Source organism: Chaetodon auriga, chromosome 13 (genome assembly GCF_051107435.1).
Source record: "Chaetodon auriga isolate fChaAug3 chromosome 13, fChaAug3.hap1, whole genome shotgun sequence".
Lineage (NCBI taxonomy): Eukaryota > Metazoa > Chordata > Actinopteri > Chaetodontiformes > Chaetodontidae > Chaetodon > Chaetodon auriga.
Window position 1 is genome coordinate 15937127 of NC_135086.1, and position 144179 is coordinate 16081305.

General features: G+C 43.8%; 2 protein-coding genes across 5 annotated transcripts; one reads left to right on the forward strand and one right to left on the reverse strand.

Moving 5' to 3' along the window:
* Positions 1 to 662: 662 nt before the first annotated feature.
* On the forward strand, positions 663 to 90328 carry myo16 (myosin XVI). Of its 4 annotated transcripts, none has more exons than XR_013077952.1 (36): positions 663 to 730; positions 17154 to 17423; positions 26872 to 26942; positions 27683 to 27826; positions 33424 to 33532; positions 35326 to 35450; positions 35540 to 35665; positions 39030 to 39105; positions 40813 to 40963; positions 41067 to 41217; positions 41990 to 42100; positions 44204 to 44269; positions 46145 to 46272; positions 48545 to 48650; positions 49921 to 50038; positions 50651 to 50798; positions 51553 to 51670; positions 53350 to 53467; positions 54219 to 54290; positions 54476 to 54617; positions 55318 to 55390; positions 58082 to 58234; positions 58550 to 58750; positions 59548 to 59623; positions 60709 to 60905; positions 61908 to 61988; positions 63708 to 63913; positions 70788 to 70890; positions 71570 to 71666; positions 71777 to 72050; positions 75000 to 75382; positions 75502 to 76755; positions 79259 to 79411; positions 79988 to 80073; positions 81554 to 81656; positions 86857 to 90328. XR_013077952.1 is itself a non-coding variant. In XM_076746704.1 (35 exons), the coding sequence occupies exons 1-35, from the start codon at positions 12625 to 12627 to the stop codon at positions 87025 to 87027; spliced, it is 5886 nt and encodes a 1961-aa protein (XP_076602819.1). In that variant the 5' UTR covers positions 12492 to 12624; the 3' UTR covers positions 87028 to 87155. The 4 variants fall into 4 exon arrangements, 1 of the variants encoding a protein (XP_076602819.1); XR_013077951.1 differs by lacking the exon at positions 663 to 730 and adding an exon at positions 12492 to 12652; XM_076746704.1 differs by lacking the exons at positions 663 to 730; positions 81554 to 81656 and adding an exon at positions 12492 to 12652 and having other exon boundaries at positions 86857 to 87155.
* Positions 90329 to 115392: 25064 nt separating this feature from the next.
* Positions 115393 to 129745, reverse strand: irs2b (insulin receptor substrate 2b). The gene is made up of 2 exons (XM_076746598.1): positions 125209 to 129745; positions 115393 to 117864 (listed from the first exon to the last, which is right to left on the reverse strand). Exons 1-2 carry the CDS (start codon positions 128582 to 128584, stop codon positions 117860 to 117862), a joined length of 3381 nt encoding a protein of 1126 aa, XP_076602713.1. The 5' UTR covers positions 128585 to 129745; the 3' UTR covers positions 115393 to 117859.
* Positions 129746 to 144179: the final 14434 nt, after the last annotated feature.

A 144179-nucleotide genomic window follows, 5' to 3' on the forward strand; every position in this document is an offset into this window, starting at 1 on the left:
TTCACTACACTACAGGGCCATGTGTTTGAGCTCATGTGAGTGTATTAGGGAGTTACAGACCTGCACATCTGTGCATTAGCATTTAGGTTCTGTTATGTGTTGTTTTGTTCTGTTTGTCCATGTGTAAATCAGACAGCTGCCTCACGTCTAAACAAGAGATTTCCAGGAGCACCTATTCAGGCTCTGTTGTGTCTCCCCGCTCCCTTGTCCGCCGGCTCTTTGTCTCCCAGTTCTGTCTTCACAGGCGGCCTTGACAAAAGTATGCCTGTTTGACCACAAAGTCTTCAGGGCGTGTGTGCTACATGAGGTGAATCCTTGCACCTCCCCTTTTTGTGTTTTGTACCCTCCTACTCATTTTTTTTTTTTTTTCACACCAGCTCCACGATGTAATAGAGAAGAGGGGGTGGATGCTTGAGAGGCTGGGGGTGTAACTGTACCCCCTCAGATATAGTAAGTGGGCTGGGTTCACTGGGGTCTGGAGAGGGGGAGGGACGTAGAACGAGGGAGAGAAAGACAGATGTAACAGAATGAACAGCTCCAAGCGGCAGAGTTGCCATGGCTACGGGGAAACGGATGAATGAATGACATCACAGTGGCGGCGGGGAGGTGAGAGAGTGTGAAATTGATTTGGTGGTAGAGCACGGGAGGCGTCTCTGCTTGGGTTTTCGTCGGGCAGACACATTTCTCTCCTCTCCGTAAGCTGGTGTCTTCTGTGGACTCGCTCTCGCTGGTAAGGCTCCGCTCTTTCTCGATTCCTCCCCTGTCAGTAGAGTGAACGCTGGTGAGGAGTGCAACTATGATTTTCGTTCTGATGACTGTCTTTAGGTCTTGACAACATGTGACATGGTCATAGAGAGAGGACATGTGTGTGTTAATGTGCATGGATGTCATGTGGTGCTCCCGGCGTGCCACCGGGAATGAAAGGAAAGGCAGATGTGCCGTGCAGTTGTCGCATGTCTAAATATACCATGAGATGCTTAGTGTGGAAGAATGTGTGTGTTTCAGGCTGAGAATGAACAGCTGATTCCTGTGCGCTGTCAGATATCCTTGCTCTAATGAGAATTAGTGTATCGGTTGCCTAATTCTAGAGCTGTACTTGAGCATGAATCTGTTGATATCATGTTTATGTGTGAAAGAGAGGCACGCTGTCTTGTGGCAGTGTTGTTGTTAAGCAACTTGGTGTGCTAATGCTTTCAGTTATCGTGCAATCATTTTCTGGTCCCTTAGAGCAATTGCCTTCACTTGCCCCTCTCCACAGGCATATCAAAGCAAAGGGTCAGCCACTGACCAGCACTGTTGGAGCTGGTGAAGTCTGACTAAAGAACACTTCAGCAGAGAAACTGCTTTTCCAGCACTGCAGATTGAGCCGAGCTCCTCTTCTGATTAAAGGGTTGTCTTCCTTTGCAGTGCACCACCCCGCTGCAAGTTCTTTGGCAAATCCTGTGCCATTCATCTGGCTGTGTGATTAATGACGAAGTTGACCTGCGGTGACCCCTTAGGGACAAACAGCCAGAACTGAAGGCAAGGGGCTAGAGGTCTCAGGAAAGCCAATCAGAATCCTTAGCTCAGTGTCTCTTGGCTTTGGTCAGCATCCAGAACAGGGAAACAGATTACATTAGGGATCAAGGGATCAACATTTATGCTAGATTTGGAAAGCATAATCCATTGGTCTACAGATCTGTTGGAATATACCCTGTCTCACAGTGTGAAGGTGAAATTGGGATTGTTGCTGGTTTCACATCTTTTCAGAGGCTGCCATCAAGGCCACCTTGTTGTCGAACAGAACATTCAAGTTCCAAGGACACTGTACTGTAGGCAAGCTAGTATTTTGGCCTGCTGTGACAAGCGTATGTGAACAGTACAGATGTTTGGTTCCAAGCAGAATATACAAAGAGATACATTTGCATTTAGTCATGTAGCTGCAGCTCAGAACCTACTTTTCTGTTTTATTCAGAAATCACAGCAGCCAAGTACAAAGTATCAGGGTTGAAAGCCATTAAAATACATGCGACACATTTACCTGTATGCTTATGGCAGTGAAATGTTGAAGTTAAGACTTAAAGGCAGAACGTTTAGTTTTAAAAACAGCAGCAGAAATATCATTGCTGATGTGTGAAGGAGTCAGGATGTTAGTTTGCTTCAAAATTTAGTTCCAAAGTCCACAATGTGGCGTTAATGCAAGGTGGAGTGGAGCAGCTGATGCTGTAAAGGTGTGAGATGCTAGAAGTCAATGTGGTCGGCCTCAGCACCATGGGTGGGCTCAGGGCATCAATTATAAATAGGGAGAGGATGAATATACATGAGGCTATTTCAGATGGTTTAATTTGAAACTGAGGAAAAATGTTCCTGGCAGGTGTAGGAAGCTGTACTACAGGAGTGGGTGAAGTCCTTGTTTACGTACACGTCAGCCACAACTAATTGGCTCGTTGTATGTATCGTGAAGAGGAATCCGGGTGGATGTTAACAGGCTCCAGTACAGACTTTATAAAGCAGTGCTGGCATGTCTTTTAAGTCATTCTGAAAGCTCAGTTAAGTAAATGACTGTGAGTCTGCCAGCTTTTTGGATGGCATGGTTGGGGGCGCAACTGGGTCAGTAGTGCAGAGCCACGCCAGCTCAGATCGCTCCTTGTATCTGCTCTGAGAACAGAACTGCCCTGTAGCAAGAGGCGACTCAACATTGTGTTTTTTCAATGTTGTAAGTAAATAATTCGAAGTGGATTTGAGGCCATCTCCCTCTGGGTCTCCGATACTGCGTCCTTATGTGATTCGGTTAAGCACTCAGTTTAGTTTTATTCTTTGTCTTTCAGTTCACTCTGCAACTCTCTCATTCACTGTTTATGACTACTGGAAAGGAGGAGGCGTTTCAAGGAGGTTGCTCAGTGACATGAGGAGTTGTGTTTACACCATGCTGAAGTCAGACAATGTGTTTGTGTCCGTGCGTGTACAGTCAGTCCTTCCTCCTTGTGTTGTTAGCTGGTTGCCATTGCTGTGGTCAGATACGGTGATTTGACCTGTACACAAACACTCACATTTAAACATGCCCACATACAGACTGTATGGAGGGTCTTGTCATGGCATGCTAAATGACCCCGATGAAAAGTCAAGCATGTCAGAATTTTTTGTCTCAACATGCTTAGTGTGACATGTCCCATGACGTGGTGCTCTCTCCAGAGCGCAGTCAGGTAACAAACATAGGAAAGAGGAGGAGGAGGAGGAGGGATGCTGAGGTTGCTGCTGTCAGGTGGGACAATGGATCGGAAGAAAAGTTGTTGCTCGTGCTGTCTGTGCCACTCAGGAGCACATCCACAGCTGTTTTTTCTGCCTTTTTCACTGCAGAAAACTTTACAGGAAACCAGGGGCCTTTTTTCAGGATTTCTACAGGTTTACCTGTGTTTTGACCAGCCCATCATCCATTTCAATAAGCCAACTTGTGTGTGAATAAGAGTTAAGTACAGGGAATAAAGATCCCTTATTTCATGTGAAGTTTCACCAACATCTGCTCCTGGGATGTTGTGCATGTGTGTACTTATATGCGTGTATGAGCCTGTGTGTGTTTAAATGCAGTGGAACAATGCTGTCAACGCTAATTACTAAGAGCCGACCTTTGAATGCTGTTGTTATGGTACTATAGCTGGCACACTGTTTTCAGCTGGAGCAGTTTCGTCCAATTACTTTTCATGCTGAAATGACAGCTTACAGTTAAGCTGTAAAGCAAAGTGTAAAGTGCAAGCAGGCAGTTCAACAAGTAGCTTAATCAGACAGACAGGCCTCCATAACTAAATCAGAGTAGCATTTAACTGGTAGAACTCCTGATACTTGTGCCTCAAACCAATGAATCAATATGCAAACTCTCCCCCTAGCTACTGCATGCAGCCACGCATATGTATTATATACAGTGTAAAAAAATATTGTACAAAAAGAGGACTTCTTGTGTATGATTGCCGTTATGTTTTTTTCCGCTTCAACGACTTTTATTGCGGTACTGATCTTCCTTTCAACTGTAGTGTGAATGCAGAATATTTACAGTGGATATTTGGTGTATTGGATCTGACCCTGTCTCGCAAAGGCTAACCCAATACAGAGAGACTTGGTACTGATGATAGCTTGTGAGACAAAACCAGCTCCCTTTCTATCAGTATAATTATGTAGCAGGAAAAGCACTCACGGATTTCCAGTATTTCAGATTTCAGATGTGCAGCCCTTCTGTCTTTTTCACATCTGCATAGCAGCTTTCTAGCATCAATTTAGACATCACACACTCATGCAACTTTAAATTATAAAGAACCATACTGCTCTTCTCAGTGGTTCAGACAGGACAGAATACACAAAAGTTAGCAATAGTTCCTGGGACTCTTTGATTGGCTGCAGAATGGCGAAATAAAACTGAACTTGCAGGAAACTGAACTACTATTGATGGCACTGTGACCAAATGTCTGTATACTTGCCGTGTTTGCCTTGAGATCTGTTTGTTTAATGACTCTTAACGCCAGATGGGAAATCATGAGGATTACAATGAGATAGGAAACTCTTTGTTTTGCATGTTGGATTTTCTTACAACATCAGCAGGTCTACTTGCAAACTAGGCCATTTTACCCAGGAAAAGCACGCCAGGCTTGTCTAATCCCACTTCTTGATCCACAGTCAATAATTGTTGAATGTGTGCACACATCTCAACATTCAATTTCATGTAGACTGTCCCCGGTGTTTGAAAATACTGTAGTCATGTAGTCACAATCTGCGTATAACACAGACCTTGCGATAAGGTTTTTTTTTTTTTTTTTCCAAATTGTTATACTCACAGTGTGTGTGCACAGTACTCTGTGTGTGTGTGCGTGCATGTATGCGTGTGCGCACTTGCTCACATACGCGGCAGGTGTCTTAGGGAACATTGGTACTTGAATTTGAACAGCTGTGAGTGTAGCATGATAGCATAATATAAACAGAATGGTGATGTGCAGTAGGCGTTGGATCCAACTGTTCACGGGTATGTTTGCTCAATATGAGTCACTGATACAGTGTGTGCCAGGCGGCGGCCATGGTTTTCACTCTTAGTCAGCCGAGAACAGAGCGAGGTAGCGGGAGGACGCCGCCTCTGCGCTGGGTCTTGCTTTAGTTGGGGGCTCCTCACATGCAGGACTGCGCTGCTCTTTTGTTTGCCTGGTTATTGATTGTCTCTCGCTGAAGCTTGCAGCCATCCTTTATGTTCCCATGTTGTCCATTGTGCCAGCTGCTCAGAGCTGGCAGCTAGGGGAGAGGGTACTAAAGGGTAGACAAAGGCGGGGAGAGAGATACTCTCGCTTCTAGTTTGAGTGTTTTTGGAGTTGAAGAGTGGTGGGGAGGTGATTTAGGGATGGAAGCAGAAACATAATTATAGGCAGAAAGGAGCGAGAGGAGCGAGGACGGCTCATAAGTTATTAATTGTTATAGCTCTCCTCTGTCTCTTACTGCCTTTGTCATACACTAATTTACTTCATTTGTCTGTCAAATTGTCCTAATTCTTCCAGATTTTTCACTTTACTCCCCCTCTGCTGCGCTCTTGATTTCATCATGTTTTTTTCTTCCTCCCCATAGCCTGCGGTCATAATGAGCTTAACCAGTCCACCAGTGTCCCATTTGTAGCAGTCTAATGGCTGGAAGATGCCATAGATGTTGCCTTTCTGTCCTTCCTTCAACCTCTCCATCCAGCTGTTGACTCTTGATGACATTTTTTTATCCAAAAGGTCAAAGGCTTAATACACTGTGACATCACAATGTTCTGCAAAAACATTTTTCCAGCCTTTATTCAACGCCATGGCTCAGACACAGAGGGGCAGATTTTGACCATATTTCCCATTCGGTCACATACTGGATTGGTGACACTAATCTTGGGTGTCCTGTGCTGATTGTTTAGATCTTCTGTGCTGTCGGGTTGAAGATTTGTGTGAAACATCCACATTTCGCAATTTTTAGCTTCTTTGCCGCAACATCTATATTTGAAACATTGTAGTCCACCACAAGATCATTGGATTTGCTGATATTTAGCTTCAGGTTATTGTTGTTGCACCATGTGATGAAGCTCTCTATCAGTCCTCTGTACTCCTGTGTGATAACAGTCTGTAAGTGAAGACAGCATGTCTCTCACTGGAAATAATTTACTGGAATCAAATGCCTTTTGTTAAATTCCTTCAAAGTCTTCACCACGTACATTACATGACTTTGGAAAGACATGATGTAAATGCAAACTGACTGGCTGGTGGAGGCATACAACTGCAGCACAGTAATTCTGTCTCCTTGTTCTAGGGAATCTTGATCAACCATTCAATGGGAGTTCATGCTTTTTCTCTTGATTGTCATTTTGTATGACAGTTTTCAAAGGGAAGGGGATTTACAGTTGAGGATTAGGGAGCTTTTCACCACATTTGGGCTTTGAGCTGACTGATCTGATCAAACATTAAGCATTTGTTGGGCACACACATTATGACACGATTGTAGCTGAATGACAGGCTAATGGGCCTGGCACATGTTATGGGCAGGCAGCTCCAAAGCAGATTGCCTATCTTGGTACACCTGGTGTATGACTGTTTCCCTGGAAACAAAAATGTCTTGCTTCAGGATTTAGTGTAAAGATTTTATTTACAATGGTGCTCTCTCACAAGCCCAAAAAAGCCTGTATTGTGTGATTAGAGCAGAGTGTCATTTAATATTTTTCAACCCTATTACCAATATTATATATATTGGTAATACATATCTCTACCAAAACCATGCTTTTTCAACGCCCTTTTCCAAAAAAAATACTGTTTTATCTTAAGAAAAATGGGAACTGCTACTAAAATGCTGCCTGAAATTGGCAAAAAAAAATTTCATTAAAATCTGGAACATTTTAATAAAAGAATAAATAAATGAGAGTACAATTTGTTTGATGCCAATATTTAGTATTTTAGAACTTTCACTATGCAGCACTACACACACATACCAACACAGAATTTCAGCACATTGAGCATAATGTCACTCTGCAGGAAAGGGATTTACAAGTATTGCTTGTATTGTGCGTGTTCTGTTTGAAATGAACAGAGCAAAGGTGACATTGGCTGCCCTGTGTCAGCGGAGGAAACGTGTCGCTCTGCAGCCATGTCTGTTCGATCAGCACCACCAAGCTGGTGACAGCAACACTTGGTCTGTTTGCAGTTGAGCCACACTGGCAAATCTCTGACATCTCCTTTGTAGACTGTGACTGGTCCTTACATGGATGCCATTCTTACTGTTGTCTGTCCACCTTTTGGCTATCACATTTCACCACTAAAGCATTTAATGTGTTTTTTTTGCTAATGGTACTGCTTCAACACTGCAACAGGCTTTGTAGATGGAGAAGCTGAGGACTCCAGTGGGATGAATCTTGCATTATTTCCTTTTCTAGATTCATAAGTAGGCAATTGTTTTTATCCATAAGAACTTCATATGCTAATATTATGCCAAGGCTTCTTACTATAAGTTGTTTGTGAGTCTTGTTTGCCTCCTAATGGTCATAAATTGCATAATACAGCTTTAATTACCAGCTGTGTGGACTTGAGCAAGGCGCATAAACCTCTGTTTGATTCAGTGGAATTTCTTAGTGCTCTGCAACATCATGCAGAGAAACATTTAAATCCTCCCCTTGCAGGCAACAATTCACCATGGAATTGACCAATATTGCTGCTAGGCTATTAACTAGTATTATGAATATTAAATAGTAATCCCTGCTGTTCAGTTTAAACCTGGACTGAGCTGCTGTGTTGGAGGAAAAAATGCTTGGATTACAATATAATCCATCCTAAAGGGTGATGCCCAGATTATAAATATACTAACACATGCATAAGGTGTACCGTATCTGCAGTTGTTTTTTAAGTAATTCATCATTTTCTGATGAATGTGATCAAGTAATCCCAGAAAAAAACATCCCAGTGAGTTGCAGCATTACAAATCCCTTTATGCTGCGAGGAAAGTCAAGAATGTGTGAGAAAAGTTAGAAGAGTGTATTTTTGGGCACAATTTACGGCAAAATTTTTGCTTCAGCCTGTCTGTGTATTATTCTTAGACTTCCTCTTTGTGGGTCGGCCTAATGCTTGTTTCTGTCTTGTTCCTGCTGTTCTGTATTTAAGCCCATGTTTGTGTTTGTGTCTGTGTGTATGTTAGAGGCACACTGCCTTCTCGTATCCAGAATCCTCTTCTAGTCAGTGAAGTTGCTGGAAGGTGCCTCAGCAGATAAAAAACACCCAGCAGGAAATATTAACACATTAATGCATCTGTCATCATCATAACTGAAGCAAAAAGCCAAAAACATACATATAACAGAGTTAATAAAGCAGTATTTTTATATTACAAAACACACATACTGTATGTATAAACACATACACACGCGTGTAAAACACTGCCTGAGAACAGGATGGACACCAACACTAAATTGACCTTCTAATCTTGAGTAACAACCAGGTGGGACAACAGCTGGCGCAAAACCACATCAGCAGGTCACTCCCAAAACCTCAACAGCATGTCAAGAAAGCCGCATGACATCAGCACTGCACAGCAGCCAATCTGTCGTAACCACACAGACATTAGATTAAATACATAGCACTCTCGAGCAGCTAAACGGGACACACCTTTAAATCGACTACCAGCCAAATGTTGTTGGTGTTTGCGTTTCCAAAGGATATTTGTTCAGTTTTTTTAGGCCAACACTGCAGTTGCGTTTGGTCATAAATATTTCATTCTTACATTTACTTCTCGCACATTTTCATCTCTGCCTTCCTCAGTTGCCAGCAAATATCCACCAGGGTGTAACTCACTGAGTAGAGCGTCTTTCAACACCCGTGTTAAGGCACGGCTGTTCACTCTAAAGCCTAGTTATTACATATTCTAACATGTGTTCCAACTAATCCTACAAAGCAACCAACATGTGGATGAAAACTAAAACAAATGCTGACAATAGAGCCTATAGCATGTGGCTTACCGTTCCATTTCCAGTTAGTGAAAACCTAATAAATATTGAAAAGTCTCACACAGAAATAAACAATGAACCATTTCAGAGTGTTGCATCAGTAGCATAATTTTCAAAGCAAAGAGTGCTTGACCATGTAACAACAAAACCCAATGGAGTGACAAACTGTCGCCTAAGCTGAACAACCACATCACGGTCTATCACAGCAGATTTCAAACAGTGCACATAGTCAGTTATAAAGTTCACTGTGGACCTTGTGGGGAACAACATGATACAATAGATGGTGGTTTTGTGCCCCTAAAATCAACAAACTAAATGTAAATGCTTTCCTGTTGTAATCACATAGTCTAGTGGTCATTGGGGCTTGAGGGATTCTTGTTCCTGGTTCCTGGATTATTGCATCCTAAAAAAAAGCTTTATTGTGTGTGTGGATGCAGGTGCACATGTGCCACCCAGTACACTATTTGCACGGCCACATTAAGCTATCCATAGTACGTGCAAATGATATTCAAGATTTTCATTTTGGCTGGTAAAATAAATATTTATTTGTGTAAATATATCATATATGCTAAATAATTAATCCAAGGAGATCTCTTTTCATATATAATGCATCAACCCCAAACTCACCAAGTGCCTTTGGCTTTGCCGTAATTGGAAACATTCCCTGCATCAGACATCTCGCATTATTAGTGTCAGATCGCACGCAAACATATGCACACACTCTAGGGTGGGAACATGGTGGTAAAACAGCCGTGGTATTGATTGACACCTGAGGGTGATGATGGCAGAATGACAGCTCTGTCGAGGAGAATGGAATTTGTCATCTCCTGTGGGAGAAAAGCCGTCCTAATGACAGTTTGTCACTGCTGTGTGGAAGCAGGGAGGCACAATCTCCACACAGCCAAAGACAGTGAAAGTTACCATTCACAGTATGAATTTTCATAGTATAAAATGTGCACATGTATATTGTTGCACATATTTAAATAATGGAGTAAACACACTGAGAAATGGGTATTGTTAAATTCTTTTTTTTATTTGTTTAAACACACAACATCACTTTAACCGATTGAGAATGAAATGTAGGTCGAGCTGAAAGGAGCGAGTAATTATAATTATTTCATTTCTTTCTTTAGTAAAATGTAAACATGTAGATCTTTTAAGCCGCATGTTTTTGTTGAAATAATTTACAGGCAGTATGTCTGTCGTTGGATTGGTTTGCCCTCTTATGGACATGATGCGCAAAAGCAGTTATTCAGATGTTTTGGACCTATGTGTTTTTTTTAGGATGCTTAATTCAACGTCATTTTTTGGCATTTTTGGCAGCTCTGCTATATCTGTGTTCTCTATGTACCTTGCTGCTCAGGTGCTTGACCTAATTGCTGCTTTGAAGAGGTGGAAATCATTACGATGTGACTCCACCAGTGATAAGCTGACTCGCCTTCTACCAGGTTGTCTCATTTTGAGACCTTGTGTTACCTTTTGTCCCAAAGTTCCAGTTCATCACTACTGTATGATACATGTTCACATGCGTCATGACAGCAGCTGCAGGCGCAGATTCCAACGTTTTGCTTGAGCCGTTGATGCTTCATGGTAGTCTGACGGAAAAGCATGACATTTTCTTGTCAGATCTACTGGTGTGAGGTCTGGGTGTCATGGGTGAAGTGTTACTGGGGTTGTCATTGTGTTGTCCTCCACACAAAAATACCACACTACCCAGCTAGCGCAGGCAGCAGAGGTGTGAAAGTGTGTGCTGTCTGTGTGTGTATGTTAATTTAGTAGCAAATCTATTGCATTCATTTGGCATGCATAAGCACGCGCGCATGCAAACCCGGCGTCTTATTATACTCAGGTGGATGTTGGAGTAGTTGTTCTGGCAGCGTGTTGCAGAAGATGCAGCGAGTTCCTTCTGTGACCTGATTTCCTATGACAGGAATTACTCGAGCATTCAGTCTGACACACACACACACGCTGTAACACACACACACACACACACACACACACACACACACACACGCACACATCTGTCTCCCAGTCTCTGCCTTCCTCTCGTTCTCTCTCAAGCTTGCTCGGCTGCACCTCTCCGTTCAGTGCCCTCACAGAATGAACCTCACCTGCTTCTCACGTTCTTTTATCCCACCTACAGGCGCCCATGTTTGACGGCTACGCGAGAGAACAGCTCGAAACCTCCCACAGAAAACGCAGCACGCTATATAACCTGCAGAAGTGGGAACAGCGTGGCACAGATTTTGAAAATGTGTGTCACAATCCTGCTTTAGTCATACACTACAGTACACACCCCGTTCAGCTGTTTTTCGCACATCCTTATTTTGTGTGTCTGCCATCCTTCTTGCTATCTAATTTTAGCGTTTTCTCCTCTTCAGTCTGCTGTTTTTCCCCGCTTCTCTCTCCTATCTCCTTCTTTCGCTCACCCGCTCTCTCGTTCATCCTCACATTCTCACCCCCCCTTGAGCAAATCCTCTTTTTAATGCAAAGCTTAGGTATTCATACTATATGCAAATCAGTAAAGCACAAAGTCATAGAGACTGCCCCACAGACACACTGAGACTGTAAGCACATAGGGCATGTTGCGTCACTTAACACTCTGCGTGTGTGTTGCAGCATGATAAACACATCATAGAGTGTGCGTTAATGTACTGGTCTCAAGCCCTGCCGTTCTAGTAAACTGTACTTACCTGTAGTTAATTCATGGCCATCTTAAGACCCCTGATGAGCACTTAACCTTTCACCAAACCAAAAGCCGCACTGCAGCAGCTTCTCTTTTTCTTTCTCTCTCTCGCTCTTTAGCTGTCCTTCTATCCAATTTAACGCTCCCCCTCTCTCCCTGCCTCCCTGCCATCTCTTGCCATTTTTCTTTCTCTTGCTCCCCCTGCTGTATATTCATTTCCTCCATTTTCCATTCCTATCTACATTCCTCTGTTTTCTCCAATGACCTCCCTTGCTCTCTCTTTTTATCTCTCTCTCAACATGTTATATCTATAGTATAGGGAGGCCTAATTAATCCCCCACCCCCCATTCTTTTTCCTTCTTTTAGCTCGGAAGGTAGAGGATAGTCCAAAGAGGTGTGCATCCTTATGAGTCACTGTGTGTGTGTATGTGTGATAGAAGGAGACCAGGAGGGGGGTGTGTAAGGAGGTGAAGAGCATTGCGTCATTGGGGGTGTGTTGAACGGGAGGTGGGCTGAGCCGGCTGTCAGTCAGTGACGCGAGTGGAGCACGTGCGTCGGTCATGGCTGAGAAGACGTTGTGCGGCGGTTATCTGGCTGTAGGCGAGGAGCGCTAGAAACAGCCGCAGCTCCCCTTGCCAAAGGGTTGACCGAGGGAGTGAATGTCTTGTGTGAGCGTGTGTGTGTGTGCGTGAGTGTGTGAGTGTACGGGAGTCTGCGCCTGTGTGCATGTAGATGCTGCATGGGCTGCAACCGGAGCCGCTGCTGGTGGTGAATAATGCAGACAGGGGAACAGAGTTTAGATAGCATGCAGGGAGCCAGATTAATAATGCACCCTGCTGGGTTACGAGCTCTGCATTAGTTAGTTTTGCTGGAACCTGTAGCTGCCTACTGTCTGCCTGCGTGCCTGACTTGCTGACTCCCTGCCTACCTCTCTGACTGCCTGCCAGCCATTCTATCTGATTGACGGACTGTCTGACTTACTCAGAAAATGTCTCACTACCATTTCATCAAATGCTGTAAGTAGCCATTCACCATGTCTTTTTGTCTGCATGCAAGTGTACTTGTGTGTGCCTCAGACATGGGTGTGTGTCTGTTATATTAGCACTTGTTATATATGCAGGGTGTCATATACTGTATGAGTTTCCATGCTTAAGAATTCTGGTCACCAGCTGGATACAGCAGCACAATCTAAACTTCAAATGGGTATTTTTGTCCCTGTGTGTGCGTGCAGTAAGTGGGTGTGTGTGCTTGCTGCAGAGAGCCGCTGCAGATGTGCGAAGTTGACCGGTGAATGCGGCAGGTAGCGGCAGAGCAGAGGGAAAGAAAGATGAAGAAGAGCCACAAAGATGCAGATTCCATGAGCGTCTGGCATATTCATAACACAGAGACAGACTGACAGAGAGAGAAAGTCATATCAGAGAGAGAAGGACAGATGGAGAGAAACTGAGGGTGATTTAGAGGAGCGCTGGGAGAGAGGGAGGGAATGGCAGGACTGAGGAATGGAAAGGAGGTGAGGATGGGAAGAGTGACATATGAAAAATGCGGCCAAGTGCTGCGAAGAATGATGAGCAGACATGGGGAGGAATGAGACAGAGTGATGCTGATATTTGAGAGGTAATGGACTGAAGGAAAGAGGACTAAAGGGGGAGAAAAAAGGGAATTCTGTGATGTACAGGCTGTCGTAAAGTCGCTTCTTGATTCTGAGAACGCATCCATCTACATCCTGTACATTTATGGTGTCTGCAGTTTGCAGCCTGTGTGTGTGTGTGTGTGTGTGTGTGTGTGTGTGTGTGTGTGTGTGTGTGTGTGTGTGTGTGTGTGTGTGTGCATGCTATTGTCTAATTTACAAGCTCCTGCAGTGCTGTCAGTGTTATTAGCTGGAGCCTGCGTGGGATATTCCACAGTCAATCAATAACTGATAGCCTGGAGATGGGATGGCAGGAGAAGAAAGCTCCTGCTTTTTATCCTCGTCTCTCTCTTCCTGTCTCTCCACTCACTGCATCGCTCTCAGATTCATTCAGCCCTATTTACCATTAGACTCCAGTGTTTCCCACAAGATTTCGTGGGACTGTAGTGGGTGGTCTTCGGACCCTCTAGAGGAGTCCAGGGCTATGCTCCCCTGGATGGAAATTTTAAGTTAAATGCATTCATCTGGTGCGCTCTGGTAAAGGATTTAATCATAAACACATAGTTTGTGTGGATATGAACGGTGATGACATGACAAAAAGGTCACATGATACATGATGAGCCAACTTGCTCCTCGGACGCTGACAGCAGTTTTGTTGTCAGAGCCACATTACATATGTTATACATTGTTTTTCATGTCAGATATCTGGAAAAATTAGGCGACATAAGCGAGGAGTTATTAGTGATAACTTCTGCAAGGTTTGTGTGTGTGAGAGAGCAGTGGGGGTGGGAGGGGGCTTACTGACTGGGAGTGAGAGAAGCTTTGCAGAGGCAATGCTGCAAAGCACAGCATTGTTTGTCATGAGAAGTGTAAAAATATTTTCGGTTCATTATGAGACTGTGGAGGGACGGATTTAACTGTGGCGGGTCACCACAGTGTAGATAAGTTATGGAAGACAATGGACTCAGTTCTGTCCTCTCCCACTCTTATTCACATTCTATCAATCTGTTCAGGGCCATTCATCACACAGTAGCAAATGCCTGTGTTATTTTTCTGTTAATTAATCAACATTAATCTACATACTGTTTCCATCTGAAAATGGAAATTCAAGTATTTATTGATTGAGGGAAAAAATTCTTATCGATCTTTGCTCACAGTGCTGGCTATATTTGATATTTTCATTTAAAAACACAAGACAAAGAAATGCTCCAGGGGATGTTCTGATGCACCGACCAACAATTTTATATTAACACATGCAGCCACATTACATACAGGAACATACAGCAGGTTATGCCAAGTCATGAGGGTCAGGTTTGATAGTCACAACATGTCGCAACGTTTAGAGCCATGTGTGAACTGCTGTGCAGATTAAAGTGAGCCTCTTAGTTCAGTGAACATATACATCATTATTTATTTAGAGGTACATTTGCACTTTATGTATATATCTTCACGGACAGCTGAATCGTAGTCTGTGTGTATGTTATGTGACATCTGTGCTGGGAGTGTATGGGTTGATGTGTAGCCTTGAATGCATGTTTAATAGACGATATATGAGGATGACTGAGAGTGTGAAAGATGGCCAAACCAAGGCAGAGGTGACAGAGAGGAGTTCACCACATACACATTTTGTGTTGTTGAACTGACAGAGCCAGTGTGCGTTATGATCTCTGCTCACTGTTGCTCATACTACTATCTAAGTATTAAGACAGAAAGACAGAAAAGCGAATAAAATCTACTGTCTCAGTGATTTTTCTTGGTGTGGCAAGTCTGTCTCCCATCCTCATACTCTCACAGTTTACCACTAAACCTTCAACCAAGACAAATACGAAAAAAAAAAAGTGTGACAATTTCTCTTGCGAGGAGCCCTGCCAGTGCCAGTTTTTTCATTCAATAAGGCTTCTGTTTAGAGCAGAAATAATTAGTTGATTAATAAATAACTTCATCACAGAAAAATAATTGGCTGCTATTATTTTGATCATCTTTCCATCGTTTTACAAGCAAAAATGTGAGTTGTGCCATATTTTAAGGTTTTAGACTCTTGGACAAAACAATCAATATGAAGATATGATGATGTCGGGCTTTTTTTTTCACTATTTTATGACATTTTATAGACTGAAAGAACCATTGATTAATTGAGAAAATAACTACTACTGAGCCTTGTACTCAGAATTTATTCACCTCTGGCTGCTCGACTAGTCGTCTGGGGCGGGTGTGTATTACTCATGTTGTGGGGACATAAATCTGTTGACAGGAGTGGAGACGAGTTCTGCCCTCGGTGCTCTACATTTTTTTAGTCTTGCAGTGAACAGTGCCAGCATAGATCAGGGCCAGTAACTATACATCAGTGCACAACATGTTATAGGTGTCTGCTATGGACATAGACCATAGTACTACTGCAGCAAGTCACACCAACAATTCACATAGCAAAATGTGCCGGGTAGAGGAGAAGCTGAGGGGGAGAAATATGTGACAGTAGAGGAAAAAAGGGGGCTGTAACATAGGACTGAGGAAGTTGGACTGTGGAGAGATGGAGTGGCATGATATTGGAAAAGGCAGTAGGGCGAGTGTGTTTTTGTGTTTGTGTGTGTGTGTGTGTGTGTGTGTGTGTGTGTGTGTGTGTCTGCTCAACCTGCAGCCAAGTTCCGAAAAAGAAATACAGTTGAAGCAGACACCTGGCATGAGAACAGTATAATAATGACCCCCCCCTTGTCTGAGACCTGAATACAAAAGAACCGTTTTTACATGTCTAACCAGAGCAGATGGCACTGGTGTATTGTGCTAGAGGTGTGTGTGCGTGTGTATATGTGTGTGTTGGCAAAAGGAGGTGGAGGGGGCAGGTGTTGCCATAAATGTGTAGCTGTATCAAACAGAAAAAAAGCACACAGAGACACTGCAGCTCCATTTGTCTGGATGGCTTTGTCTCTGCACGATAAAGATCTAGTCCAAACACACCTCGGCCCTCCAGATGAGAGGCAGCAGTTTACTGTATGAAGTAGACACAAAGTCACAACAGTCCACTCATGGACGACCATCTCTTACTGTTGTTGCTTTTCCCTCCTGGATGTTGGTGCTGTTCAAAGACTGGTGCATGTCACTCTATGGACATGATGAGAGATGATAAGGTAGTGAGAAAGAGATAGACAGGGTTGTGGGACACATGGGGACAACATGTAGTACATCAAAGGTGTCCCACTAGCAATGCTTTCCACCTCACGAACAGACTGATGTGTGCTCTGTCACCCCTAAAAGAGAAAGAGAGACATAGAGAACCACTGGAAATCAATTGAGAGACAGCGTTGCTCCAAGGAGGGGATACTGAAAACAAAATGGGCACAAAAGGACGGGAGTAACAAAGGCGCAGCAGAGTTGGGTTTGATAAAAGAAAGAATGAGACGGCAGGGGCCAAAGAGGGATGAGTTGGTGAGTCAGAAAGAAAATTGCACGCTATTTCTGCAAAGACATTCTCCTCTTCATATTTTACTTGTCCTCTGGGGTGGCTATGACCTGAATTTGTCCAACAATCGATGCTATCACTGCCTGATGGATGTGCATACTTTTACTTGAAACCTAAACTGTGCCTCCCCCTTGATTTTCACCTGAGCACACTCAGTGGATCTCATTGTGAGCCCACTTACTGTACCAGCGCTGTGCATCCTAATCAGCCAAGCGGACCGTAATAAGTTTAGCAGCTGCCTCACCATGAGATCTGTATCAAACTGTATCAGAGTAAATACCATGGACTGCAGTGTTTTCACCAGGCTGTGGTCCTCACTGTTAGCAGGGACAGCTTGCCACCAGAGCTTGGAAACCAATACTTTATAAATAAATTGCATTTGCAATTAGTTTAAACAATGATTAAACATCAATGTCATTCTTCTTTTTCTCCTCAGGTTGTTTCCAGCTATGTAATGTCTTTCGTCAGAACATGGAGATAGACCAGTGTCTGCTGGAGTCTCTCCCCATTGGCCAGCGCCAACGGCTGGTCAGGAGGATGCGCTGTGACCAAATAAGGGCGTACTACGAGAGGGAAAAAAGCCTTCAGCGCCAGCAAGGTAGCATCAAGGTTCGAGCTCCGCCTGCTCACCGCAAGAAGCACCGTGTCCGCTTCGGCCTCGCCGATGTCATTCAGGATGCCATCATTCGCCATGATGACAAAGAAGGTGTGTATGTGGGCGCACGTATGAGGTAGTAGTGTGTGTGAATGTGTACACAGTAAACTTTCGAGGGTGAGGATTGGCTACACGATTTGCAGTGCTGGGTCATTTGTATTGATCTATCACATGCAAACACCAAAGTGAGCCAAAACAGTGCTGCTGACTGCAGGTTACACGATTTGTTGTGCTGGAAGCTGAGGAGAACAGAGTGAAGCTTTTATCCGGATCCAAACAGCTCTCAAGGACACCTTAGCTGAGATGATAATGTCTGCTGTCGAAAGCAAACAGTAATTCCACACAGTGCCAATGTCTCTTTTTGTGAACTCTGCCGTCTGTCACCTGCACTGTTCAGTGGCAGTGACTAGAGGGTCTGAAATATTCTCCAAAGAAAAAGGATACCAACATGGGAGCTATGGCACAGCCTGGTGCTTGGTATACATCAGCATGTTAAGACATTAGGCCAGGAACAATACAATACTGGGCATTGTTTCAACCATTAAATCATTTGTTTCAAACAAGTGGGAGCCTGAGGTGTAAGCAGACTGCAGTCTGCTTGACTCCCAGTAGAGAGACATGCAAGTGCTCAGGCAGTTTTTGTGAGATCAGATAGTCAATGAATTCATAAGATTCAAGAGGTCCCCACACTTTAAAGGACATTGATGTGAAGAGGTTGCGAAAACAGACCTCGCTGTCTTTCTTTTTGACTATGCCAGTCATTTGCCAGTCCTTTACTCAGCTGTCCGGGTGTATCTGTGTCAGACCTACAAGCAGTCTTTGCAGGTCACTGTGTTAATCTCTGCTCTCTGGCTGCCAGTGAAGTTCAGCTGGGGTCTGTGCGAGCAGCTGGTGTACCATTGCAAACAGCCAGACTGAAACCAGGGTTCCTTGGCTTGGCATGAATCAGATCTGTTACCCCTCTGCCTAATGCCTACCTACCACCGTGGTTGTGTCTACCATGGCACTCAACCAGTCCCAGACTACCTTTTGTTTTGCTATGAGAAGGCCTCCTGGCCCTTTAATAGTGTTAATGGTAAGAATTAAAGATGGATTAAACGAATAGTAGACTCACATGCAGCATTCCCCACATGAGAATCAGCCTGGCTTGTTCTTCTGCCTGTATTGCTTTGTCCGTCTCTTTGAGGTGACGCTTGGTTGGTTGGATCAGCACTGGCTACATTTTCTTGATCGCTCCTTGTTGGTGCTGGTGAGCTGAGTGATAACAGTTGTTCTCACCGTTAGCTGTCTTCTCCTTTTGTACAGAGTGATAGGAATTGCCTTGAAAGTTGGATTTTCCCCAAAGTAATGTGAGAACATTTCTGGATCTTTTCCCCTTTCTCCAGAAGTATTTTATGAGAAGAAGGAGAGTTTAAATGCACTCGTTGGAATGAACGCCTAGGGGTGCATCTAGTGGATAGGTTAATGAATAAAGGATTTGACTCATTGACGATGGCAAGATAAACCAGCCTGGGAAGCAGAGCTCAACATCACAATTAAATATCAAACAGGATATTAGAGTGCTGACTTCCTCTTTATGATGCAAGTAGTTCATCATATCTATATCGCATATGCCTACCAGGACAATAGGACTATTTTTTGATCATTTTATGCTCTCAGTGTTATCGTTAAACAGATCCGCAAAATGAAAGTTGAAGTATGAAATGAGAAAACATCGTAACATGATAACCAAAATGATCGGCTGTTAGCTGATAGACAATGATATTGTTACCTTAAATGAACTGTGGATGCCTCAACTTCAGTTTTCAAGCTCTGTATCCCCCAGATGGTGACGATTAATGAGAAAAGTGACTGGATCTTTTGGTGGCTCACTGTTTTTAAGAACTTGTGAGTGTGCAAGAGAGAAAGAGAACCATTAGCCAAATGAGACTCAGAGACGTAACGGTAAAAGAAACACAGAGGCTGAGAGGGAAATGGAAATAGACAAGGACATAACTCTTGTTACGTTTCCTCTTTTTTAGTGAGTTGGCTCGAGAATTATATTCATAGATGTTAGATGTTCATAGATAGATGTGGAACTCTGCTGACACGGCACCGAGGTAACCAGAGATATCGCAAAGATTTATTTTCTTATCCTTTGTCTTGTACGGGAAATAAGATGAAGAGGGATAAGATAAAGAGAGGCAGGGTGGAGAAAAGATGAAAGGGTGGGAAAATGGAAAATTGGAAAGCACAAGAAATTGAAAGGCAGCATGAAAGAAGCATCAGGTTAGGCAGGATATTGTGAGGTTAAGGTACAGAAAATATCGATGCAGCACGTGGACCTATAGTTGGATAGGAGGACACTATACCTCATCTCCATTCTCCGTTCCCATCTGTCATATGCAAACATCTTGCTCGCCTGCGTTTTGACATTTGGTGAAATTGCTTTTCCCAAACCAATCTCTGAACTTTATCAAAGCAAGACGCAGGTGGAATGGCAGCACGTGTTAGCCTTGTTGCCATGGAACCTCCAATCAGTTTGTATTATGTCTCCGTTTTTCAACACAATAATGATATTAAAGATGACATTTTCGTGTCTGTGGTTATTAATGATGATGACTCCTGGCGAAAAACAATGTGAGAAGAGTTTATGTACATTTTTGCTAAATTTTAAGAAAGGTGAGCAACAGTTCAGGTTATTTGATGGTGATGAAACGGCTGTTAGTAAAGGTCGAAGTGGGCTACCTGTGGTTAAAAAACACTAAACCCTCATATGCTCTAGAGTTGCACCCAGTTTGAATTTGCATCCTGATTCCTCCAATATATTTGTCATCTTTTTAGATGGACAGACCTGTCTTTTCTATCACCCGACATTCTCATGCTTGTCTAGTTGAAGTATCACAGTGGTTAACTTGTTGTGTAGTCACGTATGTGTGTGCATGTACATTTGTGATTTGGCTCAAGAGCATCTGTCAGTCCGACACTTCGGTTCAGGGTAAAAAATACCTGCCTGGATGGACAATCGTGAAAGACAGTCATGGTCCACAAGAGAATGAATCGCCATGTCTTTGTGGGTCCCCTGACTTTTTATCTAGTCTTTAGGTGCAACGCCAGATCTTTCCTGACTGGCATTTAGGATAATCTCATCTCATGTCCCACCCATGAACACTTCCAATTGTTTTCAGTGGGGATGGCTAAGCAAGCCAGAAGCAGTGCTGGTGGGCATTGCTCCCAGTTCTCTGCTTTACTGGACGAGTGTTTGTCCCCTGTGCCAGTGTTGTTTGTCCTCTGCCTGTGTTTGTGTGTGAGAAAGCATGTGTGCATATGCATCAAGAGCTCGAGATGCTTTCCCGTCCATGTGGTGCATTTACTGTATGTGTGCATGCACATACACAGAGTCGTCTGATGAGCTGCGACCATTATTGATCGTGTGATTGTGTGTATGGATCCATCCTGCAGGAACAGCACAGGGACTCCCAGCCTCCAGTCAGTTCTCGACAGTGAGGAAGTGAAGCAAGCAGAGGTAACAGTAATAGCTTTCAGTCCTGTGTGGTGTTTTAGAGCACTGCTATGTGCCAGTGTTATACAATGCTCAGCCATTTGTGTTGATGCAGTCCCCGCCTCCAGATCAGTGCAGCAAAGCTTCTTAACAAACAGAGCAGCCAATTTTCTGGAAGTTTAAACAGGCCTTTGTCTCATTGATTCCAACCCCCAAATACCTCTTAATTCAGAGGAATTGTGACCAGGTGGCACTGGTGCTCCTAGACCGTCTTACTGTTGAACCCAGGTCAATATTTAGATGATCATGTATCTCCAGACAGCTGTTGTCATTTTAACGGACGTGCTGGATGGCACTGCAGCTGAAGTTGAAAATCAATGCACCACTCAGAGTGCTAGTGATGTCCTGTACTGCGGTGGGTGGTGGGTATCTCCAGACATACAGCCTTCTAGTCTTTTATTTATCAGTCAGCTTGCCATCATCAACCCACATCGATCCAAAACTCACGTGTCACACACACACACACACACACACGCACACACACACACACACACACACACACACACACACACATATATATATATATATATATATATATATATATATATATATTACAGAGAGAGGGAGATGGAGGAATAGGTGAATATGAATGTTAGAGGAATACATTGATATTTCTCTGCAATAGAGCATGCTGGGATTAAAGGCATGTCAAACACCTGTCATGTGCTTGACAGAACGGGGCCTGGGCCCACCGAGAAGAGGAATATGTCATGAAATCTTTCACTGGAATCCAAAGTGAAGCCTTATGACTCTGATATAACAGGGATCCCTTTAATGCCAACTGCATCACCAGGCAGCATATTGAAACTTTTCACTGGCAGTGGTGTTTATCTGAGCTTCTAATATTAAACCTTTGGTTCGCTTGATGACTCATCATTTCTCCTTTAGACTTTTGGCAGCGCAGATTAATTTGAGAAATAGCGAGGGATGTAAGACAGCACGAAAAACACAGGCATGGTTTTCTCACAGCAGCCTGCACTACTGAGTTTGAAGCTGAAATGCAATTTAGATAGTTTTCCTTCTGTGTTTGAGTATTTCAATTAACATTAGGACCAAGTGGGGACAAGAGAAGTGTGTAATTACACTTATTTTCCAAATATGGCCAGCACAGAAAATGGATTAAAACACGTTCACTTATTTGCAATCCCTGTAGTGTTTTCTACTGCTCACAAACGGCCAATGGATTTTCCTACTCAGCCTGCATGCTAGGTTTCCTGAGGAGACTTGACAAGTACTTTTTGGCCAAAAAAAAAAAAAAAAAGAAGTGTGCCATTCCAGCAATGCAATATCTACCAGGTTACACAATGATTGTTAGCCTGAGAGAACCAACAGCTACAGTACTATAATATGATGCTAATACCATGATTTATTCATCTTGAGCATCTTGGGCATAATTAGTGTGTGTGTGTGTGTGTGTGTGTGTGTGTGTGTGTGTGTGTGTGTATTGTTTTTTTATTTTATTTTTTTTTCAAATCATGGAGGCTATTTACACAATGTCATGGGTTAACATTTTCTCTCTCTGGTGTGTTTCCTTTAAATGTCTGGCTTTGATTTAGAGACTTTTAACACCTGAAATCCACAAAATCATCTCACCTCTCAACGAGTGGGCAGGAGATGCCAGTTCCATCTTACAGAACTCCTCATACGATAATCTGCATTTAGAGTTAACCATTATTGGGAAAACTGCGCAGCACGTTTTGTCATTAGGATCGAAACAAAGGAAAAATGGGGAAGCTCATTTCAGAAACATAGGGCAGCACGGTGAGACGGTGCCTCCTGTGACTCTGACTGTGTGATAAGGAGCAAAGAGACAGAAGCATTTATAAGAGTGAGGGATTTGAACAGAATCTTATATGGGGCTGCCAAGGAATGATGCTGTACATGGGGAGAATATGTTAGAGGATGAAAATTGGCAATACTGCTGTAAATGGTATATTATGGAGGATGCATTACAGGGATTTTATGAAATTCATAAAACATCACGGTCCAGTAAGATAAGAGCCAAAGAATCCAAAAGTGCTTTTAATCTTGTATCTACAGAACATGCAGGTTCAGCATGTGCATCATATCGACCTCAAGAAGTTCAACGAAGAACAGTATTGTTATCACTTGCATCGATTGCTGTGGAGGGTTGTGATATCATTTCCCAGCGTAGGAGAGAAGCATATCTAAATGCCCTTTTCAGGAGCGGAGAAGTGCTAATCCTTTTTTTTTTAACTGTCAAGTGTACTTACTTTGATTTTCTGTGTAGGCAAGAGTTCCTGAAGAGCTGTAGTCAGGTCTCACACAAACACAGAGACAGGTTAAACACAGATTCTCTGTCAGTCTGAGTGACAGTCGACGACGTCGAGGCGAGCAGGTGAGTCGCTGAAGCTCCGAGAAGCAGCAGTTACCTTGTACGTGGTTGGCTGTAGTTCCCAACCCGCCTCGCTTTGTCAACATATACCTTATTTAGGTTTCTCTCCCTCTCTCTCGTCCTCTCTTCCTCTCCCTCTCCCACTTTGCTACCAGTTCCAATCTGGTTGCCATGGAAACTCCACATATGTCTCAAACAGCTGTTTGGCAGTTTTCCACAAAATGACAGCCAGCTTTGCTTGATTCCCACTCTCCATTTCTTTATCAGCAGCCTCCTGATAGATGGGTGAAACACACACATGCACACACACGCACACACACACACGGGTGCGCTCCAAGACCAAAGATTGAGATCAGCATATAATCAAACACCAACTGACGTATAAAGATTTAGCGTAGTGAGAAAATGAGTGTCGAGGCTGTGGGACGGCGTAAAGCTGTTCGGCTGTATGGAAATCATTTTGCGGATATAAATCTCTTTGATGATCCGTGTTCGTTTTCTCTTTCAGCTCCATTACAGCAGAGAAACAATGTTATTCTTTGCTGTAAACCTGCAAGACCTCCTTAATAACTGGAAAACAGGTGTCTTAATTCAATCATTTTCATCAGTGCTATTCGTGCATGTTCTTCGGTAATGTTGCCTTTTCTAGATTCCCACTGAATAAAATGAAACTGTATCCTATGGCAACACATTAAGTGTAGAAATGCCATAGCAGGCGATTCTTGGCCTGGCCTTTAAGAGATGGAGGACAAAATCAAGTTCCTTGTTCTGTGCAAACTATTTTTTTTAAACTTTATAGGAGGCTAATGTGAGCTTCAGGGCTCTGAGTTAAATAAATCAAGTGCATTTACAGGTTTTTGTTTCCCAGGACGGCACTTCTGTGCTGTGGGGGGATAGTAATAAAAGACTACATATGGAAGCTACCCCCTTGATTTGTCTCAGTCAGACTGTTAAAGCCTCATATTAGCTTCAGCTGAACTTTGGAATATATGTTTACGAACAAGGACACTGGATTTTGTCCTCTATCTCTTCCAGTGGTCATCAACACCTGACTATCATTTTAAGAAACACATGGAAAACTGTGAATCTGTCCCTTCAGTCACAGTCATCTTAAAAGAAACCTTTATAGCCTGCACTGTCACTACGAATGGAAACACCAAGTAGACACAGTGGATTTGTGGGCTTCGGACAGACTAGAACAGTGGTTGGTCTTGACGAGTTTGCCGATTGTACAACAGTACTATTGATTCCTAATTGCCATATCGCCAGACAAACACTGTGCTTCTTTTCTTTAACTGCCCGGGGGTCAATATGTAGTGCTTCACCTTCGACCTCTCTTTAGACACATTCAATAATGTGCCATAAATCTCTGGTAGGGTGTTGCATCAAAGACTAACACTAGCTGCTTCTAACAGATGGGAAGAGTCTGTTCTGATCACTGACACTCACCAAATATCATAGTTTGTTTTTGCAAAGAGGCAAATCGTGCGATACCTCGCATGCTTGCAAATCGTTGCTCTACATTCACTAATTAACAGACCTGTGATCTACTGTTTGATAGACAGGAAAGCAAGAACATTAACTATTCCCTTGTAACAACTCAACTGCTAGATGAGCCTTAATTGGTGGTTTGCTGTCTTCAACCCCTACAATATGTTGAGGAGGCGGGGGATAATTGTGCTGATTGACTCTACGGTTGTTTCTCGTGAACCATTTTCAAGTCCATCAAGCACTGAAGGCCATTAGAAGAGTGAGAAAACGTCTGTGTGCAGTGTGTGCTTGGACTGTGTAGTAGGTGTGCATGTGCTTCTGAAATGATTTGTCAACTGACAGAAAATCAATTGATGAAGAAACTTAAATCAGCCAATATGTGGAATTTTGTCTTGCAAAGTAAATTAAACAAATAATTGATTATCAAAATTTGCCGATAGACCCAGTGTTTCAAGTCTAAAAATAAGCTATTTGGAGGCCACATTTTGGCTCTGGGAACTGATGATTAATATTTATTTTTGATATTTCTCTGAAGAATCAATAATCCACTTGAAAAGGTGCATAAATTAATCTATAATGGCAAAAAACTGTAGCAGCTTATTGGGGTTTGGGGATTGGTTTGTGAAACATACATATGATGCCGTCACACCTACGCCATGTGTATATACAGTGTAAACATTTTGGAGGCTGTACTTTGTGGTTCTTATGGAATTTTATGAGCATAATATTTAACCAACACCTTTCTGAGACAGATTCAGCATCTGAATCTTATAAGGCAGGATTTATGAGTTGTTGTATAAGACTTCATTAGTTTTGCCTCGGTGCACCTGAGAGCTGTATATGCTCATGCTTATGGAGGCTTTGCAGCAGTGATGAAACATTTGTGGGATCAGACAAAAGCAGAGACTTTGGTATTTGATCTGTAGGGAGAGCAGCTGTACAGCAGCTTGTTAATGAAAGTTAAGGAGTCATAAATAGAGAAGTACATGTTCAGTTATTATTCAGACCGTGTCTAACAGGTGTTGGTTTAAATATATGCTAGTTTCTGGAGGCCATATTGTGGTTTTGTTGTATTGCACAGTTATTTTTGTCATCTGTATACAGGCACAGTAAAGTATGGTTACAATGAAAATGAATGGTTTTCCAATGCACCTATTCAATACTAGAGGAAGATTATTTATCTTGCTCATTTATCTTGCTATGCTCATGGTATGTGTGTGTGGCTGTGTCTGGGTTGGATGAGGATATTTAAGCATGTCTGTCAAGATTATGACCCTTTAAGTGAAATGGCCTCAGTGGGGGCATCAACAGGGTTCATTAGCTGGAATTGTCACCACCATAACTACCAGAGTAACTGTCCTCTGAGCCACTGGCTTTGCTTAAAGACTAGTGTTTGTGTGTGTGTGTCTCTGTGTGTGTCTGTGTGTCTGTGCGTGGCGTGACAGTGGTGGTTGTTTTGCTGGTATAAGGTCTATCAGGGTTTAGTCAGTATCCATCTAGTGCAGTCAGTGTCAGTGAAATCACATATGTCCAAACCGCAGCAGCACTCTGCCTCTCTCTCCTGTTTGTCCTGCTCTATTTATCTGTCACACACTTCAGTCCTCTCTCTCTCTCTCTCTCTCTCTCTCTCTCTCTCTCTCTCTCTCTCTCTCCCTCATGTTGAATAAAAGATGTATCAGTAGTACAGTAAAATCACTGTGACCTTGTTTTGCTTACTACTGTCTGCTCATTTGTTCACGGCTGACTGCGTGAACTTGTTAGCAGTGGTTTGTGCTTTCTTCAGTAGATCTGTGTCAGTGTGTGAGCACTGACAGCTCACTGGAGCTTACAGTATGTGATGTGAATGTGTGTAACCCAGAGGCTCTCTGACCTGCTGCTGGAACAAGGAGCTACCAAACACACATGCGAAAGAAACGCACTGACGTGTCAAGGACAGTCAGAGGACACTTGACACATATTGGTTTTGGTAGTGAGTGGCAGAGATCCGTGTGCCTGCGTGCGTGCATGTGCGTGCATGTGCGTGCATGTGTGTTTGTGTCTGTCATGCCCTAAGCACTCTGTCTGTCTTCACACATGCAGGTGTTAACACATGGATGTTTCTTGTGTTGCAGTGTTGCGTCTCCTGAAGGAGGGAGCAGACCCCAATACTCCCATTTCATCTGGGGGATCCTTGCTACATCTGGTGAGATACACACAAACACACACACACACACACACACACACACACACACACACACACACACACACGTTTTTGACAACTGTTGTATTTTATCAGCTGTCCATGTATCCATGTATATGTACATTTCTTTTTTTTTTTTTTTTTTTTTTTTTTTTTTTTACACTTAAACTGGTCCATCTGCCAGACTAAACTCCTGTTTAGACCTTGATACCTGCAGTACCCCTGAGCACTCTGGGCTCTTTGTTCTGAATATTTCTCCCTCCGATTGTTCAAAACTGCAGGAAGTTAAACTGCAAAATGCCAGTTTCCAAAAAAATGAAGCTGCAAAAACTCTTGTCTGATTACAGATGATGATCATTGAATTCATCATTGATCATGAAAAGCAGTAATAGTGTGTGTGTGTGTGTGTGTGTGTGTGTGTGTGTGTGTGTGTGAATTGTGTGTAAATGATTTGGACGTATCAGAAAGGAAGAGGTGAAGGTCATATCCTCTGACATGATGGTGTCCCAGTAGCCATTGTGCATGCCTTCATCATTAGCATTTTACAGATTCTTGCACACAAATCAGCCCTGTGGCAGTACAGGCAATGCGGTACAAAACAATTTCACATACATTAATCATGATGCAGTGAACCATTCATGAACCATTTATGTTCAGTGTTTATAGTCAGCAATGCTTCAGGAAATATACATTTCTACACACCACACAATAATGATGAAATGTACTGTCCTTGCGTTCTGCAGTGTGCTCGCCAAGACAATGTGTTCGCGGCGGAACTTCTCATTGAACGAGGCCTGAATGTCAACCTGCAGGATGAAGACCTGTGGACAGCCCTGCATGTAGCGTGTGTGTGTGACCATGCAGACGTGGTGCTGCTGCTGCTGCTGGTAAGAAGCATGCATGTAAACATAAGCATGCAAGATTTTATACGGTGCCACACACACAAACACATACACAGATACGCACAGACACACATTTAGTCATTTTCCTGTTGAGCCTTGCAATTCCAAGCATGTCAGCTACAAATTAGATTAGTGTTTTGGAAAGGGTCAGCCTACTAGCTCCATGTTTGGAATTAGCTTTGAAGCAGTGGCTGTATTTACACTAGATATCCAGAATTTTTCTCGCCAGCTACAGCGTCTTCCATTGAAGAGGGGTTTTTGGTTACTGAGGGTCTAAAGCACGACTTCCTGTTCTCTGAAAAACCCAGCTGAAAGTGAGAATATTTAGAAATCGGGCATGAGCATGATATCAAAGAGAGAGCCTGTTTTGTGGGGGATGTTTCTGGCTCTTGTACTGATTAGGTCCATAACGAGAGCAGGGCCAGCTGCAGGGGGAGGGTATGCACATCCAGCCCAGTCACACAGTGGGCTGGGTCTGTTCTGCTGGTGTTGATTAGACCCAGGGAGGGTTAACTGCAGTCTGGAGCTCAGTAGAATCCAGTACAGCCTGGTTCTGCTGATTGGGTCCTGAGTGATTGCTGACTGCCTGTGTGCGGGGCAGGAAAGAGACGCTCCTGAGAGGCGTGGGTATGTTTGAAGAGGTGCCAGGCAAAGGGTGTGCAGAGTGGATCTGTCAGCCTGTAGTGACTGTACGACTGTTGGCTCCTTGTTTGTGTATTTGCATGCTTTTAATTTCCCTCAAGACAGAGGTTCACAGCAGGGTGTGATATAGATAGACCAAATACAATTTATGCAGTAAATTACACTTTCATGATAGGCAATACCATGAGAGAGAGACAGCGAGAGAGAGAGACAGTGAGAGATTTACACCTCCCTGAGAGGCAGTAACTAAATGCCTCTCATTCACTACCAAGACAGAGCTAGTTTCTAGTAAATGAGGTCATATTTACACAGAACTCAGCCCTCTTGATAGAAAGCAGGGGCTGAAGAAAGAAACAGGAAGAACATTTCTAAGATATTCAAAAAGTCAGATTCACCGCTGTGAAAAGCTCAGATGTTTCTCCAGCTTACTGGAGCACCACCAGAACATTTTTCAGCTTTCACAGCTGAGTGTCCTTTGATACTAAGTGCTTATTTATTTGACTGTATATTCCTCTACTCATGTGCCCTCGTGCATGCTTGTGTGATTGTGAGTAAGGCAGGAGACTGGAAACGTCTTAATTTCCCATTTTTTTTCTCTTCAGTAAGATAAACACTTGATTTTCTTTTGCTGCTATGATCAGCAGGGAAGATGTTCTCTGAAAGGGGAGCCCAAGGCTCTTCCTTTCTGCCAGGGTAAAAATAGTCACAGTCAAGCCATGTTTCTGAAAGAGATGCAGCATCCCTTTCCTTCTATTCATTCATTTTGACACCCATCTCCTCCACCACAGACCTTGCCAATGCCCAGTCATTCTGCTGTGTTCTCTGCCTTATTAGAGCTGTAAGTGGGAGATCTTCCCTCTGAATATAATGGGTTTATGTTTTAATGAGAAATGAAACAGTGGTCGCTGGAGGAGCTTGACTGGCAGCTTTATCTTTGATTGGCACGGGAAGGAACAGTGCTGCTAATATGCACTAATCTATTGTGTCCCACTCCTCCACCTCTTTCTCCGTTTCCCCTCCCCTCGTCCTCTGCTCCTCTGTCCTTCATTTCCTGTCTCCGGTTCCTACGCAGAGAAGCTTGGAGGTTTTTGCTGACAGAGATGTTACTGGGCTCGTCTTGCGTCGGGGGGAGGGCTTGATGAGAAGTCTGGGTGCGTTGTCACTCTGTGTTCGGATTGGCAGCAGCGTTAATTCTCTTATCTCCTGCCTCCAAACAGCAGGAGAGGGAGTAAGCCATTTCTTAACTATGTCGTTCCCAACCCATTTCCAAATGCATTCCTAAACCCATTCCAAGCTCCAACTCTGGTTCATGTTCGTCACTGAGAACCTGGCATGATTGGCTGGCAGTTCAGGCACAGTGTCTCTTAGCAAATGAAAATGTGACAAGGTGTATAGTTCTTATGAATGATTCCACAAAAATATTGCAGTGTTAGTGTAATATCCAATGGTGAAACAGTCAGACTAACTAACAATCTTTTCTTTTAAGTTCAACACTGTCCAGTTCTTAATTAGGCTTGGCTCACATACATGCATCAGAATCTGTTGGCTGACCGTCTATTCCAAGCCACAGCCCACAAGATACTTATCAGATCTTCTTCTAGTGGTTCAATTATGTCTTCCTAATTTTTTTTTTTTTTTTTTTTTGGTGAAAAGTGACTGAACTCTGACTGAAAAGATGTGGTAAGTGATTAGAGTTAATTGCAGACTTGCCCTAATTCTGCCTCACTGTCTCCCTGAGAGAAAGCTTCTAATTTTCGACAGTGTCAAAAGTATGGAGCCTTGAAGAACATAAAAATGGGTTTGACTGTCGGCTCTTCAGCTGATTTAAAGAAAAAGAATTTGTCTTCCTTCCTGTCTGACTGATCGTAGTTCTCTGTGAGACACTAGCTCTCGGTCTTTAAACGTAGCAGGGGGAGATGTAGCAATGCAGTCACGTGATTCATGGGAGACGGTTCTGTTCCAAAATGTTACATCTCATCTCGCAGCTCCAAACCCAGCAGGGTTACAGATGTAGGATTGACCCACTTTCCGTGCTTGTAAATGATGAATTGGAAATTTCTGAACTCTGAGTCTTTTGAAGTCAAACGTTGAACAGCAAACCCCTCGCTGCACCAAACTCCATTTAACACCAGTTGAATTTTTTGATGGTTTTCTACTGATAATGTGGCCTCGCCTGAACATGACAGTGGTTCATCAAGCAATTGTTGCACATTTCTGTGGTTGATGAAGAGCTTTAGTTGAGGCCCCAATCCTTCAGAGTCTGACAAGTTCTGGAAATTTTTGGTTGAATTTTTTTTTTCCATATTTTTGTTCAAATGCATATTTTGTGAACCAGCCATCAGTTTAGAGTGATGCAGTCATTGCTCAGTTGTAAAACATGCTGCCTCTGATGCATTTCTGTGTCATAACTCTTTTTTTGTCTGATGGTTCTTTGACACTGGGTTACTTTTTCAGAAAAAAAACAAAAACATTAAGGCAATCTAAATGGTAGCTTGTACATTATGTATTTTTTGATACACATACAATTTTACATAGGAGAGTTGGATAATCCACTTCGTCACACAGTCCACAGTATAGATTTAAAACAAAAGTGTATGGAAACTCTTTGGTGTCCTGCTCAGCCGCAGGGACAGCTTTCAGCGCATGGTTGTTATTGATTCTGTCGCTGCATGTAACAACTTCCATTATGAACCTCGGCCAGCGTAGTATGAACACTTCCACCTCCGTGACGTCCGAGTTAGATTCATCATACTGTGATGGGGAGCGTGTCGGGGGTCAGAGGTCAACTTGTTAACCCTCCGCTGCCAGCCTGCGCCAGCTCGTTTATAACTGTCAGCACTTATCATGTGAGCTCAGACACGGCTCCAGATCGATGGCCCACGCGTCATGCTTCCTTCGCCATAATCTGTGTCTGGTGATCTTTAAGCTTTGTGTGCCATAACTGGAACATAAATTATTTCTGCAGTGACAGTTTGCTGTTGTGAACTAGTTTACAACTGCTGTAGGCTCAGGAGGGCAAGTATAGCATTTTTTAAATTCATTTTTCACAGTGCACATTGTCATGTTATTTACTGTCTTGTGAACAATTTCTGTGTGTGTCGCAGGATAAAGTCCTGCTATGAAATGTTAAGTTTGACTATATTTATATTTCCCACATACATATTTTTTGTACAGCTGTGCGTGAAGCTGGCCAGTGGTGAGAGTGACCTCTTGACACACAGAGCAAAATGTATCTGTCTGCCACCTAATAATTTCATCCAGCCAGACCCCTATTGACTTTTACTGGACCTTGAAGTGAATTGTCTGGGTTAGCACACCGCTTCAGTACCCTCTGTGCAGTACACATACTCACACATGCGCACACACAATAACACACACATGGACTCAGTTGTTAGCAGAGACACCCTAAGTGGAGCTGTCAGGTTTATTAGGAAGTTGATTACGGTTTGGGAGCGAGGCACAAATCTGAGGGATATAGATGTAGCCGTCCAAATTTGAAAATGGGAGGTAAGTGAGGGATAGGGGATGATGATGATGATGATGTGTGTGTGTTTGTGGGAGTAGTGGTGGGCAGAAGGGGCATAATATTATGCTCTCTCTCACTCACTCATCATCTCATCTCGTGCTCTTCAAGCTGTGCTTCACGTGGTGATAAGGTTTCATGTTTTCTCATGAATAGTCAGCAGCTGATAGTTGTTAATGTTAATTAATTCCCTTTGTTAACCCCTAACTAACCCTCATAAGTGAGCAAAAACAGCTCCCTGCAGACAACACAGATGGGTGCACAATGAAACCGCAAAGCTCACCAGAGCAGATCCTCTGATAACTGGAATTGACGGCATTGTGCTGCCTTTATCGCGCTGTAATTGCTTGGCATTTCTTGGATGAAAAACGCTTCCTCGGAATATCTGCAAAACCATAATTGAAAAAAAAGAAACTGTTGTCTGATTTAAAAATCAATTAAGAATTGCAAGGTTGCATAACGGGTTTTAGACTCAGTCTCCTTGTGGTTTTGGTTTTGTGGTTTTCAGAGCACAAAGGTTAACGGCTCTTGTGTTGCTCTGTCAGCTGGCTCTCTCCCGCAGCCCTGTTCCTTCCATTTTTCGTTTCCCGCCCCTTCCCAGTCTGCCTGCCTGAGGACTAGGTCGTAAATCTTTTTGCCGCACTGCAACTGGGTTGTTAGAATTCTATTAGCTGTAAATATTCAATAAGGATCCTCACTTAAAGTCCCATGTCCGTGTTATCAGACGTGGTCCAGCTAGGATCGTTACACAGACTTGTCTTTTATGGTTTAGTCAAACAACAGGAAGCATTTTTATGGCTGGATGCTGACAATCGCCACCAGAAAGGATGTATGTTACTTTTAGTACCTAACCCCAAAGACGGGGTGATAAAATGAAAAAGACAGAAGTAAAAGTCCACCATTTTGCCTGGTTCACAAAACCTTTCTGCTCTCCTGGTTGAGCTACGTTTTCACAAATAATGAGTGCAGCAGAGTCCCTCCAAAGAGAAGCAATCAATCATAACCATATTGTGACCAACGACTGTGCTGTCGTCAGAGTAACAGTCATTAACGGAGCCCGAGGGAAGGTCTCCCATGTTATCTCACGCTATAACAGAAGACTGCTCTAGCAGAGTCCCTGTTGAGTAAACACACATTAATCTTGTCAGACGCACACACACGCTCACCACGGTGATCCCAGGTAACGGTAACCAACGCCCTCGCCCTTTACTGCCCCACCCCCCAGGCGCTTTTTTAATGAGTTCTTTAATTCACTGTATTGTCCGTTAATGTCTCTGTGGTTCTGCTCAGGTACACGCCTCTGGGAAGCCAAGATAATGGGCCCCAATTTATCATCAGTTCAAGTCTGATTAATGGCACCGGCTAAAACTCTGTTTGTTTGTGTCTCCTCTGCTTTCTCCTGCCCGGTGTCTGGAAGGCTGGGGTGAACGTTCTGCTGCAAGATGTCAACGGAAACATTCCTCTGGACTACACTTCCGAGGGCACTGAGACCAGCTATATCCTCCGAAAACACTTGGAGGAAAATGGTAAAGCACTGCGCACCGCTCGTTTCTATTTCAACTATAACTACTATTTCCTTCATTTACGAAATATTGGGGTTGTGTGAAATGTTTAATAGAGCATACCTGCAGTTAAGCAGGTGGTGTTTGTGTGTGTGAGAGAGGGGGAGAGAGAGAGAAGGTGAAGTGCACCCTCAGGCCTGATGAGGGTGAATTTTGATTGGGGTACTCGTCTCCTGCAGAGAGAGGGGAAGGTCAACACAGGAGCTGTGAATAACAGAGATAAAGGCACTGGGGAGTTGGAGGCGCCATGAGACGTGGAGTGACAGAGGGAGAAACGAGCAGCAGAGAAATACAGAAAGACATGCAGATAGAGAGGGACAGGAATCCGACAACACTGCACAGAGACAGATATAGACAGTGATGGGAGGTCTTCCCTCATCCTTCTGTCAATGGCCATGGGATCACATGACAAATGTATACGTCTGACTGCAGACAGCTAACTCATCAAAGCCCAGACCACCCCGCACACACACTCACACACAGGCTCGCTCTCCAACTTCTCAGCCACTGAAATTTTTTTTGAGACTTCACTTGGCTTCTGTCTGCCAGCCCCCGTGGTGATCTCTTCCCTCCTGCCTACCTTCCGCTCCCCTGATACTCCCCCATCGCGCTGGGCTTTGCCACCATGAAACACACTCTTACTCATACAGGCTCACTCTGCCTCTGTTGCTATAGCAACTTGGCTGCATGCTCTCCATCCCCATCAAGTTTGTGTGGTTGTGGGAAAAAGACAGACTGTCCATGTGTCTCTGCATCAGGGAGAGACAGAAATTCAGTTTTTCTTCGTATTGTCCGAGCTGAGCGGCTCTCGTTTCATCTAACGCTGGATTCCTACAAACCCTGTTAAGTTAATGTTCCGACGAGCTCGATAAAAAGGTACACATCCTGTTTCTCTCATTTGCTTGGAAAGATAAACTTATTGATTAGCTAATCCAACCACTTGGAAAAGTCCCATTCGTTAGTGGCCTAGAGCTTGTCTGAGTGAAATATAGATTAATTGATAATCAATCAACACTATTACAGCAAGGTCCACTGTGTGTATATGATTATGGAGCAATGCACTAACCTTCATAGTTTGGGTTAGGTGACCTCTGTTTGTCAGGAGACGAGCTGCAGTGGACCTGAATCGTTCAGGTCAGGGACTGAAGCTCTGTATGATCATTGGATGACTGTGATCAGCTTTGGGATCACTTTTGGGCATCGATAAAGCTGCCAGGCTGTCTTTTTTAGCACAGGAGGGTTTCCCGTTTGGCTTCAGTTCGTGGGTGTATTCGCTGTCAGTGCTGTACACATAACCAGTATCCTAAAATTACATGCTGTAGTCGTGGTGTAATTCAGCACAGACACTGCACAGTCACGATCAGAAAACACCAAGCTGAGAAAGAAATGTGACCTGACTCAAACCATTTTGAGAAACTTAGTTCTGCAGAAACTGGGAATCTTTAATTAGAAAACATGTCAGAAACCTGTACTTGAATATAAGTCATCTTTACCAATTGCAAAAGTCAGTTAACCATCTAGTCTGTTTTTAATAGGTTTTAATAGGTTTGAGTTTAAAGGAATAGTTCTGCAGTATGGGAAATCTGCATTTTTTGCTTTCTCACTGAGAGTTTAAGTAAGAAGGTTGAAACCAGGAAGTCACTGCTGTCGAAATAGTCCGGCACCTAACATCCTATTAAACCATAACAGTGAGCTTTACAGGTGCAGGCTTTTTTTTTCCCAGCATGCCAAACTATAATGGTGATTGGGTTTTTTAGGTGTGGATGTGTCGTCCATACATACCATGAAGACGCAGATACCCAACACGATGCTGTCTGATGTTCGACAGCTTGTAGCCACAGGGGGAGGCCTCAACCAGCCCAATGATGATGGGGTCACTCTGGTAAGTAAGGTCTTTTAGCTCAGTTTTTACCAGACACTGAAGCTTTTCCTTGTTGCTATCACAACTAAGGGTGTTCTCTCTCTCTGAAGCTCCACATAGCGGGTGCCAGTGGTTACAGAGAGGTGGTATCTGTGTTGTTGGAGAATGGTGCAGACCCTCATCCTGCTGACAACAACTTTTGGACTCCTCTCCACCTGGCTGCTAAATATGGACAGGTAATTCACAGCTGCTCAACAAAATCTCACACTGTTCTTGACTTTAATGAAGACGTCTCTTAATTTGAACTCAGCTCGCTGCATTGATCCAATGTGATTGGAGTCACTCATGAACTGAATGGAAAAAATGAAGGAATCATTGATGGATTGTTGCTCTGAGGAAGTTTCCTCCGGGCACCCTGCACACACTCTGATAAACTGCTCTTTTTGGCCTATTGATCAGAAACAGTCAAACTGCTGGCACACAACAGCAAACATTTCAGGTTAGCAGTCTAATCGTCTCTTTTAGAGGAAAAGAGATTGATTTTCAAATGGGGAGGAGGTGAGCTGTTAGAGTGATGAGATCTGGTGGTTTGGAAGGGCTCCAACTATGAAGGAAGAGAAGTGATCACTTTCAGATCTTGCTGACCCAACGAGATATTTAATTACATTTCTGGGCTGTGTGCTTGAGCTGCTGACAAAGACAATTTATTCATTCAGTATTTAGAGTCGCTCTCCATGTCTTTGGTTCATCTACCCACAAGGCATGTTTTTTTTTTCCCGACTAGAGTGTGTCTTAAAAATTCTTCCTTCCTCTCTGTTACCTCGCACCTTTTCTCTGTTTCATTCATAAAGATATTTTACCTTTGTTTTCTTCCTTGCCTCTTAAACTATATATCCATCCTTTCTCTATATACAGTTATTCTTTGTGTGTCTGTGTGTGTGTGTGATACGTACAGTAAATGCATCTGACTTCAGAGTGGCAGTCTAGAGGATTGGGGAATTGATTATTTTGCCCTCGCAGTGCTAAATCACCTCAGCCATCGGCTCTTTACTGGTGCCAGTGCTTTGCCTCCTGCATATCAACTACTCTCTGAGCCTCCTTAACACTCACTTCCTGTCACCATTCCCTTATAGCTGGTCTGACAGTGATGTGTCAGTAATGCAGGACATGATGTTTTCAAAATGTGTGTATGCATCCAGCAAAGTAAATTACCGGTCCCACTAAGAGGTTTTTCAGATATGAGGCACAAGCAAACAGTTTGGAAACACTCGCTCGCAACTGTAACACCAGCTGGAATATTAAACCCAAAGATCCCTTCTGCAGTGTGCTATACATGTTAGACTGACCCTTTAAGAGGATGTATGACCCTATTACTGCAGCTAATTAAGCTTCCCTCTCTCGGTCTTGTGATAAGTTAGGGATCGTGGCTTCCTTGGTTTGAGTCGAGGCTTTTCGAGTTGTACTCTCTTGAGGGATGACTTTTAAATAGTTTTGTGTTGGAGTTTCAAACAGAGATAATGGAATGGTAGAATACAACCCTACTGGGACTGGATTTATTCATTCAGTTTTATAATAAAGGTATGAAGGAAGTTGCGGCAGTACAGCCACTACCTGATTTATGGCAAAATGCTCTAATGTTAATCTCAAGATTAAGTCTCAAGACTGACTGACATTATTAAAGGGACATATGGGCTGTCTGTCTATGAGGATGCTTTCTCCACGCTGATCCCCATGTACTAATGACCTTTTCCTGCTCCTGCTGTAAACTTTGACTTGTTGAAGAGTTCAGATGTTGTGGTGCCACTGACGTGTTGTCAGTATTTATAGGGTGTGAGTGCAGCTGACGGGGTATGTGGGCAGGAGAGATGCTGTGGACTCATAGCCGAGCAGCTGTTGACATTGGTCACAGCCAGTCTGCCGAATGCGCTGAGTCACTCTCCTCCACACTGCAGACAATGTCGTGTTACCCTGCAATAATGAATCGAAGTTCTGCTACTTTTAGAGCTCTTTGGAACTGAAATTAGAAACATGTTGGTTATTCATCCATTTCAGTAAATGACCTCCATAAAGCTGGGGGACTCACAGGAGTCATATTGAAAAGACAATGCCTGACAGTGAGAAGCAAGTATTTTCCTTTAAACAAAGCTCGTTGCATTGCAGCTGAATGTATTAGTCTGAAAACTGAGCAGTAGGAGGAGATGTACTGGGTTTGTCATCATGCCTCCATGCCGGTGACAGCCGTGGCTGGAGGCAGTATGTTTTCGGGTTGTCCATCTGTCCGTACATCTGTCCACATGTATGTCCGTCTGTCTGGCCCATTCTTGAGAACATGATACTGCAGCAACACTTTGAGGGACACAGAACTCATTTTTGACCATAACTCAGTGCGCTAATGATGACAACATTTCACACAAATGTCTCATAGGATAAAGTGATGACATTTTAAGGTCAAAGGTCAACTTCACTGTGACATCATAATCTTCTGCAAAAACACTTTTCTGCCCTTTTTTCATGTCCATTGCTCAGGAACAGAAGGGCAGGTTGTGAACACATTTCACATTTGGACAGATACCGAATTGGTGACACTGATGTTGAGACTGTGCTGATTGTACAGATCTTCTGTGCTGCTGGGTTGAAGATGTGTATGAAGCATTTATCTGTAACTTTTTTGCAGGAACATCCATATTTGAAGCATTGTAGTCCACCACAAGATCATTGAATTTGCTGATATTGAGCTTCAGGTGATTGTTGTTGCACCGTGTGATGAGGCTTTCTATCAGTCCTCTGTACTTATTATTCACTGAAATCATATGTCAGTATCCTGATAACTTCCATTTCACCAAAACAGACATGGATGTAAACTGCAAATTGACTGGTTGGTGGAGGCATACAACCGCGAGGTGGTAGTTTTAGTTTTCCTAGAATGTTTTCCTAAAATTTAGTCTGGTTGAGTAGATGTATTTCATCAGCAGCCACACTCATTTTCATTTGAAACGCTGCTTTTATACTTATTGGGCTGCTGAGACAGTTTCTGGGTCATGCCATCTTTCCTACAGTACCACGAAATGATGAAGACGATCCTTGTCTGTTATCACTAAATTGAGTCACATCGCAGACACTTGTTATCTCTGTGAGCTTAGTCTCAAAGAAAAACCCAGACAGAATAGAGGACAGAGGTGACAGCCATCACACGTCACCGTGTGCAGCAATGACAGTAGACGACTGTGGGGTTCTTCCATTGTGACATTTGATGGATGATAGGCTCATTATTAAAGGATCTCTTCAGTCGGGTCACACATGTACAGGCCTGACGTGTGACATACACTCTATATGTCTTATGCTCAGTGTTTAAATTCTAGATCTCTGTCACAGTGAATCCTACATTTACATATCTACATCTGCACTGTAGTAATGACTGGGGGAATAACCACCATGTCTCCTATGACCTCAAGGAGGATCTTCAAAAAACATTAGAAATGTGCTGTGAAAGTGTTGCACTGATGGTTTGAGAGAAGATGCAGTTAACGGTGCCCCAGAAATGTTTGAATTTTTCCAGGATCTAATGAAAATGGATGTGGGTGTTTCTCCCATCTCCTGCAGACAAGCATCGTTAGCCAGCTCCTGAGGCATGGAGCCAACCCCACTCTGTTGAACTGCAACCAAGACAAGCCCTCAGGTAACACATTTAAGTATTCACACAAATATCCACATTTGCGTACACGCAGAAATTCTGCTGCTGAAAATGGGTGAAGTGTTAAGCAAACAAGAGATAATGAAGCAAAGAAGCGGAGGAATGAGTTTTGAGTTATTCAGCTGAGCCTGATCGTCACCGTTATCGTATAAAGCACAGGGTCACACTCACAAACAGAGCACACGGTGAATGAGGCCTTGTTATAATCTGTGTACATCTGAGTCAAAGATGAATGAATTAATGAAAGAAAACATTAACACCTGACTCATGCATGCTGCACACTCACACACATGCACTGATTACATTAGGACGTCAGCTGTAATCATAAGGGACTGCTGTGATTAATTTGCTAATGGGAATGAAGGTGTCATATCATTATCCAGGGACATGTATTGTTTTTTCACGGAAGCATATGCGATCAGCAGAGGAGGTCTTAATAGTGGTGCTACAGAGCAATGTTTTGTTCTTACCGTATTATTACAAAGAGGGGTGACGGAAAACCGAGGGTGGGGCCGTGCACACTCATTTCTGTTCATGCTCCAACGCTCTCATACTCAAACAGACCTCTTGTCAATTGTTAACCAGGCCTGTCTGCCAAGTACATAAATGTGATCTTAAGCAAAACTTTTATGGACCTCAAAGATCATGTCAGGTCTGACATTGGTCGGTTGCATGCTATTCTGTTGATCAGTACTAGGAGATCTTTTCTCAGCTGCTCTGTGAAGTGCTCCGTCTCTCTGTTGGTGTAATACTTAAATTTACATATTTATATTAGTTTTGATGATATTAATGTTAGAGTTGAAAGCCATTATTTGCTGATGATCCTGATCAGTCTTGCAAATCCCCCCTGACACACACACACACACACACACACACACTGCAGGGAAAGAACTCCCTGCATCTCAAAACTGAACTGATCCATTATAAAACCACCCATTGAACCAGGCAGCTGATAAATGTGAAGTCATTATACATGTAAGCGTCTCGTGTGTAATCGTGATGAAGTGTGTCACATAGAGGGGCTTTGGGCCCCTTACCTCTCCATTGTGAGATAGACTATCATAGTTGCCTCAAACCATTTACCCCCATGGCTTCATCACACCTCTGACTGCCTCACTCCAGCCTTAATCAATAGCCCCTTCTAGCATGTAGGCTTAGAAAAGATGTGAGGCGAACCCTTAGAGACTGAGACAATCCCCCTCTTTTTCACTTGGAGCCCCACACCCCTCCCTCAGCAGCCACATGACGAGAGACAGCCAGAGCAAGAGATGGGAGTGTAGGGGGGTTGTCACTCACACAGAAATAAAAAGACAGGATGAAGCCATCCCCATCCCTTGTGCCCTGTTAGACCTCATTACAGACAGGGGGGATCTTAACTCCCCCTCCCTCTTAAGAACAATTGGATTGATTCACAGTGGGGTTTACATTCTGCACCAGTGCACGCTCATCCACATGGATTACGAAGGAGGGTTGGCATGGTGAAAGACAAGAGAACACAAAGGTGTACCTGGTTGTTTAAGAGCACAGAGTATTATGGTCTTTAGCTAAAGATATCACCGCACTCTCAGAGTCTTTTCACCAGTGCTGCAGAATGGTGAGAAAATCCATTTTACAAATCATAAGTTTTCATCTATATCAAAATCAACTTGTCTCTGTGTGCTGATTAGCCTGTTTTGTGTGTCTCGTCAACAGACATTGGTGCATCACAACCCATCGTTGATATGCTGCTGAATGCAGAGGAGAGCTGGCTGCAGAGACTGTCGGACCCCTGTGCTCCTCTACCCTCCACTGACCAACGCTACGATGGCGGCTCACACGACCTCAACACTCCTGTCAAGAACTTGTAGGTTAACACTTTCATAAACACGATTGTTGTCTTATGCTGCTTCTTGTCCTGCTATCTGCGGTGACTTTTCCAACTCACTGACTATCCACCTATTGCTCAGGAACCCCCTGGGTCTGCCTATCTCTAAGCGGGACAGTCTGCTGGAGAAGTGTGCCATGTTCAGAGAGGCAGGTGGAGCTCTGAGCCGACAGCCCTCCCAGGACAATGGCCTAGATGGCCCCTTTAGCTCTGGAACCAGCAAACTGGAGCAGGTACCTTGTCTTCTTACAGCTCCTGCACAACAGGAATCACAGTAAAACAGTATGAACATAGCAGATAAGAGATTTCATATAGTCGGTTTGGAACTTTGCCTTGCAGAAACACTAACTAACTTTGTCTATTTCAGATTAAACATGACTCAGTGAGTTTCAGATGAAATTATTCTACTGATTAGCCCATCCTGTGTTTCAGGCTATCAGATGGTTATTTAAACATTTTGTGCAAGTGGGAGAGCGGGCCTCGCATATCACGTCTGCTTCATCATCATCAGCCTCACTTGTCCTTGTTTTTACCTTGAGCATCACACACTGTGTAATTACTTTGGAATGGGTTTCATTAGCCTAAAGGCTTTCATAGCAGTTCCTCAACAGGCAGAGAGGCAGAGAATATTACAAAAGAAATCAAAACATGAACACTGTTCAAATTGGAGGCATAATTTTGTAATTCAGCAGCGATGATTGAGAAGTCATCAGGTATATGCAGCACTTTTTTAGCAATATGTGCTGTAAATCTCTGTAATAATGTGCATTAGAGACTCAAGAGCATTGCAGATCCTCCAATTAATTTTCCAGTGTAATTTCCCTGTCTCAAATGGAGGGTAGGCTAATGGAAGAAATCAATTGGTGAAGAGTTTGATAGGAATAAAATCCCTTGCAATATCTGAATAACTTTGCACTGCTGTCCCAGACTTTAGATTTATCATAGATAGCCGCAGATCTTAGTGCCTGCATTTTAATTTTAAGTCTCGCCTTACATTTTTCTCAGGTCAAACTGATGCCTCCAGCTCCCAATGACGACCTGGCATCCCTCAGTGAGCTGACCAATAGCAGCCTGCTCTACGAGATGCAGAAGCGCTTTGGCAACGACCAAATCTACGTAAGACTGTCCCTGTGCCACTAAACAAGGAATCCCATTCAACATTAAACATGCATTAGACCCTAAAGCACACACACAACACAGAGAAATGCAAACACACGTTCTCTCTCGAGCATAACTGGGCCACTATGGTTGTTTATTTGTAGTGGAGTGCTGGGCTGTTTACGGTCTGGGAATTTCAGATTGTGATGTTTTACACATATGAGCACAGCAGTGTGTTTCCCTCCAGCATGTGTACGTACGTGTAGTGTTTCTCAAGTATGAATTGCACCTCCTCTCCTGAATACTATTGTGCAGATAATATTTACTGTATAATTGGTGAATAGTTCTTTTCTGAGCATAGCTAAGTCTTTATTAGTCTCAGTGGTCTCTACACCAGGTTGTGTTCATGAGCTCAATCCCTTCCCACTCTCTGTTTCGGCCTCTTAAGTATAGTATCTAAGTTTAATACATCATGCACACACGCACCCACATACTTACTCTGGTGGCAATTGCAAAATCAATACCATTTAGATCAATAGGAAAATAAATCTTTAGCTATAATCAGGAGTAAAATGCCTTCATCTCCAACAATTGGTCCATTTTATATTCCTGGTATTTGCTCCTTTCCTTTAAAACTGTAGTCTGGCCTATACTTTTCCACAGGGACTGAGCTCTATAAAGACTGGAACCAGATCAATGTGGAGCTATCCTGTGCACCCTCTTCTCTGTGAAGAGGCAGTAATAGTGTATTATTAACCCAGATGGGCGACAGACAGTAGGGTTAGCCACAGCAGGGGGACACAGATAAGGGGATGACAATAAAAGGCTGTAGATTGGTGGATGAAGAAGAGAGAAATTATTGGAAGTCAGAATAATGAGGGCTGGATTTGAGGTACATTCCATTTGGAAGAAGACGTGGTGAAAAGAAAGGACAGTTAGTGGACAAAGAGCAGCTATCATGGGGACATCGGAGCACGCCTGATCAGATTGTGTGTAACTCCTCAGTCATGGAGGCGCACATGGTGCAGTCACACTCCATTCTGTTTGTAACAGATATTCTTAAAGAAATAAGCAAATAATAGCTTTAACATAGTATCCATTGTCTCTAAAAGACCAAAAACAGCTCACACTCCTCATGTTAGCAAAATTAATTTATTTGCATTTCTACCCTTCTTCACATTCTACAGGCTACTGTACGTGACCTTATGTATATAACAGAGGACATTTCAAGAAAGAGTTTAACAAAGCAGAGATGCAGTGAAGGACAGAAATAGGGGAAGGACAAAGGCAGCGAATGCTCCATATGTTCCCAGCAGGGTGGTCAGAGATGGGGCTTTGATGAGTGGTCTGCTGCCTTCTGCCAGGATAGAAGGAGGAGGAACTGAGGAAGGATACAACAGAAGACGCCGATGAAGGCCGGATTATTGACAAGCATGTCACGAGATTAAACCACCGTTAGTCAGAAAGTCTGTACTGTTCTCAGACAAGTTTTACTTAAAAGCACAGAACTTGACGTGTGTCATTTTCCTCTGTGTCCGCAAGCAGTGGCAATTTGTTCAAGCCACTAACCTTGAGCCAGGGTCCAAGGACAGAGCAGCATGTTACAGAACGTTAGCAACGTCTGCACTCTCCCAGGGGACAGAGCGCCGGCTTTCTGGGACTCTTTGTGAGAAACAGAGGGTTCGCAGCTTAGTGGAGAGGGTCAGAAATTGGAAGTTGTTATTTTTATCTAAACAGCCTTGGGCGTGTGTGCGCACTCTGTGTAGGAAGGCAGATTTGTTTTTATTGGAGAAAGGTCATTACTGAGGTTATCATTGACGGCCCCTTCCTGACCTTTCTCTGCCATGAGATTACCATAATCTTATGGCAATGGAGATTGTCACCGCCATGAATACTGATGTTAAGAAAAGAGCGGGACAGCACTTTTTGTTTGTTTTCTTTAGCTTTAGGCAGTCATAAGTAATTATAACCCAGCTTCACCCTGCTCGTGTGTCACTTGAAGCAGAGCTGTGCAACTTCACATTCAAAAGATAAATGTTTTACATGATTGGTTTCACTTCTTGTCCTCAGCCGAGAATCAGTCAGGTGTTGTTTTGGTTTTTTTTTTCTTCTCCTTTGTAGACTTACATCGGACACATCCTTCTGCTGGTCAATCCAAACAAAGAGCTGCCCATCTACTCCACTTTGGTAAGCATGCATGTAAATGACCTCTATATCACAAGAGCTTACAGAACATGCTATGCTGAGCTCTCTTTAATTTGCAGATCCATGTACTATAATCCATGCACAAAAGGTATAACTTTACATTTGATAGGCTATGCATTTCACGTGTAAAATATGAATAAAAAGAAGGCATGTTTGCTGCATAGTAAGCAGGACATGAACAGATGAAATGGACCTTGTGGTTGATAAATAATGCAGTCTTCCTGTCAGTGATACACAGCACAAGGCTGACTCTGCATCAGTTAGGGAAGAGAGGGATCTTGTTTAGCTCACTTGCACACACACCTTGCCATGCCATCACTTTTGGGGTCATTACATAGACTTACATTAATTTCCTGGAGACTAGCCGTTATCACTGCTTGCCTTACTCTAAACCTAACCTTACCCCAACCTTAATCCAAGTCTTCAATCGTTTGGGTACACATGCACACTCCACTAAGAATTAATTTAAAATGCACTGTCTGTATTGGTGAAAAGCAGCATAGCAAGAGGAGAATGACTCAGTGAATGACTAACAGGTGTGTGTGTCTGTTTGTGTGCCACCTCATTTTAAAATAGTGGATAACTAATTTTGAAATAGCTGAACTAATTCCAGCTTAGTGCTTGCCCATGTGTACCCAGGAGGGGTTGGATGGAGGAGGAGACATCTTCTCCTGCCATGACAGAATGAAGCCAAGCCCCCTCTGGCTGTGCCATTCCTGCCTGTGTTTGGAATCACTCCAGGCATCCATGGCCAACTGAGAGAGTGTGTGGAGGATCAGGGAGGAGCCCGTGTGTGAAGGACATATGTCACAACATGTGTGATCTGCTGGCCGTCTGTCACCCCCACTGGCCTGGTGGGCCGCAGCCCATCCTCTCTCCCTTTTCCAAAACCACAAATACAGCACTGGCACACATCTGCTGGACAGGTTACAGATAGGGCTTCAGTATGATAGACAGTTGAGGGTTCACTGTCTGATACATTGGTATGTTTTTAACAAAGCTGGAACTGTGACCATTCAAAATTGATTTTTTATTCCTCCTAAGGCATAAATTGTGCAGCTACTACGACTACTACTGAGCTTTTTAACTAAGATTTTTTATCAATCTGAGACATAAACACGTCTAGATGAGAATCTCCTTAGAAATATAAAGAGCAAATATCTGAACTTTGACAGAGTAACATTCTCCAAACACCTCAGTTGGTCAGAAAGCACTGATTTGAGGTCTGGGCTGAAAGCTTGTCAACATTTTCAGGCTTTTAATGGATGAGTTTTAATGGATATTTTGAAATATGGGTCCCCAGTAGTGATTTGACTTTTCAAAAGAAGTACAGAGTGTCTCACTAAACAAACTTGATATTTCAAAACTAGACAGCTAACCAGACTTCATTAACACTTTTTAGCTCCATGTGTAGGTTTCACATTTCTGTGGTACAATTTGCCACTATATAATAAGTGGCAGTAACATGGCCTGGAATTGATATCTTGTGCTTTTGCTTGCTAATGGGTTGTTATTTTAAAGTAAACTTGAGTCAGAATGAGTGTCAGCTTTAGCACGTGTGTTTCAATCGATGAGTGTTTTCATTCAACACCTAATTGATATGTTAGCCCCGTTGGGTTGGATTACATGGTTGGGCTGAGTGGTAAACCACACTCTCTTAGTGAGGTGGAGACAGACAAACTCACACAGGTACAGAAAGTGATGCCCAGCACGGTTTCACTGTTATGCTGAAACATTATCCTCTGTTTTACTCAGCCTGTGTGTGTGTGTGTGTGTGTGTGTGTGTGTGTGTGTGTCTCCACGTTACATAAGGTTGTGATCCAGTGTCGTGACCATCTCAATCTATTTTTCTCTCAGGTGAGTCAGCTGTATCTGAGCTCCACAGGCCGCCTGTGCTCGTCTCTGCCACCTCACATCTTCTCTTCAGCAGAAAGAGCTTACCACATGATGCTGCAGGAGAAGCGCCCACAGTGTTTCATCTTGAGGTACACCCTCCCCCTTCGAAACACTCTCACAAACACTGAACTCTGTGCCTTGAGATGATGAGACGAAAACGCCAAGAGGTAAATCATAGTGGAATGGTGGAAGTAATGGTGAAGGTCACCTGGTTTGTCCACACCTCTCTGCCACACACCTTGTGAACACTCCTTGAGAGACGAATAGCTCTCAGCCTGAGTTGAGGTACAGAGCTCCAAGGTATTCACACAGAGCTTGAAAGTTTGCTGCTCTTTGTCGTCGGCTGGATGGAGGCAGCTCCCTGATTGCAGTTAAATCCAGCCCCGGCTCTCCAGTGACAGTCCTGCTGAGTTGTAACCAATCTGGCAGAGAGTTAATGTGCCCTGGCCACAGCCTATCCATCTCACTCACATGCACACAAACACACTCACATGCAAGGACATTGTACTGTATGCTGTCACGTACATACATTCTGTCTTTTTTCCTTCATTTTTCTTGTTGCTCCCTCGTTCAAGCTCCCTGTTTTGCTCACACACGCACAAAAGCACGCACACACACGACTACACGTTTACAGGCAATCAGCGGCCATGATCCCCCGAGGCCAGTGCTCTAACAAAATGCCCTTGAAATCTAATAAAAACTGGTAAATGAAAAGACAGTGGAAAGGCCTTTGGACTTCACACTCAGCAGGGCCATTAGGAGGAAATATAGCAACACACATAGACACAGACAAACAGCACACCACAGCACACTGCGGTCATTAGTAAGGGCTTCTGACCTTCTCAAGCCATCTGCTTGGTGTTACTATGCTGGTCTCAACTCTCTGCATGTTGGTGAGTGTCAGAGCATGTACTGTAGAGGTACCTTATGTCGAATTTAATATCCACTAAACTCCAAATTAAAAAAAGGCCTCCAGTGCCAGATAAGTTTTAACAGTGTGTGGAACGTGTTGGTCGATGGAGCAACGGTTTTTGTGTTAGGAAGAGGGAATAGATTGTGAATTGAGTGGGAGGGGTTCCCTGAAGGGGTGATGTCAGGTGGGCGGAGGCGTGTAACTGTGGTGACAGATGTGGGAAACACCCTGACGACAAATGCATAACACACATTCTTCTTAGACACGTACCGAGAAGTGAGACACACACGCAGATGCTTGATTTTTGAACTGTTATGTTTAGCTTTTTCATCAATTACATTTTTAATTTTTTAATTAATTATATTTGCATGCATCTACTAATTTCTTGTAGAGAAAGCATGTTTAAAGACAATTTAAAACATGGATGATTATGTAAAAAAATGCTAAAGCAATTACGGTAACAGAAATGTAATAAAAAAATTCAATAAGTGTGTACCAAGTGATATCTATTACTTAGGTTATATAGAGTATTTTCTGCATAATGTCTGTGAAGATTCATCCAGATCAAGGTTACCCAAGGAGGATAACCATGATTCAACCCTCTTTGGATATCAGCATAATGCAAGGTTATTGTGTCCTCTGTTGATATCATATGTAACTAGAAGAGTGCACTCAACAGATTGCAGGTCTCCAGCAGGTGGTGTCAGGGGGCAAACTGAAGCAGTTGTTGATCACTTGTGGCCCCTACTGGCCAGTTAAGAGGAGTCAATGGCACCATAAAACAGAGCACACAATAAAATAAGATAGGTTTTTCAAATTGTGAATCACTGCAACCATGAGAGGTCCTTGAGTATACGATCATAAATATACACAGATGATATTAGGCTGCTGGGTCCAGTCCTATGCCAGATTAGCTGCAGACAGATACATGTACAGTCAAACACATGGCCTGGAGGGGATAATAACGCAGAAACTACAGCACATCTTTGTTGTTGATCACAGTGGAAAATGTGTGACTACATCTCAGCAATATAAGACACTCCAGCATTAAAGGATAGGTTCAAAATGTTTCAAGTCTGTCGTAAAAAACAATTGCCAATTGCCCGTATGGATATTGCGAACAGATTTTGTTCTCTATAATCAACTTTGAGTGAGACAAAATCTGCCAAAAGTTCCAGACTTCAGTATGAGTTTCCCTCTCTGTATGAGTTTCCCTCTCTGTGGAAGCGCATTGGGATCTCTGAAGGGCCAGTGTGAATACGCGGAGTGATCAAAGCAAGTAAAACCTGTCTCACTGTTCATATGAGCTGATGTTTCAAAACAGACTTGAAAACTTGTGAACTTGTCCTTTAAGACATGGAACATTAGAGACAATTACAACATGTAAAACAGTAATAACATCACCTAAGGCATGACTGACATTAAACCTGCATTTTCTCTCTCTCCAGTGGTGAAAGTGGTTCTGGGAAATCGGAGGCTTGTAAGCACATAGTGAGACACCTGACAGCACGTTCCAGCCCCAAAGGCTTCGCACTGGAGCTCAGAATGAAACACGTAAGTCTGGGCAGTCATTGGCTGGGGGTGTCCTTGGGCTTATATTGTTAAGGAGGAATGTCATGTCCTGGGAATGTCTTGAATGCTTTGTAGCTCTCATGGCCTGATTTCTTCACTTTCAGTTTGCAAAAAGAAAAAAAAAAAAGCAAAACACATGTGTTGTTGTGCTGTGTTTCATGTCAGTTCCCATGCTCTACACAGCCAGTCTTCATCGAGTCACTCATGAATATTTGTGTGTTCTTCAAAGCGAGCCAAATACTGAATCTTACATCCTTTCTCCCCGTGCTTATGTCTTACTGTTCCTTCACCCGTGTCATCTCTGCCATCAAAAATCAGGTAGCACGCAGTGTAGAGAGGCATTGTTCATCGTTCTTCTGTTGCTGTGATGGTTGAGAGAATAGATGTTTGGATAGATGTTTGCTTGATAGTTGCTCATTTGCCAAAGAGATCATTCGAGCATTCAGACACCGCTGTTTGAGTGTGTAATCAAAACTGCCATTAAGGTGGCTGTATCTCATATGACACTGTCTTTAGGACAGAACCATTTGCAGAAGAGGAAATTGTTTGGCTGTTATTCTTAAGGGCAGTCCATTTTCTTATACTTTACAGCCTAATGAGGGAGGATCGAGAGTGGAGTACAATAGAACAACATATACCCACATCCCCTGCGTGCCACATTTCCCAGTAAATCATGAGAGGTATCAGTGATAGATAATAAGGAAATTTGAATAGAAACATTCATGGACAAATGTTGATTAAAAATAAATGTAGTATCCTCCCTTGTATTGTGGACTGTATGAAAAAATAGAGAGAGAAAAATGTGTCATTTAGGTCAGCACATACTGCTTCTTGTTGTATTCCCTGTTGTGTAGTTCAGATTACGACATGTTCATGGTGTTAAACACGACTCACATGCTCTGCACTCAGTCTGTCAGTGGGGTGATCAAGCCTCGTGTAGCCCAGGAGTGTGTTCTGAAATCATGAAGTCATCGTTATGTAGTCGATAACTGGGTCAGCTCGCTCTCTGATCATCGCGGGACACGAAAAATGTTGAGTATCCATATAATGGATGCATATTGACATCTAGTGGTAGAAAATGGAATGGGAGCAGAACACTTACTGTGTGAAGCCTGTGTAAGTTGATTTTATTATTATTATGGAGAGAAAAGGTGTATTATACTCTGCTGTGAAAGCCGTTCTGAAGGATATGCCAAATCACTGGGAACAAATCATAAAACCTCTTAAACCTTTGGATCAATCACATACGCAGGTTAACTGCATTCTGGAGGCCTTCGGTCATGCAAAGACTCTGAGGAACAACAACTCAACCCGCTTCATCAAGCTGTTGACCATCCAGTACTGTGACAAGAGGAGGACACTTCTTAGAGGTAACTTCCTTTTCTGTCTATGTTTCTGTCTATCAGTGAGAAATGATTGTTAGTTGGTAAGCTTTACTTTCATTTTCTTAAAGTGCTGTCTTTATTCAACTTAAGTCTCAATAAAAAGTCTCTATTCTGAAATAATATTCCTGAAAAAAGAAGTCCTAAGATTTGAGCATTCAGTTTATGATAATAACACAGAAACCATACAAGAATATATATATGTCTGTGTGAATATATGTATGAATGTGTGTGTGCATGCGTGTGTGTGTATCTATGTATACACACACACACACCTATGTACACACACACATACACACATATACATACATTTATAGAACTCTATTGAGTTCTTGTATAAATGAGCTTTTTCTATGGGATCAGGGGCACAGTCTTGAAACACCAGCAGGGGGCAGTCAAAGCCTGTTAATGTTGTTTCTGTTTGCTCTCTGTTTGTTCAGCCACGCTCACCTTATTTTACCCCAGTTAATTTGATCACTGAGCGCTGGCCATTGAATACTGGCCACAGATTGAATTTTCACTTTTTTTTTTGCTATCATCAGCACTGTTGAAATGTAATTTACACACCCGTTATTGAAGTATAAAAATCTGATGTTTAAGCCCGTGTGTACACCTACATGCTGGAGAAGTCTCGCCTGGTCCACCTTCGTCCTCACCAACACAGCTTCAGCATCTTCTATCTGATGGCTGAAGGCCTGTCGCCTGAGGAGAACAGCGCACTTTACCTCAACAATGTCCTGGCTCATAGGTACGTGGCTGTCAGCAGCTGTATGTACGCTACCACATGTATATTGATAGTTCATAAAATCAATAGTGAAAGTAGATTATGGACGCTATCTTGCTGTTATGACATACATGCTGCTAAAAAGGTGCAGAGCTTGCAATACACAGTTCAGTTCAGCACTGACAATAAGTGTTTGTATGAACTTTCAGCACAACCTTAAGTGTGTCTGTGTGCTCATGAGCACATTTATCTGAACATGCCTCTCTGAGTTGAACCTCTGTGCTCATGCATGTTCTTTCTTGTAATGTGACAGTGTGATTGTGAGTAACTCTGCTGTTAGCCACTGCAGGCCACCACTGTGATAACCGCTGACCTGAATCGGTCTGTTTTGGAGCTTGAGAAGCACGCTAGCCCTTCTGGCGTCACACCAACCCATTGTGCTTGTGTGTGCCTCTGGTGGGTGTGCGTGATCCAGTTCTGCAGATTTAATACCCTGTTTGCCCGCTCCTCTCCGTCCCAAACACGGCTCTCTCCATGATGTGACAGGGACTGTATGCAAATCAACACAGAACTACCTCGAAAATCTTTAGCTTCTAAGTCACTCTCACCCAAAGATATGCACATAAATTCCTGCTGAGCCCATGGGTGCATGTTTTGGAACCAGTGCACCTGTCGATATGCACTGATCACAGGACTCACCTTGTCCTCTAATGTTGATGTTTTTATGGTTGTCCAAAATTCTGATCCACATTGCTTCATCTTTCTGTCCTTACTCCAGGTATCTTAGTGGATGCCTTCCAGGGGAGAACCCTCCAGTAGCTACAGCCTCTACACAGAGCAGGGAACGCCTTACAGCAGTCAAACAGGCCCTGCGAGCGCTGGGCTTCAACAAGCAGGTATTGATGGGCGCTTCTGTCGGGCCTGTTTATTCAAAGACTATTGATAGCAGGGGATATTTAAAGTGTTGATGTCACAGACCCTCAAATAGCCACTTATGTGATCACTGATGGGATTTTTTTTGCCAGCCAGAGACTTTAATTGTGTAAGAGTCCAGGAACTGGATCTTCTACAGGATACTGCCCCAAAAAATGGGTCCTTGGTTGAACCATCACCTTGTCCTTACAGAGAACAAAATGTTTCAAATTATGCCACCAGAATGCTGTCCCAGTATTATCTGGTAAATAACAACACGATCACATCCAGTAAATTTCTTCATTTCATGTCTTTCTTCTTCGACTTCACCATTTGTCGAGGATTGCCCATGCTCCATTAAACATTTCACCTTTGCATAATGGATTGTGGCTTACTGAAGGCTGCAAAGGACACAGCAGTGTGTCCTCCCAATTAAGCTGCAAGATACATTTGTAAAGAGACAGGCATCATCAGTCTGTAAGGACATGTTCGACCTAGATGTGTGGATTTCTTGGATCCTGAATTGGGACTCATTGTGTGTTTCAGTGTGTTTTCAATGTGTGACCAAACTCAGAAGAGAGGACTTTGACATGCGCATACCGCGTGCATATACATTGTGTGCTTCAGTGTGTGGTACAGTCTGTCCTGAGCACTACCCGCCATGTTCCCGGCCCATTATCGGATTCTATTCTTAGATTCCCAGTCAGCATCTGTCAGCAGTGAGTGACCACCATCTCACCTTTTAATCCAGCAGCAGTGAGTACATGCAGGCAAGGCCTAAGGCACAGGAAAATAGTGCAAAAGATAGTGGTATTATCAGAAGGGACCAGTGTCCAGTGCAGAAGAGAGAGAGTCCAAGGGACACTAAGAGGAGTGGGGGAGCAGGAGTGGAAGTGATAGACCACCCATTGCTCTCTGTCTAAGTATAATCAGGATAATCGGGGGATGACTCCCAGTCCAGACCCAAAGGTCAATCGTCATTAACACTCCCTTCTCTCCCTCGCTTCTTTTCTTCTCCTTCGCAAGTGGGGGGTCGGTGGCGGGGGGGGGGGGGTCCAACTGTGTATAGAGTGTCAGACAGAGACTAATGCTCGTGTTTATCTCCCAGATATCAGCTCCAATATCCTGCCTTCAGAGAGTGCACACGCAGACGTATTCACACATACGAGCGCACACCCTCAATCTCAAACATCCCCCTCTCAGAGATTCAGAGCAGTGGGTAAGGGGGTATTCCATTAAGTGTCCTCTACTCAAGGGCAGAGAGGAAGGGAGGGTAGGACAGAGGAAGAGATGCGTGTGAATGAAGGAAGGAGCGTTGACGTGTAAGAGAAAAGTGGGTTTCCTAAATGGTATACAAGCATTTTTGGGTTTTTTTTTGCCATTTGCAATACATTCAGTTATAGGCTGGTTATTTGATTTTTATCTTATTGTCAAGAAATTCCACAAAATTTCACAAACCGACAATGCGGAAGTCCGTCTCTCTCAGTGTGTCACACAGTAAATCATTTCCTAAAATAGCTGGATGCTGCAGTTTCTAGCAAATGTTACTAAAACAGAAGAAGCTAGTGTAATTGTTGGGGACTATTTGAGCAGGGGATTGATATACATCTGATATTCTCTCTCTCTGTCTCTGTCTCTCTCTCTCTCTGTCTCTCTCTGCTAGGAGGTTGACTCAGTGTTTATGCTGCTTTCTGCTGTGCTCCATATTGGGGACCTACGTTTTACGGCATTGACAGATGCCGATACAGCCTTCCCTTCTGACCTGCAGCTGCTGGAGAGAGGTCAGTGCCCTCATCACATGACCTCGATCACATGTGCGGAGGTGGGATGGGGCGAGGAGGAGGAGGAGTGCAAAACAACCACTCATCTTGTTTACCCCGCCGTCATCGCCTCTCCCTGTCTCTCTCTCTCTCTCCCATGGAGTTCTGCTTGGCAGCTTGCCAGTGCTAGCTAAAGGCCAGACAGTCACCTGTTTGGTGAGGCGCATTTTCTGCCAAAACGTAACCATGGTGAGGAGAGATCGCTTTTATACACACACTTCCCCACTATTGGGGTCGGTGTTTTCTCTCTTTCTCCGTTTTGCTCCCTCATTATGCAACCGCCCCATGTGCTCCTGTGACCCCTGACCTTAGCGAGACGGTAAACAAATGACATCAGGGCCTGAACGGGAAAGAGCCAGGCGTTGTCAGGGAGATGTGATGTCATGGCCGGTGATGTCAGCAAAGGGATTCTGAGTCGCCATCACCTGTTACTGCTGCTTGTTTGTGGGTTCTGCTCAGAAATCCGATGATGACTAATTGCTGCGAGCTCCTCCAATGGTTTGAGTGGGAATGAGCAACAGAGAGCTTATCTTGTTTGTGCTGGCAGCGTGATGTCATCATCATCATCATCATCAGAGCAGGTCCTGGAACGCTGTCAGCGCTCACATCCTCACAGTTAATGTTTAATGCCGTTATTCTGTTATGTTTTTCATCCTGTCATCATGTCACTGTCATTTATTCTGCCTGTTTCTCTCTGTTTTCCTCTGCACAGTTTCTGGAATGTTGCAGGTGTGCTCCAATGACTTAAGCACTGCCCTCACCTCTGATGTTCAGTACTTCAAAGGTATCCGCTCATGAGCCTTCACCATCACTTGGTCCTAAATGGTCCACACGCACAAGCAGAAGAACTCTGCTGCACAGCTTATCAGTTGATTTAGACAAATTAGAAATACAGCTTTTAAGAAGGTGCACCAACTTACACAAAACCTCAGGGAAATTTGGTTCTTTTTTTTTTTTTCTTTGTGTCAGGTGATGTGATCACTCGGCGCCACACAGTGGAGATGTCAGAGCAGTACAGAGACCAGCTCGCGAAGGCCATCTATGGACGCCTCTTCAGCTATCTGGTCAACAGCAGCAACGACTACCTACAGGGACATGATGACAGCATTGGGTATAGCTGTGTGTGTGTGTGTGTGTGTGTGTGTGTGTGTGTGTGTGTGTGGGTTTATGTATGCCTCCGGGTTTTTCAGTGTAAACCACCACACAAATTTCTTTGGAAGCCCGAGCGGTTGATAGCTGTTATCACAAACACTGCCAATGTAGTGTATCTGTCATCGCTCCTTCAGGGCCTCTGGAGTGACAACACTGATATTCTAACATGACACATAGTCTAGAGTGGAGGCTTCGAATCGTTTACATTGCAGGACATGTACAAATAGGCTTGTACACTGAAATGGAAAAATAGTGACAAACAGGGTAGAGATGAGGGCACACCCAAGGTTTATGTGGAGGTCTCACAGACCACACACTGGCCTTGGTGGAGGCCATAGGATCCTTGGTGTTGTTGATGTTGTGAGGCCTTATCACACTGATAACCAGATAACCCGGGTTCCATCTTCTGGAATGTGTTTGTGCTTTGCCTTGTTTACTCACCAACCACAGTCTGTAATAAATTTGTCAACAACACTACTCGTGGCACACACCCTGCAGATGTGTGTATGTGACACAAGCACACACACACACACACACACACACACACACACACAAACATGATAACTCTTGTCAGAGTGACGCTATCCTGATCCTTGAGTAAAAGTGGTGTAGTGTTGTAAATATAGTAAATATGTTCTCTATTTGTTCTTGTGTTTCAGTGATCCTGCTTTGGAAATTGGGATTTTGGACATCTTTGGCTTTGAAGAATTTCAGAGGAATGGATTTGAGCAGGTGGGACAACTCTTACGCAAGGCTTACTTTAATTCAATTCCAGCACCCCCCAGCCTCCCCCCCCCCCCCCCCAAAAAAAAAAAAAAAAAACTTAAATTAAGAACACATCCGTTTTCCTCTTTCCTTTCCCCAATTCATTTGATCTTAATCAAATTGTTGAAATATTTGGGACTGTTATCTATTTCAGGCCGGACATTTTAGTCTGTAATTGTAATGAATGAGGTGAGGTCTGTGGCTGACTGTGGCGTGATTTTCAGCTGTCCTCAAATGAACTGCTCGCTGACACAATGACTGCCTGTGTGTGACATGTCAGAGTAATAGGCAGCTTCAAACCAGTGTGTGTCTGTTTGTGTGTGTGTTTCTGCATGGAGAAATGTTAACATCTGTCTCAAGGCTGCGTTGTTCACATTATCGAATAAAATGACCAGCGACGGTAGCAGTTACGTAAATTATTTCACATAAAAATAAAGTTGTGTCAGTTGGTCACTCAGTAAGCTCAACCTCCAGTTAAGTTTAGTTCAGCAGTCTGGCTAAAAACATGAGTAAATCCTTCCTGTACCAGCGATCAGCGTACAATAGTGGAAGCCTGAAAATAGCACAGCAACAGCTTCTTCTTCCTAGAGAGGTTAAGTCGTAATAGAATTTAGACTGGACAGGAAAAGTAATGGCGTCTTTTAACATACAAGAGTAGATTTTTTTAAAATATGGGCATTTCTTTTGATTCACAAAGAATAAGAAGAATGTTTTTTTTTCCAGCAGTCTTTTTCCCCCTTATTGTAGATGTGTTACTGATCAGCATGTCTGCTTGGCTGTTTGGCTGTTTTCAGTGTGAGTGAGATTACATTCACTGTGTACGGAGTACAACATGTGCAGCTTTAAACAGCTCACCTGTTATGGGCTGTAAATCTGTCATGTGCTCATCAAGAATGCACCGTTAATAGACTACCTCATAGTAAGAGCAGCAGGGAGCGGGCAGACGAGTGTGTATATCACAGTCTGTGTGTGTTTGTGTGTGTGTGAGGTGTCTTAGGTTGTAATTCATGGTGCTCAAGAGGCTAAGTGCTTATTCCTGTTACTCAGGGCTTATGTCCCCTCCCCATGGAACTCCCAATCTCCCACGCTTTTATTAAGTCTGGTGTGTGTTTGTACGTTGTGCATGTATGTGACGGGTTTTCGTGTACATGTGTGGCACTAAGATGTCAGTGGCCTTACTCCTCCTCTGGATGATCCCTAATCCAAGTGGAAGCGAGGGATTGCATGACCTTTCCTCTTAAGGTCATGGAGAGAGCAAGTGCCAGAAGGGAAGAGAGGGGAGGAGGTTGACAAAACAAGAGAGCAAAAAAAAAAAAAAAAAAAGACTCTGCTGTATCTCTGACAGGCAGCGGCAATGCCCGCCTCTTTCCCTCAGACATCTTCTCCATTGTTGCTGCTGAGCTGCATATTAATATCAGTTTCTTCAAATCGCAAAGCCAAGTCTGGACTAACAAACACAACGTGTACATCAGTGACAATCAAGCCCCCACACTCTGACGTGTTTGTACACACATGTACACACCAACGTGCAGACACGTACACAGGCAGGCTTCACACGCTCAGCGTGATCAGGGTCATTAGTCCTCGTTAATTAGAGCTGTGTTTGTCAGGGGTGTGTTGTACCTGCTCAGCACTTTGCTAATGAGCTAACTCAATCAACCACCTGCTGGGACTAAGCCTTTAATGTACTAGACTAGCTTGTAGACAAACAAGGATGAAAGAAAAACAGCACCACAGCTGCCTGCACCACAGAACAACACACCTATACATCAGCACTTTTCAATCAGCGGGCTACGAGAGAAAATTTGGGTCATGGCAGTGACACCGACAGTCGCATAATGACGCCCAAAAGAGAAAAAAATCAAACCTCTTTATTGATGATTTTCACACTTTTAAGAAAAAATGAGCAGTCAGTCTTGCAGTGACTGGATGAATATGCCACAGGGATTTAGTTAAGCACAGAATACAATATCAATATAGTCATTATCACCCAAACTACAAGATTCATGGTTTTATCACACTGCTTGCGTGCCTTGCTCGCTCTGGCCTCTATTTTCATGTTCGATGCAAAATATGAAGTTACAGTAAAAGGGATAGATGCATCAGATCTTGAGTTGAAAAGAGGGACACCTCACTCAAGTACAAGCGTGACAAATCAGCCCTAGACTACAGCACTGTAAGAATTATTTTGTGTCCCGCTTTGTGACACATTTGAGTTCAGGAGAAGTTTAAACAGGCCTGCTGCTGCAGTCTGCCGTTCCACTTCATATTCCACGTTCCTTCTCATTACACCAATGTGACAAGTCACACTTGAGTCTACCATCCAGTGCTTCATACACTCACACCAGACAAACACTCTTAATTGACTCCTCCCTGTGCTGTGATTGGTCAGCTGCTGGGTTAGGAAGAGTTCACATGTCGCAGCAGGAACACTTCATCCATATTATACTGGCATAGAAAAAAAGACCTTGCATTAGTGTGTGTATCGTGCATGTGGTATCCCTGTAAACAGCTCTCATGTATTCAGGGTCAGGTGTGTTAAATGAGTTCATTTATGACCCATTGACTTCCCTGTTGGTGCCACAACAAGTTCAAGTGTTCGAGATTGTATTTGTGCACTGATGTGTGTGTTTACTGTGTGTGTTGCATGCATTCCAGCTGTGCGTGAACATGACCAATGAGCGGCTGAGGCTCTACGTCTCTGAGGTGCTGTTCCAGCAGGAGCAGGCTGAGTGTCTGCAGGAGGGCATCGCCATGGAGACCCCATGCTCCCCCAGCAACCAGCCCGCCGTTCTGGACTTCTTTCTTCAGGTGTTTGATGTTGCTGGTTTTGACCAGTCCAGTCCAGTTTGGTGTCTCATGATGTAATTCAGCTTTGGAAGCCTACCCAGAGACTGACGAAAGCTTTAAAATGACACGGCCAAAGTGAAAAAAATGTTTAATTAGTTTAAGTTTAGTTTAATTTGACAGTGAGACATCCAACAAAAATGTGACATGTAAATGCTGGTTGGTTGTAAAAAAAAAAAACAACATAAGGAACATAATTTATTAGTATTACCATCAGGGGTGCTTTGTAAACATGACTGACATGAGTAACATATGACCATGTGTTTGATCCTCATCCAGAGGCCTCAGGGACTGCTGTGTGTGTTAGATGAGGAGAGCCAGAGCCTGCGGCCAGCAGAGCAGACCCTGTACAAGAGGCTGTCGACCCAGCTGGACTCCAATCCGACTCACGGCCTCTCTCTCACAACCAAGGACGGCAATGGAAACCCCCCGCCCAAAGACCAGGGCCCAGCCTTCACTGTCAGCCACTATGCTGCACAGGTCTGTCTATACTTCAGAAAAACGTATATATGTGTTCAGAGGTGGTAGGGTAGGGGAGTGGGGATAGATTTGGTAGTCAAAGGTCACTGTGATGTCACAAAACACATTTCTGGCCATAACACTAGAATTCATATGCTAATTATGACACATTTTCAGACAATGTCTCATAAGATGAAATGACGCAGTGATGACGTTTTATATCCAAAAGGTCAAAGGTCAACTTCACTGTGACATTGTAATGTTCTACAAAAATACTTTTCTTGCCATTATTCAACGTCATAACTCAGGAACAGAAGGGCAGATTGTGACCATATCTTTCATGTGGTCATACACTAAACTGTGTACTGTGCTTCAGCCTGCTACCTGCTGGTTGACTGAAATGTAATAAAATAAGCATGCAGTTTTCAGCTCAGACAGTGCAGTCGTGTTTGCGGAAGAGTGGGCCGCACATGTGATCGGGGAATGCATTGTGCATGCAGAGGGTTGTAATTTTACTGAATTCCTATTTAATGGCATGCTGGCAGATTATCTGTACATGTGATGGAGGAGTGCACTGCTAAATGCTGTGCATGGTTACGATTCAGTTTTTGGTAAATACTTTTAACCAAAATATGCCTGAAGACCTAGTATTTTTTATATTTAAACCCAACCACATCTTGCAGCCAAAAGAGCTTCCTGTGGTTCTTTAATAAAGACATTTGTGTAGTTTGATCAACGGTATTCATAACTGTTTATGTTGCATGAGAGTGAATGTACTGTGTATGTGAATTTCCACGTATGACTTGTTTTTCCGCCAGATTGCATACGACCTTACAGGATCCCTCACAAGAAACAAGGACTCCCTTCCTCAGAATCTCTTGCTTGTGATGAAGTGTAAGTACCCAATGAATAACATGCATGTGAGCACACTGTGGCGTCAGAGCACACTTGATGACAAAGATGCACTCTTGTCTAAACTAACAGCACACAAAACCACTCTCTGTCTAAGTGTGGTTGTGTTTGTGTGTGTTTCATCACATATGCAGCAGACAGCACAGTCTGTGTGTATATTGTCTATAGAAGGTGCCAGATGTGGGGTGTTGTGGTTAGAGGGACACAGGCAGTCGTTGTGTAACTGCCAGGCTAGCCTTACATCCAGCAGCCTAATTGCTATAATTCCCATGATGAGGCTAATCTTCTAAAGGCTAGCCCTTAACTCACACTTGGCTGTTGTCCCTCCATCTGACCGAGTCGATGCGTCACTGCCATTCATCTGCACACACTGACATATGTACATTATGTGGTTTCTGCTTATGGACGTCATCCCCCCTCCACTTCGAGTTAAGCCTTAAAGCCAATAGGACAGCAGAGTAAGTCTATATTCAGGTGGTGGTAATGATTGCTTTAAATTAAAAGACAATTACCCTTGTAGCTGGGTGTAATTAAGTCCTCAAATGAGACCAGGACTCGTGTTTGTTTTTCTTTGCTTTGTATGCCTACCTATCATCATCCTGCCCCTCTCTTTCTCTCTCTCTCTCTCTCTCTCTCTCTCTCTCTCTCTCTCTCTCTCTCCCTCTCTCCCTCTCTCTCTCTCTCTCAGCCTTTCAGCCTTTCAGATGAGAGCCACACGCCTACATTCACACACATGTTGTTTGGCTTTCTGAATGAGCTCATTGTTGTTGTGGACCGCTCCACGTTTTGTCGAATGGCATGGTCCACCCTCTCTTGTTGCCTGACTGATTGTTTACATGGAGCCTAACTCAATGCCTCCTCCCTACCCTCACTCCTCCTCTGATGCTTCCTTCCTTCCTTGTTTACATCCTCCTCACTGTTCCCTCCTTTCTTTCCTTCTATCTTTTCATTCCACCTCTCCTCATTCTCCCCCACCCCCTTATTTCCACCAATGCTGTTGCTTCTTTTCATCCTTATTTTCCTCCCTCTCTCTCTCTCTCTCTCTGTATGTGCTTTGTGCCCGGCAGCCAGTGAGAGTGTGTTACTGCAGCAGCTCTTCCAGTCCAAGCTGACTCAGACTGGTTCTCTGGTGCCAGCAGCCCAGGGCCGTGCTGGGCTGAGGGGGCCTAAAGCTGCCCTGTTGCTCCACAGGATACCGTCAGCCTCCCTTGTCACTGCCAACACTGTTGCCCAAAAGCCTCGGCGGTACCATGACCTTACAAAGGTACAGTACATTGTTCAGACAGTGGTGAGTGCAAGATTTTACACAAAGGATGCATGCAGCACGTCTGTTGTTGCACTGAAGCTATGGTCATCTATATGAAACATAGGAATTGTTGAGTTGAAGAAGCACAGTCAGTGCCACAGTAAGTCAGAAACTTTTTGTCCCAATAGGGACTGACTGCTGTGCAGATCAATGGAAAAACAGACATAGTATTTTTGGAAAAAAAAAAAAAAAACAACACTCTAATTTAAGCTACTTCCCACCACAGGGCTATATATAAACCTGTGGGAATTGGGTTTGTTTGAGATAGAAACTCCACAAGCATGCATCAACATGCACACAGCCATGTTATTTTACACTTTTCTCATGACACACAATCATAAAAACACAAATCACACGCCTCATAAATATATTCTCAATATACCAAGTCTCTTTTTTTCAGTCCACCCCCCCCTCGCTCTCTGGATCTCTGTCTCCATTTGATCTTTTTTAATGTTTTGGAAAGTATATCATACTGGTGCACATGTGTGACTGAAAAGTCTTGCTGGTTGTGTAACCTCTGCCTGCTGTCTCTGTGCCTCATTAGCTATCTAGAGAACAGGCTTACATAAGACCTCTTTCACCTCCCTGATCTGTCCCAGCGGCCTTGTACGGTAACATTAGGTAATATTGCAACGCTACATTGAGTGTAAGACAATAAATAAGACAATAAATGCCGTGGGCCAAGCTGGGCTGTAAAGCATATGAAACAGAATAACTGGGGCTCACAGAGAAGTGGTCTAAGGGGCTGTTTAGTGTCCATTGCAAACATCCTACACAGCACCAAAGACGAAAGGATTTTTAGGTGTCATGTTCGGATGTCTGATCAAAACCACGCAGCCTAGCGTGATGTAAATTTCTGACGATTATGTTGTGATGATTCCATATTCCTCAGCGGCCACTTCATGTAAGACGCATGGCTATTTCCAATTTTTTCTCTCTACTACCGCTTTCCATTTTCAGATGTTGAAGAAGAAAGGCTCGAGCTCCTTCCTGCAACGGCTAGAGCGCTGTGGGCCCATCACAGTGGCTGTCCAGCTGAGGGTAAGAATCCTTCCCCTCCACCCACCTCACATTTGTAGTTTTTATAAGACAAGATGAGGCCAGGGCTAATTCAGAAGGAGGTCTCTGAGTCATAAATCATGATGCTTGGTTTTCTGTTCCATAATAGTCCTTAATGAGCACGCTGACTCATTGGTTAGCACATATGCCTCACAGCAAGAAGGTCAGAGTTTGCATGTCCTCTGCATGGGTTTTCTTGTATTCTAGTATCCTCCCACAGTCTAAAGGCGTGCAGGTCAGGTGATTTGACTCTAAGTTGTCCACAGCTAACAATGTGTTTGTCTGTATGTGTTAGGGTCCTGCCCACAGCGTGCCCTGCCGCTTGCCCAGTGCATGCTGGAGTAGGCTTTGGCCCCCTTGCAGTGAAGAAGCAATCTGGAAAATGAACTTTGTAGTTGGATGATTCTCAATCCTTCTGTAAAATGATGACAGATAGAAATTAAACATATTAAGCTACAACTTGACAAGCATATTATTGAAGCAGTGTTTGGCAGCCCTTAACTGTTGGAAACCTCAATATATACCTGTAATTCACAGTCTTGATGCCAATCAGACAAACCAATGTGTTCATTTTACCTCTGTATTTATGCTTGTATGTATTTAACACAGATTCCCTATACTAAAGGGCCTATAGTACCTGCATGGAGCTGGCTCAGATCTCAAATTATTGCAGGGATTCGTTAGGTTTTGCATGAATTTAGTCCTAATCTCAAGAAAGATCTGTAGTTTACGGCATCCTCTTTGTTGCACACCCACTCGATCAACCAAGTCCTCAAAACACTGAACATTATTCTCATTGTGCACAAACACAGCCTTTGGAACAGTGCAGCCCTAAGACCTATTCAGAGTAGGATACTGTGATTTCGCAGGGCTATATATATATATATAAAACTATATATAAAGCAACAATAATATTCAGTTAGAGGAACGCAGTTCAGTGTCTGCTGATGACGCAAGGAGGCTGAAATGTGGCCCAGAGAAGCTGTACCTTTTGGTTTGAATGAAGCCAGTGTGTTGCACAATCAGAGTTGTGGGCTTGTGGTCGATGAGTCCCTCAGGGAATGGCAGGGAAGGAGAGAGTGGGCTGAAGAATGATGCTGTACCAAGCCAAGCATGAAGCCCTCCACATGAATGAATGAACAATGAACAACAACCACTGTGTGCCGTGCGCCTGCATTTGTGTGTGTGCGTGCATGTTTAGAGGGACGACGACAATGTGAATGCTGGCAGTGACGTTCAAAGTTGAGGGGAGAGGTGCTGATCATTGTACTTAAACGTATGCAGAGCAGAGACTTACGTCAGTTTGAGGAGTGGCAAAGACACAGATGTGAGTATTTACGCGTATTTGGATGTGTGCGTATTCGTGTGACCTTGGATGCAGCATCTGTGGATTCAGGGCTCGAAGCAAAGCTCTCACACACTCACACACCCATAGAAAGAGAAAAGAGGAGCTCTTTGTGTTTTTGCATCCTCCTGAAGCAAAACACACGCCCAAAAATCAGACCACTTTGTCTCACACCAGGCACTGTGGCTCCGAAATCAAGTTACAACATCAAAGGAAGAAGACAGCGGGCCCTTCCTTTACCTTCTATAGCACTTACTGTACAAGAACAACCAAAACACTAATAATATGACTAATAATATGACTGTGAAATTAGTGAGTGCCTTCATCTGTATCTCCTCTCCTTTTCTTTCTTTCAGAACTCACTGTCAGAGGTGATCAGTAAGCTGCAGGCTTGCACTCCTCACTTTGTGGAGTGTGTGCGCCCCAATGCCAGCGGTCAGCCAGACAGTTTTGACAGCTTCCATGTATCTACCCAGCTGCAGCACATCGGGGTGCTTGAGATGGTGCGCATGATCCGTTATGGATACCCTGTCCGCCTGTCTTTCCCAGGCTTCCTCAGCAGGTCAGTGCCAGAGCATGTTGCATAATTAAGAGCGCTGCGACTGTCATGACTCGTCCTCTGAAGTTATTGTTCTATCTGTGCTGATTTGTTCACTTCACAGCCTCCTCCTCAGCTTCTTATTGAAAGAAAAGGTCTTAAAGATGGTGGATTTGTCTTCTCTATATCTGTCTCACTGATCTCAGTTGTTCAGATACGTTACACTCCCTGCAGGTCACTGTGATCGCTGTCTGTTTATGTTTGACAGGGCAAGCAGTTCAAAGTAAACTGAAAGTCTGACAGCATATGGCTTCTCTGCACCTGCTGTACGGGATCTCATGCTCACATGCAGGCTGACACATTAGCATTGACAAGTCACAGCAACCCTTACTGGTAGAAGCACAAAATGACCTTGAATGGCTTTTTTAGAGGAGTCTGTTGGAGCTGATGAATGCCACTATCACATTTCCCATGTCAGCCTGACACACACACACACACACACACATTAACCAGTCAGTTGTGTGTAAGGTCTCCATGTCCCATACTTGAATTGTCGTCATTATCTCTCCCCATCTCCCTCTTTTCTTAGCTCTTTCACTATATTCCCGGTTTAGCGTTTTCTCTCAATCTTTCTCTTCCTGTTCCTCTGATTCTGAGAACCAGTGGAATATTGAGAGGATTTAGCTATAAGTCTGCCCCCCCATCCTCAGTCTGTCTCCCAGCCTCTCTCTCTCTCTCTCTCTCTCTCTCTTTTTGAGGATAAAGGGATTAACATGAACATTCCTGCCAGATAATAAGAGAGGACAAAGCTGGTCACATGACCCCCCCAAAAGTTTCCACTACCCTGCTGTAAACATCATCACATCACCACACTCTCTCTCTCTCTCTCTCTCTCTCTCTCTCTCTCTCTCTCACACACACACACACACACACACACACACACACACACACACAGTAAGTGTCTGTCCTTACTTAAAACTTTGATTAATAGAAAATGCAATGGCTCAAGATCCTGTTTATTATTGTTATTCCTGTTACAATTCCTGCTGCGTGGAAAGCCACGGCTCACGCTCTTATTTGGTAAACTTAAGGATTTCTGGTCAGATTTCTTATCCTGACTTCATTTTGTAGAGGACGGGTAAAAAGCACTTAACCAGCAAAAGGGTGCATAATGAAGAACAGAGAAAGCAGTTACCCAGGCCCTGTGTAGTATTGTGCAAATGGATGAAGTGTGCTGCATTTATTCTAGGTGCAGTCTGACATTTAATGTTTCTGGTCAAATATGCACCAAGTGAAATGGATAAGTGAAACTCACATAATAGGTTTTCATGTGGGAAAGCCTGACCAGGGAATTGAATCTGGAGAACCACGCCTGTGTAAAATGATGAAGTGAATCCAATATAGATTCCCCCAGCTCCTTTGTGTTTTTGATGGATATACCTTACAGAGCCAAGACTGTCATCGTTCAAGCTGTAATTGAAAGATTCCCGATGAGGGCTTCGTGAAAGCTGTTGTGCGTGTGTGAGAGAATGCGAGTGAGTGTCCTATAGTGTTAGGCAGCCATGTGTTGTATGATAACACTGTGTTAGCAATGGGTGTGACCAGCAGATAACTGAGCATCACAAGGGCCAGCTGGTCACCAGAAAGGAGGAACATAATCGTAGCAGGGCTGGATATAAACCAAAGTGTGTGAGGAAAATAGTGTGTGTATTTCCAGAGAATTAGTCAGCTTATTTAAGATTGCAGCCTGGTTTCTAGGACTTTTGTTGTACATCCGCATTGTAAAGTTTACGTTATTTGTGATTGTGTCAGTGTAGCCATGGCTACCCCTTGGCAGCACCAGTGCATGTATGTGTAAAGCTTATTGTCAGTGGAAGACAAGAGAGACATGGCAGCTTGAATACCCTCATCTGACACATCCACTTCCAGGAGAAGTGGATGAGAACTGTCTGGATGAGTTTAAACACAAGCAAATGTGCAGCATCACCATAAACAGGGTTCATTACGAAACTCATATTTATCAGGCAATGCATGACAACTGAATTTAAAAAAATGTGTTACTTTTAAGGTAATTTATTGGTATTTTCACCTTTATTGGACACAACATTATAGAGGCAGACAGGAAACAAGAGCAGACAGAGGGTATGACATGCAACAAAGCTTGAACCGTGGACTTTGTGGTTAAGACACATGTTAGGCCTTAACCATTCTGCTATAAAGACACCACACAAAGATAAAGCTTAGTCCAGAACATTATTCACCAAGGCCTGAAATACTGTTGGATTATTTGCCAGTTATCAAAGTATTAAAGGGTCTTCCACTCATCTCCCTCTCAAATGGTAGCGGCCCAGATGTGCTAGGAATCTTAAGCTAACATGAGGTAACAATTCAGGGGTATTATACAGAGGATGGCTGTCAGCACATGGGTGGAGAGAACCATAATTTTTCAAAGAAGAAACCTGGTCCAGCTGGTGAAGTGAATGGATGCATAAACCCCATGAAGAGAGCCTCTTTGATGTGTTGCTCCAAGCCAGCTGGAGTGGGGAGGGAGCAGAGGTGACCCAGAGAAGGACAAGCACCAGGGAGGAGATGTGTTTTCAAACAGGCAGTGTGATGGCTGGGCGGCTGCTCTCTTTTTGCCAAACATTTCCTGCAGCAAGATGTAACATTAGACAGGTTGACAGGGTGTGATTGAGCTATGAACACACTATTGATAGTCTCAGGTGTAGACTTGAGCTAGATTAGTTGACAGGTAGACCTCCAATACTCCAACTCTGCCAGGTCCTCCAGCTGTTCCAGAGAAGCCAACTCATTTTATCTTTTCTGCAATCCCTGATGGTAAACATTGGAAAGGAAGAAGCAGCACTCCATCCACTCCCTGTCACTAATATCCGGACCTAATGGAGTACTCAGCACGTCTGTTACTACGCTCAGGTTATAACACAGATGCTTTGGTATCGTCTGTTCTGTAACTGGATGATTGATACACTTTAGATCTACTGGAAAAGCTCAAAGTCAGGCAGGCAGATGCTCGCTCTCCCCATAGTATTTTAGCCCAGGCCTGCTGAGTAATGAGATCATGAATGAGACTCTCATCCTCTCATTGATACACTGTGTGTCCAGAGCCCTGGAAGCGTGGTAGCTGTTGTCAATCAGCGACTAACTGCTGCAGCTTTGGAGACATCCTGTATTGAGTGTAAAACTGCAGTCAGGCTTCTCACCAGATCAGATACTTCCGCTTGCTGTGTCCTGATGATGGGTTGCTGCATGAATATGGTCCATCTCTGCTAGATTCATGGTCTTGCTGGAATGCTGTTACTGTATATAAACATAGATTTTATCTGTAAGGGAAAGCAAGAGAGGCTACATCAGTAAACAGAGATACACAAATCACTCTCCTGACTCCTGATCAGGTCTCCTCCAGCAGGTGTCTAACCCATCAAATGACCCAAGACCAGGATCGGCACTCTGGCCAGCGGCTGTGACAGAGTCCCTGTTCTTGTTCTGGTGCCTGTGTTGAACTAATGTGACCCAAACCAGTCTGTTCTCTGAATGCACCGAGAGGAAACCAATATATAAGATAACATAGCAGGATTACAAACTGTAGTTTACTTACTGAATTTCAAATTGTAAGGGATGAAATTACTGAAAGTATGTGCCTTTCTGATGTGTGTCCCTGTTCTGCTGTTTATACAATAAGGCTGTGGTTAATTTAAGTGGCTGCCACTCATAAAGACACCAGTCAGCTCAGCCCAAGTGCCATTCATATCTCATATCATATCACACAGCCTTGGCCTAAGAGGGAGCTGCTGCAGAGTGGGGGTGGACTTCACTGCTGTCTTCACAGAGCTCTTTCTCACACAGTTTCTCATCCGTTCCTCACACGCTCTCTCCTCTGAACCACCATATTCTTTATTTATTTCATCTTCCCGCCTCTTCTTTCTTCCTGATCCCAGCACGTTTTTATTCCTTTCTTCTTTGCCGTTCAGTCTTTATCTCTCCTTTGTTCTCTGCCTGTTTCTCTCATGTGCACACACACAATCTCAATTTTACCCAGTTTCTTGCTCCTTTTTCCTCTTTCCATTTGTCACTCTTTCAAATCAGACCTCTACCCTTGACTAATCAAAATGACAACCCAATGAATCAGCCATTTATCTTCAGGTTGCTTGTGAACAAACACATTAGTGTTTGCACACAAACACACACTTGCACACTGGAACCACGCAGACCACTTCACTAAGTCACAGTGGCCGCCTGAAGCAAATGACATTAGTGTCCTGGTAACCAGAGTGATTTATGAGGAAATCTATTTTACTGTTGCCTTTATTTGTCTTTTATGATACACTATGCGTTTTGTGGCCGGGGTTTATTTTCTGCCAATGTGTAAGGTCAAATGCTACCACTTGAACCTTGTTTCTTTAAGTCCCAGCTCTCCATTTGTGCTGTGTTGCATGTCACAAACGCAGCTCACAAATATATAGGTCAGGTTTTCTATATGGCCAAGTCAAAGTGGGTCCTCATTATCTCCCACAGGTGGATAAATGCACACATTTGTAGGTTGTTAAATTACCAGCAAAAGAGTATGCATCATTGACCACTGGGGTGAAAGTCCATCACTAAAAAGAGGCGATAGGCTTTGAGGATGTGACAACTGACAGTTTGTCTGATGGAAATCAGCTTCAAAGAGGAAGTGAGTGGTTTAAATTCCAGCTGCATTGCCTTCACCACCTTTGTGATACTCAGTTATAGTAGTCACTGATGGCCCTTTGGTCATGGAGCCACATTAGTGCCTTGTAGCCTTCCATTTAAACTCTTATCAAAGGGGTTATCTCACTTCTGTGACTCAACATGAAGTCCCCTTGGGTCCTGTAAAAGTGGGGACCATCGATGGGTTTCATATGCTCATAGGAGAGGTCACGGGTTTGCAGGGTTCCTTTGTGTTTTATGGGCCCAGAGGGACAGCGTGTGCTGTCTGTAGGACTGGTATTACCATACAGAGAGAGGGTTAGGGAGAGTTCAGACAGGCCCCACTCCTCCAAATCAAACACATCCCATATTCACATGCCCTCACTTACTCACCATTGACAACACAAGTGGTTTATGCTTCCAGCCATCTGCTTCTTATATTTTCCTCATCAGATTTGTGACATCATCAGTTGGCTCTGCCTCTCATTGATAACAGAAGAGAAACACTGACTGACAAAATGCACTGAGCAACGGATGTGAAGTTTGCTTTTTTTTTATTTTCTTGGCTGTTATTCTTATTTCATTCTGAAAATATCAGATTTGCTGATTTATTTGTGCACATACAGTATACACTCCTACATATCCCAAAATACATTTCAAAACTGATGTCTGGCAGATTATAGTGTAGTTACACTACAGTGTGGTAAAGCCAAAAAGTGGAGCTACCTAAAACTATTGATCTGCGTGGGTCACCCCTGTACCAGTCATGCCAGCTACTGAAATCATGAGCCTCATCGCAGTAATATAACTTTGTTTTTAATTAATAAAATGTACTTGCGGCTCCTGGACGAAAATGCAATGGTAAACTCTCAATCTGTTGTCTTTAAAATAAGGAATTGTGTCTCCTGTGTTGTTAACCAAGCATTCATATGCACAACTCCGATTCCAAGATAGTTGGGATGCTGTGTAAGAACAGAATGCAATCATTTACACAGAAAGTGTCTTTACAGTTTTATGAAATGTACCTGAGTTTATGTATTAATCTCCTTTATCCAATCATGCATTCACAAATTGGTGAACCTCTCTCCATCCTTGCTTGTGAATGACTGAGTCTTTCCAGGATGCCCCTTTCATACCCAATCATGATACTATCACCTGTTACCAATGAGCCTGTTTACCTGTGGAATGTTCCAAACAGGTGTTTTTGGAGCATTCCACATTGTTCTCAGTCTTTAGTTGCTCCTGTCCCAACGTGTTTGAAACATGTTGCTGCATCAAATTCAGAATAAGCAGATATTAACAAAAATCAATGAAGCTGATGAGGTCAGACATTAAATATTTTGCCTTGGGCTGTTTTCTATTGAGTGAATGTCACAAATGATGAGTTATCACATTCTCTTTTATTTTTGTCGGTGTCCCAACTTTTGGAATCGGTGTATCCTGTTCCTCTGTACACAATGAGGAAGAGATCTGTTTGCCAGTTGTCTGTCACAGGTGATAATGCTCTGTTCAGCTGAACGTTTCGATGGAATGAGGGAACACCCTCATCAGGATCGCCACACCCAGCGTGGGCCAGTACAAATGAAAGATTTAGCCATAATGAGCGCTCGCTGTTGTAAGCACTCTTCACTACAATTATGTCTACACTTAGAGACTGTGTGGCAGCTGAATCGTCCTGGAGCAGGTGAAGAGAGACTCAGAAGGGCCCCTCAGAAGTAACTGCTTCTGAAGCGGAGACGGCTTTGTTTTTATTCCAGTCACACTTTCCTGTCCGTCCAGACATTGAAAGTGGAAAGCTTCTGTCCCTCACACTCATTCATTCATTCATTCATTCATTCTTTCATGTCCACACATTACAAATCCACACCACACTTAAAAAATATCTACAGTTATTTACATGTAGAGATATATATACTGTCTGTTATTGAATTCTGTGTCAACATATCTCTTGCTCACTTTCTCTCTCACCCCCACCATCCCAGGCACAAACAAACCACTGTCTCCATCCAGCTGACCATTCATAGCAACGGTTGCCCAGGGCAACACCAATAGGAGCAGATGCTGTTTGGCTGGCCTGCTGTATGACCCCACTGACATTTGAACCGATTGTTTGTGAAAGGAAGGGGTGTCGCTATTCTCTTCGAAATGTTTAAGTTCAGCGCTTTGAGATCTTTTGTCTCTAATGCTCTCTGTCTTTATTTCTGTGTCTCAGATATAAAGACCTTGTCATTCCAACTTTGGGAGACAAGAAGAAATTGTCACCAGAGGAAAGATGTCACTCAGTTCTGCAACAGTCCAAACTCCAGGGATGGCAGGTGTGTGTGTGCGTGTGTACTTTTGTGTTTGTGTGTCTTGCCTCTTTTTCTGTCTCCATCAGTAACAAAAGATTTGCCAAATGACTTAATCCCTGACCCTCTATGTGAAAGATCCCATGGAATCTTTGACAACTCGTTCCAGCTGTCCCACCTCATCATCAGTCTTCTCACATACACACACACACACACACACACAGCAGCAGCATGGACCACTCCACCCCCCTCTCTGTCCTGTCTGCCAGACTGCTGTTGTGTCTGAGTGTGTGACCCTACAGGTCACATCAGCTCCCGCCTCGCACACGCACACACACTCCTCCACAATGCTCAGCAGCCACCTTTTCATACAGCCCTGCTTTACAGACACACACACACACACACACACACACACACACACACACACACACACACACACACACCACTCCTACAAGTAGCGTGTGGTGGAATGAATAGTGTCTGTCAGTGGAAGTATGTCAGTCCCATAGTTCAGTGCACCTGGTATAGAGTGACCTCTGTCACCTTCCCAAATGCCCCCTAAGCCCAGGAAATGAATGCAGTGTTAACATGCAAACCCCATCCCCACACTCCACACCCACCTATTATCATACATCATTGCTACACCACTGCTCTCCCATCCCTCAACCAGCAAGTCACACCCTTTTGATTGCTGTTGTGTGTGTAGATGGGCAGCAGTAAAGTGTTTCTGAGGTACTGGCAGGCAGACCAGCTCAACGACCGCTGCTACCAGCTTCATAAGAAGATCATCACCTGTCAGAAAGGTAACGCACCAGCAACCCATGTAGTTCTTTTAGGGTTCATCTGTCTTTCTGGCACTGACACCTCTGATGTGTTTGTCTTCCTCCTCCTCCTCCTCTTCCTCATGTCTCAGTGGTACGTGGCTGGCTGGCCCGACAGCGCATTCATCGCAGGCTGTCATTCCAGCAGAAAGAGGAGTGCAGTGTGCAGCGTTTCCTGCAGGGGGCAGAAGACATGGGGCTGCGAACCTACGACCAGCTGGTCATCCAAAACGCGTCCGACATCGCACGAGAGAGCGACCGCCTGCGCTGCCAAGGCAACAGCCTTGTCAACACCCTTGGCAGCAGCCCACCACTTGGTGAGAGGCCTGAGCCAGTGGGCAAGGAGGAGGATCAGCCTGTCAGGAGGTAAATCAGCCAACACCGTGGCTTCATTCAGATCTTAATACAAAGATACATTAATATTCAAGAAATGCTGATTACTGATTACTTGATATTTACTATAGGTTCCCAACAAGACGAGACATCATTTTACCAAGTCAAATTCCTTGTTTTTCTTGTGGAAACTTGGCAATAATAAACCTGATTCTGATTCTGATCCTTCACACCAATGCAACCAAGACTATTAAATCCCGATTATATATCCAATAAAACAGGGCTGTTATTACTCATGATATAGGTTATAATCAGGGTTCTAAATTAACTTTTTTGATCACCAGCCAATGTGGCTGGTGACCTTCTAAAGTTACCAGCCAATCAGAATTTCCACTAGCCAAATTTTTTTCCGGTGAAAATAAGAGATTATGAGTGCCACTGAATACATTTGATCATTTTATTTACATTGTTGGCATGAAAAATGCACAGAAAGTACAACACATGAAACAAAACATACACAGAAAGTGCAAACATTTAATTTATACAAACAAAAAATGCTGTCAGATTTATTATTTTCTAAGACATTTTCCAGTAAGTATTTAGTATCATTACATTCCTAATAAAATGTATTTTTCCTTTCAACTTAAAGTGTTCCTGCTTTCCTTCTTTAATAAGAAATATATATAAGTAACAGCCATGACTTAAACACTTGCAAAAAATTGCATTGGTAATAAATTGAATTATGTATGTACAACTAGAAAACACAAATAGTGCAGCAGTCAGTATTGCAGACTCCTTAGGCTCTCCTGATGACTTCGGGCACTCTCATGGTCCTTTACTGCCTCGACTTTAAAATTATTAGTCCCCACCACAAAATTATTCGTCTTGTTTTTTTCTTTCGTGTACATGCGGCAATCCTTACAAAACATGACGGCATTTTCGTGATCAAACACAAGCCATTCACGACCTGTCAGCCATTTAGCGTTAAACTTTCTTTTCTTCGTTTCGCACGCTTTGTCGACATTCTCATCCCCTGCCTCCTTCCTCTTCTCGCCCCCAGACGTCTGTCCCAACCACCGCAGCATTTAGTTTAACTTTACTTTTTACTTTTAGCTAGCTCAGTCTCCTTTTCTACAGTTTATACGCCGCCGTTCATTCTTCTTCTTTTTCTTTGTGTTTGCGTTTCCGTGGTTTCTCGCGCCGGTTGCACTACAGACTGTAGTGTGCCTGCGCACAGCCAATGGGCGTCTTGGACGTCATCACGTAGCATTACGACAGTGTTCATGGGAAATGTAGGACGGACTGTCAGGGGGACAAATGACCGAGAACTGTAGAGCGGCTCTGACATGATTGCCTAATGCATTACCGGCCAAATTGGCTAGTAAGTTTTTATTTACACCCGCCAATATGAATTTTAACCCGCATTTGGCGGGTAAGCGGGTGTTAATTTAGAACCCTGGTTATAATACAACATGTGATGGCCTCATCTTGACTGTAGAATTATTTAGCCTCGAAAATAAACAGTCTGCACTTACTGTCGCTCACAGGATTAATGACCGTATGAAGGAATCATTTCCTTTTATAAATGTTTGTGTGTGTGTGTGTGTGTGTGTGTGTGTGTGTGTGTGTGTGTGTGTGTGTGTGTGTGTGTGTTCCTGCGTGTGTGTGTGCTTGTCTGCACCACGTGTGTTTTGTGATTAATGATGTCATTGTATCCCTGTGCACTGTAGGCTTTTAATTGTATGTTTCATGATGGATAGTCAGATAATGAGCTCTGTTATCAGATTGTTTTAGTATTGTGTTGCACCTACAGAACACTATCTTTATCTCCACACCACCTCATTCTAACATAACATATCATGCCTGAAGAAACTGGAGTAACCCTGGAGGACTGAGATAGAAAGGGTTAAAAAAAGGTAATAAGAAGCTCTTTGGAGTGGCAGTAAATGAGCAACCTTCATTTTCCTAATCTTTGAAAAACGCCAGCCTTGTTTCTGGTAAGACCTTATGCTAAAAAGGCTTTTTGACAAAATGACAAAATGTATGTGTCGACACATTTTTAAAGACTTATCATGTAAACCACAGACACGTACGGGTGCTTCACTTTAAATATTATCTTAGATGAACATAAAGCTTTGAAGCGCTTGAAAGAGTGAAGTCAGAACAGTGTAAAATGACCCTCTATGGCACATTATTTTAATGCACAATGGCTGCACTTGAAACACAAAAGTGGAAAAAGTCGACACAATGCACTGACTGCCTGCAGTTTTTAATACTTTTGAATATATTTTAATAATTTACTTGAGTTTTAACATTAGAATAAAGCAATACATACTGTAAGATGAAAAGAGACATACACACACTTGATTTCTCTGTCCTCAATGTGTCCTTGTGCGTCTTGGTGCGAGGACAGCAGCACAGGGAGGCTTCCAACAGGAGGAGGGGTGTCAGTAGGCGGACTGGGAGAGGATTGTAGAGGGGATTAACAGGCACATACACACTTCTGCACACTTACACATGAACACACTGACACGCACACATTTACACAACCCCACCTAATTTCTCTCCAGGTTTTTAAAATGCGTTCCCCCATCGCCTACACACACATGGCCCCCGCCCCTGCAGTCATGGAACCAGCAGATGGCTCACGCAGATTAGCGAAGGAAATATCAAACTGGATGTTATCAAATTACTGAAAGGAGATTAGAATTATAATCTCTTTGGTCTTTATCCTCCAATTGGCCTCCTTAGCTCGTATTTGTGGCATGACAGTTGAAGCAGTCATACGCTGAGTTTGAGTTTACCGACGATGGAAATGATAAAATTAACTCAATCTGGATCAGAAAATTATTGGATGGGAAAACGTTGTGCCTGTAGCTAAAGCTTGAATCAAGCACAAGTGATGAAGACAGTATAAATGGTCAAATTATTTTTGTCTTTCTTCCATTCAAACACCAATTCTGTTATTCCTCCCATTTGCAGGGTTCTGGAGAAAAGTGGGAAAGTCTTTGAAGGCTCTATAAATGGAGGCAGTCGAGTTATTCGCCACTTTCGATCGAGCTCAGTACCCACCCCCCTTGCCATGGAGAACATGGTCCATACCTCTGCCAGTCCATCCATCAAACCAGCCCTGCAGCAGATAGCTCATAGCAACGAGGACGGGGCAGGCGGGGGAGGTCTTTCCTCTCCGCGTAAGCAACCTCCTCCCAAACCAAAGAGGGACCCCAACACTCGTCTGAGTGCATCCTATGAAGCAGTTAGTGCAGGGTTGATGATGGCAGCCAAAGAGAGCCCCACTCCTGAGGGGTATGGTTCACCAGCTGGAAGCCCTCCTAAGTCCCAGCTGTCACCCACAGACCCTGCAGGTACATCACCTCTACTGGTCTTTAGTAGATACAACAGATGGTGCTTTTTGTGCCTCAGTGCTGTTGCCTGATGTCATGACTTTCATTGGATTTAATTGCTTCTTTTATAATTTCCTCAGCTTTGTCCAAGCCCCGTCCCCACAGTGATGACTACACAACCATGAGGAAAGTGCCGCCTCCCAAACCTAAACGCAGTCCCAACACTAAACTGACAGGCTCATATGAGGAGATCAACGCTGTGGCACCCTATATCCATCAGCTGCGCCCTGCTGATGTAAAGCTGGCCTTGCTGTCCCGTGCTGGGGGATTTGGAGGGTTTGGTGGTTTGATGCAGAAAGCGGCCTCTTTAGATGCACCTCAAGGGATAGGACTAAGCCTGTACCGGGGCCAAGATGAGGAGGACGTGTACATAGAGATGTTGGGCTCCCAGCCACGTGCTCGGAGCCTCCAGGAGCCCCCTGATAGCCCAGAGCAGGCTGAGTCAGAGGCCGTCTACGAGGAGATGAAGTATTTCCCCCCAGAAGATGGTGGAACTCCTGCCACTGTGGTTTCCAAGGCAGCCAAACTGGAGGCTCTTGGCTTGGGCCTGGTAGGATTAGGGACATCTCCTCCTCAGAGTGGGGACACCAAACGGATTGCATCAGGAGTGACAGCTGCCATGGACATCACTCACTCACAGAGCACGTTCAACAGCGGAACTCCTAAAACACCACATGGCAAAGATGGCAGCTGTGAAATCCCTGCTCCCTTCCCCAACCTGCTTCCCCACCGTCCACCTCTCCTGGTGTTTCCCCCCTCCCCTGTCACCTGCTCTCCTGCTTCAGATGAGTCACCCCTCACCCCACTAGAGGTAAAGAAGCTGCCTGTGTTTGAGACAAACCTGAACTATGCTACTGGCCCAGACAGCCCCCTGTCCCCACAGTATGCCCGCCAGAGGGCTGACTCTTCCCCAAGCCTCACTGTCCTCATGCCAGAAAAGAAGTCCACACCCCCACTCACCCCTCCACCTCCACCTCCTCCCCCCAGTGTCCCACCTCCCCCATACAGACCTCCTTCACACTTTCCCTTCCCTCCTGAAGCTAACTTCCTGGCTCTGACACGAGCAGCATCTGTCACAGGGAGTGACTCCCCCAAAACATCTTCCTCTCAAAGGGCAAGTGGAGAACCACTGGGGAAGCCACCTCCCTATTCCCCAGTGAAGATGTCTCGCCCTGAGCCTCGCAGAGCACACTCGTGCTCCTCCTCTCCCCTGCTGTTCAACCCGGCCAATGGCAGACCCCTGACCAGCCCACTGGATGAGCTCAACACTCTGTTCAGCTCTGGGCGCAGCCTGCTGAGGAAGTCCACATCTGGACGCAAGATGAGAGATGGAGGTTTGTCAGTAATGCTCACACACACATGCACACACACATACTCACGCACAGTTACACACGTCTAAAACACGAGCAGAGTCAAGATTACATTGCATATACCGTTGGGAACGTTTCCCCCTCAGTCATTGTTTTTAAATGCATTTATGTTCATGGGTGAGTGGGCCATTTGCAGTTGGAATAATATAGGTCAGATTAGGCCAAACCACCTATATATGAACCTGGTCGGTGGGTACATGTGTAGGAGGTGGAGAGTTAACCTTTGCTTTTTTACACTGTGTCCCATTTACCCCACCTGAGAGTGTGTGTGTGTGTGTGTGTGTGTGTGTGTGTGTGTGTGTGTGTGTGTGTGTGTGTGCGTGTGTGTGTGTGTGTGTGTACATGTGCATGTGTGTACATGTGCATGTGTGCAGGAGTGCATGCGTCCATTATGTGTTCTATCTGCTATGATGAGTTCATGATCAAAGTGTTAGTCTGCTCACTGCCACATGATTTATGGGGTACTGGGTGATTACCTTCTATACAGGAGAAGTAGTGTGGGGTTGTAGGTAAGTAATAACCTCCTGTGTCTGTATGTGGCTGTGAGTCCGTGTGCATGTAGGTTTACACACATGCTCTATGGTAGAGAGGTGAGATGCACCAGCACCCAGCAGCCTTTCTCATAAATCCCCCTTCTCTACATTTAGAAACTCCTTACATTGATTCAGGTGTTGTAGCCAGCCACCCTCTTTGGCCCACTTGAGGCAGCCCATTTGTTACAGTCTCCAGTGCAGTGCCCTTTGGCTGCAGCAGCTGCCTTATTACATGTTACCTCATGAGCTAGCTGGTGCAGCCCACTTAGCATCACACTGCATTCTAACTATGATCTAGGTGCGTTGGCGTTTGTTCAGTTGGCTACATGCAGAGCACATATAGGCTCTGTGACACTGATGCAAAGGTTGACCTTTGCAAAATGAGGCCAAACATATTTGTCACACCTAGTGAATGAGAAGGGAGGGTCCTCAGGTCAGAGGTTTCAAATCCGAAGAGATTACTTTGTGGTGCTTTTATGAACATGAATTTCCCATCTCTACTGCAGTTTGAGGAAGCGCAGGCATACAAGAGAAGGTAGAGGCTGCCCTGTCCCATTGTGCTTTTATCTGAGTCTCTCTTCCCTCCAAGTGTATTAGTTGTGGCGGGTTTAATAATACATGAGCAGTAGAATGATGAGGATGGGTATCAAATATTTAACAGCTCACTCATGTTCTACTGAAGGCAGTGTGACTGCCCAGCAGCAGCAAACACAACATCCCAAACAGTGGGAAAAATTACAATCAAATCAAAGTATTAGCTGTTGGTGCATCATATTATTCTGGAGTTTCCCGTTTAAGACAAAGTTGTGTCATACTTCTATAACTGTTACAAGTTCAAGAGTTATGAAGCTGAAGTCCTTATAAGAGACGGTATGAGAGCTGTGCACAGGCTGACGCATATGCCTCACGTGACGTCTCGCACTTGACTCTTCATCAGCAGCTGGACCTGCGCAGGAAAAGCGCTGGCGTCATGGAAACAGTGTCTGTGTGTGTGACAGGGGGAACCTGGCACTGGGGTTCACAACCTTGCTGTTATTTTGAGTAGGCAAAGCAAGGCGGGCCGCTTAGATCAGAGCGCAGAGGGATGCCGATGGGCTTAACAGGATGGCCTACTTCCGTTCCCTCTCGGCTGTTAAATGACAGAGTGTGATACCTGACGCCGTGGGAGTGGCCAGGGGTTACAGCTGCTATCCCAGACATCTCTGTGAAGAGCAGCTGCCTCTTTTTCCTCCAACTCCTCCTCCTCCCTTTCTTCATCCTCAGGGAATGAGAAAACCACAGGAATGCCAGGGGAAGAGGGCAGGTGGTCTTGGCAGGCTTCAGGAAATCACTGTCGTCAGACACCTCGTGCCTTAAAAGCAACATACAAATTTCTCAAAATTGGACGAAAGTCAAATTCTCCCTCATTATGGTCTTCATTGTACAAATCCAAATATTCACCGTGACTCATCTCTTTCCAGGCATGCAGGCCTCACATGGGCTCCGTCCCTCTACCTGGCCTTTTGTCTCTCAAAAACACGCACCGACCCCATGGGACCTATAGCAGAGTTTGCTAAGTTTATATTTAGTCATCTTGTGACCAGCATGGGGGGACCGCAAGGCACGCATTCTCAGTGTGGGATGGCAGCTGATGAATTCCCATTCACACTCCCATACACACATGTACCCGCAGTCGCTTACTCATTCAGTGTGTGAGAGCATGTGAGCCCTGAGGAGCTGCAGCAGGGGCAGAGGCAGGTCATGTGGAGTCACCTTCCTAGCAGAAAGACTGGCTGAATTTTTTTTTAAAGGCTATGATACATGTGCAACGGGGGCGGGACTGAGTGGAGAAAAGATGCTGGAAATTAACACATGATTAATTGAATTCTAAAACTGTAATATTTACTGTATGACATGCACTGAAGTGTGTTTTTCTTTGGCTATATTCTTTCCAGGATTTAATTCTAACATCAATCTGCCAGGGAGGGAAGAATGTGGCTCTGCCCCCACCTCACCATCTCTACAACTTCAGGACAAGAACGCCAACAACCACTCTCCTCACTCCCCGAGCCCGGCCCCCGTAGAGAACGGCAACCAGATCTCCAATGGTAACATTAACGTGGTTAATTCAAATCACATCATTTTTCATGTAAGGGGGAGGGGAGTAAAAGAAAGCAGCTAAAAGGCCTAAATAAACAGTCGACTATTCCTGTGATTAATGTTGTGACTAAAGAGGCTAACCCCACTGACTCCACTGTGAGTGAAGAAAGTAATCTGGCAGACCAGACTAAGCTGTTGACTCTCCTTTTACCCTTTTGCCCATGTCACAACAAAGTCATATAATCACTTAAATCTGTCATGGAGATGCCTGAAATAAAAGCACTGTACAGGCGCTGAGGGAGGGGAGGGAAATCACATGACATAACGAGTGAAGTAAAGAAAGGAGACCACAGGCCTCATAAAAGAGGGCCCTAATTTTTCAGCTGCAACCAGAGAGTGATTGCAATTTTCCTTAAATGCTCAGAGAGATTGGCAGCCACAGTTTTTGTGCATGACAAAAGCTTTTTCAGCCCCTGTGCATTTGAAGCGTGAGGTGTCCTTCGGTGCGTACCCGTCAGTGTGTGGGTGGACTTCCAGTCAGATGTTTCATGCTTTGTAATGTGCTTTTGATATTGTGCGTCCAGGGTCTCTAGAGGATGAGAGTCACAGCAAGTCAAACTCCTCCAGCTCCACCTCTCTGCACAGACACATGGACAGTCATCATACTCAGGTAAACACACAAAGACAGAAGACACATGAAGATACACTATGGGAGTTACTGTCAGACACCTTACTGATGGCACCAGGTGCTTTTTCCTTTTTGTCGCACTTTCTAACACCTTATGTAACAGACGCACCTGCCTATGCATGCACACATACACCCACGCTTACACACACAAACACACACACACAACCTCTACACAACTCTATCCGGCCTGTGTTTTGTTTTGGGTTTGTTGACATTTTGAGTGGACAGGAAAGTGGCCTCCTTTGAACAACACATATCACCCATGACATGTGAGCTTTCTCTCGCTCTGTAGACAGGTATACAGTTACAGGATTGAATTTAATGTCCTGCATGCTTGCACGCAAGTTTGTATACACATGCTGTCATGCCGATATGCACACACACACACACACACACACACACACAGCCTCTAATATATGCAATCAATAAAACTCTGATGATAAAGTGGAAACTATCTGTGAGTGAAAGAACCTTTTGAAAGCTCAGACACACCACAAACTGATAAACACATGCACTTTAAACAGCTTTAATAATGTAAAGACATTAAGATATCGGGGTCTGATCATTGTCACGTGACCAGTGCAGCATGAAAGACCTCCACAGGGACAGCCAGTCACGCCCCAGTGAGACAAAGCTCTCATGATGGTTTGTCCTGTGCCAGAGCAGCTTCCATCTCCAAAACATGAAAATCACTTGTGAATGTCACTAAACGTAAAAGGGCAATTCACTTAAATGGATTTTTAATAATGCCTGTCATTTGTTTTTGATTTTGTCGTCACACATATGCGTCAAAGCTAGTTTTTCATGTTTGTTAGTGAGAGAGAGAGAGGCCTGTTATTGTCCATTCAAGAGTAGTTTTATGTTTCTGTTGTCAGACAGCATTTATTACCAAGCTGCCGAGCTGCTGATAAACATCATCAGACAAAATGCACAAAAGTTCAAGTTAATGACAGCAACTTCTGTGTCACTTCATGGCGTATTCTGGGATGCAGCCGTTTCATCCTGATCCATGCTCATAAAACCACTGTTAGACCACTTGGAGACTGATTCCGATTCATCACAGAGAGCATCAGACAATGATTGAGTGTCACTATCAGCTGCATGAAGGACAAGAAAGAGAAAGCACGGAGTGTCCCGCTTTCAGAGAAGCTAAGGACTCGCTATTCATAAGACACTAGAGATGTGAAGGCACACTGTGTACTCACTTCATAATCCTCAGATTGACTAGATGTTAGGACTGAACTCTCCTTATGCACCTTTTCGAAGCTCGTCTGTGTGGGTGAGATAAAGTGCGGATGTTCCAGCACACGCTATTGAAGACCTTCCTCTTACAGCCTTTAAGAAAGTTGGAAGCACATTCTTGCTGCTCTTCCCTTGTACCCAAATTACTTTTTCTATCTCTCTCTCTTTCTCAATTCTAATAAGCTTCTCCATTACTCTCACTCCCTCCTTTATCTTCCAGAGGGGTCATCTCAACTTTTCTCCATTCGGTGCAGGGGCCGCCCTCTAAAACAGCAGGGGGGGCAGGGGGCTCACTGGAAGCTCTGTTCACATGTAGGGATGTGGTGAGTGTATGTCATTCCTCGCTGCTCTCCATCCTTTATAGCAGTGCTTTTCGTAGATCCAGTGTGGGGATGTGACAGTAATGATCCTCATTTTGTTAAAAAAAAAAAAAAAAAAAAAAAAAATGAAGTTTGAAGTAATGCTCCTTCCCAAGTCTATTTTTGGAGTATGAATGACTCCTGTAGACATGAAAGGTGCCTTTAAAGTTTGCTCCTTCATGGAAAATGGAGGCTGTGGTCATCTTGAATTCATTGCAGTTACAGTGGATTATAAGAATAACCAGCATTTGTGGCAGAAAAAAAACAACCAAAGTTTGCAAAAAAACAAAAAAAATCTGGTAGTTTTGATTCACAGATTCAAATCCTCTGAAAATTTGAAGGAAAAATCTTGAAAACCACTGCTTCTGCAGGCCATCATTCAGCTTTACCCGCTCTCGTTGTTCACTGTGCTCTTTGTCCTTTCAACACTGGTCTGGAATCAGATTAGCTATCTGTCCTTTCTCCTGTCAGGAGGAAAAGTCTGATCCTAGAATCAGTGACACTTCGGCTTTTTTACCTCCTTTTTTTTAAATCCTGCATTGCAGAAAGGAAACTGCAGCTCTTGAATTCAGGTAGAATCATTGTCACTGTAAAAACTAAATAAATTCTAATCACACTGCACGATGAACATACTATAATGAGGCTGTTCTCATTTGAGGCTAACAGCTTGGTTTGGTGTTCAGTGAGATGATTTGTAAGATGCTAAATTCAGAAAATCTGTATTGTCATTTTAGCTCTATTCAGGGATGTGGGTCCTTGTGAGAGGGGAAGGGATACAGCATGGTCACTCCACATATAACTGAATAATATTAAATATTACTAATATTATATTGCTTCTGATGTCAACATTATACCATATATAACAGGTACAGATGATTACAAGTGCTTAAGTGTGCTTTCATGTATTTTAATACCTCCTTTTTGGTGGATTTGTCAAAAGTTCTGGTAGTAAGGGAGCAGATTTTTCCAATTTGATTTATTTTGCATTAAAAAAAAATGTTTTCACTTGAGGCGGCAGCCTGATAATTCAGCATCCTACAGGAATCATTTCAAGGTCGGAAAAAAGTGCAAGAAATTAGAGTTTTGAAAATGTTCTGCCAAGATTTTCTACTTTTGAGTCAAAATGACCATGGAAAGTACAGTTTAGTGGGTATTGGTTAAAAAAAAAAAAAAAAAAAAAATCTATATTGTGCACCCCTAACCACGGGAGGTGATCAGTGTTAATGTAAATGGAATGTAAAGTGTTGTGTAAAATTCAGCTAAATGCATCTTGTGGTGGACAGTAGGCATCCTTGCTTCCTCTGACACCACCTTTGGATTGTCATATGCTAATGAATATGCAAATGAGCAAGCACACAAACACTGATATACATGAATTTTACTGCTAACAGAAAGTTGAACTTTAAGCAAATCTGAGAGCTGCAGTTTTTATTGCTGTTTATTCATCTGCTGGGACTTTATGTTGAATCCATCACATGACCCCTTTTTTAAACCGTTCTAAAAATCTTTCTCCAGATTCTTTGTTGTCACTGGTTTCACATCTGAGTCATTCCAGTTGTTGTATAACCTTTGAAGTCACTCCAGACCGTCATCCTTGTGTGACTGATATTATCTCTTTGTGAGGACTGGTCAGTGAAAGTGTGACTACTCATTGTTACCATTGAAAGATGGAGAAAGAGACACTGTCTTTGTTTCTTACTGCACTAATCTGGTGTGTTGTCTGGAACAGGTTCATTACCATGAGTTCATTCAAGAGATGGGAACAATGCTGCGATCCAGAATGCCTTTCAATTAGCTGAATTCCAGACTGTGTTTATATAGGATTAGCAGATCTAATGGGATAAATGAAAGAGAAAGGATGAAGGAAGAACAGGGGGGGGGGTGGATAACTGAGTTAGGAATGAATGGACTGGCTTGTTTTGGTTCCTGGAGTTAGTAGTCAACAGCAGTCTAGACTAATTATATAAAATGAGTGGACTGTCTGTTTTGCCAGCTATATTATTGGATGGTACAGAGATTAATATTCTTTGCTTTTTCCTTTAGACAAAGTCTAGGCAGAAGTAGCGACATTCAAAGTGGAAGAGTGACTGTGCCACATGTTTGCTATTCGGAATAACAACACATTTAGGATGTGAAAGAAACAGAGAGCCTTGGTGTCTCTGCATGAATCCCCTGAGTGCAATATGTGTGAGTGAAGGTATCACGCTAGTTTCCCTGAAATCCCACCACCTCACCTAACCTATCCAGCGCAGTTTCCAGGAAAGAGCTCACGCATAAGTCATCAATGACCACTAACACCCCCCCCCCCCTCAAATCAGTCCCTCTTGTTTTCCACCCACTGTGCTCTCTCCTCCCATCAGCCAGTCTGGCTGAAATGGTTCTACAAATAGACCCTACTTAGTGACCTCTCTGCTTTAGCGTCTTTGAAATAAATCTAGAACAAGCATTGATTTTTTTTTTTCTTGTGTCAGTGTTGTGCAAATGATGAAGACTGTAGCATTTTGTTTATCAGAGGCACCAATACATTGCAGTTTGGTCACATTCTGTGCCGAGGTTGTGTATGTGATGTACACACAGTACTGAACAGGATCAATCAGACAACATAGGGTTTTGCCCACCTGACATTTGTCAGTCTGTGTGTACATATATATATGTATGTGTGTGTGTGTGTGTGTGTGTGTGTGCGCACACAGTAGGTTGCATAGCTGTTTGGCAGAAGAATGTGTGTGTTTTATGAGGAGACGCTCAGAGGTTATTATCACCCCCTGTGGCCTCAGGACAGCCAGTCTGTCAGATTTTGGAATGATGACTACTCATCCTCACCATAACATTATCAACACATTAACATGTTGGTCTGGATATTGCCTCCCTCCCCCCTGTCCTTGTGAGGGAATACATGTAAGCAGGCCAGTAACAGATTCAAGAGTTTTTATTCTTATCAGACAACAGAACTCCAACAGAAATGTGCCCTTGCACATTTTTGGCTGGCTAACGCAGCGACTTGCAGAATGACGTTGCATTGCATTCCATGAAAAGTTGAACCGGTATCAACTTATGTTGCTGGACGACCTTGCATTGTTTTCACATTGGTATCCCCACACTGTTATAAGCAAGTGTGATATTCGAGTGTCCACATACTTGACATAAGAGAGAATTTTAAGCGTGAGGTAAGTTTAATACAGCAAACCCATCTTACCTTGATGTTGCGCTGACACTTTAAAGATGACTATTAAAATGATTTATATGTTCAGGCATCAAGGCCAAAAACTATGAGCCTCTCAAAATGTTCGTCTCTCAGAATTATTGGATTGTGTGCTGTGCTGATGCTCATTGCATTCAGTTTTGTGTGTATGTGTCCATGTACAGTCATGCATTGCAGAAGGACACGGTGTTCCTACTTGTCTACTGTTCCAGTAGCTGGTGTTGCTGGCTGGCGCCAGTGCAGAGAATAGCCTGGCAAGGAGGTGTAAATTATGGATTAGGTCACTGAGTATTGTGCTTGTGCAGGCAATCAATCTGTGTCTATGTGTGTTTGTGTGCATGTGCATATGGACACTCACTTCTCCAGAAATGTGCATGTGATCCTGGTTATGTATGTATGTCAAAGTGTGTAATGTATGCAATGTACATGTATTGGTGTGTGTGTGTGTGTCTGTGACCATGTGGCAATGTCTGGGTGTAATGCATCACTAAATGCAGTGTGTGCTCGGCAGTATGCAGACAAAATGTTGCATCAAAAGCACTGCTGACGTGATTTAGCGTACAGCTCCAACTCAAGTAGAGATTTAAAACATTGAGGCAAGGGGAACAACTGTTGCTGGAAACAACATCTGAAAGAACCTGCGATTATATCTGAAAATCAAGTTTTTCTCTCCAATTATGAGAATCTTTAACGATAAGGCTGCAACATATTTTCTAGAATGTTCTTATTGCCAATTAATGCCAATGAAAAGACCAAAACTAACAACGAATTGATGATGCAAACAAGTCTTGCCTGTCTAGCCAAAGCCTGATACAGCATATTCCTGTAGGCCGTAGAGGAGTTGTTCAAAAACCATTAAGAAACAAGGCCTTTATTTAATTGAAACTAAGAATGTGTGAGCCGTTTTTAAAGATTGACATCTTCAGCAGGAGCCAGTGGGCTCCGGGCAGAGTGCTACGACACGTCAGGGAAATCAGAAAACACTGTGAGACAGAATAACACGTTTTTGTTGTGGTGTTTTCGTGGGATTTTGTTGACCATATAGAAAAAAAACTGTATAGTTATCCCAGCTTTATCCTTTAAATCACATCTCTGTGCTCGGGAAACACTTTTTTGCCCTTTAACAGAACTGCCACCATTATAACCTCCACTTCCTAATCTGGTCTGGATCATCAGGGCTCCGTCCTGCTGCTGGTATTACTGACTGAGGGAGATTGGAGTTCCTGTCTGATTGATTTACCTGGGTATTGACCAGCAGATGACTGATGATGTGCTCCATACAGAAAGATGTGTGCATGTGTGCACTTTTGTGTATTTGACCCGAGTGTCTGTGAGAAAGAACAAGAGGTGATCGCAGCAAAAGGGTCCCAACTGTATTTCACAAGATCTACTTTAAGGTGATGTATGGAGGGTCCAGAGACAGAATATGGAAATGAGTGGAGCCGTTAAAGCTGTCAGTCAGAGGAGGGATCACCTCCACTGCTTCCCTCAGTATCAGCTGTCTCATGAGATGGCTCAGTTCCAGCCCCAGATTCATCTCTGTGTTGTTTATTTGAATGATTCATGAGAGAAACCGTCTTACTTTTAGAGGAGAAAGCAGCCCAGTGATCGCTGCCCCTTTCAAGATGATGGATCAGACAAAATTGTCCTATTTCTCTTGCTCTGTAGGTGGTTATCTCTAATGGCGACATGATTGGAAGATGATATTTCTGGCCATTTTTCGGATGCTTTTGCAATGACAATTGGATAAAGTTTATGTTTGCTTTTTTTAATCTTTCCTTTTCATAAAGCCCCTGCTTGTCATTCACACTCCCCTCTCCCTTTCACCTCCAGTCACAGCCTGGTCATTTCTGCTCTCTGTCACCCGCTTGTCGATCCGTTCGTGAGAAGGTCATCATTCAGAGTGTGATTTGAATGTAAACGTGCTCTGTTCTTTCCCCCGCCTCTCCTCCTCTGCTCCAGGTGTTCCAGCGGTTACGTCTGTCCAACGGGGATGAGAGTGTCGCCCTTGGGGAGCTCCTGCGCTGGAGGCGAGCGCAGTGTGAGGGGCGGGGCGACTGGAAGCACCGTCCACCTCAGTCCCCACCCTTGCCCCCCACACTGCTCTGGACCAACAGGAAGGCCTCTCCTTGACGGAGGTTGTGTGATGCAGTCACGTGTATTGGCTTTGAAGTTCCTCCCTCTCTTTCTCCTCAGCCCCACTCACACAATTTTTTTAATTTTTTTTTTTTTTATGTGGACCAAGTAGCCTCAGTGCCCAGGGGCTAGGCTAAAGCTCAAGGCCGCAAAGTGTGAGCCTCGTCCCTGGGATGAAGGTCTTGCCTCAGCACCTCGAATGTGGAGGATTCCCCAGCGTACATGACAGAAGCTCTGTGACACCGACTGGTGTTATCTATGAAAAATGAGCGGAGGTGCACAGGAAGATGCTTTTTTTGTGATCAAAGATTTTATTAACAGTAAGAGACAGACAACAGAAGAATGATGATGATCACATTGTTATTTATTTTCAGTCTTCTGCTTCAGTATGTATGATGTCCATCAATGGGAGGCTGAATTCAAGAGCAGCCCAGCATTGTTTTCATAGTCAGATATTAAAAGGCCCCTTTAGTCTGCCTGTATTCTAGCCTACCATGTTGTTCTGCTGCACACGAAGGAGCTCCACCGTAAAACATGGTGCTGATTATACTTGACGTGCTGTCCTGTGATGTTCCCATGAACGCTTGTGTGTGTGCAGCCCCAGAGTCTCAGACCTTTCGGAAGTTTACAAGTCAGCCAACGCCTTCGGACACCTCCAGTTTTCAGCGTGACTGTACTGGCTTAGACATGGGACCTTTTCAGGTACACAGCTCTCACTTAGCCTCTCACGTTTGAGCTCTAAGTGCTACTGCAGCCCTGGCAACGAGCAACCAGGGGTCAGGGTAACCTCACTATAATATCCCAAGGTGCACTTCTCTTCCCCATTGTTACCACCAGCCTTTGAGGAACAAAAACCTCCGGCCAAAATGCAAACTACTGCACTAACCTTTACAAACGAAACAGAGATCCAACAAGAAACCTGCGTTGGTTTAAGGTATAGAGGTGAAGCTAAAGGAACTTTAGCTGACAGGTGTAAAGTTCATGTTGTGAACATGACACTCTGTGCCAAAGTGACACAACTTGTGAAACTTATGTCTAAACTAACAAGTATAGCTCTAAAAACTGACGTACGCTGTAGTTCCATATACTCATGTACAGACTGACAGAAATGACCAAATCAAAGCTGTTCGTGCGGTTCAGTGGTGACTCAGTGGACTGTTTCCAGCACGTCGAAAGGAGGGAAAACAAACCAACAGTCTACACTTGAAAAGTAGCGACTTCACTCTCATTGTGTCTCATCAGCACGTGGACAGTTTGACGTGTTCAGTGTCGTTCAGCAGAGACTGTGCAGAGCTCAGGGACTCGCGCACAGATGAACTCGACTCTTGTACAGATTGCTCGCCGCGGATGTGTCCGCTCAGGCGGCCATTACCTTCCCTGTGTCCTCCCTTCATCTCCTCTCCTCACTTGACCCAAACAAACAGACCTGTTTCCCCCACTCGGTCTCTGACCGTACCCTCACCTTCCTAATGGATCAAACCGGCTCTACGGGTGTCTCCATGGTAACCGCTCTGTAAATAGTGACCGGTGTTGTATGTTCTAGCTTTTACTCTCGCAGAGAAGCACACAGATTGACCTGAAAGATGAGAAAGAGATGAGATAATACTGTCTATGATGGTAAAACTGAGATTTAAGAATGTCTTGGGTTCGATGCAATGAGGTAAAGAGAAAAGGTTTATTTTAAAATGTGAATATCCTTTTTTCAGAATGATTGTCTATGGCTATGAAATTCTTTATACCCTATTTAATATTGTTTGTTTTTCCCCCCTCTCGATCCTGTCGTTCTGTTCCTACGATGCAAGGCAGATGTTTTTATTGTATATGGATGTTTTATTGCACAATATTTATGTGGTGTCGTGTTGACTTCTGTAATGGGCGGGGTGTGTCTCGACAAGCTGTTTGATCTTTAAGATCGGTCTGAATTGTTAGAGCCGTAAAGTATCAATAGCTCTAATTGATTTCTCATTCCCACTGATCACCCACAATGTGTCTGATTGATTCGGCCTTACGAATTAGCAGCGCCATCACAGGATCGATCTCAGCTGCTGTCGGTTGCGTGGAGGTGCACGAATATCCAAGACGTATTAACTTGATATTCACAACAGAGCTAGCAAATCAGCTGAGCTGCGTTTTTTTGACTGACTGGCTGAATGTATAAATGCTAAATTTCCTTTGACTGCCTGTGCACATCAATGAAACCCTGCGTATCTTATTACTGGAACACGCGCCTGTATCTAAACAGCGTATCTGACTGCTTAATGTGATTATTGTCTTCAGAAGTTATGTATGCAGTCCACTTTCTTAAAGCAAATGAATAACGCTGCAGCATTTATGATAAGGTATTGATTTGCTCCATGATTCACACCTGCTGTGATTGAGGTTGCATGAGTAACGCTGCACTGCAGAACTATGTCAGATATTTTCATCATAGTTCCGACTCGTTCACACGAGGATTTAAACTTATCTGTGATCAAACAAAATCGAGAGGAACCAAGATCAAGCTAGTCAACCACGCCAATGCCAATGAAAGACAGTTTATAGCCTCTGTATTGGTCCTTCATTATGATCAGGGTTGTGGTTAGTCCTGTGCGTTATGGTTTTGTGTATTACCATGTTTACTGAAATTAAGAAAAGAGGAGATTATGTTGTTTTTTTATTGTCTTTTAAAGCATATCAGTGCTTTTTACCTTGCATGACCACATGGGCCTGGCCCCCTATAACGTGCTCATGCTGAAAAGATAAAAATGGCTGTCTAATGTGAAGAACTGCTTCCCACTGCACTGTGAATCACTGCACTGTCCCCCCGTCTCTCATCGAAACACTCATCACCCATTTACATCCACCTTTAACCCGACCGACCCGCACACACATCAGCTCCATCATATACAATCCCTGATGAGCTAGCTCAGTCTGTCGTAAGCGTTACCAAGTTCTGGCAGACAGGTTACTGCCAGTCATCGTTGTTAGTCAGGAATTTAAAAATCCTCTGCTCTGAGATCAGCTCTCTGGTGCTACAGCCAGTGCAGAATGGCCATTTTATTGTCCCCAGTCCATGTATAGTTGTCCAGAGAGACACAATATTTTAGCACCCAAACAGGGGTATCTCACTGCCTTTCATAGTGCTGTTTTTTTATTGTAGTCTTTCTTTTGTACATGACATACAGTATATTTTAACCTGCATACATATGTGTTTGTGGAAAGAAAAAAGATTGTATGTGATATTTCATAATTATTACCTTCCCAATGTTTTATAAGTACTGTACCTGTACAGCAATAAAGCACAATTGTGTCAATGCCAGTCTGTGTGTGTGTGTGTGTGTGTGTGTGTGTGTGTGTGTGTGTGTGTGTGTGTGTGTGTGTGTGTGTGTTTCACATGTAGTGACTAAAGTGCAGCAGTGGAAGATGTTTTTAGATCCTTTCATTGTGGAGAAAGGGCCAATATTAGTAATATATATCATACTATCTGCATTTTACTGCTGTGCCTGACAAAGATGACATTGGGTATTTGGGTATGTTGGGGTACCCGAAGTAGTCATATAAATAAAGTGGAGTAAGTACAACATTTTCCAGTGCTCTGCAGTGAAGTACCATAAAAGTACCATAAAATGTAAATACTCCAGTTAAGTACAAGTACCTCAGAATTATGCTGAAGTAAAATGCGTTAGTAACTATACTCGGTTGCAAACCACCACTGGCTTGATGTGAGTGTGTGTCACTTTTAAGTGTGTCTGTATTTGCATACAGCACCAAATTCTACAAATAGTAGGTTGACATGCAGAGCAATAAGGGCCACACACAGTCATAGTCATGAATGCTTTATGACAGAGTGACAGGTGCTATGTGTCAATCCTCACTGCCATGATAGACTGTTCTTGTTTCATGTGTTCAGCCGATGAATACCTGTCTATTAGATTTCTGCCTCCACCCCAGTGCAACGGAGGTGAATTCAGTTTGTGTTGATCACTCGATACAGCAAGTGCGTGAGAAAATATGTTTTGATGTCATTTCAGTCAACTGACCCTTTGAGAGGTTTCATTTGTTTGCAGAGCCTAATATAAACCCAATGTGAAGTGACATTTCCCAGGATGAGAGGCTGCCCTTGCAGGTATTTACTAACCTGCGGTGGTTTCTGTTCCGAATCAGGTCAAGACAAGCACAAGTCATGTCAGCTGGAACAACTGAACATTGTCTTCCCACATTAATAATCTGCTGTAGTAACTTGAAGGAATGTTTCCCCCGAGCAGTAGTCACTGGAAGGCTTCACCTTCGAGTGTGGGAGCGTGTGTTTGAAGTTTACGTGTCAGCGTGTGTCACAAAAAACAACTTCTAGCAGAGCGTGCTGACTCACACACACCCAGGTGTGAACAGTACTAACTCTGAGATTAAAAAAACAAACTATAACAGAACTTAGCTGGAAATGCAGTTTGCAAAACCATCGAGTTATCGAGGCTGATGGACGTGTTTATTTTGTAGAGATGAGAAAGTTTCTAAGCTTTTAACTTCAGCTTTCAATGCTTCTCTCATGAAACTACTTCCTGGAACGAACGGTCTTGGATAACAAAATTGACACGAGAGATGTTTTTTTTTTTTTTTTTTTTGTCCAGAGTCACAGTGTTAATGAGGTATGAAACAAACAACATATAACACTGACAAATCAAGGGCACCCAGCAGGAAGTCCATCACAATTTACTTAAACAAAGGTTGCACATTCTTCAAGAAGACACTTGATTTACATAGAATAGTCAGCTCATGTGACTAGAATAACAAAACTAGATGGCTTGAATAATACTTTGGGGGCTACTTTTTTCCTATGATTTACTTAAACTGTGCTAATAGATAGACCCTCATTTCTATCATTTGTGTCTTCTGGTATCTTTGGAGCTCGGTGTTGAAGTCATGTCACTTGAGTCAGCGTCAGTTAGTTCAGGGGGCTGCAAGTTTGAAAGGAATTAGAAAGAAGTAATCTCACCAGATGTCTGCAGCCCGCTTCTCATCTCTTGAGATTAGCGGCCTGAGGCTCACGCTTGGTGAAGGTATTTGAGTATTTCAGCCCTTTCGCTGCTTTTCTTCACTGTACCGTGCTACGCAGTAGTGTTAACATATAGACAGTGATGGTTTTCTCTTGTATGTGTTGACTTTCCAAACCACCACCACAGAAGGATCTATCCCCACTACCAGAAGTGGTGACAGGGCCATTCTGTCATTTATTCTTGGCTGAAAAGGTCCACCATTACACAGGAGGGGGTAAATGGCTAAGAGGTAATTTGGACCAAGCTGCCCCCTGACGCTACAGCAATAAGCCCCTGAATCAAACACACAGACCTTTCCTCTCAGTCTTTCATTTAGGGCACTGGTTGTGGTCACCTTTGCCATATATCCTCAGTTTCTTCTGATTCTCTTTGGTCTCCATTACTCCCTCAGGGCTACTTTAGGGAGCAGTTTGGACCCAGGTGTGTATCGCGTCTATGAATAGCATTTTATATGTTTTAAGGTTGGATGATCAAATAGATAGCTGTAAGAAGCTGGAGTAGATGGTGCAGATGGTGGCCGGGCTGACAGTCTGACACCTTGCAGTATAATGGCAGCCGAGAACATGAAGCACCATTCTTTGAACTGAGCATTCACTAAACCCCTGCAACTGTCTATTAGCTGGAAATGTTAGTCTTTGTGTACAGAGTTATTATAAGAAATAACATATACAACAAGCATTATCTTATAGTTTTTCCTTCTCATATTCTATATTATAGGCCTTTTTGGTAAAAAACCTTTGACAATTTGACTTTTGACAAAATAATTATGGTTGGATTCCATTTACCTGCTTCACTTTCAGGGTCCTGGTATGATTCATGGTGGCTCACTGTCACTCTTAGCTCACTGGGACGCTTGAATTAAACGTATCATGATTATTGGTAGTTATTAGCAACAGCTGTGCATTTCCTACACCTGGCAAGTATGATGTGGGAAAAAATTCAGCTTTGTTTCCATGTCTTACACATGGATCGCCATCTGGTGAGGATGCTGGCATTCATGGACATGTAGCTTTAGCTTAGCGGGCTATATTATCATGTCTGGTGCATATTTAAGACTCCTTTGCTGGATTCTTTAATTAAAATGAGTCAGCCAGTGACGGCCTTTTCAAACAACCCATAGAGTTAATGCTAAGCTAGCCTGAGCTAATAAAATCTGCTAGCAAATGTTATGTTACTCAGCAAATTCAACAGCTGCTGGCGAGAAGCTTGCCTTTGTCTACATCTGTCTGAAAAACCAACTGTTTTGTAGACTGCAGGTGTGCTGCGCTAGCTAACAGTAACTAAGAGGAGTGGGACTTCATTAACAGTCAATTACTGGGTGTCTTGTTGTTGACTTGCAGGGGAGCACAAACAGGTGATGGCAAGAGCATGTGACCACAGCGAAAACACCACAGGCAGAGAGCCATTTAAATACACTATGTTCTCTGCTGTCTTTTACCATCAGAGACGCAAAACACAAAAACCCAAACACAAAGTCCCCATTTAAAGTGTCTTGAAATCCTGCCATTCTGACAAACTACTGATGTGTCCAATCAGTATTTGCATAAAATGTTTTCAACCTCTCATGCCGGATCAAACCTGATTGTTATTGTTCCTAGGAAGAATGGTTGCTCAACAGGGTGGGGGTGTTGGGAAATAGAGGAGTACTGTATGTGCTCTGCACAATGAGAAGGAAGAGGCAAGGTATTGATCATACGTGCTTGTTGTGGCCTACAAAACACCTTTACAAACTCACCAGAGACAGACTGACATACAGCGCTGTTTGTCCTTGGGTCTATATGTTTGTTTGTGACAAAGAGAGAACAGCAAGCGAGAGAGAGAGAGAGAGAGAGAGAGAGAGAGCGAGGAAGCACATGAGATATTTCAAAGGCCATGAAACACAGGAGTAAACATGGTTCCTACCTCTATTGATTATTTGAGCGCTGGTTGGAGGGTTTGTAGGTTTATGTTGACTTATAAACAGTCTGGGGACTGGCTTGCTCCACTCTGATCGATGCTGCAAAGAAAAGGCGCAGGTTAGAAGGGTTGTTCCCTTAGCTGTGAGCCTTCGCTGGCTTTATGATAGCCAAAGGTTTAGGGTCATGTTTGTAACATATATAAAGCTGCAAAAGATAGTGGCTGCAGCTCTTTAAAGGCCCCATAATGTCCATCTTTCAACCCCACTTTACAGCCTACCCTAACCTCATGATCCCCTTCTGGCCTGTCTGCTCTTCCTCCCCCATCCCATCTCCTCTATCCTCCTTTGACCCCACTGTTGTTCCCTCTTCACCTCTTCACCCATCTTTCGCAATGGCACGGACTTGCGTACACCGTCCGCTGAGAGTGTGAAAATCAATACCATCATCTGAACACTGTCTCAATTTTCAATTAACGACGTCTCCCCAGATGCATCCATCACATCAGATCAGCCTTCGGAACATCAGATTAGACACAAACTCTGTGCCAACACCTATGTGCTAATAGTGGTGGGAAAAAAAAAAAAACAACACTCAAATCGTGTTCTTAAACCAGCACAATGAATGCTTTATACAAACGCTGAATCAAGACTACTTGTAATATGAAATGGGTTGCTAGTAGTGGCAAGCCTAAAGCGAATCCGATCCTGCAGAGCCTCCGAGCCTCTCTAAGTGTTTTCATTGTTTTGGTTTTGTCCTCATCAGCCTGGTTTCCAGCCACAGCAGGTACGTGTTTTCAATGGAAAAAGCTGATAAAACTGAGCAAGCGCTACCTGCCCAGCACCAGCAGACCGCAGCAGGCACACAAAGTTAGCAACAAACTGCTAAACATAGTGGAGCAATTAGCAGCTAAACAGCCAGCTATTTTTCTCAGGAGTTATTAGAGACTCGCATATGCCAGGTGGCCAGAAACAACAAATAAATGCTAATGTCGCTTCGTGTCTGCTGGATGCACAAACAGGCGAACGCGTTGTCATAAAAATGTTATAAGGTGGTAATATGTCGCAGCTGTGTTTTCAGCTTGCTTCACTGCCTTCAAGCTGCCAAAAACAAAAGAAGACAAAGAAAAAGCAATTAATGCAGCTTTAAGTGGAAGTGACATTCTAATGGAAAGGCTCATTGAGCTTTCATGGAGTAAACATATTTCATGGGCCTAAAGTCCTTAAATGTAGAATATTTCTATGATTATTTAGTCTTTTTCTCCCAAAGTATTGTGTCCATAGCTCGACAAACATATGCACTCTTAACAGACCCCTCCTGGAGATTCTTTCCCCCATCTGAACTTGATAAACAACCAGCAGACTGGTGAGCTATCTGTGTGTTGATGTAGAACCACAGTGATCCCATGCTCATATGCTTTTAGAAAAGGAAAACAAAGTGATAAATCATTGACAGCAGATCAGTCACAGAAGATGAATCCTGTCTGCTCCACCCTCCCTGAATCCAGACAGCAGCCGTTGAAATCATCCTCCATACGTTCCCCTTTTACCCAGCAGTCAGCAGATCGGCAGACGCGGAGGTTGTCTTTAATGATAAAGCTAATTAACATGGCAATTAACAAGGCTCTATATTGCTGACGAGGTCAGACGGACTGAGGCGCAGTTTTTTGCTCTTATAGACAGGGGGACATGCACACATACACATAATGGCTGTCAGGTAAGGTACTCATAGGGACTCAAGGGAAAACAGTAATTAGGTGTAACTGTGTCTGTAAGGTGGCTGCAGACACATAGTTCAGTGCAGATGAATGAAAGAAAAAACGTCCCTCTACAACCAAGATGATACTTCACATACTCTGTTATAATGTTAAAAGCCCATAAATATAGCATCAGGTGCTTTTTCTGCCAGTCCCTTCAATAGAGGGATCAGGGAAATGGACAAAATTATGTAAATGTAGGATTCCTGGGAACTCTGGGAAAATTCAATAACCTCTGTATCGTTTCCATGGCAACGGGAGGCCTTGTCAGTGCAGCGTAACCGTTGCCCTTGCGCTCTCCAAGGATCTCTCTTTGCTGTATGTCATGTTTATGTTAACAAACCACGCCACTCCCAAAAGCAAACACATGGCACTCCATGCCGTGGTCTATACCCCTGTGTACCCCTGTGAAGAGGGCTGTAGGAGGAAATTCCACGGGCCATTCCAGCTTGCATGTGTGCTCAGTGGGGGTTTGTGAAAATGCCGATCGACTCCATGGATCTGTGCATTTAGACATGAGATAATTCATGCATTCCATTAATTCAGAAGAGAGACATTTGTGCAGGTAGAATCTAAGGAATACGCAAATGCTCGGCAAGCAACACAGCCCGGTCAAGGGGGAAAATGTCAGATGTTTCTGGGCTTCATCCCCGTGGGCCTCGCCTTTGTGCGGTGGCCAAGCTTTCTTCCTTCATTTATCTCTGCTGTCAGCAGTAAAATGAAAGATTAGAGAAAACCCCAGACAATTTATACACTTAACATCTGAGGGAGACACAGTGACAAATGCAGAGAGGAAAACGCCCCACCATTTTCTTTTGATCCTACATATATACATAGACCTGTGTTTATTTTAAAAGCTCTGACTTCCCCTCATGTCTACCCTCCCCCAAGTGTGAATGACAATCAGCACCGTATAGTGCTGCAGCACTTTTTTAATCAAGCATTGGTTAACTATCTAATCAACCATTCGCCAACCAATTAAATCTCATAATTGCCCTACTTAAGAGGTATAAGTAATTTAATTAGCATGGCTGATTCCTCTTTATGGGTGAAAGAGGAGCTGCTACAATGGGCTGCTTGGTCCACCCTAATTTACTCTTGAGTCACCTATAGAACATCTGCATTTATTATGTGTCAGTAATATTAAGGGTTAAGCACACAAAGACAGGCCAGGACACACCCACACATACACACAAATCAGTGTTGTTTGCGGTACTGTGTCGCTCTCAACAAATATGGAACATTTTGGGTGACATGGTTTAAATAATGGAGCATTAGGATGACACACGTGTGTTGGATTTGCTGTATTATCTACATATAAATATATATATAACACAAAACAAAGATGGCTGAATCCACTGATGATGAGCATTTCTGAGTGTGAACTTTCTCTCACTGGCTCTCCACATGGAAGTTGCAACCCATCTGGGATCAAGAGATACCAGATGAAGGGTTGTGAGCGGCATAAAACAAATTTCAGATCTACAGTAAATGTGCATCAATTTATGACCTTTGAAAGGTTTTCTTCCTATTGATTTGGAAATTTTCAAACCTGCAGCCCTGAGGCTTACGTGTGAAACAGCTCAGAAAGTGACAGTAAAATAATTGTTAGACATCACAGTTGGCAGTTGCGTGCATCCTCACTTACAACGGAAATTAGCATGAGTGTCTCTTTGTTTCTAGCTATTGCAAGCCAGACATTTTGGCAACTTCTGCTCCACAGTACACAAGAGAGCATATCAAAGAGGATTTCTGTCAATCCAACAAAGGACTCAAACAACTACCACGTGCACTATTTGTGCTTTGCCATAGTGTTGATTGGCAAGGACAGCACCATCCTTTGGAGTTAGGGAACCTAAACTGTGCAATTAGCAGGTGGTCACAATTTCACTTGGTGCTGTTCCTCTTTTCAACACAGATACACAATAAGTCCTTCAAACTAAATGACAGAATAAGGTTTGGTTAGGTTTAGGCACAAAACCTCCTTCGTTAATGTCATTAATGTTATTAAATAAGTGTAACACAAACCAACTCCGACTGCCAATAGGAAATGAGACACAAACACATGTCCTATATCCAGATTCACACTCTGAAGTAAGACATTACTGCTGCCAAAAATGATGACAGAGGGGGTCAGAAAAGGCAGCAAGTCACATATTTTTCTATTTCTAATGAAGAGAGGGTAGTCTGACTTTCATGGGAATGGAGGGGAGGATCTTTGATGGCCTCTGATAATTTATCAATGGTAAACTGACTGAAAGTGAACCAGACTTTAGCTTTGGGCTCACTGGCCCTGCTCTGAGGCATAGTTAGCCCTGAGGTTGAGGCGTTATGCCCCTGAAAATGAACTAAACACGGGCCCTTAGCCCGGGGCTAAAGATGTATGAAACATCATTCTAGATGTAAACACATCACATGTTCCAACAGACATTTACCCAGGACCAATAGAAGTGCAGTGTGAATCACATAGCTCTTATCCTAAGTTAATGTTAGGTTAACAGTGTGTGTGTGTGAAAAGGGGTTAAGTTGTCCCAGGTTCAATAGCTCTGGGCTAAGTGGGCTGTGTAGCGTGAAAAGCCCATCTGTGAAATATTTGTGTACATTAGAATTTTTGCTGTTTGCATTGCTGCACAATATCTATCCAGACACCACACAGCTGTCATGGCTCCTCCCAAGCCATGACAGAAAAGGCAAAACTCCAAACTGTGTTTCATATGTGAGCTGCTGCACCATGTCTAAATAACAGGACACTGGCTAACCATAGCCACCGTGTGTCACACATAGCAAGCCTGATGGGCACCAGCAGAGAAACACTTGAATGAGATGTATTCCTATGCAGTGACAGTCAACACTACACGTGGGCCCTCAGATAATGCTGTATTCAGAGCCTAACAAGGTCTGTAGGGCTGATGAACAGTAAGGTTAACTATGGTAAGCAGCAGGGCTACTCCTGTGTCCTGACACTCTCCCACAGACACAAACACCAGTGAGCCTCTTGCCACTACTCGAGCTACAGCACAGGTCCTGACACAGTGGCTGTAAAAGGGCCATAAAAGTGCCTCTAGTGACTGTCAAAGCTCCAGCTGAGAAAAGTCTGACAGGCTGGTTCTCACTAAGATCTACGTCGCTGTCACACTGAGCGATGGTGGGTCCGTTTCCCCGTGTCCCCAAAAAATGCCACATCACACACTAAGTTGCCGCAAGGCCACACCTCCTACAGTCCACTGCTCCCTCAGTCCTCTTTTGTGTTTGTTTGAATATGCTGGGAGGGAGAGCTCTAGCAGAATTTGAGGGTGCAGTTACCCTTTAAGTAGTACATCTGCACTGTTAGACCCTAACAGTACAACCCTCTGAGAATTTTATCCACATTTGTGTGATGGAGGATTTCTGCATGTGTGATTCTGACTTTTCATAAGATTTGTTTCCTTGGTTTGCATAATGTGCTTTCAGCTTTGTATGATGCTGTAAGGCTTGCCGAGTACATCCTGTCTTCTTGGTTGTCAGGTTTTCCTTCAGTCCTTCATCAATAGCCTGGCTGTTTTGACTTAGTCTGTAACTCGTCAAGGTTTTCCAGACAGATGAGAGTTTTCCATCCAGCTTTTAATTAGCTATAGTGGGGAGATAGAGCGATCCTGCTAGGTGTGTTCACACACCACCACCACCACGCCACTTTTCTGCTCATCAGACCTCCAGGCTACAGCACATGCTGTCCAAATTCTTGCTTAGGTCAAACAGATTTAAAATCCAACATGTTCAATTGATTATTTGTTATTGGTCACTGTTAACGGCCCTCACCATTAGCCAGTATGTATTGTTTTGTGAAGTAATGCTCTTGGTCCAGATCCTTCATATTTTGAAAGGGCTTTGCAGCATCTCTCCCTGATTGGTCCTTGAGGTACAACCCTGATTCCAAATGATCCTGAGTCCATGTACTAATATCCTTTATACGATCATGTGTTCACAATGTGGTGAACCTCTCTTCATCCTCGCTTGTGAGCGACTGAGCCTTTCCAGGATGCCCCTTTCATACCCAATCATGATACTATCACCTGTTACCAATCAACCTGTTTACCTGTGGAATGATCCAAACAGATGTTTTTGGAGCATTCCACATCTTTCCCACTCTTTAGCTGCTTCTGTCCCAACTTGTCTGAAACAGTTGCTGCATCAAATTCAGAATAAGCAGATATTTACAAAAATCAATAAAACATTAAATATATTGTCATTTTACTGTTTTCAGTTGGGTATATGTCAAAAAGGATTAGCAACTTATCACATTCTGTTATGTTTTATACATCCCATCTTTTTGAGATTGTAGATTTTTCCCCTCTGACTGGACGATCACATCCAGACCCCCTCCAGTCAGGTCTCGTCCTCTCGTCCGTCCCCTGTCACCAGCCTAGTCCACCACTCCACGGTCCACTTGCTCCAGCCACAGAAGTGATAAGAGACAACCCGGGTGGCTGTAATTTAATCTATACTGTGCGTCTTTGTTCGTGCTAACTAGTTTGCTGTATAGTTGACCTTGCTGTTAACTTTGAATGTGTTTGACATGTTAACATGTAGAGGCACTTATTCAGCAGCTTTGGGGCAGGGCAGGGTTAAGTTTGTACACCGACACTTAGTCACTGGTTGTCTAACATCTTTAGGAGAAGGGGTGTTTGCCACATCTATATTCTGTTTTAACTTGTAAGAAGTAGACAAGCCTCTCCCTTATTTTCAGAATTTGCCAGCTGCTTACCTGTGTGATAGTCCACCTCAGTTGACTCATTAGTGTAGAGTAAGTTAAAAGTTTTTTGACCAACAACAATAAATGGCGATCGACACCTTCTTTCTTATCTGACTCATGACAGCTGCAGAAGCTGAATGTGCCCCAAACAAACCCAAACTTTTTTATAACTAGTCCATTGAAGCCTCCTCATCCACAGCTACATTTTATGCATTAACAACAACACTTGCTTCAGAGGTGTGTGGTTTTATTGTCCAGTTTCTAGAAATGAATGGACACCTGCCAGTCATCCAGCATTGAGACGCCTTAGTGGTCATATCACGGGTAGACAAATCACATCCTGTCCTGGAGGCTTCAAGGTGAGTATGAAGAGAGAATGACAGACGCAGAGTTTGGTGTTGAAGTCAGTGTTTACTGGCTCCTAACTGACTCCAGTGCAGTGTGTACACAGTGCAAACAGAGGCCTGCTCTCGCCCAGCAGAGCCCCGCCGCTCATTCAGCAGCTCCTCCACCTTCAACTGCATGACGCTCAAGTTCATAATAGGCTGAACTCCCATGTGCTCTGAAAACATTGTTTCTGGGCCCATAGCCACATTCCTAAAAGCATTAAAATGTTTGCTGTGTTTGCATGCAGGACTCTGTTTATGTATAGCCCCTCTCAGACATGCACTTCATTGCGTAAATGTGCTGGCAATAGTTCAAGCTCTTCTCACATTTGAATGAGCATCAGAGCAACTTTTCCGTAAATGTCACAATGACAGTCTGCACGGACTTAATGAAAATTCACTTTCAAAACAGGTCAAGTCTGAACTGAATGCCATCACATTAAAGGAACAGTGTGCCAGTTTGGAAATAACGCTTTTATGCTTTTACTCTCGGGGTTAGTTGAGTAGATTGATACCTCTCTCATGTCCAAGCAGCTAGCCAGGCTCTGCAAAGTTCAGACATTCGGCTTTGAATGGGCGAGTTAGTAATCAGCAAAAGGCTAACATCAGTGTGAAATAACATCTGAACCCTGCAATCGAATGTGAAAAGGACAAAAAAAAACCAACATATTTTTTTTGCTCATTTTCAATCACCACTAACAGATAATTGAATTTGGCATCTTCATGAGCCACAAACCACAGCAACAAACAACCTGCACCAGGTGTGTTGGGCGTGCTCATCACTTTTCAGTGTCCCCTGGAAACTTCCCTTGTTTTCCCCGTTGTGTTCTGCATGACACAGTTTCTGGTTTTGCAGCATGTAACAGACACGTTTGAAAGCCCCAAAGCCATTACTTTTAGAGACAAACGAATCCAACGGGTTGCACATTCCTGAAGAAATGGCTTGTTTTTCTGTTTCTCTATCTCTATATCTGTATCTTCCACGTGAGTAGCAACACACAGCCTGAGCATTCACAAAGAGAAAGTCATCCTCTCGGTTCTTCCTGTTGCACACATGGCGGACATGAAACTAGTAGGTCACCTTGCCTTGCTTGGATTAGGTGTTGAGAAGCACTCAGACTTATGTTTGCCGCTGTGCCAGGGGGCTCATCGTTCCCGTGTTGAGAACAGAACGTTACACGGCTAAAGGCGGGTTTAATTTGGGATGCTTAGCACCCTGAGTTCCCCAGAGCTGTCAGAGCAGCATAGAGAACACACCTTTCTCTCTGTCAGCTGAAGTGCATGGAGTGAAGAGCATTCGCCACACACACACACACACACACACGCACACTAACACACACACAGAAAGATTACACATAAAGCAAGACAGAGTGTTCCTCCCTCAGAGAAAATACCAGTTCATGATTGGCAGGAAAGTTTCCGCTGATAACTGATGTTACACACACTGACTGATTACTTTTTTGAGGAGACTATGAGCTCAGTCCAGTAAGTGTGCGTCTGCATCAATGCCCCCCCCCCTTTTTTCCTCCTCAAGAATTCTCTTCATGCAGCCAGTGACGCTGCTGCTGTGTACACACACACACACACACATAAACCAATTGTGCTACGATACATGGTCATGTGCTTTCCATAGCTGAAGAGAGTGATAACGCACAACCTTATCTGTAACCATGACAACACGCTGGATCCACGGCGGGCCCTCTGACGCCTGCTCTGAATCTGCAAAGTGTTGTGAATGGTGTTCAAATAGGAGCGGAAGCCTGCTGCTGTGGGAAAACTGTGAGATAGCAGGGCCTTTGATAATTCAGGAGATAACACGGTGAAATACAGAGGGATTCTGGGTACGCTTTATGTTCTGATGACCTTGGATTGGATTGTTCCTACTGACCTCAACAGCTTCTACTGAGTTGAAAGCCAAAAATAATGATTGCCTCGGACTGATGTTGAGAAAATCTAGAGTAACATGGCATGCAGGACATTCCTGATACGCTGCTGTCCAGGCTGAGGAAGAACCAACTGTGGCTGACAGATATTTATGGTAGTTTTTATCCAGCAGTCAATGTTTGGACCCAAAACAGGCTGTTCTTTATTTGAGTTTGCCATAACAGGGGGCCAGCACCCAACCCCCTACTGTCTGCCGTCCTCGACAGACAGAAAGGTCAGCCGGAGAGCACCATAAAGAGGAGCAGAGCGTGGTCTTTGAGTTCCTCTAAAGTTCAATCAGATTCAGCAGAGGCCCACCTCTCTCCCTCTGCTCTGTCTTTCCTCATGTGTGGCTGTGTGTGAGTGAGGGGGGGGGTAAAAGACACTGAGATTTTAAGATCGTGTTTAATAAGCAAAGGGGGAGGTACACTGACCCTGAGGCGGGCTGAACCCAGGGTCAAAACAACAGGAAGGAAGTCACATGACCCATTCAAACTCAGAGAGAGTGTAGGGGGTCGAGGACAAACACAGAGGGAGACACAGAGAGAGAGGGAGTCGAGGGTAACAAGGGTGGGATCTGTTCTTTTCACTCTTGTTTTTCCTCAGTCCGTCTGACGCAGGTGTCTGCAGACATGCCTGGCGCCTGTCCAGGTGTGGATTACAACATCAAGACCACTACAGGGAAAACAAGGAGAAGAGTGGGACAAAAGTGGAGCAAGTCAGAGCGACAGACCCAGAAAGAGAAAAACATAATTTATTACCTTTTGCGCAACACAGCATATTCTGTGGTCGTCACCATGAAGTAGCAGTATGTGTTACACAGACAAGTATCAATAACAGTGAAGAGATGGGGCTGCTTAGCAACATTTAGCCTACTGTAAACTAATGCATCTGTTTGTGTGTGTGTGTGTGTGTGTGTGTGTGTGTGGTAAAGCACAAAAGAAGAGTATTGGAGAAGGTTGGTCATTGGCTCGAACAGTAAAGAAAGGGGGGCTCATTCACTTCTCTTTTATGAGAGCTGTCCAGGTCAAGAGGCAGGATAAGCAGCGGTCATTAATGACAAAAGTTATTGGTCCCTCGCGCCCTGACAGAGTGGTAGTGTGATATTGGGTCATATGAAAACAGGCTGTAAGAACTGTTAGTTTATTGGTGGGTTGTTAAACTTTGGCCTTTCAATGTTTCCTGTGTGGGATTTCTCTGTGAGATCACTGACAGTAGGACAAGGATCGTTGTCCTGTGTTTGCTGTTACAGTGAAGTGTGTATCATAAATAAATATGTCACGAGCAGGGGTGGAAGTAAGGCATTACATTTACTCTTCTTACTGCAACAAAACTTTACTTTCAGGTATCTGTCATTTTAAGTATTCATTTTATTAATTTGGAATTTGCTAAAGTCACATCCATTACAGCACAAACAAAAGTCATGATAATCTGTGTGAAAACGAAGCAAAAGAGTAATCAAATCAGCAGCAGCAGCAGAGAAGAAACTGCTGGTGTGTCTGCAGCCGCAGGAGGGCAGAGCTCCATGTGAAGGCTCTAAGTGTTTATGTCCACTGGCCGAGTATCGGAGGTGTGAGATCTACAAGACCGGGCCCAGCAGTTTGTGCAACAGTGAAAAATGATAAAGAATTCACTGTGGGTTTGTTGGAAAAAGCTGCATCTGCCTTAATTAGTCACTGATTTTTGCACCTTCCAGAGAGCACGCAAAGTCACACAAATCAAGCACACCCACAGTGACGCCTGAGGGTCAGAGAGACTGAAAGGACTGGTTATAGTGGGACAGACAGGCTGAGCGAACCATTTCATTTAACATCATCATCGTCACATCCATGTTTTTCTTTCCCCTCCGCCCACCATCCTCTCTTAAATAATGTAACGCAGTAATATTTGCCCTGAGTACTTTTCATTCAGTCATTTTACTTTTACTTGGGTAAAATATTCTACAACTCTGGTCTCAACTGCAGACTTTAATTTTTAAAAGAGTCTATGTGATCTCCTCAAGGTGCCGGGGGCAAGTTGCATAAAACCATGCATAATCCCATTTCCCACACATAAACTGGTATTTATAATAAAACATGTTCAGTGACAGTGGAATGTGTACTTCAGATGTGGTGTAGGAACAGTTTTCTAAAGCAGCTCAGGAGTGATACAATAAGGTGGAGAGACAAACGTAAGTCAAGTGGTGGACTCAGGTCATTAAACGCTGTTGGTTGAGATTGTTTGCTGGCCAATTTCACTTTTAGTTTTTTTTTTTTTGCTTTATTGCTTATTTTGGTTTTGCAGCCTAGTGCTCATGTATACACTCATGCACATGCTCACACACACCCCCTTCACACATGAGCTCTGCTGGGCGCCACGTCCCGTGTCAAATACAGGAAGGAAATTATTAGCTTCCTGAGGAGCTGATGGGACCGGCGAGGACAGGATGAGGTCAACAGTGCTATGGATTGGCCGGTCAGAGGCTCTCAGTATCAAATACCATGCGACCTCGAGACGTTTAGAAATTGAGAGTTTGGGGGGGTTGCGGCAAATGTAGTGGACTGGATGGATTAAAAGACAAAAATAGGAATGAATGATGGGAAATGCCAACACAGAGGCTTTTGCACAGAAATCAGTCACAGTCATGTCTGGAGAGTGATGGGTGGCTTAGAGGATGAGGAGTGAAAGTGATATTGTTCCAGGCAGGATGTGGAGGTCAAGAGGCTCTCCGACCAAGGATACACCACGGCCAAAACACTCCATTAAAACTGGCCTGACCTTCAACCTGCCACCGCTCTTAGAGACTTGGACAGCGCCAACATGTCCAGCGCTCCTCTTATCAGCTTTCCAATGATAATTATTGTGTGTACAGCCCAATAGGTGCGTGTGTCTATCCCTCTTTGTGTGCCGTTGTCCATTGCGTATGTTTGAGCAGCAGATACCTGAGAGTGTGGGTTGCCCAGACAAGGTCACTATGTACCTAGAGACTTTTCTGTGACCTGGAGAAATGAGACAAGTTGGACAAAATGCCAGCAACTGCAGACAGGGGAGAGTAATGGTACCATTGAAAGCACATAATGTGCTGACAGGCTGTACAACTGGAGATATGAGATGATCAGTGTGCCTGCCGTGCTTTTTTTTTTCCTCCTTTTTCCACACGTTTGTATTTCAGGTCATGTGGCTGGACAGAGGCTGTGCGGTATATTGTTGGTGGCGAAGGGGTGAGCTCATAACGCTGTCATTACCACAGAGAAAAACAGAAAACACACATGCACACAGATTCCTGTAAACACAAACACATCGCTCTCACTGTCTCTTTCTCTTATGCACAAACACATTTGCCCAATCCTGCCCTCAGCTCAGCTTTGTTCCAGCCAGCAAGTGGGTTTAAAAACAAATGACGTGCTTGGCCTTTTATTATGTTCCGGACACTGTTTTTCCTGAGGCTGGAATGTGGACAGGAATGTGTTGTTGCTCTGCTAGTGCTCAGAGGGAGAAAAACCTACCATGCTATCGTGCTCGAGGAAAAAGAGGAGAGAGGTGTAGAAAGACAGGGGAGAGGAGGACAGAGTGAAGCAGGGGTTTAAAGAGCAGTAGGGGGAAAAAAGGTATAAAAAGAGAAGAAAGCGGTTCAGGCCAAAAGTCCACTACTTGTAAGGGTAACCCGAGGGAGGTGATGAATCCTCCTCGGTGTGGTTGGAGTAGTGATGGGAGCTTCGCTGCTTTTCACTCTCTTTCTGTGTCTCTGGTTTTCATTACAGCTGTTATGATGCTCAGGCCAGGCCAACACTTGCATAACAGCCTGTCTGTTATTGGCCTGCTAGTCTAAACTGAGCTGCTGTCAGCCTCTCTGTTTTGTTAATGTACAGTTCTAATGTACTTGCGTGGAAGTTAGCAGGAACAGCTCTGTTCAGAGAGGCCTTAATCGTTCCATTATGGGGGTAAATGGCCTTTACACACCGAGGACCTGATGAATAAACGACACAAAGATGCAAAATGCTTGCCTGTGAATAATTTTGGATTGTTGATCAAATTGGAAAAACTAAGACCATATCTTCTTCCTGGCGGGGCCCATTAAGCACAACGTGATTGGCTGATGCCTTTATTCACAGTGCAAAAGCTCAAGTAAGTAAAAATAACAGCTTGAAAAAATATACTGATGTGCAAATCAACAGCACAAAAAATGGCCCTGGTGTGTCGAGGCTTTAACAGTGCACCCACTTTCAGACAACTGCTCTTCAAAAGCATTTGTGGTTTCACGATTTGTAGACACAAAACATGACAGAAGTAACTGTGTGAAGACTTAAAAGAGAGAGAGAAGCTCAAACCCTGCTAGCTTTCTTGCCTTCGCACACGAGGACAATCACTGTGTGAAATGGGCGTGAATGTGGGCTTGTCATCTCGGAGAGAAACCAAAATAATGGGATGCAGCCTCCCCTATTCCGAAGTCTTAAAGGTGTGGCGGCAGGGAACGTCAGATGCTGCTCGACCAGCCGACATGCACTTGGATTAAAGCATACTGACAGTGTAACGCACGCTGCTCTTCCCACTCCACTCCTTGGGTGTGAGACAAGTGGCATCTTGCTTCTATTTTTTTTAGTGCGTCCAGTCTTGTTGGCTTTAGTCGGCTCTCTGTGGCTGCAGATTCAGCACGTTGAATACGTCCTAAAATGCACGAACAACGTAAAAAAAAGCAAAACTTCACGGCATCAACGAGCCATCGGACAGAATTCCTATCCTGAACGTGACAAGACATCACCTCAGATCCACTGTGGCGTGAACATGGTTGTTTGATTTAGCACAAATGCACATTTCAGTTATTTCTTGTTATGCAGATACAGAACGTACATTCTTGCAAGCAGTCAGCTGTTTAACAAATACACACGAGGTGTTGTGATGTGAGGCCAGCTTGGTAGACCAGGGCCCTCCAGATTTTAGTGGTTCTGGTGTCACACGCAGATGAATGTTCAGCCTTCCGCCCGGTGCTGACTGAGACAAAGATGCCGTGAAGACAAATTCCACAATATGCCTCTCCCAGGATTGTGATACGCTTTCAATTTGGTGTAATACCAGTTGAGGCACACAGGGTCATCCACGTGTCAGATATCCTGCTTTGTAAAGTAAACCGCAAACAGGGTGACGGTTGAAACAATTTCAACGGTGTGTTTTGCCACAGAAAAACGTTACTTGTTGTGGACATCTTGTGTGTGTGAGATGGATTGTGTAGTACACATATTACACAAATGTATGGCTCTGTATTGAAAATGGGAGCTGAGTTTGATGTATCTGAACGTGCGAGTGCATGCATGAGAGAGCAGGACGCAGGAATTAGCAAATGAAAAAAGTGGCTGTATGTGTAACAGGCTCATCCTTCACCAGGGGCGCTCAGGGACCTATTTGTCCCAGCCGGGAGAGGCGGGTGAGGGATGAGGTCTAGAGCCCTGTGGCCCGTCTGGAGCTCAGAGCAGGACAGGAACACACAAGATAGATATGAGGGGGGCTAAACGAGAAAAGGTGGATCAAAGAGTGGGAGAGAATGGGAGCGGAGGAGAGGATAGCTGGGAGGACGGGGGAAGAGAAGATGAGCAATGGCTGGCTGGTCTTTCTTTTGATCCATCATTGAGTGATGCTCCATTCAATGTGTTGACTGAGACCACCTGGGGGACTCGGAGGGAGGCTGTGTTTGTTTATTAGCGCTCGAGGGGGAGGGGTATCGCTCGGCTATAGATGGCTGTCTGCCTCACAGCCCTCCACATTAGGGTGATTGAAGGAAACTGATGGCCCACTTCCACACAGTGTCAGTGTCTTTGGAGGGCTCAGTAAACCTGCTGTGCGATCTCAATGACAGAAAGCAGCTTTCATTACACTGATAGAGGAGAAGCCAAACAAGGAAATCTTTTGTATCTCGATTCCCATTTTATTGCTGTCAGTGAAATGAATAGTCAAGTGGGGAAATCAATCCATGCCTCTGTTTTTTCTCGGCTTCTCTGTTTTTTTTTGTTTTTTTTCTTATTTTGCTTTGAAAAAAAAAAAAGAAGCCTTGTGCTCAATCATGTGTTTCCCTAATTATTTATTTATTCTCCCCTCACCACTACCGGCCCTCATCATTCATATAATAATGTGGTAATTCCCATATGACACTCCCATCCCCCCCTCACTTCTCCTCCCACTCTCCATGAGCTCTGCTCTCCACACCCATCAACCTATCCTGTTTATCACCTGCTTGTATTTTTGTATGAGACTCACACACACAGACACACACACACGCACACATACATAAATGACCCCACATAGGGGTCAGCGCACAAGGTGAATTTGTCTTTTGTGACCAGAGGTGTTGTAACTCAAAATGTGAATGTAAGCAATGGCGGCATTGTCCTTCACAGCTCTCACTTCAAATTCTCTCTGTCTTCCCATCCATCCATCCCTCTCAAATATAGAAACATTTGAAAAGAGTCTGAGACCGGTGAATTCGGTGAATTCACTGTAGCATAGAAACTGCATGTCCTTGCTCGGCTCTGTGCGTCATACGGAGAGTGGCCAAGATAAGACATGAGCCCTGAGAATTCAGAACATTATCAGAGATAAAGAAAAATGGAGACACAGAGATTAGAGGAAGTGAAACATTTGTGGTCATCAGTTAAGATGGCAAATACAAGACCAGGTTAGATACAGAGAGTGCTGAGTGTTACACAGACCAATACAATGAATACAATTGAGACTCTGAAATTCATTTGGATAAGTAGCTAAATATTCTGCTGCAGCACTCTTAGCTCTGCTATGTGGTCGGCCTTGCAGCTGACAAGCCTCAGACGACAACGGCAATTACTCCGCCATTGCTTCCCCAACTGGCTGACAGTGTGAATAGCACCCAACTCTTAATTGTAACTTGAAGAATACTAAACATGCGCATGATGAGGCAGGAGGCTCATTAGTGGGTCTGCGGAGTATTTGTCATGGCACTGAAATGGTAGAACCATAAATGGGCTCCTTGTTTCTCAACAGTGAGTTACTACTCAGGTTTTACAGCGGTTAGTTGACACTTAGAAAATAACACGTTCTGTGTCTTACAAATGAAAAGGAACATTCATAAGCTAAAAAACAGACACTTGCTTCATGCAATTAGGACTTTTGCAGCTACAACCTTATCTGATTTAATATTTGGGTGGAGAGCTTCGTCTTACTTTTAATATTTGGAAATTATTTCAATATTATTATTATATAATTAATTGCAGGCAGGTATCACCTGACCATTTTTTTCTCATCTCAGCCCTTCATTCATGATTCTGATCACGTGCGTAATGTAGCGGTGAACAGGACGCCTCTTCTGCTCGTAGCTGGAAATCCCAGACAGGTAATAACTAGCTTCATGAGACCGGTTATCCAGGATCACCCATGTTTGCTTTAGTGACACAGGATGTAACTTCAGGACAACAGCTAATGATGTGGAGGTTGTCTGTTAGCTAACTTCTCCAAACTTTGTTTTCTTGCCTCAGACAAAATAATAATGAACTTCATGCTGCCAGTAATGTTGTTATGCAGGCGTTGTTTGAGTAGTACAATGTCCTGGTTCTCACCTCGAACCCACATCTTATCTGTCTGCCTCTTCCTGCCTCTGTCTTCTCTTTTTTAATGTAGGTGTGTGCACATATATATATGCACAACATGGGTGCAACCAAGTGCAAAGCTGGGGGGGGGTGTCACACACTTACGTGTTCCTTAACAGATGGAAATAAATTGAAAATAAATAAAAACATGACAGAAATCCATTTACAGCATTCAAAAAAGCAGATTTCAACGCAGTGAACACGTTTTCTTCTCTATATTGAGGCGAACAGATTGGTATTTTCTCAGTATTTGGGGACCACCATCACCTCAAAGAATGCATGGTTACACCCATATAGTGGTGACTATTTGTGTTAGCAAACACTAGCTACCACAAGATACTGGTACGAAAAAACAGCTACTGTTACGCTACTGTTTAGCGTGTCACAGATGAAGATTTGACTGGTTTTACCACACAAGATAAACAGAAAGTTTACATACTGTACCTCAGCAGGAGACTCTCTGTCAGTCATGTCGTTCGAGAGAATCTCGACAGATGTAGGAAAATCCAATGTGTATTTTATTGCGGAGATTCATCAGATGAGTCCCCCACACCGCTGTCCAAACCTCTGTGAGATCCAAACACTAAAAGAGCCAGACCACAATGAGATTCCACTCTTGAGTAAGAGCGAGTCATGTTGTGTGCACACTTGACCTTTTGTTCTCTGCATTATAGGATACTAAAGATAACAAACAACAAAGACAACAACAGGACAGATATTCAGAGCGAAATGCTTAAGAGACTTGTAAAAGCTGGTATTACCAAAATGTCCGTCAACTGGAATTTCACCGAGGTTGAGCTTGTGCTGAAAGACTGAATTGTTGGCAGGTTAGCATGTCCATGACACAGTGTACTTTTTTTGACAAAGCAAGTTGACTCGCATGCCTCAAAACAAAAGCAGAGAACCATCAGCTGAACCGACAAGAGCCACAGGTGACATCTGAGCTACCGCTCGTTTTCTAAAAGTCCAGCTCCTTCACCACCTTGAACGCATTGCACACATGATCCCAAAATGAAATACGCACATGCAGCTCATTGACACTCTGCAGCCAAAGGAGCAGATGGTGTTTCCTTCTAAGGAGCTGGTGGCTGTCTGCAGGTCGTGTGCCGTCTCCACCAACCACATCCATCACTTTGAGGCAAAAGCAGGGGCCCGCTCCTAAAAAATCTCCCTCGTACTGTGCTCTCAGGGAGGATGTGGTTACTTTCAAGGGACTGCTCGCTCAAGGGTTTCCAAATTTGTATCCTTGCCTCATACAATTTGCGGGTCCGCTGTTTTCCTAATTTACGTTGCAGATTATTTGTTTTTAAAAGCCTCTCTCGCTGTTGTCACTTTGATTAGGCCGAGCAGTGTGGTAATAAAGAAGCTGTTGTGTGTGAAACACTGGTTTGATGAATAGCTCTACCTGTGCTTGAGGAAACATGTTCCACAGCAGTGCAATGAGGACACACCCTGAGCTGACCTGCAGCTGTAAACACACATGTAGACGCACCTGCCAAGCATGAGTCACGCACGGTGGGCAGGGCCAGGAGAGAGCATGAGCTCATCCTGCTGCTTCCCGCACATTCCCACATCTCATCTCCACCTCCCCCGTTCTCTCGTTCTCTTTGTCTTTCCATGCCTCTTACCTGCCTCTTCCTGTTGCTCCCTCTTCACCTCTTACTCGTCATGTTCTCACTTCCATTGTGTGTGTGTTTGTTTGTGACTGTGACTTATTTTCCCGTGCCCTCTCTGTCATCAGAAGCAGGAAGGGGTGTGTGTGAGAGTGTGAGGTGGGTTTTGTTCAGCCGGTGGCCAGGTAAAGAGGCGGGGCAGTGTGTATGTGTGTGTGTGTGTGTGTGTGTGTGTGTGTGTGTGTGTGTGTGTGTGTGTGTGTTGGTAGGGATTACAGTCAAAGCAGCCAGTATGAGAAACAGGAGATGCACAAGAAGCGTGAGAACACTACCTGGAAAACAGCTGGGAATGTCTGCTGAACAGGCTGACCAAACACACATGCATATACTTAGAAACGCGCATACACACAATAACACATGCAAGTGAGCAACAGGCACTCCCAAACACACATTCCTGTAAAATGCACGCTGGGTTAGACCCAACTGGTGCTTCCATAATGACTAATTTCTCGAGAATCATAGTTCATGGGTCTGGGAACTCCTGAAAGTCCAGAAGACCCACACTTACTGCTTTTAACTTTCAATAATCAAACATGAAACTCTAATTGAACATGACTTTCTAGAACATCCTCACTCCTACACACTACTCCATCTTTCTACCCTGAGTCTTCTTCTTTTAAGTCTCAGTTTATTTGAATACAGCCAGGTGTTGCTCACAAATATACAGTATATTTATACAGTACGGTATGCATGCAGTGTTTGTATGTGATCGTGCGTGTGTGTGTGTGTGTGTGTGTGTGTGTAAACATGGATGGGAAGTAACAGTCTTTGCATTCTCAGATTTCACTGGAAAGCGGAAGTTAGCTCTTGTTTACGCCACTTTTTTCTGGCAGATTATGCAACACTGAAAATATAACACAAGGTGTGTTCCAGCGCTCCATGTGCACAGAGTGTGTATGTGGTGTGGGAGAAAGAGAGAGAGAGAGAGAGAGAGAGAGAGAGAGAGAGAGAGAGAGAGAGAGAAGAAAGAAGTTGTTGATAGTCACTGACCATGGTGGAAATTCATGCACATAGGAAGTGCTATTTGAATAGATGCTCCAAGTTACACACACACACACACACACACACACACACACACACACACACACACACACACACACATACACACACAATCCCATACAGTATATACACAAATATGGTGAAAACATTCCTGTATGCAGAAATGTTTGCATTCCCTCTTGTTGGATCTGTGGGAAATATCTGAGAGCCTGAATACAGATGAATCTGCACACCACCAGAGCACATCTGCAGGTAGGCTTTGACGAAATCCAAATATTTGGCTTGTGATCAGAGGAGGAACACTTTATCATCTGCGTGGATCTCAGCCAATCCCGGCTCTCCTTTGGAAAGGCCGATTTAAAACCTGAGCGCAAAATAATCACTAACAGGCAATGAAGATGAGAAGCCTCCATACGTTGTGATTTTATCCAATCAGTCATAAGAGGAAGAGGATGAAATCTTTTATTTAGAGCCAAAAATAACATCAAAATTCAGGCAGAGTCAGAAATGTATAAATACATTTTCATGATAATGTGTCTCTGCTTCTTTTTTTCCCGTTCTTTTAAGTATTCATCACACAATCCAACATGCCTCACAGCTGAGGTTTGCCACTCAAAGTGTGATATTCAATGAAACTGGAAGAATGTGGTTATCACACAGTATCTAGCAACTAAAGTCCCCCCTCATGGAGATTACAATACTAATGTCATTTTTTTCTCTTCAGTCGTCTGCTATATAGAAGAATACACATAGGTTTGTGTATGTTTACTGTGTTTTATCTGTTTGTGTTCAAGGTAACGTCTCTCTCTCTCTAACGCACTCAGGCTGCCACATGCACACTACAACGCAGGAAACATGTTGCACGTTGGCCAAGGCTGGAAACACAAACCAACTAAAGACCGATTGTTGTGGGGGACACCCACAATTGGCCACAGAGAGTACAACATTTTAAAAGCACACACACATACACACACACACACACGCACACAGCCACTAATGTAGTGGCAGTGTCCCAGACAGCTTTCCGGAAGCATGCCATTTCCTGTGGAGCTACTGCAGGTCTCTGTCCATAAGGCTGATGACTCCCTGGGGCATCCAGCTACTTTACGCTGCTCATATGGACCTACAGTATCTACTGATGCACAACCACCCCCCTCATAAACACACACACACACACACACACACACACATTCGCACACCAGCTGACATGGAGATGAAATTCACAGGAAAGCTAGTTCATTGACTTTGCATGATCTCACTGTAATAGTGATTTGCATGGTTTTATCCTGAATGCGTGTCAGTGTCCAGTCTATGCTCGAGCGTTATCATCTATGTTTGACTTTTTTTGGACATGCAGTTACATCAGTATTAGTTTCCTCTCCTCCTGGTCAGTCTTTAGACAGTCAGGAGTAAAGACTCCAGGAGATAAACAGAGACTAAATGGCCTGCAGCTCTCTATCCCTTCTTTACGATTTAATGAGATAAATTATTCTTTAATTAAACTTTAGGAGGAAGTAGAGCAAGAGGGAGAACAGGGGCGATGAAAGGAACAGTGATGGATGAGATTTGGTTTACAGTTAATATGTCACATTTTGCTCTCCAGGATTTTTGCTCTCATTAACTTGTACGTATGCAGCAGGGACAAATCTGCCTAATGGAAGAGATGGACCTTCAGGCTATCATCCCGCCCATCAGTCAACCTATTCCTCTACAACCCGCCCCCTCTTTCCAGCTGTTCTACTCCACCCTTTTTTTTTTTTTTTTTTACTTGCTCCATCTTCACTGCTCACATACCTAAGATTTAAGTACAAACGTGTCATGTTCCTCGCCCCGGCACATGCACACAAACCTGAAAGCCAGTCCCCCGCCCCCATCCAAACACATACCACTAGACACAGTAGACAATTAGAACTATTTCCCAGCATTAATTATCATTTTAATTAGCAAGGCTGTGAGAATGAATAATCTGACAGCATATGGCTAAGGGTGCAAAATCATAATCCTATCACAGTGTTATTTATTCCCTCCCAGTTCCAGGGGCTGTTTCAACATGCTGGTCTAATTACTGTTGCTGGGGGTGGGGACTGGAAGCCAAGCGCAGAAAAACAATAACAATGCTAATGCTGGAGGCAACACTAGGTTAGACCGACACCCAATTCTTGATGCGCTCTTTCTCAATAGGGAGCAGTGCTTTAAAAACAAGGAGGGACTTGGGAAATGAAAGAGAATCGAGATTTGTCGTCTCTTCTAATGAGGGTTTTCTTAATGAAAGAGGCAGGAAACTGAATTGAAACATCTGCTCTGGCGAGTGCCCATTCACATGAGAGATGAAAAGCTGGTGCTCGTTTGTGATGTGAGAGGGAGGAGAACGGAAACAGAGGCGAATGGTTTTCTTAAATAACATCATTATTTATTGCATGTGTCTATAAAGAATCAATACAATCTAAAGCAATGAACTAAGTTTAAATTATCATCTCTTAGTAGCGTCACAATATGCAAGATATGAAATATTTACAATGAAAGACACAGCAAGATAAGCCAGGGCCAATATCGTAACCGTTAGATGCCGAATAAAAACTTGAAACATTATCCAAATGCAAAACACTGCTCAAAACATCAAGAGGCTCGATTAGCAAAAAACACACAGAAAAAAGTTTCTCATTTCAAATTTGGAGGAAAAAAAACGTACAAACAGCAGAAATCTGATTTTAAGGTTTAACAAACATTATTAACAGTATTTATACATTTGGTAGTCTTTGTAAACTAATTTTCAAAACTGTAAATATTGCATATATGCCATTTGTGTTGTACCTAAGTAACAAGAATTAAGTATGTCAAGTATTAATGATTTCTCTTAAAATCTTTTTTTTTCTTTCAGAATTACAGCAATAGAAAATGTCCTCATAGTGGCATCCATTTCACAAGACTATCCCATGACAGTTAAAAAAAAAAAAAAAAAAAAATCAAAGCCAAACCATACTGGTTAGCATATAACTTAATTAGTGCTTTTGTTGTATCAGAAAGTTCACTCAAACACATATTATGTACAGTACAAACAACATAAGTTATTTAACTTAACATCTCTCAAAGTTTCTCAGCGATGCTTAAATGTAATTCTGTAACGTCGCACTATTTACAGTATATAGGCGAAGGATAAGTACCAGTGAATTCAGATAAATAAAGAGATACTTCCCCTGGTTTGTATCTGTGTTGTAGTTTCCATTCAGTACCTCTGCATGTTTCATTGTTGAAGCTGTCGTGGTGTTTGTTGGGTTGTGTGCTCCCACACTCGGAACACAGCATGTACTACATTCAACGTGTCTTGTGTTACAATCTAGAAAGTTTGTAAGTGCAAGACCATGCATTGGCTCCGGCGTGTCTCGTCTGCTATCAAGCGGCTCACTGAGCAGCCGGTCAAGACTGCGTCATGCATTCGCCGCATTGCTCAGCGCTGCCTGCACCGGCCACCTAAGCGTGTGGCGGGACAGAGCTCCGCAATGAGGCATCAGGTGAGAAAATGCAAGACTCTGAGCTGTCCAGTTACTCTGTATAAATAACTTCAAACATTCATGTTCCCGTCCCTTGTCGTGACAGGTCATAACTTCCTGCAGGCTGTGTTGGATGTGCAGGATATCACAGGTGAACAGCGGGTGACTCGGTAAAATGTATAAAGGTGCTGAGGATTGGGCTCAGACAGGCCACAGATCTGGTGGTCAGGTCCAGTTGGTTCAAGCTGCAGGGTTTGGATGGGTGACTCCCGCATGCGCGATGCAATGCAATGTCAAGTATTTCTCTGAAGTCCTCTGGGTTTTCTTTTAGTGTGTATGAATCCTCCATCTCAGGCATATTAATAAATATATTACTCTGGATATTTAATACATAATCTTGTCATAAATGTAACGTGGGAAGAGAAGGAACTTAATCTCAGAGAGGCTGTCTCTCACTCGGCTCTGATCAACATTCGGTCTATAAGATGATTGGTTAAATCTTTGATATACTGCGTGTTTATAGGTCCAAACTAAAAAGGTCCATCAGACGGGGGCTGATGGCTCGAGTAAGGCTTTGGATTGGTGATTTAAAAAAACATTCACCTTTGAAAATAAATATTTCATATATATTTCTGATGTGTGAATTGGTACCAACCTGGTTTTTACTGAGGTAGGGTTTTTTTTTTTTTTTTAAGCAAATGTTAACTTTGATTTTTAAATATGTTCATAAATGCCACCTCTTTTTTGCAGTACAATCTGTATACAAATTCACACACACACACTTCATTAAATGCATACATACATGATAAATAAATAAATATATGTAATCCGTATGCATCAAAGGTTTTTTGCGTGTGTGTATGTGTGTGTGTGTGTGTGCACACACTATGCTGTCCAGGTTTGGTTCACAGGTTTTCAGGTGAAAGTATCTGGCAACTGTCGGCTGAAGCCAAAAGAAAACCAGCTGAAAGTGTATGAATGGCAATAACAACAATAATAATAATTAACATAACAATATACTGCAGGATAATTTTGCAGGTCTACGCACAGAGATAAATAGTTACCTATCTATAGTTAGAGTTAATAGTCTGTTTAAGTTTTTAAGTAATCTAGTACAGCAGCAGTGATGGCGCCTGAATGTTTTGGTGCCGAGAAAAGCGGAGGGAAGATTTGGGGTAAGGGTCAAGTGTCCGTGTTGCCATGGTGATGGCCGTCCCTGTGACCCTCGAAGGCGGCGAAGAGGTCAAAGGGCGTCGACTGCAGCTCATGGTCCAGCTGTCGTCACTTGGCTGCAGCGAAATCCTACGTTCACAGGAAAAGGAGGGAGAGGAGGCGTGGAGGCGAGGAGGGGGACCCATCAGCCTTCATTCTGAAAGGAGAAGAGGAAAAACACGAGTGAGTTTCTCGCCATGCGATTTACGGGCATGAGGTTGAATCTGACTGGATGAGATTTCTTGGTCAATACTCTTTTCAGAAACTCAATATGTGAGTGTTTACATACAGTATATGTGATTTATGACGCAGGACAGAGCAATAGAGGAGAGGGGGAGGTCAAACGGATACCCCCACTCTGTTACCAAGTAAGGAATAAGTGCTCTTCAAGCAGCCTGTCTGTGTGTGTGTGTGTGTGTGTGTGTGTGTGTGTGTGTGTGTGTGTGTGTGTGTGTGTGTGTGTGTGTGTTCCTCAGCTGGTAGACACTGAAGTGGCAGGTGCTTTCACGGCAGGGGAAAAACAGAGTGGCATTTAGCACTGTGCAGCTGACACAGGGCAGTCTCCAATGACGGCAGAAGAGACAGCAACAACACTCCCACACACCAACAAACACACACCCAGGTATTCTTGATTGCACACCTACTGAAGTCAAATAAACAAAACATTCTCCCACACACACACACACACACACACCACAGCTGTTTTGTTCACATACTATAAAACTATAAAAAGAGTCTTCAGAGAGTCGCTCTTCTCCCAGTGGAAAGCCGTGCTGACCCTTGCCCTGGTGTACTTGTTTGTGAGGTTTCATTTGCATGCAGAACTATCAAATGGGAGCGGAAGTCTTGGCTGACACACACATACACAAACACACACTCACACACACACACACACACACAGCCCCTCTCCGCGGCTGCGTTTCTTGCCTCACTCGCTCACTGTCTCCTCCTTCTCTTCCCCAGCCGTGAACAAGAGCCGTTTTCACAAAGCTGGATGTGATCGTCATTCTCTAAAACAAACCTTTCATTCACAGTCCTCACAGTCACCCCTTCCTCACCTACTCCCACCATAAACACACACACGTCTGTTCTCTCTCTCTCTTTGCCCTACACACACACACATGCTGTAAAAGAAGATCAGAGGCTGATGTCAAATCGAAAGCTTTATAGACACTTGACACAACACTAATGACCGAAGCATTAGAGAAAGGAGAGAAAGGAAACACACTGAAGAGGCTGAGGCATTTCCAGGGATGTGTGAGGTGCAAAAATATGGAACTATTTGAAAAACAGAGTCACTGATGAGGCCACCTGTGCCGGCTGAGCTCGGTCTCTTCATTGCCATGGGTGTCAGAGGCAGAAGAAAATAGAAACACCAGGGTGAGAAGTGGTGGAAAAACCACAGTAACAGAATCAACCTGACAGAGAGGAACGGGAATGCAGTGAGGTCATGGGACTGACGGTCCATAACAATCTGTGTGTGTGTGTGTGTGTGTGTGTGTGTGTGTGTGTGTGTGTGTGTGTCTGTGTCTGCAGGGGCTGGGCCAGCCTGTGGCCTGTAGAGGCAGACACTTGGGTGAGAATGACTGAGATCTGCCGGGAAGGAGAGCTGAATCACTAACAGCTCTGATTAGCAACCAGGTGTAGCCATGTACATACAGTCAACGGTCACAAAAAAAAAAAAAAGGATTATCGTTGTCTGAACCAGGACAATGTGGCGTAGAGGGAGACACACACTGCTATTCAAACACATGCTGATCGGAGAAAAGTGTGGGCGGGCGGGGAGGTTTGGGGGGGGGGGGGGACAGAGGTCCAGGGTCCAGCCAGGGAATGAACCCAATGGCCCCGACCACTCCTCTTTCTCAAGCGCACACACGCCCCTCAGCCCCCCTCAACAGCCCACGTCTGTGCCCCCTGTCCCAACCCACACACACACACACACACACACCCAAGCCCTGTTCATTATTTATTTAGTTCTCACAGGCTAAATTTAGCCGTGCTCCATTCAGGGCTACAACACACACACACACACACACACACACACACACACACACACACACACACACACACACACAGGCATGTATTAGCAGGCTCCTCTGTGGTGCTTCAGAAGCAGAGCAAACATGTCCCCATGTCTGTCGATGCTTCACCTGCTCGAGTGGCTCCGTGTTGTTGCAGAGTTAAGTGAATGGGCTTTCAGGGGGAACTACTCCAACTGTATTTGTGAACAGCAAGAGAGGAAAAGGATCAGCTGCGCACAAGCTTCTGCAAACAACAAAGCTGATGTTAGGCGCGGGTTTCCTCCTCCAGACAGGTAGAGATCCGCAGGCTCAGATCTGCTCTGTTTACATTCCTGCCCTGCTGGCTCCTGCCTGATCCACAGCAGCGCTCCAGCAAGCAAACACTGACTGACTCTTCACCTCTGACCTCCCACACCTCTGTCTGACAAAACAACAACAACAACCACCGTTGGCTCTGCTATCCTGCTGACTCACCCCGACATATATTCCAGATAACACATGTAATTATCCTCTTCAATCTTATCCAGTTTTTACATCTTTTTGCAACAACTGTGCGACTTCTCTCTCCCAATAAGACTGCTAACACATCAGGGGCTGCCACTAATGATTATTTTCAAATGATCGATTAAGCATTTGGCCTTCAAAATGTCAGAAAACTGTTGTGAAAGAAGCCAATCGAGGTTTCTCAGAGCCAAAGTTGACCTTCTGGTTTTTTTGCATAGAAAAATCTAATAATTTTAAGCATCATGAGTAACAGCCTAATGCATTTTTGCAGGTTACCAAACATGCTCAATGTCTACAAGAAAAAAACGACTATCACCACCAGCAAATTGCAGATGACATCAAGAAGCCATTATTCCATATCACGCACTGCCTCCTTTATACCCACTTCTTAAACCTATGCTTCTCTATGGAGAAGCACTGGGGTCCAAAGAGTGTCTGAAGAGCTGGACTGTTTATGAATGAAAAAGCCTGAGCTGACCTGATGTGTGTGTGTGTGTGCAGTGTGCGTAAGTACTGTACGGCATTTGCACTCATGTGACACACTATCTCATCTTCTACCTCTAGACAAAACAAGCTACTCAACAATGTCTAATCCTGAAGTGAATGTAATCCTTCTTACCTCCAAGCTAAATTGAGGATGTGGTAGGCTGACTTTGTTTTTATCTAGAGCTGGAACATCCCGCCCTACTTTGCTCAAAGAGTTATGTATCGAGCAGCCAGGAGGGCCGCAGACGTGTGTCCGAAGGGGAGGGGTGCGCGGGACAGGTGAGGACAGAGACTGTACGTTCCTCAAAATACTGTATGTAATCAAATAATTGAGAAGAGGCATTGTGTGCAGAGTTCAGTGTTTGAGGGTTTAAACAGGCTGCAAAAATAAAACCTATAATGCATGAGAAAATGAATTAATGAGAAAAGTATGGATGATGATCTGTGCACAAAGTCAGCACGCTCAGGAGCTATGACGTCGCAAAATATCAAACCTGGAAGACAAACGTGAATTGCGAATTCCCTCTTGTGTTAAACAGGCTATTGTTTACCAGCCAGCTCTTTATTCTCAGATGTCAGACTTTCCCAGCCGCTCATGAACACACCATAGCAAACATATTTCTACGGCTGCAACTTTCATTATCATTTCTATTATTACTTTCATTTCTGATTAATTGACTAGTTGTTCTGTGAAAAATGTCCAATTACCCAGAACCCACAATGACATTTTCAAAGGTCAGACCAACAGTCCAAAACAATATAATGATATAAACCAGCAACAAGAACCACATCTTCAAATCTCTGCAGCTGAAACCAGAGAAAGTAAATTGATCATCAAAACAGCTGCTGATTAATTTTCTGTCAATCGACTAAACCATTGATCGCTGCAGCTCGAGACAATTCAGATCAATTGTACAAGCCAGTTGGCCATTAGTTGTCTGTTGTTGTTTGTAGTGTGAGATAAATCAAGCAGCAAGAGGAGTGAGAGTCTTGTTAGTGGCTCTGATCAGATATGATTAGCTAATTGTTTAATGCATCGTTAGACAATCCTCTATGGCTTCTGGTGTGAAAAGCCAATCAGAGACAGTCCACTGAGGTCAGATAAGAACAGGAAAAACACAAGGCTCCGACACACCGGTGAGGAGAAAGTAGGTGTGTGTGTGTGTGTGTGTGTGTGTGTGTGTTGGGGGGGGGGGGGTTGAATCACATGATTTCTGAAAAACAGAAACCAATGCCTGGAGAGAGGAGGAGGAGAAACAGGAGAGGAGGATGCAGAGGAAGAGGAGGAGGAGGAGGGGGGAAGGGTTTTGGGTTGGTGTATGGCTTCTCCTTGTTGTTGTTGTGGCAGATGGTGGCCAGTCATTAGCGTATTGTCACTCTCCTCTGACGGGCCAGATAACCAGTGAGCACTGCTTGGCGGGGCAGGTGCAAAACCCCTGACCCCCCCCACCTCCACCCCTCCACCATCTGCTGATGGCTGTGTATATGTAGGCACACAGGACAGGAAGACACACACACACACACACACACACACACACACACACACACAGAGTGGAAATGAAAGACATGGAGAGTGTGAGTCAGTCTTCTCCCCTGTCTGCACGCTAGACTGGATGCCAGAGAGAGAAACATTAGATAAATGAGGATAGGAGTGGGAAAAGCAGATGACAGGAGGGTGATAAAAGACGCTTTTATGGAGAAAAATGAAGTGGTGGGACAGATGTACTGTACAAGGAGAGGTAAGGGTCCCAAAGAACTGGAAAAACTAAATGAATACATAGCACGCAGAGATAGAGGTGTGCTGATTTCTGGAAATGCCCCGACGGCAATATCTCCCCCCTCTCTCACAGTCTCTCACACAGAGAGAGCGAGTTCAAAGGTCGAGAAACCGACATTGTTGGCAGGGCCAGAAGGCGTGCACTGAAAGCTAAACAGCCCCCTCCTCTGCCCCACCGCCTCCCCTCTCCCTGCACGTCACGTCAGGGCCAAAAAAAAAACAAACAACAACAGCGTAACCTATCAGCTAACGGACTCCGCCGCTCCTCGCTGAGCCACATGCTCGCATATTTGCAAGTCTGTCAGGCTGAGGAACAACGTCTCCCTCCAGCTCTCACCTTTACCCTGCATGTGCTTCACATGCCAAATGAGGACAGGTGATTTGATTTCCCAATATACCTGTTTTCAAATTGATGCACTGCAGGGAATGCATGCTATTGTTCACTGCGTGGAGGGAATGTGGTAGAGCCTGTCATCTCGTAGTAAACAGTCATGCCCTCTTTTTCGCTCTCTCACAGACACAAGCAATGCAAGTGTTTTTGTATTTTGGGTGAGAGTATCAAAGACTTGCCACACTGGTCACATCCCTGATCGAAGCTGAGTCATTCACCATTATGTACAAGGACATTTGTTTGTCAGGGAGGGCTTATATAACAAAGATACAGTAGCACAGGCAAACTCTTACCGGAACAACGCTGATCTCTATCTCTTTCTGCATTTCTTTTCTTCCTTTCCTTGTCACTCCTCCTTTCCTCCCCCTCACTCTCTCTCTCGCCCTCCCTTCAGCCAACAGCTCAATTGTCTATTTTGCTGTACATGAAAAACAAAACAAGTCACCCACCCTTCACCATTGTTCCTCCACCTCTGCTCTCGCAGTCTTGGACAAACGTCTGTGCTGAAGGGGACAACATTCAATATTTGGGTCCTGTCTGAAACTCAAAAGCAGGTGTGAAGGTGCACCTGTAGTATGCGCCTGGTGAAAGTCATGTGTTCATGGAGGACATTAGCGGGAGAACGCTCCTGTGTAAAACTGTTTGTGAAGAATCCTCCGATCCCCCTCCCACTCCACCCCACCAGGTTAGAAAAACAAGTGAGCATTCACCCCTCCCAGCAACCTTTGCACACTGACCACATTCCAGTCCTGAAACCCAGTACCTGACAATTGATAAACAACTGACTCACTTGTTTTTCTGGGGAACCTGATGACTTGCACCAAGCCCCACGCTGGCTCTGCTCACAGCATGAGAGCCAGCAGAGACAGAGACAAAGAGAGACAACTTGGTTGTGAAACCACAAACAGCAATTAAACTCTTGTATTTCACCATCAGGAACAACTGACTCCTGACTCACAGTGATCCTCACACTGTGTATTTTCTCTTCAAACAACAGCAACTTCTGACATGCCCCTGCCAGGTCATCTATCCCTGTAAATAATCCCTGCCATTTAGAGATGCATGAAAAGCCACTGATGCAACACTGAACAAAATGAGGTGAAAGGGAATATTTTGATGGCGACCGTTCTTTCCCACAAAGACATCTAGTCAGAAGGATTTCACGGCACATCCGCACACATACCAGCTTCACAAAAGCTACAGCACGCTGCGTTATAAAATGACCCACAAACACGGATTTTTCTAGCTGCTTCCACGTGCGCGTCATGTGTAGTGCCGCACGCGTCACAGCATCAGACTTGATGTGTTTTGAAATACTGACGTGGTATAAAACTGCGTCACTGAGGGGAGACTACAGCAGACCATTCACACATACACACGACAGCAGTGTTAAGTCAGCCAGAGTACTACAGAAGTCCGGTCATAATTTTCAAAATAAAACCTTTTCAAAATAAAACCTACTTCAGTCAAGTGACATATAGCGGCTGTTTTCCTTTAAGGAAGTATACAGTAAAGGGGACTAAATGCAGCACGATCCGGAGAACATGGACATTTCTTGTGGTTTTGAACACGTCAACTTTTTCTTCCTATGCTTTTATTTGGAGCGAAACGCTCGTTTTCCGGTGTGTGTCTGCACGTTGACGCGGATCACAAATCTTGGGCACAGCTCTCCGCAGCATCGAACAGCCCTGAGGTTTGACGATGTGTCATGGGTGTGACGAGTAGGTGACTAACCCTATCTAAACATGACAGCCTACACCCAGCAGCAAGGTTCATAACACCTTTACTTCCCTCAGCTCCCGTAGCCTACGTTTACAGACCGAAACCTGTTATTCTAACATGTATCGGTATGTAACCACTGTTTATATAACTGATTAACACCGTTTGCCACATTTGACCGCACAACTCTATATGATGTTATTTGCGGCATTGCGAAGATTTGTTTTACTGAGGCATAAACGACAATCAGTGTGATATTTAGGCTTATAACATCCATAAAATAGACACACTGTGTTGGCAGTTCGTGGGTTAAAGCCAGAGTGAGTGTTAAACACACAGGCTCTGCTGCAGACACACAAATGAAGACACAAAATGAATGGAGCCGTTTGTTTCCAGCATGTTCTCTGAAAGATCATCATTATTCTCAACTTTGGAATGAAAATGAGCTCAGAAGTGCTGCTTAGCAACGAGTGGCCTATCTCTGCAGAGCATACAGTAGCACTGAGGCGGATCTCTATCCTACTCAAGCCCTGGCACCACTCCCTTCATGAATGAAAACATACTGCATGAATGAGTGAGTGTGACATGTGTGAAAACACTCACCTTTCACAGCAGCAGCAGTCTCCTTGAATCCCAGGCTGGCGTAGGGGCTTGTGTTGAAACCATTCACGCCCCCCTTGCAGCCACAGGCCGTCTTGAACCTCAGGAGCCCGTCACAGTCCCCTAACCTGCATCCTCCAAGGTTTCCCTCCATCAAGTTTAAGGCAATGTAGTTAAGTCCGTTTTGATAACCAGCTGACATCTCCCGGCACATGGGGCTGTTGCTGCCATAGTCCTCCTCGGGTCCCTCGGTGCTGCACACAGTGCGGGATACATTCTCCACAGAGGCAGAGCTGTGCCGTTTGGTGTCGTGGGCAAAGGATGGGCACACAGGTGTGACAGTGGTGGTGGAGGAGAAGGTTTCAGAACTGTGCCGCCTGCGCCCCTGAGGGTCGGCCCGGATCACTTTGGCCCCCCTGTGTGGATCCACGAGGGTGACAGATAATGAAGGACCCCCCAGGAGGAAAGAGTCCAATGGCACAGGGGGCACTGCATCCACAATGGAGCTCTCAAGGCTGAGTCTTTTGACACAGGCAGTGGGGCTGGTGGGGAGGGGAGCAGCATCAGTGGTGCAGAGAGCAGGTAGACTGGCAGGAGGACCGAAAGTCATCTCAGTGTAGTCATCCTTGACTAGAGCAGGCTGACACACCAGGCTCACCTGCTGTTGGAGAGGATATTCCTCTACCATCCCCCTCTCCTCTGTCCCTCCCTCTATGCTTTTTCCCTCTTCTTCCTCCTCGTCTCTCTGTATGTTCTGCTGGGTGTTCACCACAGCCGGGCATGTCAAGACTTCAGGCATGCGGTTTAGGCACCCTGTGGAGGGGGGACCCCTGGCTTGGTGTGTGCCAAGGTGACCCGGGGAGCTGACGTCGACATTAGCATAGTCTGAGCACTGCAGGGATCCCTTCTCTGCACACACTCCACTCACAGAGGACGCAGAGCTTTCTGACACTGTAGATGGCAGCAGGTCGTGGGTAGCACTACTGAAGTCTATGTTGATGTACTCTCCAGGGCTGCGTGGCTCTGAGGGAAGAGGGTGTTCATTCATACACGGTAGTGTTCTGAGGGATTCCAGAGCCAGGCGGGTGGGCCGACACACTCTGCTCCGGTGTACCAGACCCCCATCTATCCGAGCCACTCTGAGAGGCGATGGGGCAGAGGAAGGGGTGCCTGGTGTACCTGGAGAGCTGCTGGCCACAGAGTCTCCTGGAGAGACAGGACAATAGTTGGACTCCTCTTCTATTCGCTGTCTCCGTAAACTCATCACCACATACTGGTCTGTGTCTGTCGACCCGTTGCGCTGCAACTGGCCTTTAAGTGAGCGTGGTAGAGAGCTGTAAGAATAAGGCTGTCTGTGATGTTGCTGGGGGTGGGGATCTCCTCCTACAGGACTGAGGATGAAGTCTGGGGGTGTGACAGACACCAGAGGGTCAACAGGAGACATGTTCAGGTACTCTCCATTGGTGAGCTTTCCATCAGCACTCTCCACTGACATCTTGGTTCCACACCACATCCGCATATAGCCACTTTCCTCCAGAGAAACACTCCCAGGGGAGTCTGTGCGTGGGGCCAGCCCCACTGAAGAGGAGTGTGAGCGGGGGTTGATGATCTGCTTTGGAGCAGAAACACACATGGGGCTCATGGGCATGTAGGGGTCATTCTTGGACCCTGGTGTCTGAGGTACCACACCTGGCATCATGGGCATATAGCCACTGTCACCTTGGAGATTGCTAGCACTGATCTGAACATCCCTGTAATCCTCAGGATAGGTCCCTTTAGGTGAGGCAGTGTGACACCTGTGAGAAGACTGGCTTCCACTGGTGTAAGTAGCCCTCATAAGAGTATACTCATCCAGGGAGGCTGAAGACACTTGGGGGGGACCCCTCTGCTGGCGGGGAGTAGTCAGGGAGTATGTGCGTTTTCGATAAGCCTTGTCCAGCTCCGGTAACCGACGATAACCATTCTGATTCTGCCGCTCCATCACCATGTAGCCATCCAGCTCACTGCCGTCTCGGGAGGGGGGAGTGTCAGCTTTGAGAGACTCAGGAGTGTTGCTACGGAGGGTGAGTGATAGCCTCAGGTCCCGTGCGTCCGCCGGGCTTGAGCCATACTCCTCACATGATATAAAACCAGCATCACTGGGGGAGCCTGAAAAGGAGGCACTGCAGCTGGAAGGGCGAGGAGCACTGCTGTCTGGGCAGGAGGACAGATTCCCTGGGCTGGGGGTGGCCATGGGCGGGGAACGAGACAGGGGCATAGACATGGACTTACTGTGCTGGAGGGAAGAAGATTCAAATGTCCGACAAGGGCGCGCTGTAATAGTGTGAGATCTGCTCAGCAGGGTCCTGTGGACCCCTGGGCTCAACGGGCTGCCAGTCACTGACATGGGGCGTGTCATGGTGCCGTCGCCCTCGCTGGCCGTGCGTATTCGACAGGAGGAAAATTTGCTCACAGGAGAGGTCGCGGCCATGCTGTCAGTGCGCGACCGCCGGGGAAGCCCGGTCTGGCTGGGGGGGAGATTGTTCAGGTGCCGCCGTGTGGGCACAGAGATGGGGTTTGTACCAGATGACTGGCTTTTGCTGCGCGGACGGAATTCCGACAGCTCCTTCATGGCTTTCATCGCCTCCAAGATAGTTTCGTGGATATTTTGCGCCACCACAGAGTCATCAGCCTGCATCCATAACTCCCCCGGACCCGTGGCCGCAGATCGACCAACCTCAATGAAGAAAAAGCTGTCAGAGTGGCCGCACCTCCGGATATTCATCAGCTGTAAATTGACGGAGGCAACCTCTGAGTTCAGCTTGACAAAGCTGATAGTCCGGCTGGAGAGACAGAGCCTGTACACTCCGGTCAAATTCCTGCTTTGCCCCAAGCCTTTGGATTTCAGATTGACTTGCCAAACCTCCTTGTAGACGGCGGAAACCGGCGTTATCACACCGTAGCTCGCCTCGTCGAAGCCAACCAGCGAGGACGCAGAGTTGGACGCCGAACCGTCGTATACTTTCCCCTCTGCCATTAAATCCATCAGCACCCGGTACCAGCTCTCCTGTTCCTGCTCGTTTTCTGCCGCCACCGCAAAATACTCATCCTTGGTGTACAGAGCAATAAGATATTTGTGTTTTGCGTCCGCTCTCTTGTTGATATTGAGACAGCAGTCCAGAGGAATAACTCTCTTCGCGGCCGATTTGTTTTTCCATTTCTTCTCGCTCTCGTAGTACTCCAGCCGGGCAGGGAAGCCTTCGCTCGGCTCCTTTAGAACGAAAAAGCGCTTGTGTCCGTGTTTCTGCTTCTTTAGGTATCCGCATTTCTTGACGCCGCTGTTCACATTCGTAGTACTGGGCAACAGCGGCTGATCTCCTGTGCTTGGCGGACTCGCCATTCTCGTGTCCTTCGCTATCAGACACAATGCGTCCTAACCTCGAGCTGCTAAAGAAACGCCGCGCGTTATTTTAATCCTCTATTTCCAGAGCCGGCTGTGCGCGCGTTCGTCTTCTCCCAAAGCTGAGCAATAAATAACACATGTCTGCTAGTGTCCGGACTGAGGAGGGGGAAACAACATGTGACGATCTACACATCCAGCTCTAGTTTAAAAAAAAAGGAAAGGAAAGGAGAAGAAAAAAATACACACACCGACAGTGGGCGGTGCGCACTCAGCTCATTGGGCTTATTGGTGGAAACGGGATGAATGCTGGAGTGAGGTGGCCCCGTTCAAAGGAGAGAGAGAGAGAGAGGGAGGGAGGGAGGGAGGGAGAGAGAGAAAAGGAGAAAGCCCTCCTACTATCACTCTGCCCTCTTCCGACTCATTTGAGAGCGTAGTCAGTCAGGACTGGAGCTTTATTTATAGCAGCTCTGATCCCGTGGTCCAACATTTGACTACTGTGAAGATTTTTCATCAGTCTAAATATACCAAACTTGATGTTTCTGACCTATAAAGCCTACGTGTGCGTCACTTAAGGAGTTGGGGTGGATTATAAAACATATTAGGATGAATAGTAACCAGAATCGGTGCTTATCATATGCGCAGAGGCAAGGAAACGTTTATGCTGTTATTTCATTCCCAAAGCCTATTCTTATTCACACTGATGCTTTTCACAACCCCCTGACCATATTTTAGCGCGTCTGTAGAGGGAGTCCTTCCAGTCCCCCTCTCCAGCTGGTAAACAAGCATCACCTAGTCGAGTCTGCAGCTCCGTCACAGGAATTTAATATTCCCTCTGCGTCGCCCGGCCAGAATACATTCACGCTTTAGGTGGGATATTCTAGCCCCTCTTCCTTTTTCGGTCTTCAGAGAAAGCATCAGGGTGCTCATGATAAACAACGAGCGCAAGGACTGAGGAGGAGCGGATATAATGCAGCGTGCTTTGTTGCGTAACGCGGTCGCCTTCTGCTTGTTTCATGTTTGCCTGGGGCTCGCAGGATAGCTGCTCACTTACAGTCCGTTTCCGGCTGCTTTATTTGTCTTCCCATTCAGAAAGTCTATGGCGGCGCCACAAATATAATCCAGGGCGACAACGTGCCAAAATGTTTGAGATTAAGCCTTATCAGCAAAAAAAATAATAAAGCTCATCCACGTCAAAGAAACACATGAATGACCCATATATGGTTATATATATAAAATTCTACACACACACACACACACACACACACACACACACATATATATATATATATAAACATCTGATATCATGATGACGCAAATATTCTCCTGATCTGGATGCGTCAATGGCCGGTAATGTGCGTAATGATGAAATGCCGGTGGCCAGCTGGGTACCGCGGTGAGAGTGTGTAGCTGACAGCCAATAGCCTGCCTTTTACTTCCTGAGGGACTGAGCTTCACCTCCTCCTGCCCACCAGAGGGATGGTGCTGTTTCACTGATGGAAACAGGCTGCACAGTGTTTCCTCGCAGTTTTGTATGCAGGTCAAATGTAAACACGGTAAACAGCCATATCGAACTTGAACTCTAATTAAATGGGGATTAATCTACATTCCCAGTGCCACTCAAAGTACAGTATCTGTCAATAATCAGTCACATGCCCCATGATGATAACATGATCAAAAAAAAAAAAACCTCCCACATACACACACCACACCCCCCACCTTATAGTCCCGTTTTCCTTCAGATCCCACAGTGCTGGCTCAGCACCAAACCACCCTGTCCTTAGGCAAGGTCAATTACCATGCCCAGTGCAGGTCAATTATCCCACCAAAAGCAATGATTTGACTACTACCATGGAAAAATGAATCAAATCAGGCAACAGCCCCTTGTGGTCTGTCCCTCAAATAACCTTTAGTTCACAGATTTGGTCCACACAGTCAGCGATGGGTAGATTTTGTGTTCTGTGCAGTTGCTTTCAATATTTGAGCAACTGTGTTTACCTCAGCCTTGCCTAAAGTGCTATGAAGGCATACTGATATAAATAGATGTAGCAGAGCTGGCTGCCTAAACCTCTCAGGCTCACATAGCTCCCTGTAGGATAAGGAGGGTTCCCTGTCTGCTGATATTAGGTTTCCTAAATGACAGACATGGGCTTGGATCAGAACTTTCACACTCTCTGATAACAAACAACTACTGCAGAATGGCCACAGTGTGGATGTGCTGTTTTATGTAACATTTAGGGTATCCACAGCTGCTTAAACCTCTGATAAATTACGAACAAACTGTACCTGTATGAAGCATTTGAAGTCCATGACAGCTTGCCTTGTGTAATACCATGACCTGACACTGGCAAGATAAACAGAAAGTGAGTGGGGGTAGTGTGAAGTGAAAGCAGGGGCAGAAGGAGTGAGTCCTTCCTTTTTGCATAACCCATGAAGCATAAGAAATGCAAATCAGCTGTCTATAAAACACCAATAAGGTGGGCAATTGTCCCATAAACTGCTGCTTGAAAACCCAATCTGGTTGTGTCTGCGGTACGTCCTTGCACTTTTCTTAGGTAACTACATGAATATTTATCACCCACCAATTTACACAGCATGGTGCATTAATTTACAAGTTAATTAAACGGCCAGCTGAAGCTGATTTACAAGGCTTTAAATGGTCTCTCTCAACGTCCCCTGGTATGAACCCATTAGGTCTTTAAAGGTTTATTTATCCGGGGAAGGACAGAGGTGTGACTTTAAGGATGCATCCTCTCGCTATAGATCCTCTTCACTGTCTGGATTTATTTCCTTTTCTTGGGGTTTAAAGCCAGAGGGTGAGCAAACAATCAAATAGGGTTGAATAAACAAAGTATAATAGATTGTCCACGTTCACTCAGTAGCCTGTAGCTTTGAAGACCTAATCTTATTTACGCTCTTAAGGCCGGCCTTCATATACAAACAGCCTCGCTCGCCCCATTTGCTGAGTCACAAGCACATAACGTCTCCGTCACCCATTGCACTGTCACTGTGTGTGACGATTAGTTTCATAAGCTTTCATAAAGCAGATTAGGATCGCCAATCTGATGAGATAAGATTAGGGACAAGCAGGAGGGGGGTAAAGATTACGCTCAGTCATACTCCGCTCACTGCAACATAAGGCCCCATCAAATGAACAGCACAAACATGTAGCGTTGGCATCCAATCACACACACTCTTCACCCACCTCGCCTAATTAGTCAAAGGCAAAACAGATTATAGCCGGAGCCTGAGGTGTCTGATTTGTATTGTTGTGGCTGTGCTGTTTTGATGTTTTGGATCTGAATGTCACCCTGTTGTTATTCATCCTCTGAGCAGGGGATATTTTGATGGGGGGGGTTTTTTTCAGGATTGTTGTGTTGCTGATTTGGATGGATCAACCTTTGTTGCAGTGTTAATTTATTGAGTTAACCCTAATGTTCTGTTCCCAGCCCTCTTTCACAGCTCAGACAACATACTTAACATTGTTTCACTGCTTATAAACATCATCTTTAACTGTTGACGCGTTTTAGAGACTCCAGCTGTAAAACAAGGTTAGACGAACCTCTCCCAAATCCCCAGTGAGTCTACAAGATTTCTGCAATTTGAGTTTTATGGCAGTTTTTTCAAACTTACCCCAAACAGCAGTAAAGTCACTATTAAAAAAAAAAACTATTAAAAAAAGCATACTGTACATGTCTTTGTCTGTGAATGACTTTTTGGCAAACAAAATGAATACATATAAAACATGAACTATGTCCTTATTTGGAGTAACAGGAGGAAACATTGCAGGTCACCATTTGAGCTTGTCCCATTTTTTGTCTTTGAGCATTTAAACATCGTTCCCGACTCACCCTGCAATTTCGTAAAGCCAATATTGTAACCAGGTAATGATAATGGCAGCTGTTTTCTGTGCTCTTGAGCGCATACAATATGGATCGCTCGGTTCAATCTCATGTTGTCACCCATAATTGACTCGATTCTCTAATCAATACAGCAAATGCGAAATTGAAATTTCTCTTCCAGTTAATTTTTGTGCTGATTGATCGCTGATGGGCCTGACCTGGAGGGAAGACAGCGTGTGCCGATGGAGATCTTTGTATTATTGGACATGACTGCGCGCCTGTATTGAGCCACAGCACAAGTGATTACAGTTTTGATTACTTCACTTAACCAACTCAGTGGAATGGACATAATCTATTTTTGATTAATCTGTGAATTGGACACAGGGTGTGCACGGTTGTGTAGTATGGCACAAGTCGGTTGTAATTGTTACATTGAACACCACTGATGTCGTGTTATAATGGCTGTGCGTGTTTGATGAGGAACTGTGCAGCTGCTGAGGTGTTTGCTTTCTATATGTTTCGCTAAGACCTCTTTGTTTTGCTAACCCTCTTTGTTATCTCCTCACCTCTTTTTAATAATTTCTCATACAGATACCAAAAATGCCTTGAGTTTCCTCATTTCACAGGTCACTGAGACAGATATTTATTTGATATGCTCATTAGAAGGGACAGCCGACATCAGGCAGGCGCAGCCTTTTGAATGCTTATTAGATGAGAAACCGCTGATAATATGTTTCTATAGGCTGAGGACATACCCAGACAGCATATTTATCCTTTGGCACATCTTCCCCCAAGAAATGCCTCCCCTGGCCACACGGGGAGATGTAACAGCAGCCTGCCATCTGAAATCTTAGCTCTCTGTAGCTGTGATTATACAGATATCAATGCATATGATATTCACGCTCCACAATACCATCATCAGTCATTTGTCATAATTATGCGTTATCTGAAGTCACGTGGTTTGATATAAATGACAATGATACATTAGCCCCTTCTCTGCCTCGGTCAGATGGGGGGAATCTTGTGAGTGAGACAGGAAGGGTGCATGAAATACATGCAAATGTCAAGTGTGTCTGTGTTGAAATAGAGCAACTTTATAGTTCATATTTGAGAGAAGACACTTGGACATCTGAGGCTATCACAGGACTCTTAATACATGTTCGTGCTTGGTTATAGGCGATGTTTGGATGCTGGCAGTGATAGCTGTGTTTTTGTCCACGACAGCAGTGTCATAATCAGTGTGTAGATGTTGTTTCCTTAGAGTTAATCACACAGTCCACAGTTAGAACAGCGGAAGGACGATTAAAGGAAGGTAGGTGGCATCAACAGTATTAAAATTGGAAGTGATCTAAGTAGGAGTGTGTAGGAGGCTTTCCCATTCGTCTGTGTGTGTGTGTGTGTGTGTGTGTGTGTGTGTGTGTGTGTGTGTGTAGTTTAAGCATGCATTGATTTTTTCTGACTTAGCCTCAACTGACCCGCTGATCTAATATTCATTTCCTTCTCCAAACCACACACATTCTGTCTCTTGTTCTTTCACACACACACACACACACACACACACACACACACACACACACACACACAAGTAAATGAAATAGTACTCATCACTGTTTTGTGTTTTTGAATGTCTGGCATTGATAAGTAAATCAGACTGAAGCCAGTGGAGGGTAAATGAGGTAAATACACACAATGTAGTGGCTAGTCCTTTCAAAGAACCACATGTTCTCATGTGATATGTCTCGCTCCCTCCTGTGCCCCCTTTAAATTACAGCTATTTTTGATAAATCCTTCAGCTGGGTGGAAATAGCCACCGCAGATTAACGAACAATGTAACTCACAGCAGAAGCAAAACGAAGAGCGCTGGAATGTAAAATGTCTTTAATAGGCTAAACCCCATCGAGACAGAGATTCCAGTTTCAAGGGACACCTGATGATGTAAACCTTTGTAAATCAAGAAAATGTCATTTTAAATGTACAGTATAATAACATCAAGGAGAGGGAAGCAAATTGCAATTATCAGTGGTCACTTGAGACCCATTTGATATGCATTCCCCTTCGAGAAGTGAACTATAATCCACCTTAACTGGCTGTACAAACAGTCGGAATAAATGCATTGGTGCAGGACACAAGACCTGAAAGTTTCATTGAGGCAACTCCTATCAGGTCTCACTGATGTAAAAACACATTGGACAGTATGTCGTGCATCCTCCCACTACTTCTTAACCACATGCATAGTCTCCATAAATAGGGTCAAACAGAGACAGACACAAAAATGAAAAGGAATTAGGAACATCGCAAGGCTACGCATTGCCCCATATGGATTACACAAGTTCAGCCCAGAGTGAATGAGAGTCTCTGCTTGTTGCACGCTTTTTGCCCTGTCAGACCGGGACAGCTTGCTTTAAAAGACACCCTGGTAACCTGAGAAGAGAGACAATGGTTAAAGATGATCTCAGTTTTTGGATCATGCAATGTTAAAGTCTCACTGACACATGCTTCAGTATGAATGTCGAGGGCTTAGTCCAGCCTGTCTGTTCTTGATCTCACAGTCTCATCAAAGGCAGGATGATTAATGAGAAAGATGACTAAAGATGACACAATGATACAAAGGAGAGAGGAAATAGAGAATTGCATTAACAGATGCCACTGCGTCAATGCTACACAAAGTGTTTTGTTCCCCTTGTAGAGTTCACATCAGGATCTTTGAAGTGACGTACAGACTATCAGTGATTAACTTGATACTGAAGAAAAGCTGTTGGTTTTCAGGTTCTGGGTGAGGCAGCATCTTTTTTCTTGACTTTTGAGTAGTTTTATCGATAACATCAGAAAGTGCAGGTTACACTGATGCAATCCACTTTTTTCAGTTCTAATCTGATTCTGACACCTGAATTTGGATATTTGTCAATACTGAGTTCTGATTCAATAGTCGTGTTTGATTAATAAGCTGTATTTATGACTGCTATCGTTCTTTTATGTGCAAGGCAACACCAGGGTTGACTTAAACATTATTCTCCTAACATTGTAAAGCAAAATGCCACAAAAAAATACAGATATAAGTTTACTGAATTGATGCTTATTATTGACAAAACATTCAAAAGAAACAGGAATCAACAGTACCTTTGTTGCCTCCATGGGCTGTGTGTCGCAGCCATTGCTGCAGCTCCAGCTGCTGACCCTTTAGATAAACAGGTCAAAACAGTGCGGCCAGCTGCAATTGATTTTATTACACCTGCACCTATCCCTTTCACGTCCCCCTGCAGTTTATGGCAACATCTATTAACCTATATCAGCTCTCATATAACTGGATCCAAGGCAGGTTGAACATGCATGAAGTAGACCCACATCATATGACAAAAGATAAACATCTTTACACGGGCACTTTGCAGGGACCCGTGATCCTCATGGGGAGAAAACGCAAGTCTCTATAACCTAAATAATTAACTTTCATGGTTTCAAGATTTGGTTTTCTGGTTATGGTTTGGGTAAGTCTATGTAATGTCCTCAGAAGTGATAGAAACATGAGTCTGTGTGTGTGTGTGTGTGTTAATGCCTATAATGGTAGTGGAGTAACAATGTGTGAATGTGTGAGATGATGGTGTTTTCTTATGGCGCGCTAATTTCCAGCGTATATGTGTGCAGGTGTGTGTGTGTGTGTGTGTGTGTGTGTGTGTGAGACTGATTTTGATGGAGCCAGAAAAGAGAGTGAGAGAGGTCACAAAGTTAAATTATGCATGTAGTGTAATTAGCTAATCAAGTGTTTAAATTAGACGCTGATGACTCTTTGCCACAAGTGAGAAGATGACACTCAGGTCAAAGAGGGCTTTCCCCGATGTGAAGAGGATCAGCGACGACAAGGAGCACAATTATGGGTCCTTCGTGCACAATCATGTTAATTCCTGTTCCAACGCCGCACATTTTACTGTGATTATGATGTGTAAGTTGTTTTTGTATTTACCTGCAATTGGCTTATTTATTTGTATGTTTCTAATGATGTCATTAGTAGGTTATTATCTTATAGCTGATATACGGCTTTAATTTTATCTTATGGTTCAATTGTACTGTACGTGTCCAGCAATTTAGAGCTCATTCAGTAATGTCCCCCGTCAGGTTGTATTGATTTTACCTCACACTAAAAAAAAAAAAAAAAAAAAAAAAAAAACCCATCCTATAGGGCATCCCCAGTGTCTAGTGGTCTACAATGCATGTCTTTATGCAATTGCAATGTGTGTGGTTTGATTCTTCATTTTGAACTATCAAATAAAGTAAAAGTAACATTTTGAATCACCGCAGTAAATGGATTTGTCGTAAATGCGGCTCAATGTTGCTGAACTTTGGCATGTGAATTCCTGCTGCTCACAAATAGCAAACAGCCATGACAGTGCTGACCTACGACCGAACGATGGAGGAAGCTGTCAGCTTGACTTCTGGTGCATGAACTGCTCCACAAAAGAGATGCAACATGTTGTGCAGCCAGGAATCCATTTTCCAAATGCTTTCACTTGAATTAGCAGTGACTGAGAGCGCAAATAGTACTAAGTTGGCAAGCTTCAAGAACAACCTACTGTACTACACAAAATGCGTGAATGGATTTTCATGTGTTGCTTTCTAATCTTACATATGTGTGTATTTGGCTAATACATTTTTTATTGCTTGCCTGTTGTTAAGTCTGTCAAGCCTGCTTCTCCCAGCTGGTGTGGTGGTAGTTTAAAAAACACATTTGTTTCCTGCCCACAACATATTGAAAGCGTACAATATGCAAATCGTCATGCATTTGCTAATACCCCAATCATAACAGTTAAATAATTTATTATGACCCCATATTAAAAGTGAATTAACTCTTCTGACACATGCAGCTTGCAGGTGAATTTCCATCACATAGCCACAAATGCAAAATGTGATCATAGTCTCCTGTTTAGCTCTTTATTTCTTCATCATTATCACCAATGATTTACTGTGTTTTCTCATTCTTCAGTACCGATGGCAACAACCAAGGTGGGACACACTGGCTGCCCCTACAGTTATAATTTTTGTTCTTAAATTAATCTTTCTTCTTTTGTAATGGTAAATTCTATTAGTCAGGGTACATAAACTTCAAATAACATAAATAATTTGTTGAATGCGCCTCACATACACACACAACAGCACCTTAATTGGATTTATTTGAAGTGCAATATGCTACTAGTTGAGACATGATATCTAATAAATTGGACGTTGATAGGGGTTGTAATGAAAATCTATATGGAGACAGAGGGACACACATGAACATGCACAAAGACACACACACACACACACACACACATACAGACAAGGCCCTGCATGCACACAGGCTCTGCTAATGAAAGAATCAGTCATAATAGCAGACACAGTTAGATACATAAATACATTCATCACTCCAGAACACTCCAGAGAGAGCATTCAAGCAAATAATTTGAAAAACGAGAATATTTGCTTTTACGTATTATTAGAATTATTGATAGGAGCCCACCCACTCTTACCCGTGTGCAATTAAAGTGGAAGTGATAGGTAATATGTATGATCACTTGCTGCACTGCACACACATACACCTAATGGTTGCACCATCACATGAATATGTAATGAAGTCTACACTGAAATTAGAAGGATGGAGTTTTATATCGTTTTACTGTCTCCTTCCTCATATTTCTCACTTTCAACCCTCCTCCCCCATCCTTTCTTCTCATCTCCCTTGCCTCTATTGGTCCGAGGCTTGCACCTCTGAAATATTTAACATTTCAGGATGATCTGCGTCCATCTTCTTCTTTTGCAGTGAAGCAGACAGCTTCACTTCAACCCAGACTCTGCATGTAAAGAAAAAAAAAACTCTTCTCGTCTTCATATAGATTCAGCGTGTATTTCTCCCAGCATGTTTGAGCTGCTGGTGGGTGGAGATCACAGAAGTAGTATGTAGTAGAGTAAAATATTCTGTCTGCTTACACATTCATCAGTCAGAGGCTGGCTGTGTGGGTAGTGTCTAGAGGAGTAGTGGAGTGGTTTTGGCAACCGCGGGGGTGGGAGAATATGAGGAGGTGGACTGATTGCCAGAGAACACAGGAAACGTCCTCCTCAGGCACTGGACACCCCCTGTGGGACAGACAACAACGAGCGTCTGCATCCTGAATGAACAACGTTGGTACATAACATCTTCACACGCCGAGCCTTCACCGCTGTAGCAAAGAATCCATTTAAGGTTTAGAGAGAAGTCTGTTCATCTTTCCTTCCTGCAAATCTGTGCAGAGTTCAGAATCTTTTACCTTCTTCAACCCTTCTTCAACTAACCCAACAAGTGACATTTTTTCAGTAAATTTGATTTTTTGTTTTGTTAAGCTTTCGTTCAACATACCAAAATCTGAATGAATCCACCCACAGACACCAAAACCAACATTATATGACAAGTGTGATGATATTCAACATTTTCCCTGTTGACAACAAATTCAGTGATGAGTCCAACACCAACAATTGATGTAAAATATTATTTGTGCAGCTGAAGCCTGATGTATCTTATTTCTCTGTGCCATTGCGTTCTATTGTTGTCCAAAAACCTCCATGAATATATAATTGAGCCACAACATTGCACCGGGCGACATGCTCCTCTGTTATTATGAACATGGGCACTGTAGTTTATTTTGAATCAATCTCACATAAATATGTACACACAGTATTGATGTTGCAAATACTCACTTGAGCACTAAATGTGTGTTACTCGGCAACTGAAAATAGTCCCAGCAAAAGCTTTATTTACCCTTGTTTCAGTGAAATTTGCTAAAGAAACTCATTTAGCTTTTTAAAATATCAAACTATATGTATGACCCATTTTTAAAAGGCTTATAGCTTCATTAGGAGTAAACAGGCTTTGGGTTGAGAGTCACAGACAGAGTAGGAAAATATTTAAAGCTGGACTAAAGCATTGCTGGTTTATGTCTTTTCATCAGATTTATTGCAAATTAAAAAAATGTCAGCTCCATCCTTAAAGACACTTTGTTCAACACACCACACTTTACTTTTTCAACACATTGTACATCCAGCAGTGTGGCAAATAGGAACTGGGTATATAGAAGCATTAAGACCCTGATCATTAACTCAATAATGAATCCTTGGTTTAATTTAGATGACCATAATTGATTAAGTCAGGTCCTAATTGTGCATATATTAAGCACAATTCCAGGTTTCAGATATAATGATTTTGTTAGAGAATTAAGAGAGGAGAGCACTGAACAATGAATTCCCCGTCTGAGGGTTTGACTTGAGGGGGCAGGGAGCTGGGGGGCTACGACACTGGGGTTTTCCTCCTGAAGCTACTGCAGTACTGAAAATGTCTGTCACCGTTCAGTGTGACTGACGCTGCAGCAGAGCTCTTCATTTACATACATTTACATACCAACATGTCACTTTTTCCATTCTCTGTTTAATGGGCTTTCAAGATGGTAACAGTGGGGACTGGTTAATGAATATAGGTACAAACATTGTGTTCATGTGCATGAATACATGAGTATTTACGTATATTTGTATAGTATATGCTCATGTGTATGTGGGTGCTAGAAAGTATATTTGCACATACAATACAGTGTACAGTGTATGTATGTGATTAGTAGGTCTAGAAAAAAAAATGAAAGCAAGTTAAATCTGCATGAATTTGCTGAAGATGCTGTGGTGAGACATACCGTATATGATATTAAATTCCAACAAGAATAACCAAAAGACCGATAGTAGCAAAAATGCTCTGCATGAAAGAAGGTTAAACCTCCAAAAACAAGGTACAGAAGAGTGACATTTGCTCAATGCATGGCTGCCCTTGTGTACAGAATAAATTATACATTGAAAGGATATATAGGGGAGAGTAATTAGATATGCATTTGCATTTGAAGGCCTTTGGGATCTGAGAAATCGTGGTCGTGCAGGTTGTGGCCTCATGAGATGGGCCCTGACAGTGATAGTGTGTGGGAGGAGCTGTGATATGCAGGAAATTGGGTGTTGGACGATCTGAGCTTTCATGTGTGACGGTACTGAAATAGGAGGATTTACCACTGCTTTCACTGGTTACACTTGTCTTCATCAGCACCAATGCCTTTTCTTTAGTTACACGCTGTCAACCTTTAATAAATACAGACTAGACACAGCATGCATCTGTCAGCATCAATTCAGATCATTTGGGAACTTTCAGTCAGTAAAGGCCCACAGCTAATAATCAGGCCTCACATGCACCGGCATCAACAAAGCTGAGCAGGAGTCTTGCCTCACAAAATAATATGATCCTCTAATTAAGATGAAAGATTCAGACCTCTCTTCCACACATCCACTGGTACCATAGAAAAATTAGGAAATGATTATGATGATAAGCCTGACCTCTTAATATGTCCACAAGTGGTGCTGCAAATCATAGAAGGCCTGTTGACACAGACTGTGACAAAAGGCAGAAGTGGACATGAGAGAAGACAAACAGATGGACATAAAGGAACAAACATCCGGCATTAGGCAGAGACAAAAAGAATTCTGTCAACACAAAAATACTCAAAAAAGTAATTCATTAATTGCATGCTTACAGTAGCCTGGCATTACAAGCAAAGCCAAGCAGCATGCTGTACCATTAGCTAACTTCATTATTTTGAGAGGTCACGGTTTACATTAAAGCCCTGGTCAGGACTGACTCGTTCACTGTGTTGAGGAAAGAAGCTGCTCTGCGGTCTGATGGTACAGCAGTGAACACTTCTGTATTGCTTGCCAGACATCAGCAGGGTGAACGGGCTGTGCGCCTCACCTCACCAATATCACTGATGCTCACTAGATGAACACCATTTACAGAGTTTAGTTTTAGTTTAGCTCTCTAACAGGGTTTAGGTTGTTTGAAGCAGAAGTGTCCTTCTCTTTATTTGGTTTGCAGACATTTACACTTCAGCAGCTGCAGTTACATTTGTTACTTGAAGATGACTTCACATTTCCCAGACTCTCTGGTTAGTCCTCATCGTCATCGTCTTTTCTCTTGATACAAACAACAAAGCATAGGTCTGACCACTCTGCCCCGTGACCTCGTATGTTTTTCTACAGTATGGTATCCACACAAATAGGGTTATATAAAAATAAATGACATTACATTTTTCTTTCTAATACTGTGCTATAATATGACAGATAACTAGCCATTTCATGCATTATTTTTCCCATGAACACCTTGCTTAGTCTGCCTCTGATTGGCTGTGCCTGTGACTTTTCTTTCTGACCCTAACCGTCAAACCAACCATCTAACCCCTAAACCTAACCAAGCTATGAACACCAGCAAATCAGTGGGACACTGAGCAGGTTTTTTCTGACATATTTGGACTAATTGGGTTTCAGAATAATGGGCTGTGGGAACAATGGGCAGTCCCGATCCAGCTCAACCCTACAATACAAGAACAATACTGATCTTTATTTAGGCTAAGGAGGCTAACTTTTGCCCTAGGTCAGCTTTAGTCTCAGTCTCATACATCATCATATCTTTAAACTCAGTGTGGCTAGCATGCACAAGACCCATCTGGGTCCCATCTTCAAGCTTTGTAAGGGCTCTACATGCAAACTACATGGGCTGATATCTGCTGCAGTGTCCTCATTTTATAATGAAGCAGCTGGAAACATCAGAAAAATCAGCAGGAAACAGCTTTTAGCCATCTCACGCAATTAACGTTAATTAGCTTGCTTGCTACAGCGGGTCAAATTTGCCAGTGGCAGTCATGACTTCGGCCAACAAGGTCAGTGGTAGTTGACTGAAAAATGAGAGGTCTGCTGCTGTTTACTTCAGAATGAAATGAAAGATCTGTTATTTAAAAAGACACCAGAGGAGAAAAGTTTTTGCATAACTGCGGATGGTTAGGTGGATAGACGGTCATGGGTCGACTCTTTCGTTCCATTTTAAAATTTACCAAACATTTGTATCTACCATCACTAGCCTTGTAAACTGCATATATGCATTACTATAATGGAAAACTTGGAAAATGTGCCAACAGTAACCAAGGGGATGGGGCTAAGCGAGGGATCGGTTTAATGAATTTTGAAGAAGCGTGTCACTGACTTTACATCCGAAACTGATGTGTAGTGTTTGTAGTGTAATATTTGTGTGAATGTGCATATTATTGTTTGCAAAAAGCCTCCATAACCCATACAAACTTGCTGCCAGTGGCAAGGGTGCGAAACAATGGTCCTCTTTAAGAGGACACGTTGGAGAGAATGAAATGAGAAGGGTGACTGGGTCAGTGAGTAAGTCAAATACTGGCAAGTCTTGTTGTTGCCACTATGTTGCTTTACATAACAGTTTGTCACCTGACAGGAGCAGAGCAGTCATTGACGGAGACTGTAAACATGGAAGTTTCCAGAGCGTGCGTAAAAGGCCAAAGGTGTCCCTTATCTCTCTGGAGGGGCTCACAGTTACAGCTCACTCATTTATAGTTTTCCCCTCACTGCCCATGATGGCAGAAAAGCCTCACAGATATAAAAGGTAACCAAGAAAGGCAAAGTCTTTAGAGCTCTGTTACATCCTTCACACATGCTGTCGCCACAGGGCTCCATGTAAGTGACTGTGTGTTTAATCTGGAGTCTCCTGAGACATTGAAGGACAGCCACACTCTGTAATACTGTTGAGCCAGCATGTGTTGCCATGGTGTAAGCACATTTTCTGACGTGTTCAGACCACTGCTGAAAAACAACTAACTCCCATGAGGGTCCCCCCGACAACAACTGTGTGACAGCATTTGTGTCTGAGAGCTTGTGTGTACATGCGCATGTGTTTTTGTTGATGCAGGTGTTACCCTGGCCTTCACACAAAGGCTAATGGAAGGGACCATTAACACCACAACAACCCTAATAGTACTGTAAATACATGGTCTGCTGGTGCGATGATAGCTTTGTTCAATAATTCAGCAGCAGCTGAGAAAATCAACAATCCCGTTTTCTGGAAGAGCAAACAACATTGTGGACAATGTCATCAGATAAGCAGGGACACAACTCACATAGGACACAACAGACTGCGTGCAGTATGCATAACTCTACTCAGAAGTTCACTGCAGTCTGCAATGCAGTATACAACATAAGTGAAATGGTTATATTTTACCTTTACTTTTTTTTGGTCTTCTTTCCCCATCGACAACCTCACCATCCACTTAGCTGCTGAGTATTCTCGGCATTAGTAGATGTAGCTGGCTAGCTTCATCATGCGTGGCCCTTTCATCTGTTGTAATTGGGCTTCTTTTAGTGCTAGCACATTTGTTAATGGTGCTTGAGGTAAGTGATGACTTCACTCAGCATGTAAATGAAGCAGTCGGAGAGAGATTCCTGCATGTAGCTTGTACTATTAACTGAGGTAATTTAGCATGAAACATGGTAAAAGGTTATTTACTAAGTATGATATGCTTTCATAGATTTGTCTGCAGTATAAATTGGAGTGTAAGGTATGGTGTAGTCTTTTAAACACAGCCAATGCATACTGTGCAGTGAGCCGAGAGCTCTCCCCCAACCTTTTACATGATGAAGTGACATTAAGACAGATGGCAGTGTCATGCATAATCAATTGTGCATTTCTTCTCAACATATAGTTTAGTAATCATCAAGAAAGTGCTGCCATTAGTTTTTGTTCATCATGATGGAAATACTGGTCATGGATGAGATATTTCAGTCTTCCACATTTGTGCTTACACTACAATACAGCTCATTTTCAACTAACCATGTGTGTTCTTTATTGACATATCGGGTTAATTACAAGAAGAGAAAGTTGTGTC

What these genes read in the sequence shown, in the direction of transcription:
- myo16 (XM_076746704.1), top strand. Translation starts at nt 12,625, where the DNA reads ATGTCTCACTACCATTTCATCAAATGCT. An exon ending in GGGGATCCTTGCTACATCTG is followed by an intron (nt 26,943 to 27,682) that starts GTGAGATACACA and finishes TGCGTTCTGCAG; the next exon opens with TGTGCTCGCCAAGACAATGT. An exon ending in CAGTGGCTGTCCAGCTGAGG is followed by an intron (nt 61,989 to 63,707) that starts GTAAGAATCCTT and finishes TCTTTCTTTCAG; the next exon opens with AACTCACTGTCAGAGGTGAT.
- irs2b (XM_076746598.1), bottom strand. Translation starts at nt 128,584, where the DNA reads ATGGCGAGTCCGCCAAGCACAGGAGATCAGCCGCTGTTGCCCAGTACT.